The sequence below is a fragment of the Pongo abelii genome, chromosome 4, assembly GCF_028885655.2.
Source record: "Pongo abelii isolate AG06213 chromosome 4, NHGRI_mPonAbe1-v2.0_pri, whole genome shotgun sequence".
In the NCBI taxonomy this organism is placed as follows: Eukaryota; Metazoa; Chordata; class Mammalia; order Primates; family Hominidae; genus Pongo; species Pongo abelii.
In genome coordinates this window covers 149,000,211-149,136,463 of record NC_071989.2, presented here as the reverse complement: position 1 = coordinate 149,136,463, position 136,253 = coordinate 149,000,211, and the positions used below count along the sequence as shown (strand labels likewise).

Sequence of the window (136,253 nt, the reverse complement as noted above, 5' to 3'; positions counted from 1 at the left end):
TGATCTTTTAATTCAATTTTCCATGAACTTTTGGAAGTCTCCTCATAGGAAGGTAATCCATCTAAGTAGAAGGAATATTTCTCAATGTATGCTATGAAGACAGTATCACCCTGATGCCAAAACCAAAGACAATACAAAAATAAAAAGAAAACACAGAGTAATAACTTTTATAAATTTAGATTTCAACAATTTTTAAAATACTAGCAAATAAAATTTTACAATGAGTAAAAAGAATTATACACCATGATCAAGTGGGCTTTTTTCATATATTCAATATTTGAAAATCAGTCATTATAATCTACCATATTAAAGGGCTAAAGAAGAAAAGACATATGTTCATGATTATGTCAATAAATGCAGAAAGACATTCGATCAAACTTCAATATCAATTCATGGTTTTAAAAATTCTCAGAAAAATGGAAATAGAGGAGAACTTCCTCAACTCAGTTAAGAAGCATATGTGAAAAATCTATAGACAGATTTGTATTTAATTGTGAAGAACTGAATGCTTTTATCCCAAGATCAAGAAAAAAGCAAAAATATCTGTTCTCACCACTCTCATTCAACATAGCACTGGAAGTTCTACACAATGCAATAAGGCAAGAAAAGTAAATAAGAGGAATACAAATGAGAAAGAAATAAAATTGTCTTTATTCATGTTTGACACAACTGTGTACTTTAAAATCCCAAGGAATAGACAAAAAATAAACCACTTCTAGAATAAATGAATTCAGCAAGGTCACTAAAAAAAAGACGAACATAGAAAAGTAAATTGTATACCCATATACTAACAATGAACAAATGGATACCAAAATTTAAAATATAATACCATTTCCATTAACTCAAAAAGGATACTTAGGTGTAAATGTAAAAAAACCATGTACAGGACTTGTGTTCTAAAAACTACAATAACTACACAACACCGATGAAAGATTTTTAAAATCTAAGTAAATGGAGAGACATACACTGTGCTCATGAGTTGGAAGACTCAAAAAGTCATGGAGAGATACCGATTTTTCCTGAATTGATATATAATTTTACATAGTTTCTACCAAAATGCCAGCAAGATTTTCTGTGGCTGTAGATGAGATTACTGTAAAATTTATATGGAGTACCAAAGGAACTAGAATAATTAAAACAATTTTGAGAAACAAGAAAAAAGTAGGAAAAATCACTGTACTCTATTTTAAGATTTTTACTAAATAGCTACAGTAATCAAGACTGTGTATAATAATAAATAGATTAATAGATGTGTAAATCAATGGAACAAGATAAAATAAATAATCCAAAAGTTGACCCATGCAAATATGCCCACCTGAATTTTGACAAAGGTGCAAATGCAACTAACTGAAGGAAAGATAGCCCTCCAAAAAATGGCATTGGAGCAATTGGACATCCATGGGCAAAAAAAATAAGCTTCAGCCTAAGTCTCACATCTTATACTAAAATTAATTCAAAATTTATCACAAACTTAAAAGTAACATAACATTCTAAGATTTTTAGAAAACAACATAAAGGAAAATATTCAGGATCTAAGGCTAGGCAAAAGGCTCTTAGACTTGACATCAAAAGCATAATCTGTAAAATGAAAAACTAATAAGTTGAATTTCTTAAACATTTTTAAACTTTTACCCTGTTGAAAAAACATATTAAAAGCATAAAAGATAAAGCTAAAATTTTGGAGAAAATGTTTGCAAGCACATATCTGACAATGCACTTATATCTAGTACATATAAAAGAACAGTCAAAACTCCACAGTAAAAAAGCAAACAGCCCAATTAGAACCTGAATATGAAAAGACATTTTACCAAAGAAAATATCCAAGAAGGCAAAGAAACACATGAACATATTTTCTATGCCAGTAGCTATTAGGGAGGAACAATAGAGCTACAATTAGGTATTATTAGATACCTATCAGAATGACTAAGATAAAATGTTGAAAACACCAAATGTTAGAAAAAAATTCAGAGAAACTAGATTACTCATACATTCTGGTGATAATGCAAACTGCTGTAGCCACTCTGATAAAGAGTAAGGCAGTTTCTTTAAAAACAAAACAAAGCAACCAACTACCCATGGACCTCTCATATAAAACAATAATTGCATTCTTTGGCATTTATTTAATAGAAGTAAAAACTTGTGTTCACACAAAAACCTTTACACAAATGGTAACACAAGGTTCATTCATAATATTCCTGAACTTAAAACATCCCAGATGTCCTTCAACAGATGAATGATAAACAGGGGAACATCTATATAATGGAATTCTATCCCATTATATTAATACATTCAATAACCATTTCCAGAGAATTATGCTGACTGAAAATGACTAATCACAAAATTTTTTATACTGTATGATTTTATTTATATATCATTCTGGAAATAACATTTTAAAAGTGGAAAACAGATTAGTGGTTGCAAGGGTTAAGAAAGAGGTGAGCCAGGGGTGAAAGTGAGTATGGGCATAAAAGGGCAATATAAGGAATCCCTGTAGTAATGCAAATGTTCTGGATCTTAACTGCATCAATATCAATATTTTGGATGTAATATTGTACTATATTTTTGGAAGATGTTACCATTGTGGAAAAGTGGGTAAAGAGTACAGAGGATTATTATTTCTTATAATTGCATGTGAGCCTACAATTATCTTAAATAATAAGTATGTTCATCTGATTTGCATTGCTATAAAGGAATACCTGAGGTCAGTACTATATAAAGAAAATAGGTTTATTTGGCCAATGGTTTGGCAGACTGTACAAGAAGCATGGTGGCAACATCTATTTCTGATGGTCTCTTATTCCTGAGGCCTCAGGAGCTTTTATTCATAACAGAAGGTGAAGGAGGAGGCCAGACGCAGTGGCTCATGCCTGTAACCCCAGCACTTTGGGAGGCCAAGGCGGGCAGGTCATGAGGTCAGGAGTTCGAGACCAGCCTGGCCAACATAGTGAAACCCCGTCTCTACTTAAAAAAATACAAAAATTAGCCCGGTGTGGTGGCATGCGCCTGTAGTCCCCGCTACTCTGGAGGCTGAGGCAGGAGAATTGCTTGAACCAGGGAGGTGGAGGTTGCAGTGAGCTGACATCGCGCCACTGCACTCCAGCCTGGGCGACAGAGTGAGACTCTGTCTCAAAAAAAAAAAAAGGGAGAGAGAAGGTGAAAGGGGAGCAGGCATATCACATGGCGAGAGAGATGCTAGGCTCCTGTAAACAAGTAGCTATCATGTGAACTAATAAAGTGAGAATTCGTTTATTACCACAGGGAGGGCACCAAGCCATTCTTGAGGGATCCACCTCCATGACCAAAATACCTCCCACTAGGCTCACCTCCATAATTGGAGATCACATTTTAACATCAGATTTGGAGGATACAAATATCCAAACCATATCAACAAGTTTAATTATAAAATCAGAAGCTAAGACAGCAAAATCATGAAAAAGGAAGCTCCAAACTTTTGTCCCTCAACAGAAACATCAACAAAACAAAAACAAACCAGAAGCAGTCTGAATAAACTTCGTGGGAGCTGTGGAAAACAGTCAAAGGTCTACAACAACCAAGTAAATGCCCAATCAAGAAAAAAAATCTATGAACATATTTAGACCGTAAGAAAAAAAAAAATCTAGCCAGGAGCTGTGGCGCATGCCTGTAATCTCAGCAATTTGGTAGGCCAAGGTAGGAGGTTTGCTTGGGCCAGGAGTTTGAGACTAGCCTGGGTAACATAGTCAGACTCCATCTCTACCAAAAAATAAAAATGAAAAATTAATTGGGTGCAGTGGTGCACACCTATAGTCCCAGCTAGTCAGGAGGCTGAAGTGGGAGGATCATGTGAGCCTGGGAGGTCGAGACTGCAGTGAGCTTTGTTCATGCCACTGCACTCCAGCCTGGAAAACAGAGAAAGACCCTGTCTCAGAAAGAAACATTTGGTGATGATTTCACTCTTCCTTGACTGACTTTCTTCCTGGCACAATATCAAACATGGTCTTGAATTGGTGACAGGACAGTTCCCAGTTCCTTCCCTAGAACCAAAGGGTGAAGAGCAGACTTCATTTACAACTTTTTTTGTTTGTCTCTTCTAATCTGTCTAGGGAAACAACTGAAGGACTGAAGCAAAGTGTTTGACTGTTTGAAAGTTAAAGAATTTGCAGGTGGCTATAATTTTAATGTTTGTTCACTCCAGGCTTCATGTTGAAATTAGATCCCCAGTGTGGCAATGTTAGGATGTAGGACCTAGTGGGAAGCATTTGGTTCATGGAGGTGGATACCTCATTAATAGATTAATACCTTCCCTGCTGGGTTAGTGAGTTTGTGCTCTAAATAGTCCCTACGAGAGCTGGTAGTTAAAAAGAACCTGGCATGCACACATAAACATCTGCCGCCTCTCTTACCATTTGATCTCTTTGCACACTGGCTAACCTTCCACATTCCACCATGATATGTGGCAGCCTGAGACCCTCACCAGATGGAAATATGCAATCTTGAACTTTCCAGTCACCAGAACCATGAGACTAATCATTTCTTTATAAACTATGCAGTCCCACTAGACTGTTATAGCATTACTAAACAGACTAAGACACAGGCACTGCTCCTAAAAGCTGCAAGGTGACTACAAACCCACAGACATCTGGAGGAAGACATTATGCTTGGGGACATGCAATACACCATCTAAGACCTGGAAGATAAGCTGGGGTGACACTCTGTGGGAAATTGGGACATTCAAATTCAGCCACATGTATAGGGAAATGTAAAAAGCCATGTGCATGTCCAGGCAAGACATATGCTTAGAAAAATTTCCTCCTTGAGATAATCCCTAAGCTTAGAACAAGCCTATGTATGGTGAAGAAGTGCTCCAGTACACAGGCAATCTGAAAAGACTGGGAGAAATGGCTTCTCTCTTTCTCTGATTTTGATTTGTTTGTTTAGGTTCATGACACTCAAGGGGATCCATCAAATAACTAGATGAACACAAGCTAGACGATCAGAAACTTCAGTGATCACATTTGACAAGGAATAGTCTTTGCAAAACATGCTTGGAAAAGTCTCAAAAAAAAAGAACTACTACAGCCTTCAACAATTTAAAACATTAAACTCTGGGAAAGTGAGATAATCTCATTTTCAAAGTTTTCACAAAATATCAAAATGTCTAATTTTCAAGAAAAAAATCACATCATACAAAGAAACAGGAAAACATGTCTTATTCAGAGAAACATAACACATGGACAGTAATCATCCCTAAGATTTCCCTGACCTTGGACTTAATGGGCAAAGAATTTAAAATAATTGTCTTAAATATGCTCAAATAGCTAAGAAAAAATATGAACAAAGAAGTAAAAAAAATCAAGAGGTAACATATGAACAAAATGAGAACATTGACAAACATATAAAAATTATTAAAAGAAACCCAACAAATTCTGAAGCTGAAAAATACAATCACTAAATGAAAAGTTCACTAGAGGGATTCAACCACAGATTTAAGTAGACAGAAGAAGCTGATTATAGTGGCTCGTGCCTGTAATCCTAGTACTTTGGGATGCCGAGGTGGGAGGATTGCTTGAGCCCAGGATTTCAAGACCAGCCTAGTCAACATAGTGAGATGAGACCTCATCTCTGAAAAAAGTGAATTAATTAGACAGAATAAATAATCAGCAACTTGAAAATAAGATAATTGACATTATCATTGGAAGAGCAAGAAGGAAAAACGAATAAAGAAAAGTGAGGAGAGCCTAAAGGACTTGTGGGATATCATCAAGCATACAAATACATGCATATGAGAGTCCCATAAGGAGAAGAGAGAAAGAGAGACAGAGATAAACATGATTGGAATGAATATTTTTAAACAATAGTGTTTGAAAACTTTCCACATTTAATGAAAGATATCAATCTACAAATTCAAGAAGCTCAACAAAGTCCGAGTGGGAAACCACAAAGAAACCCACACTAAGACACATTATAATCAAACTATGAAAATCCAAAGACAAAGATAGAATCTCGAAGGCAAGAGAAAAGCAACTCAATATGTATAGGAAATACTCAATAAAATTATCAACCAACTTCTTATCAGAAACCTTGCAGGCCAAAAAGCAATGGAATTATAAATTTAATGCACTGAAAGAACAAAACTGTATATCCATAATTTTATATCCACCAAAACTGTCATTCAAATATGAGGAAAAAATTGATATTCCCAAATAGGGCTGGGCACGGTGGCTCACGCCTGTAATCCCAGCACTTTGGGAGGCCGAGGTGGGCAGATCACGAGGTCAGGAGATCGAGACCATCCTGGCTAACACAGTGAAACCCCGTCTCTACTAAAAATACAAAAAAAAAAATTAGCCAGGCATGGTGGCGGGTGCCTGTAGTCCCAGCTACTCAGGAGGCTGAGGCATGAGAATGGCATGAACCCAGGAGCGGAGACTGCAGTGAGCCGAGATCGTGCCACTGCACTCCAGCCTGGGGGACAGAGCAAGACTCTGTCTCAAAAAAAAACAAACAAACAAAAAAAAAAAACAAACAAAAAAAAAAACAAAGATATTCCCAGATAAATGAAAGATGAGTTCATTGTCACTAAACTTCTCTACAAGAAATTCTAATGGGAATCCTTCAGTTTGAAATGAAAAAATGCTAGACAGTAACTCAAATCTGAATGGAGATATACAAATCACCAGTTAAGGTAAAAATATGGGCATATGCAAAAGCCAATATTGTGGTAATTTGGGTTTCTAAGTGGTATAGTTTGGCTCCATGTCCCCACCCAAATCTCATGATGAATTGTAATTCTCAAAGTTGGGGGAGGGATCTGGTGGGAGGTGATTAAATCATGAAGGCAAATTTCCCCCTTGCTGTTCTCACGAAAATGAGTGAGTTCTCATGAGATCTGGTTGTTTGAAAGTGTCCCCCTTTGCTGTCTTTCTCCTGCCACCATGTGAAGATGTGCTTGCCTCTCCTTCACCCTTATGCCATGATTATAAATTTCATAAGGCCTCCCCAACCACACTTCCTGTACAGCCTGCAGAACTGTGAGTCAATTAAACCTCTTTTCTTCATAAATTACCCAGTCTTGGGTAATTCTTTATGGCAGTGTGAGAATGAACTAACACAGTAACTCTACTTTTTGCTGTCTACAGAATTTAAAAGACAAATGCATAAAAATAATTATAAAACTATGTTATTTGGCATACAGTATATAAAGATGCAATGTGTAACAACTATTACACAAAGTGAGAAATGGAGCAGTAGAGAAGCAGAGTTTTTATTTGTGATTGAAGTTAAGTTTGTATCAACCCAAATTAGATTTTTATAACTTTTTTTAAGACAAGTCTCACTCTGTTGCCCAGGCTGGAGTGCAATGGTGCAATCTCAATTCACTACAACCTCAACCTCTCAGGCTTGAGTGATTCTTATGCCTCAGCCTCCCCAGTAGCTGCCATTACAGGTATGTGTCACCAGGCCCAGGTAATTTTTGTATTTTTAGTAGAGACAGGGTTTTGCCATATTGGCCAAGCTGGTCTTGAACTCCTGACCTCAAGTAATCCCTCCCAAAGTGCTGGGATTACAAGCATGATCCACCATGCCTGGCCAGATTGTTATAACTTTAGGATGTCATGTGTAATCCCCATGGTGATCACAAAGATAGTATCTATAGGATACAAACAAAAGGAAATGAGAAGACAATCAAAGTATATGACTTTAAAAAATCAACTAAACACAAATGAAGGTACTACTGTAGTAAATTAAGACAAAGATATGACATATGTAAAACAAATAATGAAATGATGAGAGTAAGTCCTTTCTCATCAATAATTACTCTAAATATAAATCAGTTAAACTCTCCATTCAAAAGGCAAAGTTTGGCAGAATAAATTTTAAGAAATACAAACCAACTATATGCCATGTACAGGAGACACATTTTAGATTCAAAGAGAGAAGTGAATTAAAAGTAAAGGGTTGGCAAAAGATAAATTATAAAACTGGAACCATACAAAAGCAAGGGTGGCTATACTTAGACATAATATAGTTGAAAATAAAAATGTCATTAAAATAAAGATTGATATTTTATATTGATAAAATGGTCAGCCCATCTTGAAATTATGAAAATTATATATATATATATATATCTCCACTGAAACATCAGAGCCCCAAAATACATAAACCAAAAGCTGAAAGAATTGAGGGGAGAAATAGATAACTGGACAATAATAGTTGGAGACTTCAACATTCCATTGTCAATACTGAAAACAGCAACTATGCAATGATCAGCAATGAAATCAAAGACTTCAACAATAGTATATGCAAGTTACACCTAACAGATATCTACAGAGAACTCCATCCAACAACAGCAGAATACACATTCTACTCACGTATATATGGCACAGTTTCCGCATTTGACTAATGCTAGGCCATAAAGCAAGCCTCAACAAATGTAAAAGCATTGAACTCATAAAAGAATAAACAATCACAATGAAAATTGGAAATTAATAACAGAAAGAAATTTGGGAAATGCATCCAGAACATATATCCAGAACATATATATATATATATTCTGATATATATCTGATTATATATCTGTAAAGGCTTTATTGTACTTCTCATATTCATAAAGATTCTTACCAGTATGAATTCTCTAATATGTAGTAAGGCAGAATTAACTTTATATATTTTCCTACGTTTCTTACATTCATCAAGTTTCTCATCAGTTTGAATTCTCTGATATTGAGCAATGTGTCCAGATACAATAAAGGCTTTACCACATTCTTTACATTCTAAAGTTTGTCACCAGTATGAATTATCTGGTTCTCAGAAGAACTCAAATCAGATTAAAGACCTTATGTTCCTTACATTCATGAAATTTGGCACTTATAGGAATACTCTGATATTGAGTACATTGTCCGAATACAAGGAAGGCTTTATTGCATCCCTTATATTCATAGTTTCTCACCATATGAATTCTCTGATACATAATAAGGATTAAAATTTAAATGTCCTTCCACAATTCTTACATTTTTTCAGGTTTTCAACAGTATGAATTCTCTTATAGTGAGTGACTTGCCGGCACACAAGAAAGGATTTCCAACATTCCTAATACTTATAAAGTGTAGAATCAGTATGAATTCTAATTTACAGAATAAACTCAATTCATTCTAAAGAACTTCCCACATTCCTTATATTCATAGAACCTCTTACTAGTATGAATTCTCTGGTGTTGGCTAAATAGTCCACACAAATAATAGCTTTCACATATTCTTAATATTCATAAAGTTTTTCATCAGTATGAATTCACTACGTCTGTGATAAGGACTAAATTGAATTGTAATGTCTTCTCACATTCTTTTACATCTATTGTGTTTTTCACAGTATGAGTTCTCTGATGTTGAGTAAATTGATATCCACTACTGGTCATCTCAAATTGTTTGTGATCACACCATTTCTAAACAGAACAAATTTTCTTTCAATCTATAAGTAATATAATATTAATTATGTTTATAATACAATAATAGTTTCTGGCTCTTATAAATTATGTGATATAAAATCTGAAATTTCTATTTACTATTACTATTACTGTTACTATTGTAGATAGTAATTTAAGTAAAATCCTCCTTCTTAAGCATGCACTCACAATTTCAGTTATTTCTAAAAACAGAGGCTTCAAGTTCAATTGTATTACTTCTTAGCCTGATTCCTTAATTCCTGGATTACATATTTAGTGTCTACTCTCCAGAATTCTGTGTCCAAAGGCTGTTGTGGTGATAGAAGATTATCCAGAAATAGACTGGCGTATCTCTAATGACAGTCTCATTTTTAAAAAGTTTTGCTAGTAAGCTAGGTTTTGTTTTGTTTTGTTTTGTTTTGAGATGGAGTCTCACTCTGTCGGCCAGGCTGGAGTGCAGTGGCATGATCACAGTTCACTGCAGCCTTGACCTCTTGGGCTCAAGTGATCTTCTCACTTCAGTTTCTGAGTAGCTAGGACTATAGGCACATGCCATAGGCATCCAGCTAGTTTTTTTATTTGTAGAGATGGGGTCTTGCTATATTTTCCAGGCTGGCCTTAAACTTCTGGGCTCAAGCAATCCTCTTGTGTTGGCCTTCTAAAGTGCTGGGATTACAGGTGTGAGTTGCCACACCCAGCTGGTAAACCAGTTTTGTTCAGCTTACTACTTAAGCCCTTCCAAAAATTTTGTTAGCACACAATTTTATGTGTGAATCTCCTCCCAATTAAAAGTACCTGCAATTGTTTGATATTGGCACTGAACACTAGTCAGAAATTGACTGTGTAACAAACTAAAAGATAAAAATCAAATAATAAAGAAAAGCATTTGTATTAATTTCACAGGGTGGCTGTAACAAATTACCACAAATATGGTGGCTTAAAACAAATTTATTCTCTCACAGTTGCAGAGGCCATATGTCCAAGATCAGGGTGTTAGCAGAGTTATCCTTCTGCCAAAAGGCTCTAGGGGAGAATGATCCTTCTTTGTTCCAGCTTCTGGTGGCTGTTGACATTCCTTCTAGGTGTATCAGCCCAATATGTTCCTCTATATTAATTTGCTTCTCTTCTCTATGTCTTTTTCTGTGTCTTATATGGACACTTATCACTGAATTTAGTGCCAACCTTGATAACCCAGAATGATCTCATTTTAAGATGATTAACTTAATTACATCTGCAAAGACCCCTTTTCCAAATAAGGTCATATTTCCAATAAGGTCCATATATTAGGACATGGACATATCTTCTTGGGGGCCAACATTCAAACAACTAGAGCATTTAATAAGGTTCAATACATAATTCTGATTAAAAATAACTTTTAGGAAAATTCCTCTACTTGGTAGAACTACACATTAAAAACCTATAGTAGACATTAACTTTATATAGAAAATTTAAATACATTACCTTTAAAACTGAAAATAAAATATGGATGCTTGCCATTATCTCTACTGTTTAATATGGTACTATAGGTCCTGGTCCCAATACTATAAGACAAGAAAAAAAATAGGCCAAGTGTGGTGGCTGAAGCCTATAATCTAAGCACTACGGGAGGCCAAGGCAGGAGGATTGCTTGAGCCCAGGACTTTGAGACCAGCCTGAGCAACATAGGGAAACCACATCTCCACACACACAAAAAAATCTTAAGTTAGCCAGGTGTGTATGCACATACCTGTGGTCCCAGCTATTTGGGAAGCTGAGGTGGGAGAACTGCCTAAGCCCAGAAATTCAAGGCTGCAGTGAACCGTGATTGCGCTACTGCACTCCAGCCTGGGTGACAGAGTAAGACCCTGTCTCAAAAAAAAAGTTGAAAAAGGAAGAGATAAAACTCATTCATTATTTATTATTGATGCAATAATCTACCTAGAAAAACAAAAATAAGTCATAAACTCAGAACTGATCAGAAATATCAGCAAAAATGCTAGAATCAAGAGAAATTTTAACTTATTAATAATATTTCACTATATTATCAATAATCTAACAGAAAATATAAATAAAAACTAACATACATGCACAACATTAAGAAAGCTATAAAGATGGCTGGGCATGGTGGTTAATGTCTGTAATGTCAGTACTTTGGGAAACCCAGAAAGGAGGATTGCTTGAGCCCAGCAGTTTAAGACCAGCCTCAGTGGGGCACGGTGGCTCACGCCTGTAATCCCAGGACTTTGGGAGGCTGAGGCAGGCGGATCACAAGTCAGGAGATCGAGATCATCCTGACTAACATGGTGAAACCCCATCTCTACTGAAAATACAAAAAATTGGCCAGGCGTGGTGGCGCGTGCCTTTGGTCCCAGCTACTCAGGAGGCTGAGGCAGGAGAATCGCTTGAACCCAGGAGATGGAGGTTGCAATGAGCCAAGATCGGGTCAGTGCACTCCAGCCTGGGTGACAGAGCAAGATTCTGTCTCAAAAAAAAAAAAAAGACCGGCCTGGACAACATAGTGAGACCCCATCTCTACTAAAAATTTAAAAACTTAGCCAGGCATGGTGGCACATGCCTGTTGTCCTAGCTACTTGGGAGGCTGAGGCAGGAAGATCACTTAAGCCCAGAAGTTCAAGGTTACAGTAAGCTATGATTATGCCACCTCACTCCAACCTGAACAACAGAGCAAGACCCCAACTCCAAACAAAAGCTATAAAGCATCTGGGTATTAACTAAGAGTACACAAGATCTCAATGAAGAAAGATACAATATGATTTTACAGTATAGAGAAGATTCTAAATAAATAGAGACACATTCTATGTGCCATTCTGATAGCATCAGTTGGATGCCATTAATTAATATGAAATACAATCACCCCAAATTAGTCCATAAATTAAAAATCATTGACATCAAAATTCTAGTAGTATTGTTTTCATTTTTGTTTTTGTTTTGTTTTGTTTTGTTTTTGAGACAGAGTTTCGTTCTTGTTGCCCAGGCTGGAGTGCAATGGCACGATCTTGGCTCACTGCAGTCTCCACCTCCTAGTTTCAAGCAATTCTCCTGCCTCAGCCACCCCGGTAGCTGGGATCACATGCACCCACCACCACACCTGGCTAATTTTTGTATTTTTAGTGGAGACGGGGTTTCACCATGTTGGCCAGGCTGGTCTCAAACTCCCGACCTCAGGTGATCCACCCACCTCAGCCTCCCAAAGTCCTGGGATTACAGGCAAGAGCCACTGCCCCCAGCCTCCAGTGGTATTTTTAAGGTGATAGATAATCTTAATCTAAAACTTTAAAAGAAGCATAAAGATCGTAAGTATTTTAATCTCTTTGAAGCAATTGTGAATGGGAGTTCACTCATGATTTGGCTCTCTATTTGTCTGTTATTGGTGTATAGGAATGCTTGTGATTTTTGCACATTGATTTTGTATCCTGAGACTTTGCTGAAGTTGCTTATCAGCTTAAAGAGATTTTGGGCTGAGATGATGGGGTTTTCTAAACATACAATCATGTCATCTGCAAACAGGGACAATTTGACTCCTCTTTTCCTAATTCAATACCCTTTATTTCTTTCTCCTGCCTGATTGCCCTGGCCAGAACTTCCAACACTATGTTGAATATGAGTGGTGAGAGAGGGTATCCCTGTCTTGTGCCAGTTTTCAAAGGGAATGCTTCCAGTTTTTGTCCATTCAGTATGATATTGGCTGTGGGTTTTTCATAAATAGCTCTTATTATTTTGAGATATGTCCCAACAAGACCTAGTTTACTGAGAGTTTTTAACTTGCAAGAGATGTGAAGGACCTCTTCAGGGAGAACTACAAACCACTGCTCAACAAAATAAAAGAGGACACAAACAAATGGAAGAACATTTGATGCTCATGGATAGGAAGAATTAATATCGTGAACATGGCCACACTGCCCAAGGTAATTTATAGATTCAATGCCATCCCCATCAAGCTACCAATGACTTTCTTCACAGAATTGGAAAAAACTACTTTTAAGTTCATATGGAACCAAAAAAGAGCTCGCATTGCCAAGACAATCCTAAGCCAAAAGAATAAAGCTGGAGGCATTATGCTACCTGACTTCAAACTATACTACAAGGCTACAGTAACCAAAACAGCATGGTACTGGTACCAAAACAGAGATATAGACCAATGGAACAGAACAGAGCCCTCAGAAATAATACCACACATCTACAACCATCTGATCTTTGACAAACCTGACAAAAACAAGAAACAGGGAAAGGATTCCCTATTTAATAAATGGTGCTGGGAAAACTGGCTAGCCATACGTAGAAGGCTGAAACTGGATCCCTTCCTTACACCTTATACAAAAACTAATTCAAGATGGATTAAAGACTTAAATGCTAGACCTAAAACCATAAAAACCCTAGAAGAAAACCCAGGCAATACCATTCAGGACATAGGCATGGGCAAGGACTTCATGTCTAAAACACCAAAAGCAATGGCAACAAAAGCCAAAATGACAAATGGGATCTAATTAAACTAAAGAGCTTCTGCACAGCAAAAGAAACTACCAACAGAGTGAACAGCCAACTTACAGAATGGGAGAAAATTTTTTCAATCTACTCATCTGACAAAGGGCTAATATCCAGAATCTACAAAGAACTCAAACAAATGTACAAGAAAAAAACAAACAACCCCATCAAAAAGTGGGTGAAGGATATGAACAGACACTTCTCAAAAGAAGACATTTATGCAGCCAACAGACACATGAAAAAATGCTCATCATCACTGGCCATCAGAGAAATGCAAATCAAAACCACAATGAGATACCATCTCACACCAGTTAGAATGGCAATCATTAAAAAGTCAGGAAACAACAGGTGCTGGAGAGGATGTGGAGAAATAGGAACACTTTTACACTGTTGGTGGGACTGTAAACTAGTTCAACCCTTGTGGAAGACAGTGTGGCAATTCCTCAAGGATCTAGAACTAGGAATACCATATGACCCAGCCATCCCATTACTGGGTATATACCCAAAGGATTATAAATCATGCTGCTATAAAGACATATGCACACGTATGTTTACTGTGGCACTATTCACAATAGCAAAGACTTGGAACCAACCCAAACGTCCATCAGTGATAGACTGGATTAAGAAAATGTGGCACATATACACCATGGAAGACTATGCAGCCATAAAAAAGGATGAGTTCGTGTCCTTTGTAGGGACATGAATGAAGCTGGAAACCATCATTCTGAGCAAACTATCGCAAGGACAGAAAACCAAACACTGCATGTTCTCACTCATAGGTGGGAATTGAACAATGAGAACACTTGGACACAGGAAGGGGAACATCACACACTGGGGCCTGTTGTGGGGTGGGGGGAGAAGGGAGGGATAGCATTAGGAGATATACCTAATGTAAATGACAAGTTAACGGGTGCAGCACACCAACATGGCACATGTGTACATATGTAACAAACCTGCACGTTGTGCACATGTACCCTGGAACGTAAAGTATAATAAAAAAAAGAAGCATAAAGATCAATAAATTTTATGTCAGCATTACAAATGAAGAAGAAAGATGGAAGATTTGGCCAATTAGGTATTACCATAAAATATATATATGGGGTGTGTGTGTGTGTGTGTGGTATGTGTGTGTATACACCATAATAATCAAAGGTGGACTCCAAGTAGATTAAACACAATATGGAGGTAAAGCAATAATGTTGATAGAAGGAAATATAGGGTGATACCTTTAAAACATAGGGGCAAGAAAGGACTTTTAAAATGAAACTTCAAACATAAGGCAAAAAAAAAAAAAATGATAAATATCATTATAATTGTATATTCAAGAGTATGTATTAAGCACTTCTTATGTGCTAGGCACTAAGGCTGTATATTAATAGTACATATAGATTATAAATACCACTCCTCACTAAAAGGAAACAGGGCTTTTGGGAGAAATTACTCACCTCAGGATAGTGGTGACAAAAGTGCAAGATGAAACGAGTATCTTTTTTTTCTTCAGAAAGTAAGAAACTGCTAAAAAATTATGGGAATACTTGTAAAAACACCACAGGAAACATGTGAAGGGTCTCCCACTGAAAAAATATGATATAGTTTGAATACCACAATGAATACTGACAGTAATGCATTATAACGAAATGCATAAAACAGAATCCATATATTAATGACTAATAATGGATACTAATGAATACATTAATATGAATAGATGTAAATATGGCTTAAACAGGGGTAGGGGAAATGGGAACATTTTTTACAGAAGAATGCCAATTAATACATGTAGAATAAATGACCATTTGAAAGTTACTATTTTTTAATCATCATAGGAATAATTGATTCAGACAAGAATCTTCAACAAATACTAAAACATTGGGGTAAAAGTTTATTGGTGATTAGTTTCAATGTATCTCCCTACAAATTAGTTATTAATTACAAGCAAAAAATGGTATGTTTGCAGTTGAGAAACTTGGTGAACACAAAACATTGGGGTAAAACTTTGTTGGTGATCAGTTTCAGTGTATCTCCCCACAAATTAGTTATTAATTACAAGGAAATAATGGTATCTTTGCAGTTGAGAAACTTGGTGAACACAACACTACCCAAGTTACATCACCAATAATGAGACAAACTGACATTATGTATCTTCCAATATGCTATACTGAGATGTCATAATATTAATTTCTGCTGCGATTATAAGGAAATAATCAGATAAGCTAAAACTCAGGATCATTCTATAAAACTATTGGTTTTTGTACCCTTTAAAATTTGTTAATATCATCAAAAGTAAAGAAAAGGTAAGAACCATTTCAGATTAAATATGACTAAAGAGACATAGGAACTAAGTGCAGTGTGTGATTCTAAATCAGAGAAAAAAATTCCATCAAATATATTATTTGGAAAATTTGTGAAACTTTAATATGGGCAGTATATTAGATAGTCAAATTATAATAAGATTAAATATTCTAATTTAATCATCATGCTGCCATTTTGAGGTGTATATTCTCGTTCTTGAGAGTTACATGCTGAAGTATTTCAATATGAGGTAAAAGGATTTAATAGTTGTAAAATTCTTTTAACATTGTAAAAAGCATTTAACAATTAACATTTTACCATACACAGTCTTTCTCCGTGTGTGAGTGTGTGTGTATCTATAGATAGATATAAATAGACACAGATCTATTCCATATATCTCTAAATGAATATACATAATGAGAGAGAGAAAGAATGTGGCAAATGGTAGCTTAGGTTCACCAACTATATAAATGTTCATTGTCCTGTTTTTGTAAGTTTTCCATGGGTTTGACATTTTTCAACATTTGAAAAAATATTCATAATCTGATTATTTTATTTTCCCCACTGCTGCCACCCTGGTCAAAATTATTATAACCTTTCATTGAGGTTACTGAAATAGCTCTTATTGTATCCTCCTGCTTTTACCCTTTCCTCCTACATCATATTTCTAATATGGCAGCCAGAGTAATCCTTTAGCCACATCACTCCTGTGCCAAAAAGAGTAGCTTTAGCTTCCTGTTTCCCTCAGGAAAGCAAAGACTTACAGTGACAAAGAAAACCCAAATTATCTGTTTCTTTGATTACCACCTTGGCCTCATTTCCTCCTAATCATTATTATCTCTCTGATCCAAGCACACAGACGTCTCTGCTACTCCTTGAACACACCAAGCATTCTTCTTCCTTAGGGCATTTGCTGTAGTTTTTCCCTCTGCCTTAAATGTTTTACCCCAAGAAAACAGCTTGGCTAACTCCCTCACATCCTTCAAGTTAGATATAATTTCTTAATGAAGTCTATCCTGATTATTCTATATAGCTCTTTAATATTGTGACATTCGTCCCATCTCTCACAGATTTCTGATTCTCTTAATCTGTTCTACTCTTTCATTATGCCAAAGCACATTTTATCTTCACCTTAATGAATATAATTTCATGCCACTGCGCTTCAGCCTGGGCGACAGAGCAAGACTCTGTCTCAAAAAAAAAAAGAATTTCCATACAAATGGAAACTGTAAGAGAGCAAGAATAGCTGTACTTATATCAGATAAAATAGACTTTAAGTCAAAAACTCTAAAAAGAGACAATGAAAGTCATTATATAATAATAAAGGGTCAATTCAGCAAGAGGATATAACAATTGAGATACAAAAGCATCCAATATTGGAACACCTAAATATATAAAGCAAATATTAATATATCTAAAAAGGGAGAACAAGACTGCAATACAATGATATTAGGGGGATTTGCTATCCATTTTCAGCAATGGACAGGTCATCCAGAAAGCAAATCAACAAAGAAACTTCAGATTTAAACTGCACTGTAGACCAAATGGACCTAGCAGACATTTACAGAACATTCCATCCAACAGCTGCAGAATACACATTCTTCTCAACTGTACATAAAATATTTAACAGAATAGATAATATGTTAGCCACAAAACAAGCCTTGACAAATTTAAGATTGAAATCATATCAATTGTCTCTTCTGACCACAATGATATAAAACTAAGAATCAATAACAGAAGGAACTTCAGATAATTTATATATTCATAGAAATTAAATATGCTCCTGAAAAACCAATGAGTCAATGAGGAAATTAAAAGACAAATTTAAATATCCCTTTTGGACAAATAGAAATGGAAACACAATGCACCAAAACTTATGGGATACAGCAAAAGCAGCTCTTAGAGAAAAGTTTATAGCTATAAACACCTACATCCAAAAAGAAGAAAGGTTTCAAATAAAGAATCCAACATTGTACCTCAAGGAACTGTAAATACAAGAACAAACTAAATCTAAAATTAGGAGAAGGAAGTAATAAAGGTCATAATTTAGGTGAGATGCGGTGGCTCACGCCTGTAATCCCAGCACTTTGGGAGGCTGAGGTGTATGGATGACTTGAGCACAGGAGTTCAAGACCAGCCTGGGCAACATGGTGAAACACCATCTCTTCCAAAAATGAAAAAAAAAATAGCCAGGCGTGGTGGCAGGTGCCTGTGGTTTCAGCTACTCAAGAGGCTGAGGTGGGAGGAACTCTTGAGCCTGGGTAGTGGACGTTGCAGTGCGCCAACATCAGACCACTGCATTCCAGCCTGGGTGACAGAGTGAGGCCTCGTCTAAAAAATGTCAGCATATAAATAAATGAAATAGAGGCTTGAAAAAAAAATACAAAAGAGCAACAAAATTAAGAGTTCGTGTTTTGAGAAAAAATAAAACCAGCCAACAGTTAGCTAAACTACCTAAGGAAAATAGAAGACAAACAAAATCAGTAATGAAAAAGGAGACATTATAACTGATACCACAGAAATAAAAAGGATCATAAGACATTATTATACAATTTTACACCAACAAATGGAATAACCTAGAAGAAACAGATAAATTCCTGGACACATACAACCTACTAAGATTGAATTATGAAGTTATAAAAAAATTTGAAGAGACCAATAATGAGTAAGGACATTGAATGAGTAATAAAAAGTCTCCCATCAAAGAAAAGCCCAATACCTGGTACTTTCACTACTGAATTCTACCAACATTTAAAGAAGAATAAAAGCCGGGAGCGGTGGCTCACGCCTGTAATCCCAGCACTTTGGGAGGCTGAGGCGGGTGGATCACGAGGTCAGGAGATTGAGGCCATCCTGGCTAACACGGTGAGACCCCGTCTCTACTAAAAATACAAAAAATTAGCCGGGCGTGATGGCGGGCGCCTGTAGTCCCAGCTACTCGGGAGGCTGAGGCAGGAGAATGGCGTGAACCCGGGAGGCTGAGCTTTCAGTGAGCCGAGATCGCGCCACTGCACTCTAGCCTGGGAGATAGTGCGAGACTCCGTCCCAAAAAAAAAAAAAAAAAAAAAAGAAGAATACCAATTATTCTCAAAATATTTTAAAATACTAAAGAGGAGGGAATACATTCAAACTCATTCTGCGAGGCCAGCATTACTCCGATATCAAAACTGAAAAAAGGCCCCCAATTACTCCAGGGGAAGGAGCGAGTTGAACTGGAAAGGAGCAACCTGCCCTCACCACAAGCCTCTGGAATCCGGGCAGGAGGAGACCCCTCAAACACCATGGACACTTGAGTTGGCGGGGAGAGCTGCTTAGAGAAGTGGTAGGGGAAGCACTCCAGCTGGTGCAGAGCCCAGAGGGTTTGATGTGGTAATGTCTGTAGTGAAGCATAATCAGGGATGCCTATTCCCCTAGGCTTGATTTGCTCCCATAAGAGACTTTAGCCCTAGGGGAACTGTTGGACATGAACTCTCAGGGCAGTCTTGCCCACCAAGTGAGGCCAGTCTGACATGAGCACCCCTTTGCCTGCTGACCTCTTGCAGGGCCCCAGCCTGGCTGCACCTGCTTGCAATGCAGCCTCTAGTGCCCTCGGGGGGCTGCATCATAGCTCCTGCGGTGGCAGACTGCACCAGCCCACCCACTCCCTCCCCTCACTCCAGGCCCACAACCACCCCTATATTGCTGGAGCATATGTGCATGGGTGGATTTTACCTTCCCTGTCCTACCAGCATGTGTGTGCACATGCACCCTCCGCTGCCACTGCTGCTGGGGTAAGTGCAGTCCACTCCACCACCTCCCCCATCATACTTCCATTGTAGTCGGAGTGCAGCCCGACCACCACCAGCACCCTGCCCCAGCACCAACATTGTCACCAGAGTGAAACTAGGCACAGAGAAGAGTGGACCCTCCACTGCCCTAAGTGACCACCTCCACCTACATGAAAACACAAAGAAGGTGCACACAGTCCTGCACCTGCTAGCACCTTGCCCCCATGCTAACACCACCACCAGCAAAGCACACACGCAGTCAGTCACCAGCAGGGACCCCAATCCCTGAGCCATGCTGTCTCTGCCACTGCTATGAATGCCCGAACACCCATGAGCACCTGGCTACAGCCAATAAGCATGTACCCTGCCATGCTGCTTCTGGCACATGCAAATGAGGATGGACCCCGCTGCCACTGCCCTATGAAATGCTTTGGCTGTCACCACCCGTAGGAATGCTGAAACCAAAGATGCAGGAGCACCTCAGTCCACCCAGTGCAGTGAGTTCCTAACCTCAAGGAGCCAGAAAACAAAGTTGGGGCCCAATATTGGTCCCCTAGAGTTAGAGCACGTAGTCCAGGAGTTGTGAGCTGAGCCTTGGCCCCGTGAAATCTTCCAGAAACAAGCCGGTCAACTGAACCCACCTTATACCACAATCAAACCCTTGAGGTCATCAAACGGGATAAAAGAAAAAACCCATCCAAAGGACAGCAACTTCAAAGATTGAAGAAACATCAGCCCACAAAGATGAGAAAGAACCAGCACAAGATCTGACAACTCAACAAGTGAGAATGCCTTTATTCCTCCAAACGACTGCACTAACTCTCCAGCAAGAGTTCTGAAAGAGGCTGAAATGACTGAAATGATGGAAACAGAATTCTGAATATGGATAGGAATGAAGATAATCAAGATGCAGGACTACATTGAAACACAATCCAAAGAAGCTAAGAATCACAATAAAACAATGCAGAAGCTGCCAGACAAAATAGCCAGTATAGAAAAGAACATAACCAACATGACAGAGATAAAAAAAAAATAATAACATAAGAGTTTCAAAAAAAAAAAAAGAATTTCATAGTGCAATTGCAAGTATTAATAGCAGAGCAGGCCAAGCTGAGGAAAGAATGTCAGAGCTTAAAGACTAGCTTTCTGAAATAAGATAGTCAGACAATAATCAATAAAAAAGAATGAAAAGAAATGAAGAATATCTCTAAGAAATATGGGGTTATGTAAAGAAACCAAAGCTATGATGTATTAGTGTCCCTGAAAGAGATGGGTAGAACGGAACCAACTTGGAAAACATATTTCAGGATATCATCCATGAGAACTTCCCCAACCTAACTAGAGAGGCCAACATTCAAATTCAGGAAATGAGAGAACCCCAATAAAGATAGTTCATAAGAATATAATCCTCAAAACACATAATCATTATATTCCCCAAGGTTGAAGTGAAAGAAAAAATGTTAAAAGCAGTTAGAGAAAAAGGTCAGGTCACCTACAAAGGGAAGCCCATAAGACTAACAGTGGACCTCTTAGCAGAAACCCTACAAGCCAGAAGAGATTAGGAGCCAATATTCAACATTCTTAAAGAAAACAAATTCCAACCAAGAATATCATATCCACCTAAACTAAGCTTCATAAGCGAAAGATAAATAAGATCCTTTACATACAAGCAAATGCTAAGGGAATTCGTTACCACCAGACCTGCCTTACAAGAACTCCTGAAGGAAGCACTAATATGGAAAAGAAAGACCATTACCAACCACTACAAAAACACACTCATGTACACAGGCCAGTAACATTGTATAGCAACCACACAAACAAGTATCTATAATAACCAGCTAACATGATGACAGGATCAAATCCACACATATCAATACTAATCTTGAATATAAATGGGATAAATGCCCCAATTAAAAGGAACAGAGTGGCAAGCTGGATAAAAAAGCAATACCTAATGGTATGCTGTCTTCATCTGACCATCTCACACACAATAACACCCGTAGGCTCAAAATAAAGAGATGGAGGAAAATCTACCAAGCAAATGGAATCAGATAAAAGCAGGGGTTACAATCCTAATTTCATACAAAACAGACTTTAAACCAACAAAGATCAAAAAAGACAAAGAAGGGCATTATATTTTGGTAAAAGATTCAATAAGAAGATCTACCCAAATATGTATGCAACCAACACAGGAGCACCCAGATTCATAAAGCAAGTTCTTAGGGACCTTCAAAGAGACTCAGACTCCCACACAATAATAGCGAGAGACTTCAACACCCCACTGACAGTATTAGACTAAGCATCAAGTCAGAAAATTAACAAAGCTATTCAGGACCTGAACTCAGCACTGGATCAAATGGACCTGATAGACATCTACGGAACTCTCCACCCAAAAACAACAGAATATACATTCTTCTCATTGTACCATGGCACATACTCTAAAATCAACCATACAATTAGACGTAAACCAATCCTCAGCAAATGCAAAAGAACTGACATTATACCAACTACTCTCTTATACCAACCACAATGCAATAAAATTAGAAATGAAGACTAAGAAACTAGCTCAAAACCATACAATTTCACGAAAATTAAGCAAACTGCTCATAAATGATTTTTGGTTAAATAATGAAATTAAGGCAGAAATCAAGAAGTTCTTTGAAACCAAAGAGAACAAAGTTACAGCATACCAGAATCTCTGGGACACAGCTAGGCAGTGTTAAGAGGAAAATTTATAGCACTAAATGCCCACATCAAAAAGTTAGCCAGGTCTTGGCTGGGCACAGTAGTCCATGCCTGCAACTCCAGCACTTTGGGAGGCTGAGGCGGGTGGATTACTTGAGGTCAGGTATTTGAGACCAGCCTGGCTAACATGACAAAACCCTATCCCTACTAAAAATACAAAAATTAGCTGGGCATGGTGGTGTGAGCCTGTAATCCCAGCTACTCGGGAAGCTGAGGCATGAGAATCGCATGAACTCAGGAGGTGGAGGTTGCAGTGAGCCAAGACTGCCATTGCACTCCAGCCTGGGTGACAGAGTGAGACTCCAACTCAAAAAAAAAAAAAAGAACTACAGTACTAGGAGCAAACCAACCCCAAAACTAGCAGAAAACAAGAAGTAACCAAAATCAGAGTTGAACTGAAGGATATTGAGACACAAAAAACCATTCAAAAGATCATTGAATAAACAAAAAAAAAAGAACAATGAATCCAGAAGTTGGCTTTTTTGAAAAAATTAATAAGATAGGCCACTAGCTTGACTAATAAAGAAGAAAAGAGAGAAGATCCAAATAAACGCAATTAGAAAGGACAAAGCGGGTATTACCACTGACCCCCCAGAAATACAAATAACCATCAGAGAATATTATGAATGCCTCTATGCACACAAACTAGAAAATCTAGAAGAAATGGATATATTCCTGGATATATAAACCCTCCCAAGAATGAACCAGGAAGAAACTGAATCCCTGAACAGACTAATAATGAGCTCTGAAATTGAATCAGTAATAAGTACCCTATCCAAAAACAATCCCAAGACCAGATGGATTCACAGCTGAACTCTACCAGAAGTACAAAGAAGAGCTGGTACTATTCCTACTGAAACTATTCCAAAAAATTGAGGAGGAGGGATTTCTCCCTATCTCATTCTATGAGGCCAGCATCATTCTGATACCAAAACCTGGCAGGAACACACATACACAGAAAGAAAACTTCAGCATAATATCTGTGATGAGCCTCAGTGCAAAACTCCTCAACAAAATACTGGCAAACTGAATCCAGTAGCATATCAGAAAGTTTATCCACCATGACCAAATAGGCTTTACTCCTAGGATGCAAGGTGGGTTCAACACATGCAAATCAATAAATGTGATTCGTCACATAAACAGAACTAAAGACAAAAACCACATGATTATTTCAATAGATGCAAAAAAGTTGATAAATTTCTACTCAACTTTATGCTAAAAGCTCTCAATAAACTAGGTAGTGAAGAAACACATCTCAAATAATAAGAGCCATCTATGACAAACCCACAGCCAACCTCATACTGAATGGGCAAAATCTGGAAGCATTCCCCTTGAAAACTGGCACAAGACAAGGATGTCGTCTCTCCCCACTTCTTTTCAAAATAGTATTGGAAGTCCTGGCCAGGGCAATCAGGCAAGAGAAAGAAATAAAAGGCATCCAAATAGGAATAGAAGAAGTCAAAACTACCCCTGTTGCAGATGACATGATTCAATATCTAGAAAACCCCATAGTCTAGGCACAAAAGCTCCTTCAGCTGATAACTTCAGCAAAGTTTCAGGACACAAAATCAATGTACAAAAATTACTAGCATTCCTGTACACCAACAACAGCCAAGCAAAGAGCCAAATCAGGAATGCAGTCCCATTCACAATGGCCACAAAAAGAATAAAATACCTAGAAACGCAGCTAACCAGTGAGGTGAAAGATCTCTACAAGGAGAACTATAAAACACTGCTCAAAGAAATCAGAGATGACACAGCAAATGGAAAAACATTCCATGGTCATGCTCATGGATAAGAAGAATCAATATCATTAAAATGGCCATACTGCCCAAAGCAATTTATAGACTGAATGCTATTTCTATCAACTACCAATGACATTGTTCACAGAACTAGAAAAAAACTATTTTAAAATTCATATGGAACCACAAAAGAGGCTGAATAGCCAAGGCAATCCCAAGCAAAAAGAACAAAGCAGGAAGCATCACACTTCTTGACTTCAGACTATACTACAGGGCTGTAGTAACCAAAACAGCATGGAACTGGTACAAAAACAGACACATAGACCAATGGAACATAACAGAGAGCACAGAAATAAGGCCACACACCTACAACCATCTGATCTTCGACAAAGCTGACAAAAGCAAGCAATGGGAAAAGCTGACAAAAACAAGCAATTCAACAAATGATGCTGGGATAACTGGTTAGTCATACACAAAAGATTGAAACTGGACCCCTTCCTTACACCATATACAAAAAATCAACTCAAGATGGATTAAAGACTTAAATGTAAAACCCAAAACTATAAACTAGAAGATAACCTAGGCAAAACTATTCTGGATGGAGGAACTGGCAAAGATTTCATGACAAAGATGCCAAAAACATTCGCAAAAAAAGCAAAACTTGGCCAATGGGATCTGATTAAAGAACCTCTACACAGCAAAAGAAACTATTAACAGTAAACAGACAACACACAGGATGGCAGAAAATTTTTGCAAACTATACATCTGATAAAGGTCTAATATCCATCATCTATAAGGAACTTAAATTTACAAGAGAAAAAAACACCACCATTAAAAAGTGGACAGAGGACATGAATGGACACTTTTTAAAGGAAGATATACATATGGCCAGCAAGCATATGAAAAAAAGCTCAACATCACTGATGATTAGAGAAATGCAAATTAAGGCCACAGTGAGATACCATCTCACACAAGTCAGAATGGTTATTACTAAGAAGTCAAACAATAGGCCAGGCGCAGTGGCTCATGCCTGTAATCCCAGCACTTTGGGAGGCCCCAAGGAGGGAGGATCACTTGAGCCCAGAAGTTTGAGACCAGCCTGGACAACATGGCAAGACCCCATCTCTATAAAAAAATACAAAAATTAGCAGTGTGGTGGCACCCGCCTACAGTCCCAGCTACTCAGAAGGCTGAGGCAGGAGGATCACTTGAGCCTGGGATGTCAAGGCTGCAGTGAGCTGTGATCATGCCACTGCACTCTAGCCTGGAATCAGAATGAGACCCTGTCTTAAAAAAAAAAAAAAAAAAGTCAAAAAATAACAGATGCTGGTGAGATTGCAGAGAAGACAGAACACTTACACACTGTTGGTAGAAGTGTACATTAGTTCAACCATTGTGGAAAACAGTGTAGTAATTCCTCAAAGAGCTAAAAACAGAACTACCATTTGACCCAGCAATCCCTTTACTGGGTATATACCCAAAGGAATATAAATTGTTGTATCATAAAGACACATGCATATTTACTGCAGAACTACTCACAATAGCAAAGACATGGAATCAACCTAAATGCTCATCAATGGTAGACTGGATAAAGAAAATGTAGTACTTATACACACCATGGAATACTATGCAGCCATAAAAATAATGAAATCATATTTTTGCAGGAACATGGATGGAGCTGGAGCCCATTATCCTTAGCAAACTTATGCAGGAATGGAGAATCAAATACTGCATGTTCCTACTTCTAAGTGGGAGCTAAATGATGAGAACATATGGCACATAGAGGTGAACAAAAGACACTGGGATTTACAGGAGGAGGGAGAGGATGAGGAAAATTAACTAATGAGTTCTAGGCTTAATATCTGGGTGACGAAATAATCTGTACAATAAACCCCTGTGACACAAGTTTACCTACATAACAAACCTGCATTGTATCCCTGGACTTAAAATATAAGCTAAAAAAAGATGTTGTGAATTTATAGTATTGATAAATACAGTACAGTACTGTTAATGTATAAAACAAAAACAAAAAAGGGCTTTAAACATATTATAACTTGCTTAATTTCATCCATAACAAGAATACAAATTAAAACCACATTAAGACATCATTTTTCATCAATCCGATGAATAAACATTCAGAAAAATTGACAATAGGCTCTATTAATAAGGCTGTGGAAAAATAGGCATTCTCATATATTGTTTGTAGGAGTGAAAAACATGGTAAAACCACAGTGGAGGGAATTTGGCAATATCTTCAAAGAATGATGAATGCATTTGTCTTTTGAACTAGCAATTCCATCTTTAAAAATTTAAATATACACATTCACAAATATTAAACATTATATACACCAAGTTATTTATTGTGACATCATTTATAATAAAATAACTAGAAAACAACCCAATGGTAATCAGCTGAGACTGAATGAAATATAATGAATCTACTGAACAGTGTCAATGGTGTACAATATAATTGTTAAAAAAAAAAGAGAAAGGTCTCTATAAACAATATAAAGAAATGTCCAGAATATATTAATATTCAGGAATAAAAGCAAGGTAATAAACAGTATATGTGGTATGCTACTTTTGGGTAAGATGAAAGGAGAAAATAAACATACTTTCGTGTGTCACAGAGAGAGAGTGATTTGCTTAGTTTTGCAAAAATAAACAGGAGGCATAAATGTTCTTCCAATGAAAGTGGTGAGAATAGGAAGGTGTAAGGGAATGAAGGAACAGGAATGGTAACGAGACTGCTCTGTGTCTAATTTTTTAAATATAGGCTTGACTTTGAACCAAATGGAATCAACAGTTTTTAAAAACAGATTTTAAAAATGCCCTGAAGTGAGGCCAGGTGTGGTGGCTCACGCCTGCAATACCAGCACTTTGGGAGGCCGAGGTGGGTGGATCACCTGAGCCCAGGAATTTGAGACCAGTTTGAGATCAGACTGGGCAACATAGTGAAACCCTATGTCTACCATAAATACAAAAAATTAGCTGGGCATGGTGGCACATGCCTGTGGTCCCAGCTGTTTGGGAGACTAAAGTTGGAGGATCATTTAAGCCTGGGAAGCAGAGGTTGCAATGAGCCAAGATCGTGCCACTGCACTCCAATCTGTGTGACAAAGTGGGACCGCATCTCAAAAAAAAATACCCTAAAGTAAATATGAAAAGAAATACATGAACCTAACAGTATAACGAATTGCTAATACAACCACAGAGCGGTGGAGAATTAGTTCAAGTAGCATTTGAACAAGCAAAGTGACTCTACATCCTAAGAAAGACATATTCTAAGGACAAAAAGAGCTTCAAAGAAATCTTGTAACTTTACATACTAGGTTTATTGTTGGTATTGTTATTGATAGTAATTTTGACATTATTTTTTGTGTATTAGAGGTTAGGGCAAATAAGTAAATACACTGACATTTGGAGGACAAAGGATCTCTCTATGAAAGAAGGGAGATACAAATACAATCAGTGTCTGGGGGAGCCCGCTTCTTGGTTCATAAACAGCCATCTTTTCACTCTGTCTTCACATGCCTGAAGGGGCAAGGGAGCTCACTGGAGTCTCTTTTGTAAGGTGCTAGTCTCATTTATATGAACTCCCCTTCATAATCACCTCCCAAAGACCCCCACCTTCAAATACTATCATATTGGGGATTAAGTTTCAACATACAGATTTTGTGGGGAAACAAACATTCAGTCTATAGCACTCCCCAATCAAAAGATGTAAATTGGCTGAATGGATAAAAAATAAATAAACAGGATAGAACTATCTGCTGTCTGCAGAAGACTCACATCAGATCTAAGGGCACACATAGGCTATGAGTAAAATGATGGAAAAATCCATTTCATGCAAATTGTAACAAAAAGAGAGCAGAGTTCACAACACTAATATTAGACAAAACAGACTTTAAGTCAAAAACTACTATGAGATGAAGAAAGACATTACATAATCTTAACAGTCAGTTTTAAAAAAGTCATATCAGGAAGATAAAACAATTATAAACATATAGGTACCAAACATCAGAGCTCCTGAAGGTATAAGCCAAACATTGACAGAATTGAAGGAAGAAATGAAAATAAACACAGTAATAGTAGGAGATGCCACTACCTTTATTTTCTTTATTTTTATTTTTTAATTGCCTTGTCTTTGTCAGTCATCAATACTCTTATTTTCAATAATGTATAGAAAAACCAGACAGAAGATGAATAAGGAAATAGAGGACCTGAACAATACTATAGAGAAATTGGACATAACAAACTTATATAAAATACTCCACCCAATAACAATAAAATACCATTCTTCTCAAGCGCACATAGATTTTTCTCCAGGACAGACCATATGTTAGGCCACAAAACAAGTCTAAGCACTTGTTTTGAAACACTGAATTCATACAAAATATGGTTTCTGATCACGATGAAACTAGAAATTAATAGCAGAAGGAAAACAAGAAAAGCCACACCGGAAATTAAACAACACATTCTTAAATAACCAATGGATCAAAGAAGAAATCAAAAGTGAAATTAGAAAATATCTGGAGAAAAACAAAAATGAGCCGGGCACAGTGGCTCACACCTGTAATCCCAGCACTTTGGGAAGCCAAGGTGGGTGGATCACAAGGTCAGGAGATCGAGACCATCCTGGCTAATACAGCGAAACCCCATCTCTTCTAAAAATATGAAAAATTAGCCGGGCATGGTGGTGGGCACCTGTAGTCACAGCTACTCGTGATGCTGAGGCAGGAGAATTGCTTGAACCCAGGAGGCAGAGGTTGCGGTGAGCCGAGATCATGCCATTGCACTCGAGCCTGGGCTACACAGTGAGACTCCATTTCAAAAAAAAGAAAAATGAAACCAGCTAGACATGGTGGTTCACGCTTGTAATCCCAGCACTTTGGGAGGCCAAGGTGGAGGATCACTTGAGGCCAGGAGTTCAAGACCAGCCTGGGCAACATCATCTCTACAGAAAAATTTAAAATTTAGCCCAGCATGATGGCATGTGCTTATAGTCCTAGCTGTGTGGGAGGCTGAGGTGGGAGGATCAAGGAACAAAAAATAATAATAATAAACCCTAGGCTACCAGAAGAAAGACAATAATAAAGATTAGAGCAAAGATAAATAAAATAAAGAATGTAAGTTTGTTTTCTGAAAAGGTCAAAAAAAAAAAAATGGACAGGCCGGGCACAGTGGCTCATGCCTGTAATCCCAGCACTTTTGGAGGCTGAGGCAGGCGGATCATGAGGTCAAGAGATTGAGACCATCCTGGCCAACATGGTGAAACCCCGTCTCTACTAAAAATACAAAAATTAGCCAGGCATGTTGGCACGCGCCTGTAGTCCCAGCTACTTGGGAGGCTGAGGCAGGAGAATGGAGTGAACTCGGGAGGTGGAAGTTGCAGTGAGCCGAGATCACGCCACTGCACTCCAGGCTGGTGACAGGGTGAGTCTCCATTTCAAAAAAAAAAAGGACAAACCAGCCAAGCACGGTGGCTCACACCAGTAATTCCAGTACTTTGGGAGGCTGAGGCAGGCAGATTGCCTGAGGTCAGGAGTTCATGGCCAGCCTGGTCAACATAGTGAAACCCCGTTTCTACTAAAAATACAAAAATTAGCCAGGCATGGTGGTGGGCACCTGTAATCCCAGCTACTTGGGAGGCTGAGGCAGGAGAATCACTTGAACCTGGGAGGTGGGGGTTGCAGTGAGCTGAGATCGTGCCACTGCACTCCAGCCTGAGTGACAGAGCAGGACTCCATCTAAAAAAAAAAAAGGCAAACCTTAGCTAGACTAAGAAATAAAAAGAGACAACTTAGGTAAGTAAGATCAGATACAAATACAAATTCAGTATCTGGGGGGAGCCCACTTCTTGGTTCATAAACAGCCATCTTTTCACTCCGTCTTCACATGCCTGAGGGGCAAGGGAGCTCCAATATCACAGAAATTAAAATGATTATAAGAGAATTCTATGAACAATTGTACACCAACAAATTGGAAAACTAGAGAAAAAGAATAAATTTCTAGAAACACACATCTACGAAGACTGAATCATGAAGAAATGGAAAATCTAAACAGACCTATAGCTAGTAAGAAGATTGCGTCAATAAGAGAAAACTTCCCAATAAAGACAAGCCCAGGACCAGATGCCTTCACTAGATAATTCTGCCAAGCATTTAAAAAAGAATTAACAGCTGGGAGAGGCAGCTCACACCTGTAATCCCAGCACTTTGGGAGGCCAAGGCGGGCAGATCACTTGAGGTCGGGAGTTCAAGACCAGCACCTGGTCAACATGGTGAAACCCTGTCTCTATTAAAAATACAATAATTAGCTGGGTGTGGTGGCGCATGCCTATAATCCCAGTTACTTGGGAGGCTGAGGCAGGAGAACTGCTTGAACCCAGGAGGTGGAGGTTGTACTGAGCCAAGATTGAACCACTGCCCTCCAGCCTAGGCAACAGAGCAAGGCTCTATCTGGAAAAAAAAAAAAAAAAAGAGAGAGAGAGAGAGAACAATAATACTGCTCAAATGCTTACAAAGAATTATAAAGGATGAAACACTTCCAAACTCATTTTATGAAGCCTGCATTACTCTGACACCAAAGCCAGACAAGGACGTTACAAGAAAATAAAACATACAAACCAATAACCCTTATAAATACTGATGTAAAACTCCTCAGCAAAATACTGCCAAACCGTATGCAATAGCATATTAAAAGGATTATACACCATGACCAAGTTTGGTTAATTCTGGGATGCAAGGATGTTTCAATATATGAAAATAAATCAATGTAACATACCACATTAACAGAATGAAGGAAAAAACCACATTATCAGCTCAGTTAAGCATAAAAGTCATGTGACAAATTTTAACATGTTTTTGTAATAAAAATACTCAACAAACTTGGAATAGAAGGAAACTACCTCAATATAATAAAACCCATATATGAAGAATTCATAGCAAATATCGTACTCAATGATGAAAGATGAAAATCTTTTCCTCTAATATCAGGAATAAAATAAGAATGCTCACTTTTGCCACATCTGTGTTAAATATTTATTTATTTATTTATTTATATAATATTTAACATATAGTATTTAACATAGGTCTGGAAATTCTTCCCAAGCTATTTAGGCAAAAAAAAGAAAGAAAGAAAGAAAGAAGGCATCCAAATTGGAAAGGAAAAAGTGAAATTATCTCGGTTCTTAGATGACATGAACTTATAAGTAGAAAACTAAAGACTCTACAAAAAAAGAAATTCAGTAAAGTTGCAGAATATGAAATTAAAATATAAAAATCAACTGCATTTCTATACACTAACAATGAGAAATCCAAAAAGGAATTTTTTTAATTCCATTTACAATATAATCAAAAAGAATAAAATACTTAGGAATAAACTTAACCAAGCAGACAAAAGACTTGAACACTGAAAACTACAAAACATTGCTATAATAAGTTTAAAAAGATACAATAAATGTAAATACATCTTGCATTCATGAACTGGAAGAACTAATATGTATAGTTAAGATGTCAATACCACCCAAAGTGATCTACAGATTTAATGCAATCCCTATTGAAATCTAATTGCTATTTTTGCAGTAACAAAAAATACATTCTAAATTTCACATGAAATCTCAAGGGACTCATTACAGCCAAAACAATCTTGAAAAAGAAGAACAAAGTTGGAGGTCTCACACTTCCTGATTTCAAAACATATTACAAAGCTACAGTAAGCAAAATTGTGTGGTACTGGGAAGACATAAAGATCAATAGAATAAAATAGGGAGGCTGGGTGAGGTGACTCACACCTGTAATCCCAGCACTTTAGGAGGCTGAGGTGGGAGGATCGCTTGAGTCCAAGAGTTTGAGACCAGCCTGGGCAATATGGTGAAACCGCATCTCTACTAAAACTATAAAAATTAGCTGGGCATGGTGGCATGTGCTTGTAGTCCCAGCTACTCAGGAGGCTGAGACAGGAGAATCACTTGAACCTGGGAGGCAGTGGTTACAGTGAGCTAAGATTGTGCCACTGCAATCCAGCCTGGATGACAGAGTGAGACTCTGTCTAAAAATAATAATAATAATAATAATAATAAAATAGAGAACCATAAGAATATGTTCAAATGATCTTTGACAAAGATGCCAAGACCACATAATACGAAAAGGACAGTCTCTTTAACAAATGGTGCTAGGAAAACTGGATAGACACATGCAAAAGAATGAAGTTGGATCCTTGCACCACATGCAAAAGTTAATTCAAAATGGATTAAAGACTTAAATATAAGACCTAAATCTCTAAGACTGCTAAAAGAAAACACAGTGGGAAGCTTTCATGACATTGAATTTGCCAATGATTTCTTGGATATGACACCAAAAGCACAGGCAACAAAAGCAGAAACAGGCAATGGGACTACATCAAACTTAAAAACTCCTTGATTCAAAGGACACAATAAACAGAGTAAAAGGGCTACCTGTGGAATGGGAGAAAATAGTTATAAATCATATTATCTGATAAGGGTTAATATCCAGAATATATAAAGAACTCCTACAATTGGACACTAAAATAAATAAATAAATACCCCAACTATAACATGAACATTTCTCTAAATATGATATACAAATGACTAACAAACATATAAAAAGATATTCAACATCAGGCTGCTCTGCCTATGGAGTAGCCATTGTTTATTCCTTTACTTTCTTAATAAACTTGCTTTCACTTTATGGATTTGCTTTGAATTCTTTCTTGTGTGAAGTCCAAGAACCCTCTCTTGGGGGTCTGGATCAGGACCCCTTTCTGGTAACAACTTCTTCCTGGCAAACAATGAAGGGATGATACTGAGAAGACCCCCAACCCAAAGGAAATGGACTGCAGCACCAACTGGCTGACTTTGAAGACAAGAAAATTTTTCTTTTAAGCTGTTTACAGTTTTTAACAATTAAGTATACTTCTGTGAACAAACTTTGGAGCATATTTGTTTCTCTCTAACTGATTTCTCCAGAATTTGGAAACTACTTGTGGTGAGTATTTTTAACTTACAGCAAGATAGTTATTCGCATAAGAGCAATAAAAATCTGTTTTCTTTTGCAACAGGACACAATTAGAGAAACTAGTTATTTTACCAAAGCTTTTTTTTTTTTTTTTTGAGATGAAGTGTCACTCTGTTGCCCAGGTTGGAGTGCAGTGGTGTGATCTCACCTCACTGCAACCCAACCTCCAACTTCTTGGTTCAAGTAATTCTCCTGCCTCAGCCTCCTGAGTAGCTGGGATTATAAGCACCCACCACCACACCCAGCTAATTTTTGAATTTTTAGTAGAGATGGGGTTTCACCATATTGGCCAGGCTGGTCTCGAACTCCTGACCTCAAGATCTGCCTGCCTTGGCCTCCCAAAGTGCTGGGATTAAAGTCATGAGCCACCGCGCCCAGCCTACCAAAGCTTTGACTGGAATGGTGTGCTTTCCTTTAAGGAATAAAATTTGACTTGTGAAGCCAAAAGAAAACGCTCCTTGGGAAAGCCAGCCTCATACCTTGTCTTCACAGTTCCTGTACAGGGTTCCTGACCTGTGGTAAGTAAAGAATGTCACTTTCTGAAAGGCCCAGGAGCCCCAAGTTATCTTGGGACCTCAAGAGGAGAGAAATTACAAACCAATGGCTGGGCTCAGCTTTTAAAACGTCTTGGCAGGGCATGGTGGCTCACGCCTGTAATCCCAGCACTTTGGGAGGCCGAAACGGGCAATCACGAGGTCAGGAGTTCAAGACCACACCAGCCTGACCAAGATGGTGAAACCCCGTCTCTACTAAAAATACAAAAATTAGCCGGGCATGGCGGTGTGCACCTGTAATCGCAGCTACTTGGGAGGCTGAGGCAGAAGAATCGCTTGAACCCGGGAGGCAGAGGTTGCAGTGAGCCGAGATCACGCCACTGCACTCCAGCCAGGGTGACAGAGGGAAACTCCGTCTCAAAAAAAAAAAAAAAGCCGGGCGCAGTGGCTCATCCTGTAATCCCAGCACTTTGGGAGGCCGAGGTGGGTGGATCATGATGTCAGGAGCTCGAGACCAGCCTGACCAACATGGTGAAACCCCATCTCTACTAAAAATACAAAAATTAGCCAGGCATGGTGGCGGGCGCCTGTAATCCCAGCTACTCAGGAGGCTGAGGCAGGAGAATTGCTTGAACCCAGGAGGCGGAGGTTGCAGTGAGCCGAGATCATGCCATTGCACTCTAGTCTGGGCGACAGAGCACGACTCCATCTAAAAAAAAAAAAAAAAATACTTAGGCCAGGCACGGTGGCTCATGCCTATAATCCCAGCAGTTTGGGAGGCTGAGGCTGGCAGATCAGGAGGTCAAGAGTTCAAGATCAGCCTGGCCAACATGGTGAAACCTTGTCTCTACTAAAGATACAAAAAATTAGCCAGGCGTGGTGACGTGCACCTGTAATCCCAGCTACTCAGGAGGCTGAGGCAGGAGAGTTGCTTGATCCCATGAGGTGGAGGTTGCAATGAGCCAAGATCACACCATTCCACTCCAGCGTGGGCGACAGGGTGAGATTCCATCTCAAAAAGAAAAAAAGTCTTATCTGAGATTCCTTATGGAACAGAGTTCCATCAAAACCAATTAAAAGAAGCCTATGTGGCAAATAATTATTCTTGCTGCACTTTATACAAATAATCAGGCCAAGTATATTAAAGGAAATTGGTCTTACCATGATTTGTCTTTAGTAAAAATGGGAGACTGGAGAGAGAAAAAATATGTTTCAGGAACTATGGTACACCTTTTGTCAGATTTTAATCTCATCAGTTGTTTTTGATTTTTTTGTCTGCAATTTAGACTGCTTATTCCTGTAAACCAACCAGTGGTGTCTGGCTGATACTCAGAAGAAACAAGAAGGATAGGTAATATAAAAATGTGGATCAATATTCTAATTCTGGGCATGTATTGAAATCAGCTAGTGACTCCATATTAGTTTCGTTCCAACAGTTGCCTAGCTCATAGAAAGCCTTCTTATTTAGTTTACTTGAGATAACTTTACTTATTTTGCTTTACTTTTGTGGAATATATTGGTGGTGTACTCTTTGTGTAGGAATGCAGAATAAGCTTACTCAATGTTTTCCCAAATTAAACACTTATTAATCTTCCAGATGACACCTTTTATCAGTACTCAGAGTTATGAATGGTGCTTGACATACTGATGCTTTCTGATTGATCTACTCTCTACCCTGAATACAAGAGACCCTAATAATTAGGCAGGAATATCATTGCCCCTATTCAGCCTGAAGAAGTTACAAAACATGGATATTCATCCTGCTACAACCCTTAGGATTAAGAGTTTTCTTATAAAAGGGAGGGAGGGGCCAGGTGCAGTGGCTCACACCTATAATCCCAACACTTTGGGAGGCTGAGGCCAGTGGATCACTTGAGGTCAGGAGTTCGAGACCAGCCTGACCAACGTGGTGAAACCCCGTCTCTACTAAAAATACAAGATTAGCTGGACGTGGTGGCACACACCTGTAATCTCAGCTACTTGGGAGGCTGAGGCAGGAGAATCACTTGAACCTGGGAGGCAGAGATTTTAGTGAGCTGAGATCATGCCATTGCACTCCAGCCTGGGCAAAAAGAGCAAAACTCTGTCTCAAAATTAAATAAATAAGTAAATAAATAAATGGAAGGGAGGAAGTCTGTCAGAGGCCTTTGAATCAGAGCAACTCCATCTTGAATGGAGGCTGGGTAAAATAGGGGTGAGACCTACTGGGCTGCATTCCCAGTCACATTCTAAGTCACAGGATGAGATAGGAGGTTGGCACAAGACACAGGTCACAAAGACCTTGTTAATAAAGCAGCATGTGGTAAAGAAGCCAGCCAAATCCCACCAAAACCAAGATGGCGAAGAACGTGACCTTTGGTCATCCTCACTGCTCATTATATACTAATTACAATGCATTAGCCTGCTAAAAGACACTCCCTCCAGTACCATGACAGTTTACAAATGCCATGGTAACATCAGGAAGTTACTCTATATGGTCTAAAACTGGGAGAAACTCTCAGTTCTGGGAATGGCCCACCCCTTTTCCAGAAAACTCATGAATAATCCACCCCTTGTTTAGCATACAATCAAGAAATAGCCATAAAAACAGGCAACCAGCAGCCCTCGGGGCTGCACTGCGTATGAAATAGCCATTCTTTATTCCTTTACTTTCTTAGTAAACTTGCTTTCACCTAAAAAAAAATACCCAACATCATTTATCATTAGAAAAATGCAAATTAAAACCACATGAATATCATCTCACACCAGAAAGAGAGGGAAAATAAGTGTTGGAAGGGGTGTGGAGAAATTGGAACCTTTGTGCACTATTAACGGGAATGTAATATGGTGCAGCCTTTTTAGAAAACAGTAAGGCAGTTTCTCAGAAAATTAAAAATAGAATTACTGGCAGAGCACGGTGGCTCACGCCTGTAATCCCAGCACTTTGGGAGGCTTAGGCCGGCAGATCACAAGGTGAGGAGCTTGAGACCAGCCTGACTAACATGGCAAAATGCCATCTCTACTAAAAATACGAAAATTAGCTGGGCATGGTGGTGTGCGCCTGTAATCCCAGCTACTAGGGTGGCTGAGGCAGGAGAATCGCTTGAACCTGGGAGGCGGAGGTTGCAGTGAGCGGAGATCATACCATCGCACTACAAAATGACAAATACTATATGATTCCACTGATATGAGGCCCCTAGAGTAGTCAGATTCATAGAGACAGAAAACAGAATGGTGGTTGTCAGGAGCTGGGGGGTGGAAAATGGGAAGTTGTTGTTTAATGGGCATAGAGTTTCAGTTTTGCAAGAAGACAGCCCTGAAGATTGACTGCCCAACAATGTGAATGTGCCTAACATTACTGAACTGTACACTTAAAAATGGTTAAGATGGTAAATTTTATATTATGGATTTTACCACAACTTTTAAAAATTATTTTAAAACTGGCTGTCAAAAAAGGAAAAGAATATCAGGTGAGATTGGGCTAGATTAAAGAGACTGGAGAGATGTGACAACTAAAAGCAATGCATGATCTATAATTTGTTCCTGACTTTAAAAAATATTTATATCTATTTTATATATGTATATATGTATGAGTCCAATTGTCCAACCAAGTACCAGATGTCATTCTTCATTTCTTGCAGGCACTCACATTCTCCACAGAGGCCTACTGGATTCTTTCTCATCACATGGCCCCCTAGATGAAAGGAAAGGTCTCACACTGTGACAACCTTCCCCCAACCCACTATCAAGGATTCTGACAACTCTCCCTTTCCCTAGTACCTTCTTTATACAAACTGGGGATTGGGGAAAGGTAAGGGGGTGATATCGTGATTGGTTATCAGAAAGCTGGCTTGGCCACTAACTCTTGGCAGTCAGGTGGAAGCTACTTTTAGAATTATTCCTTTCTGTTTTCAGCATAGCTCAAATTCCTGGGCAAAAGAAAAACTCTTAACCAGATGGGGCAGCTCATGCCTGCAATCCCAACATTTTGGAAGGCCAAGGCGAGAGGATTGCTTGAGCTCAGGAGTTTGAGACTAACCTGGGCAACAGAGTGAGATCCCCTCTGTACAAAAACTTTTTAAAAATTAGCCAGGTATGGTGGCATGTGCCTGTAGTCCCAGCTACTCTGGAGGCTGAGGTGGGAGGATGGCTTGGGCCTGGGAAGTTGAGGCTGCAGTGGGCCGTGATTGTGCCATGGCACTCAGATCTGGGCAACAGAGTAAGATGCTATCTCAGAAAAAGAGGGGAAATCCCTTGCATATTATCCTTTTACTTATTATGGCAATTATTGTTCTCTTTTCCCTTGTTTTGCTTTTTCAGGCTGGTCAACTATCTGTTCATTTGCTCTCTTCTGTATATGGGTGTAGGGGCATGGCTCTGCCACGTTGACCTGCCAACCTTATATGTACTCACATAGGCCACACAGACAAGGCTTAACCATAATTAATCAAAGTCTTAGCAGGACATTCTATGATCCTTGGGGAACAGGCTTATGAGGAACTACCACAAGGCCACTTTCAACTCACCTTTTTATCTTCTTGGGAGGCTGTCATGAGGCAGTTCTTATCACTTCCCAGGTTCTGATAAGGTATGAGGCGTTCTGCCTCATCTTTCTTAGGGCAGAACTGCAAGCCATAAACTTCTTAGTTGCAGATGGACTCAGCTCCTCAGCAACAGGGTGTCTTTAGTATTGGTGCTGTCCTGTGGGAGAGCTGGAAATTCTGCTTATTTCCTTTTGTGTCTATGTAAGTAATAAACTGTCTGAATCAAACAAGGACTGCTGTTTCTTTACTAATCAAAGCTGCCAGGATTTGCCTGAGAATGGGTTCTTATTTTTCCTTGAAGTTCTGTTTCAAAATAGTTTCTTTTTCAAACCTTGTCAACTTGTCTTGGCAACTAGGGATTTGGTTCATACCTGGGAGAGATGACAGTAGTGAGAAGCTGCTTAGAGGAACTGTGGGGATCTGGAAACTTGGTGAAGAGCAGATTTACTCATGGAGTAGGTCTCAAAAGACTCTTATCAAGGCTAACCTCCAGAGTTTCTGTCCCAATCTTAAACCTCTTCAGCTCCTGACCCAGCCTAGTCTTCTCGGGAATCCATGCCTTTTTAGACCCCCCCTTGAAAAAGGGCTCTCTACCATCTCCAAGGAAATGATAAGCTTGCTGGGGACATACATAGAGGACTAAAGAGGGTCCATGGACATGAAACCTGCCCCCAAAACACAAACAGGAAGAAGCATGCAAATATATCACTGAGATAATGCAGAAAGTAGATTGAATTTGGGGTTCCTTGACAGATAAGTGTCATGAGTTGGTATACCCTGGGCAGTAGGGTCAGCCTAGGCCTGAATGGTTCAGGAATGATGCTGAGTTTCAAGTTTTCTTCTACCCATCACAACTTCCAGACCAGGACACACAAACTTGGGAAGCCCCCATTTGAGGATGCACACCACTGAGAGAAACCCATGTCTTCCCTTCCCTAAAGAACTGTTCCCCCAGCTGTGTCTAGGCTCACTCTCCCTCCTCCCACTCAGTGGCTACCTGCCACAAGTTTTGGACCAGCCTCAGTGCTTCCCAGATGACCAAACCGGGGTCATTTTAGCTCAAATCAACTTTCACAGCCAGTACATGAGTCAAACCCATGAAATCCTCCCAAACTGCCAAATGCCAGCCTTGGATCTTTAAAGCTACCAGAGTTTCATTGTTACCTGGTTACTAGGTAATAACCCACAACCATTACCCCTCTCTGGATCTGGGCCTAAACACTCTGGTATCTTATAGCTCTTTTGTATTAATACTTTCTCTGACTACCTGAAATGATATACCACATAGAAAACTGTACTAAGAGTTATTGAAGAATGTGCAAAGAATTAACAAGAGGTCCAAAGAAAACTAAGCACATGAAGAAAAGTCAATCATTAACTTCAGGAAAAATAGAAAGAATAAAAGGAGACAATCATGGTATATTACCATGTTCTGCTGGGAATTATATTTGCAGAGGCATAACAATGTTAACATGAATATTCATCTAGCAAAGAATTGCTAGGGCCAGGCACAGTAGCTCACGCCTGTAATCCCAACACTTTGGGAGGCCGAGGTAGGAGGATGGCTTGAGCCCAGGAGTTCGAGGTCATCCCATGCAACACAGTGAGACCTCATCTCGACTAAAAATAAAAAATTAGCTGGGCGTGTGGTATGTGCCTGTGGTCCCAGATACTTGAGAGGCTGAGGCAGGAGGATCTCTTGAGCCCAGGAGGTTGAAGTTGCAGTGAGCCATGATCGCACCACTGCATTCCAGCCTGGGTGACAGAGCAAGACCCTGTCTCAATAAAAGAAAAAGAAAGAAAAGAAAAATTAAATCATTTCAATTATATACAAACTATCCTAATTAATAAGAAGGAACACTTCCTAAATGATTTTCTAATGCTAAAATAACCTGATAGTGAATCCTATTTAAAAAAATACATACAAAAAAGGAAAAGCCCAGTCTAATGTCATTAATGTAAATAAATGCAAAAAAAAAACCCATTCTAATTATTAGCAAATGAAATCCAGTAGTACATAAAAAAGAATAATACAGCATAAGTAGAATTTCCCCAAGATATGAGGTTGACTTAACATTATAAAAGTAATTAGTATATATGCAAAGTTAATGAACTAAAGGGAAAATCATGATTATCTATGTACATGCAGAAAAATTACTTAATAAAATTCAACATCCTTTCATGATTTTAAAATAATCTTAATTAATCTTAAGATTTTTAGCAGATCTTAGCTGTATCCCTAGGCATATAAGAGAATATTTTTAACTTGGTAAGGGTATCCAGGAAAAAAAAAAAGGCTAAAGCAAACATCATACTTAATAGTGAAATGATGAAAGCTTTCCCTTTGAAATCCAGAACAAGACAGGGATGTCTGCTATCATCACTTTTAATCATCACTGTCATCATTGTTCCAAAGAGCCTAACCAGTGTATACAACAAGAGAAAAATATAAAGGTCTGAGGTGTTCACATGGCATTCTCCATGGTTAGAAAAAGAAGGGGAAAAGGTATAAAGAGGTTATTCCGTAGGATTTTGGGGAACAGGTGGTATTTGGTTACATGAGTAAGTTCTTTAGTGGTGATTTGTGAGATATTGGTGTACCCATCACCAGAGCAGTATACACTGAACTCAATTTGTAGTCTTTTATCCCTCACCCACTTCCCACCCTACACCCCTGAGTCCCCAAAGTGCACTGTATCATTCTTATGCCTTTGCATCCTCATAGCTTAGCTCCCACTTATGAGTGAGAACATACACCTTCTTATATAAAACTTTTTTTATTTAGAGTTAAAACTCTCTATCTTTAGAGTTAATATGATTATAAAACTCTCTTTATTTAGAGTTAATATGATTATAAACATTATAATATCCAGAAAATTTACAGAAAAACTAGTAGGTAATAAGAATAACAAATTTTCTGAACACAGAAGTAAATATTCATGAAAGGTCATTTATAAGAAAAACAAACCTGACGCTTCATTATAAAAACAAATATTAATTACATCTCATGGGTCAGAAGTAAAATTTTTAAAAATAAAATAGATTTTAAAATTTAAAAAGATTAAATTGGCAGTGAGGGAGCAACTCACAAATTATTTTATAATGACAAATGTTATCATAAAGGCCCATGCTTAAGAATCAGGCTGAAAGTTGCTTGTTCTGGGCCAGGGGTGGTGGCTTACGCCTATAATCCCAGCACTTTGGGAGGCCTAGGTGGGTGGATCACTTGAGGTCAGGCATTCCAGACCAGCCTGGCCAACATGGTGAAACCCATTTCTACTAAAAATATGAAAATTAGCCAGGCGTGGTGGCCCACACCTGTAAGCCCAGCTACCAGGGAGGCTGAGGCAGGAGAATTGCTTGAACCCTCCAGGCAGAGGTTTCAGTGAACCAAGATCACACGACTGCACTCCAGCCTGGGCAACAGAGTATGACTTTGTCTCAAAAAAGAAAAAAAAAGTTAATTATTCTGCAGAACTTGGAGGTGATCCCAATGGTACCTTTGAGAAGCCACCCTGTCATTCTAAAAAGGATGAATACGATTAAGAAACATGTTCACCAGCCTGGACAGCATGGTGAAACCTTGTCTCTACTGCTACAAAAATTAGCCAGGAGTGGTGGTGTGCACCTGTAATACCATGAAACTGAGGCATGAGAATCGCTTGAACCTGGGAGACAGGTTGCAGTGAGCTGAGATTGCGCCACTGTACTCCTGCCTGGGCAGCACAGTGAGACTGTCTCAAAAAAAAAAAAAAAAAAAGAGAGAGAAAGAAAGAAAGAAATATATTCAGAGGAATCCTATGAAGAAATACAAAGTAAAACATCTAGTATTTCATCATTAATAGGTAATCATAGAGAAGAATAAAAAGAAGAATAAGGAAGGATATGAGGAGAATTGTTACTAAAGGAAATCTAGGTTGTATTTTACTAACTGTTCATTTTGGGGCTTTTTTATTTTTATTTTTTTGCAGAGACAAGGTCTCACTATGTCACCTAAGATGGTCTCAAACTTCTGGCCTCAAGTGATCCTCCTACCTCGGCCTCCCAAAATGCTGGGATTATAGATGTGAGCCACTGCACCTGGCCTCCTGTTCATTTGGATTTTCACTTCTCTGTTTTATTCTTCGTGCCCTCATCTTACTTTAATATTTTCTAAAATTCTATTTTGAGTTAATACTATGTTTTTGAGTGCATCTCTTTGTATAACATGTTAGCGGTTGCTCTGTACATAACTTATCAAAGTCTGTTCATTTTTTTCGGTCTAATTTCTCTCTGTTGTTTAGGTTGGATAATTTTTATTATTCTATCTTCTAGTTCACTTGTTATTTTTTCTGCCCCCTCCATTATGCTGCTGAACCCACCCACCTCATCCACTGAGGTTTTTATTTCAGTTATTATATTTTTCAGTTCTAAAATTTCCATTTAGTTCTTCTTTTATCATCTATTTCTTTGCTTATGCATTCCATTTTTCATTCATTCCAAGAATGTTTATAATTGCTTGTTGAAGCATTTTTACAATGGCTAATTTAAAATCTCTGTCAGATAATTCCAATATCTCTGTCATCACAATGTTGGCATCTGTTGATTGTCATTTTTTCATTCTGTTGGAGATCTTCTGGTATGATAAGTAACTTTTCATTAAAACCTGGATATGTTCATATTATATTCTGCTACTCTGGATCCTATTTAAGCCTTCTGTTTTCGTTGGATTTCTCTGATACCATTCAGGCAGAAGGGGGAACAGAGAAAGAAGGAGATGTCACCTAATTACTGCCAGGTGCAGGCAGAAGTCCAGGTTCCCCACAGAGCCTCCATTGCCACCTGAAGAAGGGAGCTCATTGTTACTGCTGGGTAAGCATGGAAGTTCTGGCTCCCCTGACACCACAGTGAGGATGGCCACATTACCACTGGGTAGAGGTCTAAGTCCAGTCTTCTCATATAATCTCCCCTGCGGGGAAGGGAAGTATTAACAAATCATGAGATTTGAGGAAGAAGAAAAAAGAGAGTTTTATTTCCTATAAATGCTTACAATCTGCAGGTTGGGAAATGAAACATCCAGCCAAAATTAAAAGCATCTTCTTCAGAGACAAAAGGGAGAAGCTGGGATTTATGCCCAAAAAGATGAGCTATATGTACATATTCAGTAGCTTATAGGAGAATCTATGAATATTTGAGAAAACCCTAATGCATGCAAAGAGTATAAACATATATGTTACGTATGTTCCATGTTCATTTTGGGGTGGAGATTTAACATTAAAGTGAAGTGGAAGGTGGCTGTTTATATATAACAAGGTGAAACAGAACACAAAGGCATCTTGTGCACAGCCTCTGTGGACTAGGTGCAGTCAGTCTGTGGTCGGTGGTCAGTATCACAATGGAATGTTTAGTAAGGCTGATCAGTAGTCATGGTGAAACCACGATAAAAGAGGGGAGGTCAGCCATGACATCAAGAGGTCTCTTGAGGTTGAGGGAGAAATCTTTCAGACAGTTTTTTTAGGAACTCATTTCTGTTTAATTGTAGGAAAGAAAGTTTTGAGGCAGTTAACAAGGTAGGGGAGTGTTGAAGTGTGACTGACCTCTTGCCTTGCCAAAGCCATAGAATCCAGTTTTCAAAGTTTCTGGGGTCTCTTCGCAACAAGAAGTCCATTCTGTTTCACCTAGGGGCTTAGGGACTTTATTTTTATTTCACATTTTCCAGCTTTAGGCTGAAATCTGCCATAGACAGCACTGATGGCTAAATTTTCTAACATGTCCCATGTCACTCCCAGGATGGCGTGGATACCTGCCCCACGTCTATCTAGTCTGTCAGTGGGACTCATGTGGCTAAGAGACTCACTACCAATTGAATATTTTAGGCCAGGCAAAGAAGGAGGCAGACAGCTATTAAGACCCTTTGAACCTTTGAGACTAGAAAAACAGTAACAACAAAAAAGTTGCGAAGGTAAGTTTATGTTTATGTTGTCTGTCATTTCTATGCATTGTGCTACCATAACTTTGGTTTTAGCTACAGACTTGAAGTAGTTGGTTATAGATCTTATGAGTACTTTGATTATCAAAAATAGGAACAAGATAGTGACATGATAATGACAAGGGTTTGTAAGATGGACTGGAAGTAATTTCTAATACTGCAATGAGTCAGCTAAAAACGTCATTAAGGGGATCTGTGGTTTGTACCTCCTGTAACCAGGCAGACTGTTGGGTGATCTTACCTACATGGGTTGTTAAATCTCCTATAATATTGATATAACTGCAACAAGTGGTGTGGGGTATCATGCAAATTCCCCCTTGTTTAGCAATGAGAAAACCTGGTGCAATTTGATTGTCTAAAACCACTTGAGCGAAAGAATTTGAGGACTTTTACTGTGTCATAATACTTATTGCAGTAGTTTCAGCAATTTGTCCTATGGTGGCTGGCATTTTTTTTATCATATCTCTGTTAGTGTATACTCCGTAGCTGAGAAAAATTATACCCCAAAGACTATGCTACCACATATCCTGATATCCTCTTGGTAGCTCTCTTTTAGCTTATTGGAAAGCAAGATTTTCTTTATGATTGAGATGGATGGAAAAGAGGGCGACATAATGACCTAGAAGGCAAAGTCCTTCAACTTGTCAGCTGTTTATGCATCTGTGTGCCTTTTCTTGAACTGGGGGATCTGACTCAATTCTATATAGGAAAGTGTATCCTCAAGGGGCACAAGTTATACCTCCAAGGGTATGCCCATTTATATGTTCATTTATGAACAAGATATCTATTATGTGAGTGAACCACGAGCTGGTTTTGTTGCAAGCCTTCTAGAAGCCTGCAGAGGCATGATATCTAACAAACAGGAGCTGTTGTCAGTGTTGGCTATTTTTTCTTTGGGCATTCAGTGGTTATGTACAGTAGCAAGGGTGGGAGTCCGGAATCTAAGAAGAAAGCTACATAGACATAAAAATCCTAATCTTTTTAAAACTCAGTTTTCTGGCTTGGTGCAGTGGCTCATACCTGTAATTGCAGCACTTTGGGAGGCTGAGGTGGGAGAATTGCTTGAGCCCAAGAGTTTGAGACCAGCCTGGGCAATATACTGAGACCTTATCTCTACAAAAACCTTTTTAAAAAAATAGTAAAATTATCTTTTACTCAAAAGGGTAAGGGTTAAGGTGTGGGTTTGGTAACAGAAGTGGTCAATAAAACTAAAATTGTGAAGAGTGAAACAGAGGTGGCCATTTTAGTTATAAAAAAAATTAAACCAAGAGAGAAATCATAAATTCCATACAAATTGCTGAGGGTCACTATCTAGAGTCTGGGGGTATTCTTTAAGGTAATGGAGTATTTGATTAACAAGGAGCATGGTAACTATGTTTTCTAAAGTGAGGATTTTAGGCTCTGGGAAAGGGATTTTGACTTGGAAGTGGATGAAAAATTTTAGAAGTATCTAAAAATGGAATACAAGGGTAAGCATTTTAGCGCAACACAGGATCTCCAGAATACATAATATTCCCAGCGTCAGGGTAATCAGTCAATAATGCAGGTACTTGAGGCAATGGCAATGGTAATTTGTCATAAGTCAAAAGTGGGCGAGTTAAAATACAGGCCTGGTCCAGCATCTTGGACAGGCAGTCCACCTCAGCTGTCATCTTCTTCTCAGCTATGAGGTGGAGCCCTAGTCTGTTTAAGTCTGGTGTCAGATACTGGTGTTGAAGTCCAGTCTTCCGCGGAGGGAAGAACTTTGTTATTCCAAGTGAGAAATTGGTATTCAAATATGTTAAAGTCTTTTCGATAAAAAGCAATTTGGATTATAGCTTATTGCAAATGTTTTTAGAGAAGAATTAAAAACAGTAACTGTAGATGACAAAAACTTAGAATGGCTATGGTTAAAATCTAATGAAAGTTCTCAGTTGACAAGAACATTTAGTTATTTACATTATATGTAGTATTTTAAGATAACAACCAGAATTATGACTGATAACACATTAGATCTTTCTGAATTTATATAAATTTTGAAACATTTATATCAACAACATATAGTGTAATTAGAGGAAGATCTAGTATTGCTTATTATTTGACAATGTTTTTATATAATTTACCAAACAAGCCTAATCACTTAAAATATCTCTATAAAATGAGAGATATATCTGTTGAAGCTTTTTAGGGGCCCAATTAGAAAATCTCAAAGTTAATTCTAAGTAAAAAGACTTAATTTAAGATTGATTTTGAGGACGTTTGTCAAAGATGTTAAAAGGCCCAAAATATTTGATCAAAACAGGATCACGGGTCATTGTAAAATAATATTCATTTAACCAAAGTGACAATCAAAAGACTTTAAAAGTAATACAGAAAGCTACATAGACATAAAAATCTTAATCTTTTTAAAACTCAGTTTTCTGACTTGGTGCAGTGGCTCACGCCTGTAATTCCAGCACTCTGGGAGGCCGAGATGGGAGAATTGCTTGAGCCCAAGAGTTTGAGACCAGCCTGGGCAATATACTGAGACCTCATCTCTACAAAAACCTTTAAAAAAAAAAATTAGCCTAGGATGGTGGCACACGACTGTAGTCCCAGGCGTTTAACTGTAGGAAAGAAAGTATTGAAGCAGTTAATGAGGTAGGGGAGTTTTGAGGTGTGACCGACCTCTTACCTTGCCAAAGCCATAGAATCCAGCTTTTAAAGTTTTCTGGGGTCTCTTTTGCAACAAGGAGTCCATTTCATCTTGCCTGGGGATCTATGGGCTTTATTTTTATTTCACAGGGGAAAGGGGGAACCTCATAACTGGTCAGCATGGATAAAAATCTTGTCCCCTATTTGGCCTTCTTTAACACCACATTGGTGGGGTCTTGGGGTAACTTCTTATAGCTGCTCAATGGTGGAAGTCTAGGCTCCTACTCAGCCTTTGCTGAAATGGGTGGGGCCATAGTTGTTGGAGTGTGTGTGTGTGTGTGTGTGTGTGTGTGTTTGGTGTTTGGCTGGGGCAGAACAGTTATTGTCTAAGAATTTTATGTCTTGCTAAGCTGTCCTCTTCCTGATCCTGGTCCTAATGAATAGAGAAAGCAGACTTTTGCTGGGGCTTTTAAAATCTGCATCCATTGGCATTTCCAGATTGCCAGCTTCTTCAGTTCCAAGTCTGGAATACAAAAGGAAAAAAAAAACTTACGACTGTGTTGTACCTTGAGTCTTGAGATCCCTAGCTGGTCTGCCTTTTGTCTGCCTTTCATCGTATTACATTTGTTTTACGTACAATGCTTTGGGGTTTTAGCAGGATGAATAGGGAATATTACATTTACTCCATCTTCCTGGAAGCAGAAGTGTGTGTAATATTTTGAATAAATACCATAAACTATTCCATGCATTCATGAAATATGCAATTTCTCATTCACCAATGTAAATGGCTTGATTCACCATTATAGAACCATACATAAGTACAACAAGGAAGTTTTATTTAGGGAAACTCAAGCAAAAATAAAAAGGCAATTTGTCAAATGTAAAAAGATATTTGCCTGCAAATATAAGAAGTATAGACCAAGCACAGTGGCTCACGCCTGTAATCCCTGCATTTTGGGAGGCCAAGGTGGATGGATCACCTGAGGTCAGAGTTCGAGACCAGCCTGGCTAACATGATGAAACCCCGTCTCTACTAAAAATACAAAAAATTAGCTGAGCGTGGTGGCACGCACCTGTAATCCCAGCTACTCAGGAGGCTGAGGCAGGAGAATCACTTGAACCCTGGAGGCAGAGGTTGCAGTGAGCCGAGATCCCACCACTGCACTCCAGCCTGGGCAACAACAGCAAAACTCCATCTTAAAAAAAAAAAAGTGTAATAAACACGTTCTATGTTCCAAACCTCTTGCTAAGCACTGTTGTAGCTCTCATAACCTATACTATATTGAGGAGCCCAAATTGCTTTCCAAAGTATTTCTACTTTCAAAAGTATTAAGTCTTTTGACTTCATTTCCATACAGCAATGCAAATAAGCAACTGCTACACACAACAAAATAGATGAATCTAAAAACATAATGAGGGTCTTTGGCCATACCATCCTGAACATGCCTGGTCTCGTCTGATCTCGGAAGCTAAGTAGGGTCGGGCCTGGTTCGTACCTGGATGGGAACATAAGGAGGAATGAGAAAATCAGTCACTTATTATTTCATTAATACAAAGTTGAAAAAACAAAACAATCATAATATTAGAAATCACCTTAAAGCTTTCTTCTGAGGACAAGTGTGGGAGAAGTGACTACCGGAGGCTCTAGAAGGGCTTTATGGAACAGTCCTATTTATAGACGTGTGGTGATTTCATGGTTTTGTTTACTTTGTATTAATTCATAGAGCTGTAAATTTATGATTTGGGTACTTTTTTGAAAATATACTGTTTTATCTAAAGATGTATTTTTAAAAAAAAGATGCACACTATTCAGCATTCAAGGTTAAATAAGAAAATACATTATGTGGGCCGGGTGCAGTGGCTCACGCCTTTAATCCCAGCACTTTGGGAGGCCGAGGCGGGTGGATCACGAGGTCAGGAGATCGAGACCATCCTGGCTAACACGGTGAAACCCCATCTCTACTAAAAATACAAAAATTAGCCGGGCGTGGCGGTGTGCGCCTGTAGTCCCAGCTGCTGGGGAGGCTGAAGCAGGAGAATGGCGTGAACCCGGGAGGCGGAGCTTGCAGTGAGCAGAGATTGTGCCACTGCACTTCAGCCTGGGCGACAGAGCAAGACTCCGTCTCAAAAAAAAAAAAAAAAAAAGAAAAAGAAAATACATTATGTGAATTTATTCTATACACTTAAAATGAATATTTTGTCTTTTTTCATGAAAACACAATGAGGTACCAAATTACAGCCATAAAATTGGCAAAAATTTTTAAAGTTGTACAATGCCAAACACTGGGGACATGATACACTGCTGGTAGATGTGTAAGCTGGTAGAAATACTTTGGAAAGCCACTGGGCAAAACTATAAAACTGAAGACATGAATCCACTAAATACTTAGCAGTTTGACTCCTAGGTATGTACCCCGGAGAAATATATGCTGAAGTGCCACAGGACATATGTATAAGACGTGAATATCTGTTTTTTCTGGGTTTCAGTTATTATGAACAATGAACCAAAACTAGAAATGCTACAAATATCCATCAATATTAAAATGAATAAATAAATCATCTTATATTCATTAAATGGAATAGTAAGCCACAACAAAAACAAAATGGATAAATCTTACAAATGTATTATTGAACAAAAGAAGCAAAACAAAACAAACACTTCAATATAACTATATTTATGAAACTAATCAAAATAGGAAAACTAAATTATAGCACCCAGGCATTCATATATAAGTGGTAAAGATATAAAGAAGAGTGAGAAAATTATTATTATAAAAATCAGGTAAATGGAGGGGCGGGCAAGTGGCTCACGCCTGTAATTCCAGCACTTTGGGAAGCCGAGGTCGGAGGATCACTTGAGGTCAGGAGTTCAAGACAAGCCTGGCCAAAATAGCGAAACCCTGTCTCTACTAAAAACACAAAAATTAGCTGGGCATGGTGGCACATGCCTGTAATCCCAGCTACTCAGGAGGCTGAGAGAGGAGAATCACTTGAGCCCGGGAGGCGGAGCTTGCAGTGAGCTGAGATACCCCCACTGCACTCCTGCCTAGGTGAAAGAGCAAGACTCTGTCTCAAAAATAATAATAATAGTAATAGAAATATTAATAAATAAATAAAAATCAGGTAAACAGAGCTGGGCACAATGGTGCATGCCTACAGTCTCAGCACTTGAGAGGTTGAGGCAAAAGGATCACTTGAGCTCAGGAATTCAAGGCTGTTGCCACTATGATTATACCTGTGAATGGCTGCTGTACTGCAGCCTGGGCAACATAGCAAGACCCTCTTCTCTAAATAAAATAAAAATAAATAAAATAAAAAATCAGGTGAATGGTTAATTCCAAAAGAAAGTGAAGGGATTGTAAAAATCAAAAGAGAGAGAGGGTTTCTGGGATGTTGGCAATGCTTTCTTAACCTTAGTAGTGATTATATGGATTCATTTGATAAGCATTTATTTAAATCTGTGTATTTACCTCATAAATTTTCTGCATGTATGTTATATCTCACAGTTTAAAAATGTTTAATTAGTGAACAGTAGAAAATTGATACAATCATCATAAGCATACATGCATCTACAATACAGTCTTGAACTACATCAAACAAATAGGAAAAAATACATAAATCACCAATTGTAGTTGGAAATGTTTTAACATGCATCTCTAAGAACTGTAGATCACATAGACCTGAAAATAGTATGGATATGAATGAGCTGAAAAGAAAAACAATTTTAAAAATATGTAGATCCAAAATAAACAGGCATTATTTTTGAATATACATATAACACTTACAACAATAGACCATGTGTTCGGCCATAAATTCCACAGATCTGATCCCATTCAGACAATGTTCTCCTATAACAATGCATCCTGGAATTAACATTTGTAAAAACAATAGCTAAAATAAAATCCCATGTGTTTGGAAACTAAATAACATATTACTAAATAAGATTCTGCTTAAAAAATACTTAGAAGTGAATGAAACACTACATGAAGAATTTGTGTACTACAACTAAAGCAGTACTTAAAGGCAAACTTGCAGTTTTAAATACACTAATGATTCAGAAAGATTAAAATCAAATGAGCTGCCACAGGAGATACAACCTCACACCCTTCAGGATAGCTGCTATCAATCACACACACACACACACACACACACACACACACAGAGAGAGAGAGAGAGAGAGAATAAGTATTAGTGAAGATGTGGAGAAATTGAAGCATTTCTGCACTATTGGTGGGAATGTAAAGTGATATAGCTGCTATGGAAAACAGTACAGCAGTCACTTAAATAATTAAAAGTACAATTACCATATAACCCAGCAATTCCACTTCTGGGTATATACCCAAAGGAATTGAAAGCAGAAACACAAACAGATATTAGTACACTCATGTTCATAGCAGCATTGTTCATAATAGGCAAGAGGTCAAAACAACCCAAATGTCCATCGATGGACAAAGACTAAACAAAACATTCCATTTTAATAGTATTCCATTGTAGTATTCACATACAATAAAATATTATTTATCCTTTTTCAAAAGGAATGAAATTGTAGTACATGATACAACATGGATGAACCTTAAGAACATTGTGCTGGCTGGGTGCGGTGGCTCACGCCTGTAATCCCAGGAGAATCACGGGGTCAGGAGATCGACACCATCCTGGCTAACACAGTGAAACCCAGTCTCTACTAAAACTACAAAAAATTAGCAGGACATGGTGGCAGGAGGCTGAAGTCCCAGCTACTTGGGAGGCTCAGGCAGGAGAATCGCTTGAACCCAGGAGGGGGAGGTTGCAGTAAGACGAGATTGTGCCACTGCACTCCAGCCTGGGCGACTGAGCCAGACTCCATCTCAAAACAAAACAAAACAAAACAAAATAAAACATTGTGCTAAGTGGAATAAACGAGTCACAAAAAGACAACTACTGTATGATTCCACTTCTATGAGATACCTAGAGTAGTCCAGTTTATAGAGACGGAAAGCAGAATGGCGGTTGCCAGGGATTAGGGATAGAGGGAGGTGGAGAGTTATTAGTTAATGGGTATAGAGTTTCAGTTTTGAAAGATGAAGAGTTCTGGAGATGGATAGTGGTGATGGTTGCATAACAGTGTGAAGGTACCTACCACCACTGAGCTGAACACTTTAAACTGGTTCATATGCCAAATTTTATATTCTGTGTATTTTACCACAATTAACATTTTTTATGGAAAACAAAAACAAATGTTCTGGCTTCCAGATTCCTATAGAATAACGCCAGTTACCTAAATTTGAATCTCTCCACACATCCTATAAACAAACAAAACTAAGGAGAATGAATAAAACCATCTATGGCTACAACATAATTTACAGACAGAGAAAATTATAAACCCCATTTTATATAAAAGCAGATACACACATCCAAAACCAGCAGATCCAGTTACAGAGCCATGCTCTAGAAGAGAAGCCAAGATGGCACAGAAAGGCTAAACAACCACCAGAAAAAGACAGTCCCATCTTGAGTGGAGAAATACTGACAATATGTCCGAGATCTGGTAGATGAAAGAACTGAGACATATTTTAAAAGGGGGTGAAATTGTTTGAGACTGGAAATGGCAATGTTGCAAAGGCAAGAGGAAAGGCAGGAGGAAAGAGGCGACTTGAAGGGGAGGTACCCCTTCAGGGCTTGATGGTGAAGAAAAAGGAAGCAAGCAATGAGTAAGAGTCCCAGGCTGGGTGCGGTGGCTCACTCCTGTAAACCCAACATTATGGGATGCTGAGGAGGGCGGATATCTTAAGGTCAGGAACTGGAGACCAGCCTGGGCAACATGGCAAGATGCCTGTCTCTACAAAAATAATAAAATAAAATAAAATAATAAAATAAAATACAAAATTTAGCCAGGCGAGGTAGCGCGCAGCCGTGGTCCCAGCTACTCAGGAGGAAGCTGAGGCAGGAGGATTGCTTGAGGCAGAGGTTCCAGTGAGTTGAGACGGCGCCACTGCACTCCAGTCTCGGAGAGAGAGATAGACCCTGTCTCAAAAAGAAAAAGAAAAAGAAAAGAAAATTAAGAGTCCCACAGAAATGAAAGAGAATCACAAAATCACAAGGCGTCAGTCGGTGCTCCACTCTTAAAAAAGGGCTATTTGGGGGAAAAATGCATTTTGTTCTACCAACAAAAGAGGGCACTCTTGAACTAAGAAAGCTGGTAAGGCACCCAAACTTCTGCCTCATTTGCAGTTGCTGAAAGTGGAAAATAAAATATTACAAAATGCACAGAAAATTGCAGACATATTATATAGAAAAATTTTAAGTGAAAATCCATGCTTTTTTTTTTTTTTTTGAGACGGAGTCTCGCTCTGTCGCCCAGGCTGTGGTGCAGTGGCGCAATCTCGGCTCACTGCAAGCTCCGCCTCCCGGGTTCACGCCATTCTCCTGCCTTAGCCTCTCCGAGTGGCTGGGACTACGGGCGCCCGCCGCCACGCCCGGCTAATTTTTTGTATTTTTAGTAGAGACGGGGTCGCACCGTGGTCTCGATCTCCTGACCTCGTGATCCGCCGGCCTCGGCCTCCCAAACTGCTGGGATTACAAGCTTGAGCCACCGAGCCCAGCCGAAAATCCGTATTTTTTTTTTAAACTCACCATGAAACCGGAAAACTGAAACACAGTACTCCAGCCTAAATTAGATAACCTTAAACAATCATTTAGTAACATGAAAAAAATGCCATGAATCAGAAAAATAACTCAGAACCTAAATAGACAAAGAACAAAATAACTAAGAAAACAGTTTGTAAAAAAGCAGGAGAAATAGAAGAAAAAAAATCAGAAAAAAACTAAATTATAAGATGTCCAAAGGGAAGAGCTTTTACTTAAGATATAATAACTGGTATTGAGAAAAGGTATTAACACAGCCAATTTAAAAAAAAAAAAGATATCTCTTAGAACATCCATTAGATTTGTAGGAAAAACTCCTCTGGGCCTCAGGCAAAAAGGATGAGAAGATACAAGTATACAAGTAACTGTTACAACAAACACATGAACATTACTGAACATTGAAAAATATTTTTAAAGTTAAGAGTTTTGTTTGTTTGTTTTTGATACGGAGTCTTGCTCTGTCGCCCAGGCTGGAGTGCAGTGGCGCGATCTCGGCTCACAGCAAGCTCTACCTCCCGAATGGCTCACGCCATTCTCCTGCCTCAGCCTCCCAAGTAGCCGGGGCTACAGGCGCCCGCCATCACACCCGGCTAATTTTTTTGTGTTTTTAGTAGAGACGGGGTTTCACCGGGTAAGCTAGGATGGTCTCAATCTCCTGACCTCGTGATCCGCCCGCCTCGGCCTCCCAAAGTGCTGGGATTACAGGCATGAGCCACCGCGCCCGGCTTGTTTTTGGTTTTCAAGCACTTCCTTACTTTCTAGCACTGCGAGATGCACCCTGTCTATCTCTATATTTCCTGCCCAGTGCTGAAATCAGCCATTTCTCCATGGTTCCCCATGGAAAATGAGCTGAACTTCAGCAGTAAAAGAGCTGGAAAGCACCCGCGGGTCTCGAACCACCCAGAGAGGTGGTTGGAGGACACTCGAAGTAACCGCTGAGCTAAAGCCAGCCCAGAGGTTGTCTCCGGATTATATTTTCTTGACTGGTGAGAAAGACCTACGTCACAAAGTGAGTCAAAACAACAGTGCTTTAGCATGACTCAGCGACCAGGACTGTCCAACACGCCACCACCTCCAGACAACTGGAGTGTACAGCCAGGGACACACAGCAGTGACAAGGACACAGCCTTCCCCTAACCCTGGAGAGCTCTTCCGCAGTTGTGTCCCTGGCTTATTTTCTCCTTCTCAGCAGTCACCTGGTCCACAAGTCTCGACACACCCCCACCTCCTTTGCCTTCAGCCACTGCGCTCCCAAAACAACCACGCAGGGTCACTTTGTGATCAAATCAACTTTTACAACTAGGGCTTGGGCCAGGGGAGTGGCGTCTTTACAAGGTGTAAATTGTATTTCAGACCTTATCTTAGAACTTCGCTGCTAAACTAGATAAACCTTCCAACCCCGGCCCAGGTGAAACGTCCTGTTACGCTTTTTAAATTTTTTTGTTAGAGACAGACTCTCCCTCTGTCACCCAGTCTGGAATGCAATGGCCCCATCTAGGTTCAACCCATACGCCCCTCTTAGCCTCACGAGTGGCTAGGACTACAAGCATAGGCCACCATGCCCAACTAATTTTTTTTTCTATTTATTTATTTATTTATTTATTTAATTTTATTTTTTTGAGATGGAGTCTCCACTCTGTTGCCCAAGCTGAATTGCAGTGGTACCACCTCAGCTCACTGCAGCCTCCGCCTCCCAGGTTGAAGTGATTCTCATGCCTCTCCCTCCCAAGTAGCTGAGACTACCGGCACGCGCCACCACACCCGGCTAATTTCTGTATTTTTTAATAGAGGCGAGGTTCCACCATGTTGGACAGGCTGGTCTCGAACTCCTGATCTCAAGTGATCCACTTGACTTGGCCTTTCAAATGGCTAGGATTACAGGCTTCAGCCACCGGGCCCAGCCTTTTTTGTTGTTGTTGTCAGAGACGGAGTCTTCCTATGTGGCCAAGGTTGACCTGGAACTGGCCTCAAGAGATCCTTCCACCTCGGCCACCCAAAGCACTAGGATTACCCGTGTAAGCCTCCATGCCTGGCCTAAAAATTATTTCCATTTTTAATACCACAGGAACATCTGTTCTTTTTATGTGCACTGTAAACAGCTAATGTTTCTTCCCCAAATTCCTACTTTTCTCCAATTAACCACTGTTTATATTTCAATGTGTATCCTTCCAGTCCTTTTCCTCAGTCTGTATATTTAACTGTACACAAAACATAAGGTTTTTCTTGGCTTGCTGGGAATCTTGTTATTGGATATTGTCTACTTAACAGCATGTCTTGGAGATCCTTCCAGTCACTGCATATAAACCTAGATCACTTGTATTGTAACAGCTGCATTATATTCAAGTATAAATGTACTAGTTTTAAGTTTCACTATCATAAAGCTGCAGTAATACACATCCTGGTACATATATGTACACATACACAAATATGTTGTTAGAATATATGCTGGATTAAAGAATCTGCACACATATTTGGAGAAAGTTATGGGAGAAATACAAGAGGCCTTGAGGGTGCCTGAAGCCACAGGATCATCTTTAATAATAAGGATCATCTTTTGTTCCCCAGGTACTCTGAAGGGCAATTCCACCAGAATGTGCATTCCATGACATCTGGGACTTTGAAGCATTGCCCCAGAAGATAATACCAGTACCTACAGCATGTTCACCTAAGCACTGGTCAGTGCCTGAAGCCACAGGATCATCTTTAGTAATAAGGATCATCTTTTGTTCCCCAGGTACTCTGAAGGGCAATTCCACCAGAACGTACATTCCATGACATCTGGGACTTTGATGCATTGCCCCAGAAGATAATCCAGTACCTACAGCATGTTCATCTAAGCACTGGTCAAGTGGATATTCCTCAGCCAGAGTGCAAACATTTCCATTGGTTTTAGAAAGGGTTTTAGAAAGCCCTGAAAGAAGCCTCTCTTTGAGATTTCTGAGTTATCTGGGATTGCTGTGGGGTGTTGAATTTCCATTCCATTTCCTTTCCCAAGACGCCAACTTGAGCACCTCCAAACACCCCATGACTTAGGTCCCTTTGAGACTCAAACCACTTACCAGTCCCAAGAGAGTTTAAAGATTCTGAAATCCAGAATTGCTTTTTTGAAGTGACCAGAGGTAAGATCCCACTGTACCAAAAAGGGAACCTTTGAAGCTAAATTGAACTAGATGGTTTCCTGAAGAATGAGACTGGGCGCAGTGGCTCACACCTATAATCCCAGCACTTTGGGAGGCCAAGGCGGGCAGATCATTTGAGGTCAGGAGTTCAAGACCAGCCTGGCCAACATGGTGAAACCCCATCTGTACTAAAAATACAAAAAAAAATTAGCCGGGCCTAGTGGCGGGCAACTGTAATCCCAGCTACTCAGGAGGCTAAGGAAGGAGAATCCCTTGAACCCAGGAGGCGGAGGCTGCAGTGAGCTGAGATACCCCCACTGCACTCCTGCCTGGGTGAAAGAGCAAGACTCTGTCTCAAAAATAATACCAGTAATAATAATAAATCAATAAAAATCAGGTAAATGGAGTTGGGCAGAATGGTGCATGCCTAGAGTCCCAGCAACTTGAGAGGCTGAGGCAGAAGGATCATTCGAGCCCAGGAGTTCAAGGCTGTTGCCCGCTATGATTATACCTGTGAATGGCTACTGTACTGCAGCCTGGGCAACATAGCAAGACCCTCTTCTCTAAATAAAATAAAATAAATAAAATAAAAATCAGGTGAATGGTTAATTCCAAAAGTGAAGGGGTTGTGAAAATCAAAAGAGAGATACAGGGTTTCTGGAATGTTGGCAAAGTTTCTTTGTTTTGTTTTGTTTGTTTGTTTGTTTGTTTGTTTTTGAGACTGAATTTCTCTTTTGTTGCCCAGGCTGGAGTGCAATGGCGCGATCTTGGCTCACCGCAACCTCTGCCTCCTGGGTTCAAGTGATTCTCCTGCCTCAGCCTCCCAAGTAGCTGGGATTACCGGGATGTGCCACCACCCCAACTAATTTTGTATTTTTGGTAGAGACAGGGTTTCTCCATGTTGGTCAGGCTGGTCTTGAACTCCTGACCTCAGGTGATCTGCCCGCCTCAGCCTCCCAAAGTGCTGGGATTACAGGTGTGAGCCACCACGCCCGGTCGGCAACGTTTTCTTATCCTTAGTGGTGATTATATGGATTATATAGTAGTGAATATATGGATTCATTTTATAAGCATTTATTTAAATCTACATATATATCTTATAAACTTTCTGCATGTATGTTATGCCTCACAGTTTTAAAATGTTTAATTAGTAAACAGTACAAAATTGATACAATCATCATAAGCATACATGCATCCACAATACAATCTCCAACTATATCAAATAAATAGGAAAAAATACATAAATCAACAATTGTAGTTGGAAATGTTTTAACATGCATCTCTAAGAACTGTAGATCACATAGACCTGAAAATAGTATGGATATGAATGAGCTAAAAAACAATTTTAAAAATATGTAGATCCAAAATAATCAGGCATTCTTTTTGAATATACATGTAACACTTACAACAATAGACCATGCATTAGGCCATAAAGGAAGCATCAATAAATTCCAAATATCCAACCCCATTCAGACAATGTTCTCCTACTACAATGCATCCTGGAATTAACATTTGTAAAAATGATAGCTAAAATAAAATCCCACTTGTTTGGAAACTAAATCACATATTACTAGATCAGACTCTGCTTAAAAAATACTTAGAAGTGAATGAAACACTACATGACAGAATTTGTGTACTACAACTAAGCAGTACGTAAAGGCAAACTTAGAGTTTTAAATACGCTAATGATTAAGAAAGATTAAAATCAAATAAGCTGCCACAGGAGATACAACCTCACACTCTTCAGGATAGCTACTATCAATGACACACACACACACAGAGAAAGAGAGAGACAGAATAAATGTTAGTGAAGATGTGGAGGAATTGAAGCCCTTCTGAACTATTGGTAGAAATGTAAAATGATATAGCTGCTATGGGAAACCGTATGGCAGTTACTTAAATAACTAAAAATAGAATTACCATTTAATCCAGCAATTCCACTTCTGGTATATATCCATAAGAATTGAAAGCAGAAACTAGGCCGGGCGTGATGGCTCATGCCTGTAATCCCAGCATTTTGAGAAGCTGAGGTGGGTGGATCATGAGGTCAGAAGTTCGAGACCAGCCTGGCCAAGATGGTGAAACCTCATCTCTACTAAAAACACAAAAATTAGCTGGGCCTGGTGTCACACGCCTGTAATCCCAGTTACTCAGGAGGCTGAGGCAGGAGAATCGCTTGAACCCAGAAGGTGGAGGTTGCAGTGAGCCTAGATCACACCAGTGTACTCCAGCCTGGGGGAGAGAGCAAGACTCCGTCTCAAAAAAAAAAAAAAAAAGAAAACGGAAACTCAAACAGATATTTGTATACTTATGTTCTTAGCAACATTGTTCATAATAGCCAAAAGGTCAAAACAACCCAAATGTCCATTGACGGACAATGGCTAAACAAAATCTTCCATTTTCATAATATTCCATTGTAGTATTGACATACAATAGAATATTATTTATCCTTTCTAAAAAGGAATAAAATTGTGGTACATGATACAATATGGATGAACCTTAATAACATTGTCCTGGCCGGGCGTGATGGCTCATGCCTGTAATCCCAACACTTTGGGAGGCCGAGGTGAGCAGATCACCTGAGGTCAGGAGTTCGAGACCAGCCTGGTCAGCATGGTGAAACCCCATCTCTACTAAAAATACAAAAATTAGCCAGGCGTGGTGGTGGGTGCCTGTAATCCCAGCTACTTGGGAGGCTGAGGCAGGAGAATCACTTGAACCTGGGAGGCGGAGGTTGCGGTGAGCCGAGATCATGCCACTCACTGCACTCCAGCCTGGGCGACAGAATGAGACTCCCTCTAAAAAAAAAAAAAAAAAAAAGAACATTGTGCTAAGTGAAATAAATGAGTCACAAAAAGACAAATACTGTATGATTCCACTTCTATGAGATACCTAGAGTAGTCAAATTTATAGAGACTGAGGGCAGAATGTCAGTTGCCAGGGATTAGGGATGAAGGGAGATGGAGAGTTAGTGGGTATAGAGTTTCAATTTTGAAAGATGAAGAGTTCTGGAGATGGATAGTGGTGACGGTTGCATAGTAGTGTGAATGTACCTACCACCACTGAACTGAACACTTCAAAATGGTTCATATGGGCTGGGGATGTTGGCTCACACCTGTAATCCCAGCTCTTAGGGAGGCAGAGGTGGGAGGATAGTTTGAGCCCAGAAGTTCGGGATCTGCCTGGGCAATATAGTGAGACCCCATTCTCCACAAAAAGGAAAAAAAAAGACAAAAAAAAGGTGTAAAATGGTTCATATGCCAAATTTTATATTCTGTGTATTTTACCACAATTAACATTTTTTATGGAAAACAAAAACAAATGTTCTGGCTTCCAGATTCCTATAGAATAACGCCAGTTACCTAAATTTGAATCTCTTCACACATCCTATAATCCAACAAAACTAAAGAGAACAAATAAAACCATCTATGGCTACAACATAATTTACAGACAGAGAAAATTATAAACCCCATTTTATATAAAAGCAGATATATACATCCAAAACCAGCAGATCCAGTTACAGAGCCATGCTCTAGAAGAGAAGCCAAGATGGCACAGAAAGGCTAAACAACCACCAGAAAAAGACAGTCCCATCTTGAGTGGAGAAATACTGACAATATGTCCGAGATCTGGTAGATGAAAGAACTGAGACATATTTTAAAAGGGGGTGAAATTGTTTGAGACTGGAAATGGCAATGTTGCAAAGGCAAGAGGAAAGGCAGGAGGAAAGAGGCGACTTGAAGGGGAGGTACCCCTTCAGGGCTTCAAGGTGAAGAGAAAGGAAGCAAGCAGTGAATAACAGTACCAGACTGGGCGCGGTGGCTCACTCCTGTAAACCCAACATTATGGGAGGCCGAAGTGGGCGGATCTTGATCTCAGGAATTTGAGAACAGCCTGGGCAACATGGCGAGACCCCTATCTCTACAAAAATAAAATACAAAGCTGGGTGAGGTAGTGCACACCTGTGGTCCCAGCTACTCTGGAGGAGACTGAGGCAGGAAGATCGCTTGAGCCCAGGAGGAAGAGGTTGCAAAGCTAAGATGGTGCCACTGCACCCCAGCCTGGGAGACAGAGACAGACCCTGTCTCAAAAAGAAAAAGAAAATTAAGAGTCTCACAAATATAAAAGAAAATCACAAAATCACAAGATATCAGCCTGTGCTCCACTCTCCAAAAAAGGGCTTCCTATTTGGGGGAAAAATGCATTTTGTTCTACCAACGAAAGAGGGCACTCCAGCCAGGCGCAGTGGCTCATGTCTGTAATCCCAGCACTTTGGGAGGCCGAGGTGGGTGGATCACCTGAGGTCAAGAGTTCGAAACCAGCCTGGCCAACATGGTGAAACCCCACCTCTATTAAAAATACAGAATTAGCCGGGCATGGTGGTGCATGCCTGTAATCCCAGCTATTTGGGAGGCTGAGGCAGGAGAATCACTTGAACCGGGGATGCGGAGATGGCATTGAGCCAAGATCGCGCCATTGCACTCCAGTCTGGGCAACAAGAGCGAAACTCCGTCTCAAAAAAAAAAAAAACAAAAACAAAAATAACAGGGCACTCTTCAAGTAAGAAAGCTGGTAAGGCACCCACACTACTGCCTCATTTGTAATTGCTGAAATTGGAAAATAAAACATTTCAAAATGCACAGAAAATTGCAGATATGGTATATAGAAAAATGTTAAGTGAAAATCAATATTTTTTTGAAAACTAACCATTAAACCAGAAAACTGAAACACAGTACTCCAACCTAAATTAGATAACCTTAAGCAATCATTTGGTAACATGAAAAAAATGCCATGAATCAGAAAAATAACTCAGAACAGAAATGGACAAAGAACAAAATAAGCAAACAGTTTGTAAAAAAGCAGGAGATATGGAAGAAAAAAAAGTCTCTGAAAAGAAAACTAAATCATAAGGAAAGCTTTTCCAAAGAGGAATAACTTTTACTTAAAATATAATAACTGGTATTGAGGAAAGGTATTAAAACAGTCAATGAAATAAAAATAAAATCAAGAAAGTAATTCAAAGGATCAGAGAGAAAGTGGTATAGAGGCAAAGATCCAACATACATTGCAGTCTCTGAAGAAGAATAAAATAATGGAACCGATGTAATCTTCAAAACTATAATAAAAGAAAACTTGGGTCTACATATCGAAAGGAAACCTAGGAAAATTTATATGGAATGATCAAGTCTAAGGTATATCTTAGAACATCCACTAGATTTGAAAGAAAAAATCCTGTGGGCCTCAGTAAAAAAGGGCGAGAAGATACAAGTATACAGGCAACTGTTAGAACAAACACATGAACATACTAAACACTGAAAAAACCTTAAAAGTTGAGTTTGGTTGTTCTTGGTTTTTAAGCATTTCCTTACTTTCTAGCTCTACGAGATGCTCCACGTTCATTTCTACATTTCCTGCCCAGTACTAAAATCAGCCGTTTCTCCAAGGAGCCCTGGTTCCTTTTACCATGGAAAGGGAGCTGAACTTCAGCAGTGAAAAGGACTGGAGAGCGCCCGCGGGTCTCGAACCACCCAGAGAGGTGAAAGGACTGGAGAGCTCCCGCGGGTCTCGAACCGCCCAGAGAGCTCCCGCGGGTCTCGAACCGCCCAGAGAGGTAAAAGGACTGGAGAGCGCCCCCGGGTCTCGAACAACCGAGAGAGGTTGTTGTTGCAATCAAAGAATGGTCGAAGTAACCGCTGAGCTAAAGCCAGCCCGGAGATTGCTTTCGGATTATATTTTCTTGACTGGCGAGAAAGACCTACGTCACAAAGAGTGAGTCAAAACGAGAGTGTTTCAGCATGACTCAGCGACCAGGACTGTCCAACACGCCCCCGACCTCCAGACAATTGAGGAGTTGTCCATCTGGGGACACACAGCAGTGACAAGGACGTAGCCTTTCCTAATCCCTGGAGAGCTCTTCCTCAGTTGTGTCCCCGGCTTACTGTCTCCTTCTCAGCAGTCACCTGGTCCACAGCTCTCGAAACGCCCCCACCTCCTTCGCTTCCAGCCTCTGCGCTCCCAAAACAACCACGCAGGGTCACTTTGTGATCAAATCAACTTTTACAACTAGTGCTTGGGCGAGGGGAGTGGAGTCTTTACAAGATGTAAATTGTATTTCAGACCTTATCTTAGAACTTCGCTGCTAAACTAGATAAACATTCCAACCCCGGCCCAGGTGAAACTTCCTGTTACTCTTTTTAATGTTTTTTAGAAACAGAATCTCCCTCTGTCACCCAGGCTGCAGTGCACTGGCTCCATCTAGGCTCAACCCATACGCCCCTCTTAGCCTCGCGAGTAGCTAGGACTACAGGCACAGGCCACTATGCCCAACTAATTTTTTTTTTTTTTTTTTTTAGACGGAGTCTCGCTCTGTTTCCCAGGCTGGAGTGCAGTGGCACGATCTCGGCTCACTGCAACCTCCGCTTCCCGGGTTCCAGCGATTTCCGACTAATTTTTGTATTTTTAATAGAGACAGAGTTTCACCATGCTGGCCAGGCTGGTCTCAAACTCCTGACCTCAAATGACGCGCCCGCCTCGGCCTCCCAAAGTGCTAGGATTACAGGCGTGAGCCACCGCGTCTGGCTTTTTTTTCTTTTCTTTCCTCTTTTTTTTTTTGAGACGGAGTCTTGCTCTGTCGCCAGGCTGGAGAGCAGCGGCAGGATCTCGGCTCACTGCAACCTCCGCCTCCCGGGTTCAAGCAATTCTCCTGTTTCAGCCTCCCGAGTAGCTGGGACTACAGGCGCGCACCACCACGCCCAGCTAATTTTTGCATGTTTAGTAGAGACGGGGTTTCACCATGTTGGCCAGGATACTCTCGGTCTCTTGACCTCATGACCTACCCGCCTCAGTCTCCCAAACTATTGGGATTACAGGCGTGAGCCACCGCACCTGGCCAAATTTTTTTTCCTTTTTCTTTTTCGAGACGGAGTCTCCACTCTGTCGCCCAGGCTGGACTGCAGTGGCACCACCTCCGCTCACTGCCGCCTCCGCCTCCCGGGTTCAGGCGATTCTCGTGTCTCAGCCTCCCAAGTAGCTGGGACTACAGGCATGCGCCACCACACCCGGCTAATTTTTATATTTTTTAGTAGAGAAGAGGTTTCACCAAGTTGGCCAGTCTGGTCTCGAACTCCTGGCCTCAAGTGATCCGCTGCCCTCAGCCTCTCAAGGGGCGGGGATTACAGGTGTGAGCCACCGTGCCGGGCCTTTTTTATTTTTTATTTTCTGTAGAGACAGGATCTTGCTAAGCTGCCCAGTTGACCTGGAACTGGCCTCAAGAGATCCTTCCGCCTTGGGCACCAGGATTACCCGTGTGAGCGCCAGGATTATCCGTGTGAGCCTCCATGCCTGGCCTAAAAATTATTTCCATTTTTAATACTGCAGGAACATCTATTCCTTTTATGTACACTGTAAACAGCTAACCTTTCTTCCCTAAATTCCTACTTTTCTCCAATTAACCACTGTTTATATTTCAATGTGTATCCTTCCAGTCCTTTTCCTCAATCTGTATATTTAACTGTACACAAAGCATAATTTTTCTTGGCTTGCTGGGAATGCGGTTGTTGGATATTGTTTACCTAACAGCATGTCTTCGAGATCCTTGTGATCACTGCGTATAAATCGAATTCACTTGTAACAGCTGCATTATATTCAAGTATAAATGTACTAGTTTTAAGTTTCACTAAGATAAAGCTGCAGTAATACACATCTTGGTACATATATGTACACATACAGAAGTATATTGTTAGAATATATGCTGGATTAAAGAATCTGCATACATATTTGGAGAAAGTTATGGGGGAACTGCAAGAGGCCTTGAGGGTGCCTGAAGCCACAGGATCATCTTTTGTTCCCCAGGTACTCTGAAGGGCAATTCCACCAGAATGTACATTCCATGACATCTGGGACTTTGATGCATTGCCCCGGAAGATAATACCAGTACCTACAGCATGTTCACCTAAGCACTGATCAAGTGGATATTACTCAACCAGAATGCAAACATTTCTATTGCTTTTAGAAAGACCTGAAAGAGGCTGGGTGCAGTGGCTCACCCCTGTAATTCCAGCAATTTGGGAGGCTGAGGCGGGCGGATCAGAAGGTCAGGAGATCAAGACCATCCTGGCTAACATGTGAAACCCCGTCTCTACTAAAAATACAAAAAAAATAGCCAGGCGTGGTGACGGGCGCCTGTAATCCCAGCTACTTGGGAGGCTGAGGCAGCAGAACAGCGTGAACCTGGAAGGTGGAGCTTGCAGTGAGCCGAGATAGCACCACTGCACTTCAGCATGGGCAACAGAGTGACTGTCTCAAAAAAGACCTGAAAGCAGCTTCTCTTTGCGATTTCTGAGTTATCTGGGATTGCTGTAGGCTCTTGAATTTCCATTCCATTTACTTTTCCAAGATGCCACCCTGAGCACCTCCAAACACTCCATGACTTAGGTCCCTTTGAGACTCAAACCACTTAACCAGTCCCAAGAGTTTAAAGATTCTTAAATTCAGAATTGCTTTTTAGATGTAACCAGAGGTAAGATCCCACCGTACTAAAAAGGAAAAGACATTCTTTGAAGCTAAATTGAACTAGATGGTTTCCTGAAGAATGAGGCCAGGGGTGGTGGCTCATACCTGTAATCCTAGCACTTGGGGAGGCCAAGGCGGGCTATCACTTGAGGTCAGGAGTTCAAGACCAGCTGGCCAACACGGTGAAACGCCATCTCTTCTAAAAATACAAAAAAATTAGCCGGGGATAGTGGCGGCCACCTGTAATCCCAGCTATTCAGGATGCTGAGGCAGGAGAATCACTTGAATCCGGGAGGTGGAGGTTGCAGTGAGCTGAGATCGTGCCACTGTACTCTAGCCTGAGTGACAGTGACACTCTCAAGAAAAAAAAAAAAAATACTGAACCATGGAAGGAACTCACAAACCTCCAGCCTGCCTTGAAAGGGGTAACAAAAGACCTAGTCAACAATAAGACTGTCACCCAAGAGACCTGAAGTGCACATAATCCTGCCAAGGAAAGCACGCACCAATCTGCCCCCAATTGCCCAATACTTACTGTATCTAAAACTTTGAGCCAGGCCTTCAGCCCATAGGTGAAGATACATTCAGTGTTCCCAGTGGCAAGAGTCAGCATCACAAATTAGACAAAGGGCATGTCTTACAGTAAGGGAATTTTGTACAGAAGTCCAAAGGGAGGTGTATGCTGCTTTGTGGTTCAGATAATACAGAAAGGTGAGGAGCTTGTTGGGGCAGAGAATGAAAACCAGCTATATGGTGGCAGCCTTGTTAATCCAAACAGATCCATTTACAGATCCATTTTTTCAGGGTATAGAACCAGCAAGTTAGAAGTTTCATCTGCTTGAAGTTAATGTGACTGTAGTTCTTTGTGTATGTATGGCTATTTTTTTTCCTCTGCATCCCCTTGACTTGGCATAGTACTTGATCCAGTGGATATCAAAGTTTTGTGAGTTTCTGTTTTGAGTTTACCAGTCTGTGACATCTAATTCTCAAATTAGACCAAGATAGGGAAGACAACTAGCTTCTTCTCAGTGGTTTTCAATGCGGGTAGGGAGGGATTTTGCCTTTCTCAGGGGCAAAGACATTTTTAGTTGTCAAAATTGCGGAAGAGGGTGCTATTGGCATCTAGCAGGTAGAGGCCAGGGATGAAGTTAATCCTAAATCAAAATCAAAATAATAAACATCCTACAATGCACAGCATTGGTTTCTAAAACAAATGATAAATCTGGCCCAAAATCTCAACAGTGCCAAAATTAAGTAATCCTGTGTCTAGCAGACAGTAAGAAAAACACTAAGGGCCAGGTGCAGTGGCTCATGCCTGTAATCCCAGCACTTTGGGAGGCCGAGGCAGGTGGATCACCTGAGGTCAGGAGTTCGAGACCAGCCTAGCCAACATGGTGAAACCCCATCTCTACTAGAAATACAATATTAGCCACTTGAAGCCAGGAGGCGGAGGTTGCAGTGAGCCAAGATTGCGCCACTGCACTCCAGACTGGGCGACAGAGCTAGACTGTCTTAAAAAAAAGAAAAAGAAAAAGAAAAAGAAAAAGAAAAAAGAAAAACATTATGTTCAATCCTGAGCTCTGCTGTTCCAAAAACAAAAGATCAAAGGAGTCTGAAATGATAGGAATCGTTTTGGTTCAGACTTCTCTGGACATAGATCCCTTATCAGAGGAAAACATAACTCATGCTAAAAAAAACCTAGGCAAGAATAAGATTTAAAATGGAAGAATAAAATACTCTATATGGAAATCCTCAGCATGAGAAGGAAAAACAAATATTCACAGGCAAGATTATGGAATGTTCCCACCAAATGTAAAACAGGCCCAGTCAATGCCATTTATTATACATGTTGAACAGCTTCTAAGACCCAAGGGCTCCCATAGTAAGGTTTTGGGGATTTTTTGTTTTGTTTTGTTTTTCATTTTCTTTTTTGCATCAAACAGGTTCTTCCAAAAGCCTGCTCAAGACAAAAACATATACCTTCAAGAAAATGAAACAAGAGAAGCTGAAACAATCTACACCTGAATGTTAAAAAACTCATCAGACACAAACCACACCAAACACTCATCCCATTTAATTTCCTGTTACATGCTCTGAGGAAGCCAAGAACATCAGGCCCCAGGGCAGCAATGCTCTAGGATTCCAGCTCAGACCCCCTCTATATGACAGATTCATGCACACACATCCACACACCACAGAACCAGGCAGAAATACACATGCATGCACAGGTGGCTAGAGAACCACAGGGCGGAATGGGAAAAAGGGCTGGTCAAGGATATGCAATCAACTGGAAACTGGAACCTAGAGAATGCTTCTGTTGCAGGACGAACATGAGTTAAAATTAAAACAAAGGCAGAACACAGGATAAAGGTGGGATGTTCAGACAAGAGGTTGGATAGATGGAGAGATAAAGATGCAGGGGGAGTTTTGGGGAAGCAGCCTCAGAAGGGGAGGTTTTTCTTTATTGGGAACTCAGGTGGGCAGGGGTCCTGTGACTCCAGTGATATACTGAGGCTGAAGCAATATGCCACAGCATTACCTCTGCAATCTGTGCCCTCTCCCAAAGTAGAGGGAAACCATGAGCCCCCACCCTCTATCCCTCCCCATTGACACTCTTAAGAACTTTCCCATTACCCAATAAGAAATGACCCCCCACTACACACACACACACACGCAAAGTTAGGTCCAGCATAGGCCAAAGTTGGCCAAGCATAGAAAGCCTCAGTAACTCTTCTTGGTGGAACCAAAGCCAGAGAAGCCCATCACAGCTGCCATCTCATCGTCCTCCTCAAATGTCAAGTCCTCCTCAGCCCTCCTTTTCTTCTCCTTCTGTTTCTCTTTCTTGTATGCTTTGGCCTTTTCCTCCTGGAGGGAAAAATCACTCAGAATCAGTTTAGACTCCTCAGCCAAATGTTGTTTATAACAACATTTGGGGCATGCTAACATTCTGGGGCATGCAGTACATGCCAGAAATTGCTCTGAGTACTTCATGTATATTATACTAAGATCTCTAATATGGGGATACTGAGGCATAAAGAGGATATATAACTTGCCCAAGATTCACAGCCAGTAAGTGGAAGAAACAGAATTCTGACGCAGTCAGCCTGATTTCATGGGTCTCTTTAGGACTAGGTACATTTAGTTAATTCCTCTTGTAGTTAAAAAAAAATTATGGGGGAGGCTATGCGTGTTGTGGGGGACAATGGGTATATGGGAAATCTTTATATCTCCCTCTCAATTTTGTTGCAAACCTAAACTCCTCTGAAAAAAGTTAAGTCTTTTACACAAATTAAATCAAATAATACAGATCAGACAGTCCTCAACTTATGATGCTCTGACAAGATTTTTCAATTTTACAATGGTGAAAAACTGACATGCATTTGAAACTGTACTTCAAGTATCCATACAACCATTGTTTTTCACATTCAGTACAGTATTCAATAAATTAATGAGATGAATACTTTATTATAGAATAGGCTTTGTGTTAGATAATTTGGGTCAATTGTAGGCTAATGTGTTCTGAGCACATTAAGGTAGGCTAGGCTGAACTACAGTAGGTTAGGTGTATTATGCATTTTTGACTTATGATATTTTTAACTTGATGATAGGTTTATCAGTAGGTAACCCCATCAGAAGTTGAGAAATATCTGTATCACCAAAAAAAAAATTTTTTTTTAAATTACAAAAAAAAAAATAAGGCCCAGAGAGTCTAGGAGAAAAAAGTAGTTTCAGAGCCATTTCCTTCAGATCATGAGAATCCTAAACAAAGGCAACAAATGTTTCCACTAATATACAGAACTCAGGAGATACAACTCTGGGGATGGGAGTAGGAGTGGGATGAGGACAGGGTCTCTCATGATTCATAACATAAAATTCAAATCTGGGGGAGAGGGGAAGGATAGGAGAGCCTTACCTCTTCTCTGAGCTCCTTCATCCTTTCCTCAAAATCATAATCCTTCTGCTTCTCTTCCATCTTCTTCTTGTTGACCTCAAAACGTTTCTTCACCTGATCCAGGGTGGAACGTTCCACACGCATAGACATGCCCAGGTTTCTCTGATCTGGATGGGGTCAACAGTGAAAAAGGCAAGTTCATTACAACATCCTCAGCCCCTCAAAAAGTATTTTCCTGACTTCTCTGACATCTCATATGACATCTCATAAAACACACAGCAAAAATAATTATGGCTAAAAGAAACTCCCTTGGCCAGCTGGGTCCAGGAGCAGTACATGGTTTGGGTGCTGTTGAAAGCCTCATGGCCTCTAGAATGAGGCCTCTTACCTCATGGCCTCCAGAAATATTACATAATGAAGTAAAAGATGGCCTGTGCTGAAACAACTGGAGAGTTCTAATAGGGGCATCAAAAAAGAGCCCAGTTGAAACTACCCTTCTTACTCCAGCCATCTTTTGATGAGTAAAAAGAAGAAGAAGAAAAAAACTACCCTTCCATTCCACCCCACCTCCAAAACCCAATTCCAGCCCTAGTCACAAGCTACCTCCAAGCCTTACGTTTCTTTCCATTAATGTGATCCAGAAAGTTGATGGAGTCCTTCACCACACAGTCACAGACATTGCAGTAATATCTAACAGGAAGAAACAGCACCTGAGTCAAGTATGTTTTTAAGGATCTTATCATTTTCAACCAAGAAACTCAAATTTTTAGGTAAACTTCTTTTTAGAAGTGTTAAGCCTTCATTTCTATAAAGCCTTAGCTTTCGAGAGAGTATAGCAGTCATCTTCCAAGACAGCCCCAGGATGAGCCCCACCCTCTTGGTATTCCTACTCTGTGTAGTCTCCTCCCAATTTGTACTAGAGTTGGTCTGTTTGGCCAACAGAATATGTCAAAAGTAGTATCTTACAAAATTAGGTTATTTTAAAAACCATGCCTTCTGTCTTTGTTTGGGTTACTTGCTCTGGGGAAGCCAGTTGCTTTATTGTGAGCAGTCTTATAGAAAGGTCTATGAGGTGGCCAGGCATGGTGGCTCACGCCTGTAATCCCAGCACTTTGGGAGGCCGAGCCGGGCGGATCACCTGAGGTCGGGAGTTCGAGACTAGCCTGACCAACACGGAGAAACCCCATCTCTACTAAAAATACAAAAAAATCAGGTGGTGCATGCCTGTAATCCCAGCTACTTGGGAGGCTGAGGCAGGAGAATCGCTTGAACCCAGGAGGCGGAGGTTGTGGTGAGCCGAGATCATACCATTGCACTCCAGCCTGGGCAAGAAGAGTGAAACTCTGTCTCAGAAAAAAAAAAAAGAAAAAGAAAAAAGGTCTATGGGGCAAAGAACTTAGGCTTCCAAACCACAGGCATGTGAGAGAGCTTGGAAGCAGATCCTCCAGCCCCACTTAAGATTCATATGAATGCAGACCTACCTTGCCAACTCCTTGATTGCAGCTTCATGAAGACCCTGAGCCAGAACCACCTAGGTTCCTCCCAGATTCCTTACCCAAAGAAACTGTGAGTGGTGTAGTTTATGCTAAGCTTTAGGTTAATTTGTTAATTTACATAACAATAGATAACTAATACAGACAGGAATGGACAACAGTGGGTTTCCTAAGCAGCTCAGAGAAGTGTCACTCATTGCTATCTGTGTTGCTCTCCTGCCAGAAAACCTAACTGGACAGAGAAGCAGTGGGAGGCAAAAGAGTGACAAGCTCTTGTGGGACCCTTCTTCCTATAGGTTATAGTCTTGGAAGAAGGTGTACAATCAGGCATCCATAACAACTACAGCCTTTGCAGCTAGTCTGGAACCTCAAACCCCCCTTCTTCACCATTAACAACTACTAGGCTCTATTCTAGCTCCACCTAATTTCTCTCCTAGAAATCTCCTCAGTAGTCCTTTCCTTCATTTCTTCCTCTGACAGATCAAATAATCCCTTTTAAAATATTAATAGTAAATCAGAATTGATAACAAGTATAATGGCAATAAAAAATTTTAAAAATATATTAAGTAGTAGCTGCAGTGCTCATAGTACGCGTTTGTTTGTTTGTTTTGGTTTTTTTAATTGAGACAGGGTCTCACTGTGTTACCCTGGCTGGTCTTGAATTCCTGGGCTCAAGCAATCCTCCTGCCTTGGCTTCCCAAAGTGCTGGGAATACAGGCGTGAGCCACCGTGCCCAGCCAATGCTAATAACATGAAGAAACCCACTGAGTGACCACTCCTAGAGACACTACCATGTCAACTTGAGACCTTGGGAGACACAGAAAAACAAATATAAAGATAGAATTACAGGCAAGAAGGACGTAATCCTGGGGCCAAGGACCTTCCTCAACACTTCCTAAAACCAAAATAGGTGGCTTATTAGATGCATTCTTGGCTGCAGAGGAAAAATGATAAGCAACTCACCCTCCCATCTCAGATTGAGGGGTTGTCTTGGTAATGACAATTGTCTTCCCAAGCTTGGATTCCAAGTCCACCTTGTAGTCCCTATGCCGTAAAAGCTCTCGCTTGACAGGCTGCACTGGTTTTCCTGAAACATAATGGGGAAGGAAGTCCCTTCAATATTATAGTTCCTCAACCAGAAAGGAAAAAAAAGGCATGAAACCCAAAATTCAGGTCTACTCATTTCAAAATCATTCCTGAAAGGACACAACAGACACTTAAAGTAGCAGCTGGGGAGAATCTCAACACAGGAAAAAATCATAAGCAATCCTCAACTCTCTACAGCTTTTCTCCACTTTAAAGCCAGCAAATCTAAAAGCAGTATGTTTTATATTCATTGATTAACTGAATTGTGGGGGAGAATTTCTGAAGCGTTACTAGAAGCAACTTTTTCAAAACAGGAGCAAGGACATTCAAGAATGCTCTCAGGCAGATACCCTAGGCATAACAGAAAGGAACCTTCTGAGAGCTGGGCAAATTTATAAAAGGGGACCAACATCTAGGAAATGCCTGTTACATGTCAAGCACTGTTTATTTTACATGTTACATAAAAAATGAAAGAGTTAGTGAGCGCAAGGTGGCCTGGAGGTAAAGGGAAAGAAAAATGTACACGTTTGAAACAGATGACAAAATAAGACATTTCCTTATGCAATCTCTTAACCAGGAGAGAAGCGCCAACTCCCTGACGTACAAGGCACAGAGAAACAGCACTACTAAGCACTAGCTGAAACAATCACAGATCCTGCAAAGTACCCCGGCTTTTCTCAGACTATATGGGAGGCTCTTGATTGGGCCAGGAATGTTCTCTCCTTTAAGAAATTTCAAGGGAAAGAGGGGGGTCACTGATAGCGGTAATGCACAGCAGCAAAATACTCTACTTAACTTCTCTGTCACTATTAAGGATTCCGTTATCTTCTCTGTACTTCAGGAAAGCATTAAACGAGCCAAGCAAAGGGTGGGCAAGGAAGCAGAGTGAAATAGAGCTGAAGAGCATCTCAAAACTACTTACTTCATCCCACCTCCTCGCTCTCATTTTGTAAATGTAGAAACCTAGGCCCAGGGAAGCAGCACTCTGCCAGAGCTTACACCGCGTGGGAAGGCAGCGCACTTCAACTCCCACCCGCTCTCCATCATCGCATCGCCTCTGTGATACCCTTAGCCCTTGATGTAGTTAGCACCCACCATCTTTCTTTTCTCTCTCTTCCGTAAGCCTCTTCTCGGCGAGTTTCTCGTATTCATCTTTGTCCCACTTTCGGCGAAAGTCCAAGTTTTTTGTCTGTGGAGGGGAAAAAGCGTCAAGATCCGTCGCCGTGTCTGGACCCCTAGAGAAGCAGGTAACCGCGCCCTCGCGGTCCAGGCGTCTACGGGACGTTTTGAAAGCGAAGCTTCTTTGGACTGCACGAGAAGGCTGAGGTAGCCTCAAGACCCCAACCCGAGAAACCTCCGCGATTCTACTGACCCTTTGCCAAGGCCTATTACTGGGGAATTCTTGAACCTGAACCCTGGGATCTCGAGGAAATATCGGGAAGCCAGTCGGGTGCAGGAGTTTGTCTCTATTCAGGTCTGAAAAACCATTCCCCACCCCGCAAAACCTCCTCCTCAGACACAACACCTACCCCGCTGCCCGACGCCATCTTCACAGCGAAGTGAATGGCGAGCTGAAAAACGCCGTAAAAAGCGGCTTGGAGCCGTAAGGCAAGATGGCCCTCCAATAAGCTTGGAGTCCTGTGTTCTAAACGAGCTACGGACTGGAGGGCTTCTAAAACAGGCTTGTTGGCCCCGCCTCTGCTCCAAGGAGACAGCGCAGGCGCAAGAGGAGTATGAAGCAACACGGAAGTAAGGGCGCCTGCAAGCGTTTTTTGCCTCGGATTTCAAAACAAGCATTAAAGGGTCAAGATTTAGTTCAACTATTTTACAAACAAGGAAACTGAGGTTCGCAAAACAGTGGTCTCTGATCTAGTCTAGCAACTTTGCGTCCACTGCCAAGAATTTCTAAACCTTTTTTAAGGCCGAAGCGCCATTAGGGGGTCTAGATGCCTCTCATTCACCTGCATGCACTAGGGATATGACCCTAAACTACACTGAAACGTTTGCAACAGAGGCACCCTTCCCGACGCACATATAAAAAGCATGTTTTGCACTTGGGCTCTTTTCCTTGAAGCAATGCTACCACCCTTTGGTTCACTCATTTTTCCATCATCTGGGGAACTTTATAGTAGAACATAATTTAATCCACATAATTGGATTTGGAAAGGCCAGTCATCAACAACACTCTAGAGTGAAGCACTGTGGCATACCGGCTCACTATATGTTGATTTTTAGCAACAAAACTACCTCTTGGCTGGGCGCAGTGGCTCATGCCTGTAATCCCAGCACTTTGGGAGGCTGAGGTGGGTGGATTATGAGGTCAGGAGTTTGAGACCAGCCTGGCCAAGATGTTGAAACCCTGTCTCTATTAAAAATACAAAAATTAGCTGGCTACTCGGGAGGCTGAAGCAGGAGAATCTCTTGAACCCGAGAGGCGGAGGTTGCAGTGAGCCGAGATCATGCCACTGCACTCTAGCCTGGGTGACAGAGCAAGACTCCGTCTAAAAACAAACAAACAAAAAAACTACCTCTTGAGGAGACGGGGAAAGAGGGAGAAACTGTGGCTGCTCATCACTGAATACAGAAGCATCATCCCAGGAAGGTTACTTCTACCTCACAGAATTCTCCAGTGTACACTCAAGCATTTTCTATGGTCTATGCAAACCAAGCCCTTGATAACAATAACAAATTACCCAAACTACTACACTTAATATTTTATTTAACATGTTATCCAACCACTTCTAAAACAGCCTCCATGGCACGGCATGGAATAGTTAGAGCAGTGATTCTGGCACAGGAAATGGTCTCCAAAATCTCAAAATATCAGATCTCTACCTTGTCAAGTCATCTATTAAGTTCAATGTTCAAGATTATCAAGCATACAGCCCCACTCTTCTATTGTTAGCAATGCATGGGCTAGAGAGATGTCAAATCAACATGGGTACTGCCATGCCCTTAGGATAGCATCTGTCCTCAAAGCTGAAAGCAGCCATTGCCCCTCTTTGCTGTCTTCCAAAAACTCCCCAGACAGGCCAATGGCTGATTGTGGACAAATTCACCAGAATCTGGTTCTGTAGCTACAGTAGAAGGCTAAGTATCTGGTTTCTGATCTCAATGGTTCAGAATCCTCAGCCTGAGGTGACTCTCCCAGAGCCTTGCTGACAGCAACAATCTCAGTACCTCTTGACAACATTCGGTGGCACTTCAAATTTGCCTCTGCAGCTAGAGCATGTCTCTTTCACATACCAGCCATCTGCACCCATGCAGAATAGCTGCTCACACTAGCCCAGGAGTCCTCAGGGTCTTCTACAGTTCTGCACCCAGGAAGAATGGAGGAGGCAGAAGGTACTTGTCACCCTTCCTGGCTAGTTGTTGTGAAGTCCATCACTCAATTCCAGAGGAATTCAGTTCTAGAGGAAACCTTTTCTACGAAGAGCAGCAGATGGGAATCAGGCAAGGATCAAGACTCAGACAGTCGCTTCTGAATTTCAGCCACAAGATTTTCCCGTTTAATGGCCACCTGAAACATAAGAGAATCCTCATGTGATAAACTAGAAAGTGATACTAGCTCCTTAGCCACTGTTTTTCCAGATTTGTTTTACTCTGCATCTGCTCCCATTACTTATACAACCAGAAGGGAGTAGTGTGGGTTGACCTGAAGAATGTATACGCTCAAGATGAAAGGGATTCAAACACCTGATCTATGTCTATTATGTTGATTAGTCTCAAAATACCCACTCGGATTTCATTTTTCTTTCTTCTGGCCACCCAGTCAATACTCACAGGCAGCAATGGTCATCTGGAGTGGGTGTTTGTTCATCTCTACCACTATTAACCATGAAGATAATTTCTCAGCCAGAAGATGCATATTTCTTACAGAATCTGGGAAAGGCAGAAACACTTCGTCCCGTCTATTTCTGCTGCCGCCACTCACCTCCTCTCTGCTGGCCACTGAACGGATCTTGATGACCCCTTCTTTCAGTTCTTGCTCACCAATAATGACCACCAGTGGAATGCCCGTGCTCTCACAATAGTGCAGCTGGGTTAATAGTTTGGGGTTGTTCTTGTATAGCATCTCTGCCTGAAAAGGATCAAGACAGAGTAAGGGACTTAGAAGTGAACACAGCAACAAACCTCAGGAACATCGATATCCAAGAAAGCCGGAGATAAGTGGCTAGTCCTCCCACCCTAAAAAGCCAATCTAGTAGCCAGTAGTAGCTAGTAGACTAAAAAGGTTTTGAGTTCCACCCTAGACATAAGGTAGATATAGCCCTGGGTCCTAAATTCCACACATACCCAGATGGCTCAGATATCAGCTCCACCATACCTTGATTCCAGAATTCCAAAGCTCTGCAATAAGCTTCAACCGTTCTTGGAGAAAGTTCTTCTGTGGTGTGGCCACAAACACTTGTGTCTCTGTAGTCCGCACCTTCTCACCTTTGGTCTAATAGAGAGAAGAAAGTAAAACTAATAAAAACCTCCTTTCCACCAGCAATTCCAAAAATCAAGACAAAAAGAATCATCAGAAAACCACTCCAACTACACCTCCAGAAACAGGAGGGTTTTTAGGCCTCCAGCCCCACCTCACACCTACCTAGGACCTACCTTCATCCTCTGCTCCACAATGTAGAAGATTCGCTCAACCCCAATGCTGAGTCCCACACATGGCACCTTGTGGCCCTTGGGGTCAAACATGCCCACCAGCCCATCATAGCGCCCACCAGCAGCCACACTGCCCACATTCAGGGGCTCCTCCCCAGCCTGAGTTGGGGTCTGCAGCAGCACTGCTTCATAGATCACTCCTGTATAGTAGTCTAGGCCCCGAGCCAGGCTGAGGTCAAAGGAGATCTGTGGGGACAAGATTACAGTCAGTCCCAAACTAGACTCGGGACCCTGAGAGCCCTAGAGCTCAGCAGGAGGTCCATTTGCAATTCAGCTTACCTTATCAGCAATTCCAAATAAAGTCAGGTATTCAAATAGCAGCTTTAGGTCTCCCAGGCCCTCCAGGGCCTGCTTGTTCTGGGATAGTCTGGGATCCTGAAACATTTGCTCTACTAGGGATACCCCACCTGGAGAGAAATAAAGTCTCTGCTGTTCACTCAGATGTGTTTCATTCAAAATTATCCCTGATGTGCTCTAGCTAGTCTTCCTCATTTTCTTTAAAAAAAAAAAAAAAAAAAAAAAAAGATCCCAGTCTCACGTGACAAAACCCTCCTCCTTTGCCTCTTGCTTTGCCATCTGAAGACACAAAGTCGTTACAATAAGTAAAAGAGAAATTAAATTCAGGACAGGCCCTGGAGCTTAGCATATCTACAGAAAAGAGTTGTTTCAGAGGTAGAATTTGAGCACATGTCACCTTCAGCCTGGTTCTATCACAGCTCTGAAAACCTTGGTTCTTACCATGACATTGGACATAGTCCCCAATTCGATCAGCCACCTCAGGAGCCAGGCCTTTCTTCACCACCATCTCATGTCTCACATCTTTCCAAGCCATCTGCATAAACACCCAAACATTAGCCCAGCCCCAAGATCTTTCTTTCTCAAACTGAAAAAGGACACCTCAACTTCCATTCAGTATACACATCACAAGTAGCTAACTGTATACTCAGCAAAGTCAGAGACAGCTTAAGAAATCCAGTCACAATCCCCACTGTATAGCATGACTCAGATCCTTCAGAGTATGCCTCCTTACCTTCCACCCCAAAATAGCCCACTTCCAGCCACAATCTCCTTATTTTTCACTAGTGGTATGGATTTGGGGGCAGGGCAGAAGCTAGATAGGGTCTACTGAAGTATGTCTTCTTTGTTACCTTGTCTAGTTTATCTATGGAGGAGCAGATGGCACGGAACTTGCTTTCAGGAACACCACAGACAGCAAACATCCCATCCACAATCCGCCGGTCATTTACCTGAGAACTCAATGTCAGTGACCCAAGTGCTTGTCAATGCCCTTCCACTCAAAACAATGGCAGTACCTACTTTCCTGACATATAAAAAGGATGGAAATTTCACAGGAAGAGTACAGACATATAGGAAATACAACAGCTTTACTAGGAAAGTCCTAGAGTTGCAGGCTTAAGGGTTGGAGTCACCCAAGTTTGGGACTTGCATAAACAGTATTAGGCCAAATCCAGACTTCTCCCACAGTTCTCAGCCCTGGCCTCACCTTAATGAGAAAGTCTCCCAACTGCAATCCACTTAGGATTTCACACATGATCTTCAAACACTCTGCATCAGGGATCATAGGGTCAAACTGACCAGCAATGTCAAAATCCTACAGCAAAGAAAAAGATGGGAAAAAACATCCATTATCCAGCCAGTTTCAAGGTTGTGGCCCCTAGAACTATCAAACTGTGCTGCTCCCATCAGGTCACTTACACACTGGCAGAACTCCCTGTAACGGCCTTGGACTATGGTTGGGCTCTCTCGCCGCCACACCTTTCCAACATGATAACGTTTCATCTTCTTCACCTTATTCATGGCCAGATAACGAGCAAAGGGAACCTCACATAAATGGGTTAAGAGGGATACTGCATCCAAAGATTAGGCCCAGTATACAGACATTAGGGAGGACTGGGCCTATATCAACTGGATCTCATCCACTAGGGTAAGAACAAGGACCTTCCCTTTTTTCCACCATCCCCAAGGCCTAGCAGTGCTTGGAATTCAATATATATTGAATAGTGTCAAATGAAGGAATCTCACCTAGCAAAACTAAAAGTTCAGCAGAAAGCAAGGGAAGTAGAGATAGAAGTGACCCAAGAACTAACTTCAGGTCTAGGCCATTTCTGCCCATTCAGATAAATTCCAAACCATCTCAAAATAGTCAAGCTTCAGAACTTGGATTTGCCTAACAACTTCTAAGCTACTGGTTCTGAAAGTGCAGGGAAAGGACTACATGCATCTTAATTACCCACGATGCTTGTTTAAAATGCAGATTGTAGGCCAGATGCAGTGGCTCACACCCGTAACCCCAGCACTTTAGGAGGCCAAGATGGGAGGATCACTTGAAACGAGGAGTTTACGACCAGCCTGGGCAACAAAGACACCCATCTCCACAAAAATTTTTTTTTTTTTTTTGAGACAGAGTTTTGCTCTTGTCACCCAGGCTGGAGTACAATGTCGCAATCTCGGCTCACTGCAACCTCTGCCTCCTGGGTTCAAGTGATTCTCCTGCCTCAGCCTCACTAGTAGCTGGGATTACAGGCGCCTGCCACCATGGCCAGCTAACTTTTTAGGTCAAAAGAGATCTGTGGGGACAAGGCGACAGTCAGTCCCAAACTAGACTCAGAACCTGAGAGCCCTAGAGCTCAGCAGGAGCTGAGTAGAGATGGGGTTTCACTATATTGGCCAGGCTGGTCTTGAACTCCTGACCTCAGGTGATCCACCTGCCTCTGCCTCCCAAAGTGCTGGGATTACACGCGTGAGCCACGTGCCTGGCCAAAAAAACAAATTTTTAATACAAATTATTGAGCCCCATTCCAGCTACAGAATTAGCTAAGAATCTCTGGGACTGGAGCCAAATGTCTGTGTTTCTGCAAGCTCCCCCAAAGGATTATGATACACACTAGAGTTAAATGACAGGGCTCCAGGCCAGGCTCCCGCAGCAGAACTGCCTTCTGGGAGAAACTAGAAGTATAGGCAATGGACCTCTAAGATCCCAAAGTCACGTTCTCCACTTTTGTCAGAGAAAGCCCTCTAGATTTGGAAAGAGACAGGTCAGGCTCCAGTACTCAAAAGGATACAGTAAGGTCATAGCGGAGGGACAACAGCTCTCCACCTTGATCCTTCAGATCATACATGAGCCCAGAGTCCTCTCCATACTTCTCAGTCAGCGTTTCCTATAGGGGTCAAACAGAATGAGCCACAGTTCAAAGCATGACTCCAAAACACAGATGAGAAGCCCTTTGGGACACTGAAGGCCAGTGAACAAGTAAGTGAGGTTGCACGTACTCTTTCTTCTCCCCTTACCTTCAGCTCAAATGCTGGGGTATCCATCCCCTTTGCTCCATGACGTTTAAAGCAGCTGATAACCAAATCAAGAATTTTCTCCCTCACAACCATATGCTGAGGACTAAGATCCCTGGTACCCTGGAAACCGAAAGCAGCCATAGTGAAAACAAAAACAAAAAATAAGTCCATTTCAGACAAGGAGTTAAACTACACTTATTATGTAATCTCAGGTCTGGAGCTGAAATCTATTGAGTTCAAATGACTCTGAGCCCCACCTAGTATCTCAAGAATAGTATATATTTTTAAAATTTACTGTAAAGGACATTAAAAGGGGTCAGAGAAACATGCAAGGCAGAGGTCAGTCCTCCAAGGCACTCTAATGGGATAGGGTAGGCAAAAAGTATTACCTTTGGGGTCTTGATAATAAAATTTGGTTTCTCTTGATGTGCTTTCAGTTGGGATGTTAACACTGCCTCTGCAACCTGGCAGAAGAATGAATGTGAGATGTGGCTCCTCTGGACACTGGCCAGACCTGTGGCATCTCTGACCCTGTTGACCACCAACCTGCAAAGACTCTTCACCCCGAGCAACAGGAAGCCAAAGCACCATTTCATCTATCCCAATCTCAGTCCCACCCCAAAGAATCCATGTTGTATTTACAATTACACATGTAATATATATGAGGTCAGGTCTTCACCACACAAGCTTCCTCACTGTATATGGGTTTTTGTTTTTGTTTTTGTTTTTTGAGACAGAGTCTCAGTCTGTTGCCCAGGCTGGAGTATAGTGGCACAATCTCGGCTCACTGCAACCTCTGCCTCCCGGTTCAAGCAATTCTCCTGCCTTAGCCTCCCGAATAGCTGGGACTACAGGCGCGCCACCACCACGCCCAGCTAATTTTTGTATTTTTAGTAGAGATGGGGTTTCACCACGTTGGCCAAGCTGGTCTTGAACTCCTGACCTCGTGAGCCAACCGCCTCGGCCTCCCAAAGTGCTGGGATTACAGACATGAGCCACCGCGCTCAGCTGGATTTTTAATATTCTCAAATACTTTAAGAATCTGAGAATAATGAAGGCACTGAACAACCCACCACTACCAACACCAACCATTCAGGGGTAGGGATTATGATGATCTTCTCCAGGTCACGATTCCTACTGAAACAGCAAAAATAATTTTTTTTTTTCCAGATAGAGTCTTACTCTATCACCCAGGCTGGAGTGCAGTGGCACAATCTCAGCTCCTGCAACCTCCACCTCCAGGGTTCAAGCGATTCTCCTGTCTCAGCCTCCCGAGTAGCTGGGATTACAGGCACATGCCACCACGCCCAGCTAATTTTTGTATTTTTAGTAGATACGGGGTTTCGCCATATAGGTCAGGCTGGTCTCAAACTCCTGACCTCAGGTGATCCACCCCCCTTGGCCTCCCAAAGTGATGGGATTACAGGCATGAGCCACTGTGCCCGGACAAAAAAATAATAATTTTTAATAAGGTAGCACTGGTTATCAGGTTTAGAGATACGAAAACTGTAACTTGAAGACAAGGGAACCAGCTCAAGGACACAGAACAAGCCTGTGGAATGACAAGATATGGATTTCTTGAATGAACTAAAAAACTCAGACTGGTAAGATGCTGTGATTGAATATCAATAAAAGATCTGTGCCCTACTGTTCACGATAGCACAAAGCATCTGCTAAGAGAGCATTAGAATCTTTCCGAAGTAAGGCAAAACTTAAATCAGTGACATTACCAGCAAGCTGTATGCCCTTCCAAAAATAGAGGATGTGGTGGTTCCATACTATGGCCATTATCTGCCCTAAGAGAAGTCCAAGTTCAAGTCCACAATCCCTTATCTGCAATTCCAAAATCCAAAACTCTCTGACATTTGAAAATGTTTTTCTGAGATTCATTTTGAGGTAAATTCTAAGATGAACTCAGTCTACTTCTGGTCTTTAGTCATCTCATTTACTAGGAATATTCATACATTTTGCTTAAAAATGTTACTGTTTGAGTCCAAGAGTTTCAGGAAAAAGTGTGGATATGAATTAAAATACTCCTTTACTACATATCCGTGTATAAGTCATTCATTTAATCTTGCAGCCTCCGTTTCCTCAACTGCAGAATGGGAATAAAAACTCCAACCTCTCAAGATTGCTCCAAGGATTAAATGACCAGGCATCCAAATCGCTTAGTTCAGTGTCAGTACATAGTGGGCACTCGATAAAAACCGATTGTAACACTACTGGAATACAGGCCGCAAGGCTATACTTTCAGATCTGGAGGCCCTGCTGGGACAGACCAGAAATACTTATGTCTCGCTCACCTGGCTTTGGCAACGGACCGCCCCGGTGCACGAAGCCCAGGGCGGTCGCAGGAGCTGGCTGAGCAGCGAAGCCCAGGCCCTTCTGGGAAGAAGTCCGAGCAGGTGCATCGCGCGGCAGGACGCCGGCTTTCCCGGACAGGAACAAAAGGCCTGGGAAGGAGGCGGGTCAGACACCAGGAAGGGTGGAGGGCACTGCAAAGGCGGAACCCGCGCACCAGGGAAAACTCGGGCGTTTGCGCATCTCACCAGTCACGAAGGCTGAGGTGGGATCCTCCCAAGTTCCCTTAGTAGCCAGCTTCGGCACTTCCGGGAGGAGCCGGAAATAATTTTTGTGCTCGGCGGAGGCTCTCTAGGCGTGCGACCGAGCGACTCGATAGCCGGAAATCATCCTTGCTGAGGCTAGGGCAACGACCGCAGGTCTAGGCAGCAGTCGGCTCAAGTGCACAGCCGGGATGGCAGAGCGTGCGGCGCTGGAGGAGCTGGTGAAACTTCAGGGAGAGCGCGTGCGAGGCCTCAAGCAGCAGAAGGCCAGCGCCGAGCTGGTGAGATTTAGGCAGCAGGGGAGAGGGCCAAGGCAAAGCCTGGGAGGACGTAAAGCCAGGGTGTTCGGGACATAGGGTAGGGATGTGAGGGAAGCGACCAGGCTTGTAGGGAGGAGAGTGGGCTGCGTGGGGAGGCATCCGGGGTGGGTCCCGAGAGAAACAAAGCTAGGCCTGAGCAGAGAGATCTGATGAGGGAGGAATATTGAATGAATGGCGGGGGAGGGAGGAGAGTGACGGATAGCTCAGCGCCTTCTTTCCCTCCACAGATCGAGGAGGAGGTGGCAAAACTCCTGAAACTGAAGGCACAGCTGGGTCCTGATGAAAGCAAACAGAAATTTGTGCTCAAAACCCCCAAGGTAATATCATTCCTGTAGGGAGCCACTGAGAAAGTCTCTAACTCTACTCACGGGGCGCTTATGTCTGCCTCCCTAAACCAGGTCATTGAGGAGGATCTGAAATGCTGCAGAGGAGAGGACAGTCGCTCTGGGCGCTGGGCTGGTCTGGACTCTACCTGAGTCATTCTGGGATGGCAAAGTGATGGCAGAAACTAGGCCAGCTGGGTGATCAGGGGAGTCAGCCTGCTGCTGCTACTCCTTCGTTCATTCAATAAATGTGTATTTATCGCTATGTCTCTAGCACTATACAAAGCACTGAATATATACCATGGTGGACAATATAGCCTGCCCTCATGGAGCTTCCATTCTACTGAAGGAGAGAGACTTAGAACAAATAATTCCACACAGATTTTTTTTTTTTTTCCGAAACGGAGTATCCTCTATTGCACAGGCTGGAGTGCAGTGGCACATCTTGGCTCACTGCAGCCGCTGCCTCCTGGGTTCAAGCGATTCTCCTGCTTCAGCCTCCTGAGTAGCTGGGACTACAGGTGCCCACCACCATGCCCAGCTAATTTTTGTATTTTTAGTAGAGACGGGGTTTCACCATATTGGCCAGGATGGTCTTGAACTTCTGACCTCAAGTGATCTGCCCGCCTCAGTCTCCCAAAGTGCTGGGATTACAGACGTGTGCCACTGCACCCGGCCACCACACATGGTTATGTAATTACATATTGTGAAAAATGATATAAAGAAATTAAGGTTGCTCTGAGAAAAATAAGGGAGAACTGGAGAGTCTGAGAAAGGCTAACTGAGGAAGTGATATACTAACTGATCTAATGAATGAGTAGGAGATAGCCAGAGGACAAGTGTGACAAAGATAGGTCCAGGTAGAGTATGGAAACCCTAAAGTGAGAAAGAACTTTGCTAGTTTTGAGGAACTAGAGGATGATCTACATGGCTAGAACTAAGTTAAGGAGAGGAGAGTGGAATGAGCTTGGAGATTCTGAGCTCATCCTCCAGTTCAGTTCCACTTTCTGTAAGTTCTATAAACAGAACTGTTTACCCCTTCATCTGAGTTCTCTTGGCACTTCATACATATTTCTGTTATTGCACCAACTTTAAGTAGTTATTTATGTCGTTTATTTACCCTGAGACTGAGACTAGATGCCTAAATAGGTATAGTCAGCCCTCCATATCCCAAGGTCCCACATTCACAGATTCAACCAGTTGGTCTGTGGATCAAAACCATTCAGGGGAAAAGAAACAATTAAGAAAAAAAATCTGGCTGAGTGTGGTGGCTTACACCTGTAATCCCAGCACTTTGGGAGGCTGCAAGGGGAGGATCATTTGAGCCCAGGAGCTTGAGACCAGCCTGAGCAACATAGTGAGTCCCTATCTCTAAAAACAAACAAAAAAACCTTTTAAAATCTAACAATAAAAATTTCAAATAAAAAATATAGTATAACAACTATTTACATAGCCTTTACATTGTCTAAGGTATTATAAACACTCTAGAGACTATTTAAAGTATATAGGAGGATGTGCATATAATTTTATGTCAAGGGCTTGAGCATCCATGGATTTTTGGTATCCACATGGGGCCCAGAACAAATCTCCTGTGGATACTGAGGGATGATTCTATTTAATAAATGTATTTGAAATTGAATTCCAAAGGAGAGGGGAGATGGTCTGTTTTCCTTGTGTTAAGGTTAATTCTTTGGGCTCCTAAATTCATTGAGCTGTTTCTTTCTACATATAACTAATTTTTGAAGGTTAAAGAGACAGTGTAAAATCCCAAAGTGGTGATCATCAGTGATTTTTCAAACTATTAGATGAAAAGCTTACTGTGGAATTTATGATGGATCAGTCTGTCCTCACCAGTGATCAGTTTTAACATCACTAAAAGTAGGACAACTAGATATTATGTTCCTGCTGATATGATGCAATAAGAAGTACACAGCACCACCTGTGAAGTATTCTTGCTGAGTAAATTGAACTTGAATCTAATCAGATCTTTGGACTAACTATCAGTTTACAGGAAATACTAGAGATAGAGGAACATGTTAGATGACACATCAAGCATATTGTTCACCAAATCTAGAATGTGAAAATTTTTTTTTAGGACAAATGACCCAGTTTCCTCAGTTAATAAATGACCTTTTTAAAATAAAAATAAAAAAAGTTGGGGAGGGAAGGAGGGAAGGAAACTATTGTAGATTAAATAGACATATCAGCTGATTACAACGCATAGACTTCGTTTTGAAGCTGATTCAAATAAATCAACCATAAAAAGATATTATTGAGGCAACTGGGGAAAACTGACCATGGCTTAGCATTAGATAATATTAAGGAGTTGCTGTTAGTTTTGTTAGTTATAATAAAGATAGAGTCTTTGGGGTTTTTTAAATGTCCGTATGAGTTAGAGATTCATACTGAAGTATTTATGGATGAAATGATATGACATCTGGGATTTATTTAAAAATATGTAAGAAAAACATGTCAGGGCTTAAATGAAATAAGAATAGCAGATGTTAATGGTTGTTGAAGCTGAGTAATGGATAAATGGTGACCTGTAATACTATTCTCTATATTGTGTCTTTGAAAATTTCCATTCTATAGTGTTAAGATTATGCTAGACAGTTAATATCCATTTTAGTATTAACAATAGAAAACTCAGTATTGTGGGGACAAGACTCTTTCAAGGGATCTTCATGGTCAAAACTATTTCTATAATAATTCTTTTGTTTTGTTTTGTTTTGTTTGAGATGGAGTCTTGCTCTGTCGCCCAGGCTGGAGTGCAGTGGTGTGATCTCAGCTCACTGCAACCTCCGCCTCCCGGGTTCAAGTGATTGTCCTGCCTCAGCCTTCCAAGTAGCTGGGACTACAGGCGTGTGCCACCGCACCCGGCTAATTTTTTGTATTTTTAGTAGAGATGGGGTTTCACCGTGTTGGCTGCACTGCTCTTGAACTCCTGGCCTCAAGTGATCCTCCCACCTCCGCCTCCTAAAGTGCTGGGATTACAGGCATGAGCCACTGCGCCCAGCCCTTCTATAATGATTCTAAGACATTATCTGCCTTTTTCATTGTGTTAACATTTGCACTGAAGGCACAAAAGCGCTGGTGAGTAGAACTGCTGGTGCCTTAGCATACATTAAGACAGCGACACTAAACTGTACTAATAGCCAGTATGTTCTTCACTGCCATGCACTCACAGTAAGTAAATAAATAAATTAATAAATAAATTAATTAATTTTAAAAATTCAGTTTTACTTAACAATGTCATTGATGAAATGGTAAAACTTTGTTTGTTTGTTTTGGGGTTTTTTTGGAGACAGAATCTCACTCTGTTGCCCAGGCTGGAGTTCAGTGTCACGATCTTGGCTGACTGCAGCCTCCACTTCCCGGGTTCAAACAATTATTGTGCCTCAGCCTCCTGAGTATCTGGGATTACAGGCGGGTACCACCACACCCAGCTAATTTTTTGTATTTTTACAGAAATACAAAAAGCATACAAGAAACCTACAACATGTTTCATCATGTTGCCCAGGCTGGTTTCGAACTCTTGAGCTCAGGCAATCTGCCCACCTTGGCCTCCCAAAGTGCTAGGCTGAGCCACCATGCCTGGCCAAAAACTTACTAATTTTATTGAATCTTGACCCTTGAGGACCCTATTTTTAAATATTTGCTATGACAAAATGGGAAGTACATATAAAGCACTTCTGCACTCCAAGGTAGGGAAAATGCTTATGCCATTGTTCAAGTTGCAAGCTGATCTAGCTGCTTTTTTCATAGAACATCTTGTTTTATTTGAATTAACAACTGAAAGATAAATTATGGTTTTTCAAACTTAAATATTTGGCAGACATTTTTACAACAATAAACGAAGTGAGCCTTGTCACCTCAAGGAAAACATCTGACAGTACTTGTAGGCAGTGAAAAAATTCAAGTATTCAGGTGAAAGTTAGAATTTTAGAAAACTTAGGCAGGGAATGGTGGCTCAAGCCTATAATCCCAGCACTTTGGGAGGCCAAGGTGGGCGGATCACCTGAGGTCGGGAGTTTGAGACCAACCTGACCAACATAGAGAAACTCCATCTCTACTAAAAATTAGCCGGGCGTGGTGGCGCATGCTTGTAATGCCAGCTACTAGGGAGGCTAAGGCACAAGAATCGCTTGAACCTGGGAAGCAAAGGTTGTGGTGAGCCGAGATCGCGCCATTACACTCCAGCCTAGGCAACAAGAGCGAAACTACATCTCAAAAAAAAAAAAAAAAAAAGAATTTTAGAAAACTTGTATCTTCCATCATAAGCTTGACAGCTTCCCAATAATTAAAGAGTTTTCTACTGGGTGTGGTGGCTTACGCCTGTAATCCTAGCACTTTGGGAGACCAAGGTGGGCGGATCACCTGAGGCTGGGAGTTTGAGACCAGCCTAGCCAACATGGTGAAACGCTGTCTCTACTAAAAATACAAAAATTAGCCAGGTATGGTAGTGCACGTCTGTAATCCCAGCTCCTCGGGAGGCTGAGGCAGGAGAATCGTTTGAACCTGGGAGGTGGAGGTTGCAGTGAGCCGAGAACACGCCACTGTACTCCAGCCTGGGTGACAGAGTGAGGCTCCATCTCAAAAACAAACAAACAAACAAGAAAAAAACAGGCCAGGCAAGGTGGCTCACATCTGTAATCCCAGCACTTTGGGAAGCAGAGGCAAGCGGATCGTGAGGTCAGGAGATCAAGACCATCCTGGCTAACATGGTGGAACCCCGTCTCTACTAAAAATACAAAAAATTTGCCGGGCGTGGTGGCACACGCCTGTATGTAGTCCCAGCTACTCAGGAGGCTGAGGCAGGAGAATCACTTGAACCCGGGAGGCGGAGGTTGCAGTGAGCCGAGATCATACCACTGCACTTCAGCCTGGGTGACAGAGCAAGACTCCATCTCAAAAAAAAAAAAAAAAAAGACTTTCTTGATGAGATCTGAGGTGATGTAAATAAATAAGGCTTCCTGATATTGTATAATGAAATGTATCAACATTTGAAAGACCTGTTATGAAATCATGCACAGGCAAAGGATCCATTCATTCAAAGTACAAAATACAATAGTGGATTTTTTTTTTTTTGTAGGAAAATATACGTAACATAAAATTTACCATTTTAATGATTTTTTTTTTTTTTTTTGAGACAGAATCTCACTCTGTCACCAGGCTGGAGTGCAGTGGCATGACCTTGGCTTACTGCAGCCTCTACCTCCTGGGTTCAAGCAATTCTCCTGCCTCAGCCTCCCAGGTAGCTGGGACTACAGATGCGCGCCACCACGCCCAGCTAATTTTTGTATTTTTTAGTAGAGACGGGGTTTCACCATGTTGGCCAGGATGGTCTCGATCTCTTGACCCCGTGATCCACCTGCCTTGGCCTCCCAAAGTGCTGGGATTACAGGTGTGAGCCACCACGCCTGGCCCATTTTAATGATTTTTAAGTGTACAGTTCAGTAACATGAAGTACATTCATACTCATAACCATCACCATTATCCACCTCCAGAATTTTTTCATCATCCCCAATTGAAACTCTGTACCCATTAAACAATAACTCCCCACTTCACCCTCCCTCCAGCCCCTGGTAACTGCTATCCTACTTTCTACTTTCTGTCTCTATGAATTTGACTATTCTAGGTACTAGATAAGTGAGAGACTAATTTTTCTTTTTATTTGTTTTTTTCAGTTCATTGATCTAGCTTTCAAATTCCACATTGCAACCAATCTTTAAGAAACAACCACTTGTTGGATTCTGATGTAGTACCAAAGAAAAATATCCACAGTTAGCTGAAAAGTTTTGTTAAAATACTCTTCCTTTTACAACTACATATCTGTGTAAGGTTAGATTTTCTTTATATACTTCAACCAGCACGACATATCACGACAGATTGAATGCAAAAATCACATATGAGAATCCTGCTGTCTTCTGTTCAGTCAGACATTAAAGATTTGCAAAGATGTAAATCAGTGCCACTCTTCTCACTAAATTGTTTTGGAAAACAGTTACCTTTTTCTAAAATATTTGTGTTAACATATAATAGATATATTATTTGTGTTAACATATAATAGATATATTATTTGTGTTAACATATAATAGATATATTATTTGTGTTAACATATAATAGATATATTATTTGTGTTAACATATAATAGATATATTATTTGTGTTAACATATAATAGATATATTATTTGTGTTAACATATAATAGATATATTATTTGTGTTAACATATAATAGATATATTATTTGTGTTAACATATAATAGATATATTATTTGTGTTAACATATAATAGATATATTATTTGTGTTAACATATAATAGATATATTATTTGTGTTAACATATAATAGATATATTATTTGTGTTAACATATAATAGATATATTATTTGTTAAATGAATAAATATTTTAAAATTTTTGCCGTTCTAATTCTAATACAGTAACTATTGATAGGTATAATCCACTTTGGGGTCTTGAATACATAGTAAGAGTGTAAAGAGGTCCTGAAACCAAAGACTTTGGAGTAGGGTATAAAAGCCCAGATTGGAAGCTCTGACCTAGAAGAACACAGTTCTAGTCCTGACTGCCACAAACATGCTGAATGGCCTTAAGAAATGACTTAATTTCTCAACATCCTGTACTTCATCTATAAAATTTATCTGCCTAGCCTATGTCATAGAGTTGTTACCAGAAACAAATTAGAGAACAAACAGTTGTAACTAAGATTTAAAAGAAAAGTTATATTGGGAGAGAAACGTTGCTTATAAAATTTGGAATTCAATTAGTTGAGCCAGTTTGAGTTGGTTATATGCCTATAATCAGGTAGGTATTTTTTTTTTGTTATTATTTTTGTTTGGTTGGTTTTTGTTTTTTGTTTTTTTTTTTTTGACAGAGTCTTGCTCTGTCTCCCAGGCTGGAGCGCAGGGGCATGATCTCAGCTCACTGCAAGCTCCGCCTGCCGGGTTCACGCCATTCTCCTGCCTCAGCCTCCCAAGTAGCTGGGACTACAGGCACCTGCCACCATCCCCAGCTAATTTTTTTGTATTTTTAGTAGAGATGGGGTTTCACAGTGTTCGCCAGGATGGTCTTGATCTCCTGACCTCGTGATCCGCCCGCCTCGGCCTCCCCAAGTGCTGGGATTACAGGTGTGAGCCACCGCGCCCGGCTGGTTGGTTTGTTTTGTTTTGTTTTTGAGATGGAGTCTCGCTCCGTCTCTCAGTCTGGAGTGCAGTGGAGCAATCTCGGCTCACTGCAACCTCCGCCTCCCAGGTTCAAGTGATTCTCCCTGCCTTCAGCCTCCTGAGTAGCTGGGATTACAGGCACCCGTCACCACCATTTGTTTGTTTTATTGAGACAGTGTCACTCTGTTGCCCAGGCTGGAGTGCAGTGGCACGATCTCGGCTCACTGCAACCTCCAACTCCCAGGTTCAAGGATCCTCGTGCATCAGCCTCCCAAGTAGCTGGGACTACAAGGGGTGTGCCGTCACACCCAGCTAATTTCTGTATTTTTAGTAGAAACGAGGTTTCACCATGTTGGCCAGGCTGGTCTCGAACCCCTGACCTCAGGCAATCCATCTGCCTCGGCCTCCTGAAGTGCTGGGATTACAGGCATGAGCCACTGTGCCCGGCCTCAGGTAGCTGTTTGTTATCAGGCCAGGAAATGTTCTGTTATCCGAGAAAGAGTGTTTAGAAAAATGGCTTAAAGAAAAGAGTTCTAAGAATTTTAGAAAATAGACCCAAGCTTAAAAGGGAATGGAGTTTCGAAGGCAGATAGCAAATGGGTGTGGGAATTAATAGGGAATTATCTGTACTTGTTTTAAAACTCAGTGGCCTGTAGGAAAATCTGTTTAGAGCAGGATTTGCTTTTTCATTATTGAGGTCATCCTTTTATATTTCCAAAACATACTGTTCTTGGTTTTCAAACCTCATTTCTGGTTCTCTGGCTGATTTCAACTCCAAGGGCACAAGAGACTATAGTCCCCGGCAGATGGCAGTTCGCGAGAAGGTGTTTGACGTAATCATCCGTTGCTTCAAGCGCCACGGTGCAGAAGTCATTGATACACCTGTATTTGAACTAAAGGTGAGGAATGGGCAAGAAGAAACTACATGGTAGATGAGTGGGCATTTGAATAACAAAGAAGATGACAACAAGAGAGTGAGGGTCCAAAGGGCCCACTCCTGTTGTGGACACAGACCAGTCTTTGCTCCAATAAGAAGAGGGACAAGAATGGCTTGGAGGGAGAGGCCCTGTCTTTTATTATGTTGGTTGTGGCCAGCAGCTTCCAAAAGAGAGCCATTCTTTGGAGTGGTAATTGTTCTGGGTCCTATCTACATTGTATTGCATGGCATCTGTACTTGGAATGTTTTCTAGATTCATGCAAACCATACGTACATAAATATGTACGTATTGATGGACCACTCTCCTATTGATGGACTCTGAAGTGGTTACTAGTTCTTTGCTATTAAAAACTAGATTGCAACTGGGCACATCTGTAGTTCCTGCTTCTCAGGAGGCTGAAGCAGAAAGATCACTGGATCCCAGGAGTTCAAGGCTGTAGTGTGTTATGATGGTGCCTGTGAATAGCCACCATACTCCAGTCTGGGCAATGTAGCAAGCCCCTGTCTCTAAAACCAACCAACCAACCCAGATTGCATTACTACCTGCTTCAAACCCAGTGGTTCCCACTGCACTTATAGTACAACCCAAACTCTTTACTTAGGTTTACAGAGCCCTAGGTGATCTGGCCACTGCCTCTCCTACTTCATCTCATGCTATTTTTCCTCTTGCCCACTATGCTACTCTGGTCTTCTTCCTACTCTTGGAACATAATCAGTGTGTTTGTACCTCCAGACCTTTGTTCTTGCTCTTCCCCTTTCTTGAACTCCCTTTCCTTAGCTCTTTGCATGATTTATTTCAGATTATACTAGAGACTGCGGATTTTAATTCCTTTTTTCAAAAAAAAAAAAATACAAATAGAGACAGAGGTCTTGCTATGTTGCTCAGGCTGCTTGCGAATGAACCCCTGGCCTCAAGTGGTCCTCCTTCCTCAGCCTCCCAAAGTGCTGATATTACAGGCATGAGCCACCACGTCCAGCCAGCCAGATTTTAATTTCAGAGCTCAGCTAAAATGCCACTCCTCAAGTAATCTTCTCCAACTATCTTCTTTAAAGTAGCTGTTCTCCCTGTTATCACAGTGAGCTGGTTTATTGCCTTTAGGCTATAAAACTGTCTGAAATTATCTGTTGTTTCCTTCATCAATGTCTCTTCTTATTGATATTTAATTGTACATATTTATGAGACTGTTTTTACCTACTGTATTAGTTTGCTAGGGCTACCATAACAAAGTACCATAGACTGGGTAGCCTAAACAACAGAAATTTATTTTCTCACAGTTCCAGAGGCTGGAAGTTGACATAACATGTTGGCAGGCCTAGTTCTTTCCGAAGGCCATAAGGAAGGATCTGTTCCAGGCCTCTCTCCATGGCTTGTAGATGGCCATCGGCTCCCTTTGTTTTTTTTTTTTTTTTTTTTTTTAATTGAGACAGAGTCTCGCTCTGTTGCCTGGGCTGGAGTGCAGTGGCACGATCTCATCTCACTGCAACCTCCACCTCCCAGGTTCAAGCGATTCTCCTGCCTCAGTCTCCTAAGTAGCTGGGATTACACACGTGTGCCACCACACCTGGCTAATTTTTCTATTTTTAGTAGAGAGGAGGTTTCACCATGTTGACCAGGCTGGTCTTGAATTCCTGGCCTCCAGTGATTTCGCCCACCCCAGCCTCCCAAAGTGCTGGAATTACAGGCATGAGCCACTGCACCCAGCCTCCCTTTGTCTTTACATCGTCTTCCCTCTGTCCCTGTCTAAATTTTCTCTTCTTACAACAACATATTGGATTAGAGCCCAACTTGGAGACCTCGTATTAGCTTAATCATCTCTTTAAAGACCCTATCACCAAATGTAGTCATGTTCAGAGGTTACTGGGAGTTAGGACTTAAACAAATGAATTGGGGGGGGTGGGGCCAGGGGGACACAGTTCGGCCCGTAACACTAGTGTGTGACTGTTTCTGATACTACATACTGGGAAGTTTCAGGCTTTTTAATCTTTGCCAACCTGGTAAGTGAAATATGCTATTACCTATGATAGACATCACAGGGTAAGGACTGCTGTAATGCCCTTAAGACATTCCTCAGTTTTTACTTTTGACATTATTCGAATCTCAGGCATCAAAAAACATTTATGTTTGTTGGTCTAATAACCCATTCCTAGTAGTTTATCATCAAGAAAAATACTTTTTTTTTTTTTAAAAAAAGAGCTATATACCTAAATATTAGATATTGAAATGTTATGGGGAATTTTTTTTTTTTTTTGAGACAGAGTTTCACTCTTGTCACCCAGGCTGGAGTGCAATGGTGCGATCTCTGCTCACTGCAACCTCTGCCTCCTGGGTTCAAGCAATTCTCCTGCCTAAGCCTCTGAATAGCTGGGATTAGATGCCTACCACCTCCCCCAGCTAATTTTTGTATTTTTAGTAGAGACAGGGTTTCACCATGTTGGCCAGGCTGGTCACGGACTTCTGACCTCAGGTGATCCATCTGCCTTGGCCTCCCAAAGTGCTGGGATTACAGGCGTGAGCCGCCATGCCTGGCCTAAAAAAAAAGTTTTTTTAAATTAGAATAACCTAAACATCTAACAGTATAACATTAGGGAGGAAGTAAGTACACAGCTTCTTCTCACTGGAATTTATGCATCTTTTAAAAACACTTCAGGCCGGGCGCTGTGGCTCGCACCTGTAATCCCAGTACTTTGGGCAGATCACGAGGTCAAGAGATTGAGACCATCCTGGCCAACATGGTGAAACCCTGTCTCTACTAAAAATACAAAACTTAGCCGGGCATGATGGCACCCGCCTGTAGTCCCAGCCACTCTGGAGGCTGAGGCAGGAGAATCTCTTGAACCCCGGAGTCAGAGGTTGCAGTGAGCCGAAATCATGCCACTGCACTCCAGCCTGGTGACAGAGCGAGACTCCATTTCAAAAAAAAAAAAACAACTTCATGCTGAGAAGTTGTCTGAAGAAAAAAAATATATTTAAGAGAAAAATATGTAAGAAAAATACTTCAGCTCTGTTACAAAATCAAAATAGAAAAAACAATTGGTGTTTCCTTTTAATGATAACTACATCAGACACCTAAGAATTGGGATAAAGAGCAGAGAGAAATGTAGACAAGTTGGAATCAGTCATGTTTGTTTTCAGTTGTTTATATTTGTTTATATTTGTTTGAAATATATATATTTCAATTGTTTATATTTGTTTTCAATTGTTTAAATTGTTTGTTTTCAGTTGTTTAAATTGTTATATTTATTATTATGACCACATTTATTTATGTTTGCTCCAGGAAACACTGATGGGAAAGTATGGGGAAGACTCCAAGCTTATCTATGACCTGAAGGACCAGGGCGGGGAGCTCCTGTCCCTTCGCTATGACCTCACTGTATCTTTCTCAACTTGGGCTCTTGAGACTTTGGATGAATTGGCACTCACTTGGCTCAGGTTTAAGAATGGTAGAGTAGGTAGGATCAAATATGAGGCCTTTGGTGATTAGGGGAATTATTTCTCTAAACTAGGAGTGGGACTTTGGCTAAACAGAGCATACACATCCTTAGAAATCTTCTGAATCCTGAGTGAGACCTCAGCTTGATGTCAGGGCCCAGTTCCGACTCTACAGTCATCCCCTGGCTCCAGAATACCTCTCCCCTGCCCTGTCCAGTGAACAAAATTCTCCTTAATGGACCAGCAGCAACACATTTCCCTTGTCTCCAAGCTACACAGAGAATTATCTGCTTAGAAATCCCATATGGGGGCCTTTTTGTGGTCACCTTTTTCTGGTCTGTGTCCAACCTGCCCAGCCCCTTGCCATGCTCAAAAAAGTCCAGTCAACACTACAAAAGGGAAAGGTGCCTTAATCTTTTTTGAGCCTTCAGCTACCTCATGTGGTAGCACAGCTGATGCTTTCTGATGTTTGTAAGTGCTATTAATCTTATGGGTGGCAGTTTTACCCACATAGGGAGGGGTTAGACCCCAGCTTCTGTTGGTGATGATAATCAACTTGCAGACAGTGATAGGAGGGGCTTTCTCCTTAACTCTTTGTCATCAGGTTCCTTTTGCTCGGTATTTGGCAATGAATAAACTGACCAACATTAAACGCTACCACATAGCAAAGGTATATCGGCGGGATAACCCAGCCATGACCCGTGGCCGATACCGGGAATTTTACCAGTGTGTGAGTGTCGGGAAACCGTGGGGCAGGATGAGTTACTTGGGGCTCTCTCAAGCCAGCAGAATCTATTGAGTACTCATGGTGTCCTGAGCAAATTGGATGACCCAGATAATGCTCTTGGGGTTTCTATGGTGGTTTTTTTGTTTGTTTTTTGTTTTTTTGAGACGGAGTCTCGCTCTGTTGCCCAAGCTGGAGTGCAGTGGCGCAGTCTTGGCTCACTGCAACCTCTGCCTCGTGGGTTCAAACGATTCTTCTGCCTCAGCCTCCTGAGTAGCTGGGATTACAGGCGCCTGCCACTACGCCCGGCTAATTTTTTGTATTTTTAGTAGAGACGGAGTTTCACCATGTTGGCCAGGCTGGTCTCGAACTCCTGATCTCGTGATCCGCCTGCCTCGACCTCCCAAAGTGCTGGGATTACAGACGTGAGCCACCGCACCCAGCCTCTTCTATGGTGTTTTCATGCAGATTTCACAAAATCCCTGTGGTGGGGGAGGAGAATAAAGTCTCTCCATTTTACATATGAGTAAACTTGATACCCAGCAGATGAAGAGATCATAGGGATAAGAAAGGCAAAGTCAGGACTAGAACTCTTGGTCCAGTGCTCTTTATTTTAAACCACAGTGATAGGATCACAGCAGAGAATAAGGAAATTAGCTTTGATATATCAAATCATCCAGACTGATGCCAGGGCTTCTGGATGAATAGGGAAAATGGCTAAGCACTAAAGCCATATAATCACCCCACCCAGTAGGAGGAGTTAAGAAGATGATGAAGTAGAAAATGAAGGAATAGCCCAGTAGATGGAAAGGAAACCAAAACTGGTGAGAAGCCCAAAGATGCCGGGGTTTACCTCTGGTCTGATGATCAGAAAATGAAAGAGAAAGTCTGTGCTTGAGTGCAACCAGGACTTCCTAGAGGACAGAGCTCCCAGAGTCCCCCCTTCAGAAAGGTGAATCCCTGAAGACTGCTGGCTAACCCTCTCCCTGCAGGATTTTGACATTGCTGGGAACTTTGATCCCATGATCCCTGATGCAGAGTGCCTGAAGATCATGTGCGAGATCCTGAGTTCACTTCAGATAGGCGACTTCCTGGTCAAGGTCAGAGCTGACAAGGCTGGGAGGGCAAAGTTGGGCCTGGCCTCTCACAAGAGAAGATCCTTGTGCAGAGGGACCAGTAGCCCAAGTGACCATGACTATTGCAGGTCATGTAAGAAAAGAGATTCCCCCCTCACTATGCATTGGTTCCTTGCAGGTAAATGATCGACGCATTCTAGATGGGATGTTTGCTATCTGTGGTGTTTCTGACAGCAAGTTCCGTACCATTTGCTCCTCAGTAGACAAGCTGGACAAGGTAACAACCCAAGTACTTGACTTCTTTTCCCAGATCCCACCCTGCCTTGGGAAATGGAAAACAAGATTGAGAGAGAGGTGCATGCCTCTATACCCAGCAGAGGAAGGTTAGCCCCAGGATGTAGGCTTATGGGCAGCTACTGCTCCAAAACAGTTCCCTGAGGACACTACACACTTGCTGTGTGGTGCGGAAGCTGCCCAGGGGTCCCTGACTGGTGTCTGTCTGCCTAGGTGTCCTGGGAAGAGGTGAAGAATGAGATGGTGGGAGAGAAGGGCCTTGCACCTGAGGTGGCTGACCGCATTGGGGACTATGTCCAGCAGCATGGTGAGGAACAGAACCAAGCCTCCCCAGCAGCCGTCCCACTGCCCTCAGTCCTAAAGTTGAAACTCTTCTGTGTTATGTATGTAGGGGAGTGAGTGTGTGTATGCATATGTACACACACATGCATGGGCGACTAGAGTCCAGGCAAGAAGGTCAACCCCCCTTACCTTTTTGATTTCCTTGTCAGCCTCACTCACAAGTCTGTCTCCCCAGGTGGGGTATCCCTGGTGGAACAGCTGCTCCAGGATCCTAAACTATCCCAAAGCAAGCAGGCCTTGGAGGGCCTGGGAGACCTGAAGTTGCTCTTTGAGTACCTGACCCTATTTGGCATTGATGACAAAGTGAGTCAACTTGGGGACGGGATCCCTTCTGAGCTCTGGGGCTTCAGGTCCCTGATCTTAATCTGGCACTGACCATTTTCTTATCTCCACAGATCTCCTTTGACCTGAGCCTTGCTCGAGGGCTGGATTACTACACTGGGGTGATCTATGAGGCAGTGCTGCTACAGACCCCAGCCCAGGCAGGGGAAGAGCCCCTGGGTGTGGGCAGTGTGGCTGCTGGAGGACGCTATGATGGGCTAGTGGGCATGTTTGACCCCAAAGGGCGCAAGGTGCCATGTGTAGGGCTCAGCATTGGGGTGGAGCGGATTTTCTCCATCGTGGAACAGAGACTAGAGGTAGGTCCTAGGAGGTGGGTAGAAGATAGTCTGAGCAGGTGGTGGCACCTAAGCTATCTGATCTCCAAGGGAGCACTATGTGGTGCTGCTTTGGGCAGGGAGCATCTCACAGAAATGGAGAAAAGATTATTGCTCTTTTTCACAGATTTCTACCCCATTATATGTCAGTTTTATGGATCTTTAATCCATAATCTTTCTGCACTCAATCCTCTGCTCTGGGATTCTACTTCCTTCAGGGCTGTCACAAACCTCGGCTGGTGTATCCAAGACTTAGATCTTCCTCATGATACAGAATACTTAACATTTTACTGCCTCGTGCCAGGCACTGTGCTTGGTGCTTTTCATGCATTATCAAAATATAATTGTTACCACAGCCCTCTGAGAGTAGCTAATTTTATTAATTGCATTTTCCAGATGAGAAAACTGAAGCATTATAGATCAAATAATTTGCTTAAGGCCATGAAACTTATAAGTGGTAGAGTCAGAATTTGAATCCAGGCAGTCTGACTCCAAAGTCTTGCCACTAACCACACTGTAATACTGTCTCTAAATGGGAAGCATGTGTCTGAGGCCCTGGGATCCCTCAGATGGCTACCGTGATTCTCTAGCACCTAGAATAACACCAAGGAAGCCTCTTGTAGCCTCAAGCCCTCCTTTGTTGCTGCTGGTCTTAAGTGGCTGGTTGCATTTCATCCTCTGGGAAATGCTCTGGCAACCTCCCCATGGTCCTATGCCTTTTCTCTCGGGTGGAAACCACCCGTTTCCCAGTTGAGATCATTTTTCCAGTAGGCATCTTACATTCTAAGAACCATGAAAATAGTTTTCCTGAAAAAGACAAGGGAAGCAGCAGCAGCATTCTCCTTTCCCCACACCCATATACACACCTGTGCCCTGTAACTGAAGTGTGAGAGGCAGTGTCATAAATGGGTAGATAGTTAAGTGGGGACTAAAACTGCCAAGGGTGATCTAATTGGGGTGGGCTCATAGTAGTACTTCTGTGTGAATGCTTTGGTGGACCCTTAAGATACTACATGGACCAGCCTGGGCAACAGGATGAGACCCTGTCTCTACAGATTTAAAAAAAAAAATTTTTTTTTTTTTTTTTTAATTAGCTGAGTATGGTGGTGTGTGCCTGTAGTCAGGAGGCTGAGGTGGGAGGATCACTTGAGCTCGGGAGGTCGAAGCTGCAGTGATCACACCACTGCACTTCAGCCTGGATGACAGAGACCCTGTCTCAAAAAAAAAAAAAAGGTACTACATGGAGATAAGCTTGAAGTTACTGTAAAAAAGCTACCTTTACTCTTGCCCTAAGTTATTTATTCTGATACATCCTATGTACAAGTCAGTCAGTTCAGTCCTCATATCTACTAAAAGCTACCCTTATGCCCAAGGTGCTAGATGAGAAGACAGGGCCCCTGCCCTGGTAGAGCTGAGTTCGGCCTGGTCTCAAAATCCTGACTAGAGCCTGCTTTGTTTGCTCCTTGAAGGTGTTAGCCCAGTTCTCTGACTTTTATCTGCCCCTTCCCCAGGCTTTGGAGGAGAAGGTACGGACCACGGAGACACAGGTGCTTGTGGCATCTGCACAGAAGAAGCTGCTAGAGGAAAGACTAAAGCTTGTCTCAGAACTGTGGGATGCTGGGATCAAGGTACGGGAGGCGAGCCCCAGGGTGGCAGCAAACTTGGGTGTGCTGGGCACAAACTGAATAAAAGCTCACCCCTAATGGATCCTGCCATTACTTCTCAAAAGTAGAGCTAAGAACAGGGTGCCAGCTTGGACACCCTCTGCCCCTGAGGACAGCAGAAGCCAGCCTTCCTCTTCTGCTCTTGTCCCCTGCAGGCTGAGCTGCTGTACAAGAAGAACCCAAAGCTACTGAACCAGTTGCAGTACTGTGAAGAGGCAGGCATCCCACTGGTGGCTATCATCGGCGAGCAGGAACTCAAGGATGGGGTCATCAAGCTCCGTTCAGTGACTAGCAGGGAAGAGGTGAGGGAGGTGGGCAGGAAGGCTAAGGGACAGAGAATGTATGCCATTTTGGGAGGCCCGTGCCCATTCAAGACCTGAGAAAAAGCCTGGCATTGATATTAGTACAACTCATAAAAGACTTGAGGGCTTAACCTGTTATTGTGGTCTTAGTAGGGTGAGATCTCCATCCCCGCATATACCTTATGGTTTGTTGGCTCCCCCAAGAGGCACACACTCTAGCCTGAGGTGTTTAATTATGTTCCTGCTCCCAGCTGAGACAAGCCTGATATCTAGAGGGCTAGAGGAAACTAGGCACTCGGGGAGCAGTGGAATGGAAGATGCTTATACCACCTTCTTCTCCCGTCCTGGCCAGGTGGATGTCCGAAGAGAAGACCTTGTGGAGGAAATCAAAAGGAGAACAGGCCAGCCCCTCTGCATCTGCTGAACTGAACAAACTATCAGAGGAAAGGAAGTGGGACTGGCACTATTTGAGATTAAGACAAACTGCATATGTACTTCAACTGCTTTGCACTTTTCCGTTTCAGCGGAAGACCTGAAGAGTGGTCAGAACAGAGACTTTAATTTTTATTATGGTTATTTTATTATTACTGGCAAAAACGGCCAGGTACTGCACCTTTTTCATACAAGGCCCAGGAGGCTTAGTCCAGTCTGTGCTCCTGGGCTACAAGGACCCAGCCTGAAATGGTCTCATCTGCAGGGCCCCGCACCAGTTGGAGCAGATGCCTCCCCACCACCAATTGCCAAAGGTCCAATAAAATGCCTCAACCACGGAGTCTGCGTGTGTCAGTGATGCCTAGCCCCGCCTTCCCCGGCAGACCAATGTAGGGATGGAAAAGGGAGAAAGACACTAAACTTGTGACCCTGAGGTTCTTGTCTCCAGCGTCCACCCTGCGGCTTGGGAGCTCCTCCTCGGGAGGCAGCGCCCGTACATACGCACCCGCGACTTTGCAGCTTTCACCTGAAGGTCTGAGCGAAGCCCGGGCGGCGCACGTGCAGTGGATACCTCCACCCCCCTGGGAGGCGGGGTCGCGCTCAGAGCCAATGAGAGCTTGCGGGGTGGAGGGGTAGGGAAGCTTCCAGAGGCCGGTGGGGAGGAAGTTATAAAGAGGGTACGAGGGGGCCAGCGGGAGAGCCATGCAGTCCAAGCGGGATTGTGAGGTAAGCGGCTGGCGACTTGGGGGCCGGCGAGCCCCGCCGGAGCGGGGGTCGGCTTTAGGGACCCCAGTACCACAGGAGAGGTGGGGGCGGGCTTGGCGATCCGCCATTCCAACCTTCCTTTCCCTCTCAGCTGTGGTGTGAGAGGGTGAATCCAGAGAACAAGGCGGCGCTGGAGGCGTGGGTCAGGGAGACAGGCATCCGCCTGGTGCAGGTGAACGGGCAGAGGAAGTATGGCGGGCCACCCCCAGGTACGGTAGTCCCAGCCCCTCCGCCTGTCCGGCTACAGCAGCCCCCTTTGGGGGAGGGGCTGCTCCGAGCCTTCACTGTCAGAAACTGCGAACTACCCGGATTTATACCCCCCAGCAAAGGAGGAACTGTGGCTCCACGTCCACCCGCCCCGTCGAGGGAGGGGGCCAATCTCAAGGTGTACCTACTCTGTACACCTTGTACAGAGTACAAGGTCACCTAATTATGCCAACCACCCAGGGTACGGGTGTAAACCCATTTCACAGACCTTTGTTCACATCGCCTCCCAACCCCACGCGCTGGGTCCGTGGGCTCAGAATTCGAAAGCGTCGCCTGACGGTGGCCTTACATACCCGCTTCCCACAGGCTGGGTGGGCAGCCCGCCGCCAGCTGGGTCAGAGGTGTTCATCGGGCGGCTGCCTCAGGACGTGTACGAGCACCAGCTTATCCCGCTGTTCCAGCGCGTGGGCCGCCTCTACGAGTTCCGCCTGATGATGACCTTCAGCGGCCTGAACCGCGGCTTCGCCTATGCCCGCTACAGCTCGCGGCGCGGCGCGCAGGCCGCCATCGCCACGCTGCACAACCACCCGCTGCGGCCGTCCTGCCCGCTGCTCGTGTGCCGCAGCACCGAGAAGTGTGAGCTGAGCGTTGACGGCCTGCCGCCGAATCTGACCCGCAGCGCGCTGCTGCTTGCGCTGCAGCCGCTGGGTCCCGGCCTGCAGGAGGCGCGGCTGCTGCCCAGCCCCGGACCGGCGCCAGGGCAGATCGCTCTGCTCAAATTCAGCTCGCACCGGGCCGCTGCCATGGCCAAAAAGGCCCTGGTGGAAGGTAGGCTTCGGCGGGGGTGCTGGTTGGGGCCAAACGCGTTCTGCCCGGCACTTTATACTGAGCATAGCTGTTAAAGTTACAAGATCTTAGAGTCAAACATGCCAGAATTTGCAACCTTTTACTATTTGATCTCAGATTTTTAAAACTTCCAATGGTGCTACCACCACCGCTTACCTAAATTTGTAACACTTTCCGAGTATTACCTCTTGACTTAATTCTCAACCTTCCCCCACCCCCACACCGCAAAATAGGCACGGGACCCTCAAGCTATGAGGAAACTGTTAGAGAAATTGATTTGCTCAAGGGAATCCAACTGAGCTTTTTACTACTATAAAATCTGTTTCCTCAGACTGTTGTGAGAATTAAGTAACATAATGGGTGTATGGTACTTAGCACACTAACTGACTTAAGCAAGTTTTCCCAGTAAAGATTAGCCATTATGATGGTTATGAGGCAGACAAAGCCTGCAATTAACCAGTATTTCTCCAAGGAAACTTGTAAGGTAGCAGTGTGTTATATACTCCCTTTGCAAATAATGGAGGCTGAAGGCTTCATTGTCTTTTCTTACCCATGGTCACACTACCAGGAAATGGGAAGGCTACAAATTACAGGACTGTGTATCTCCAAAGGGCTCACAACCTGGAGGCTTGGGCCCAGGGTTTAGACCTGCCCTTGTCTTTGCATTTTTCCTGCAGGGCAGTCACACCTCTGTGGAGAGCAGGTGGCTGTGGAGTGGCTCAAGCCAGACCTGAAGCAGCGACTTCGCCAGCAGCTTGTGGATCCCTTCTTGCGGTCCCCACAGCCAGAGGGCAGCCAGTTGGCTTTGGCAAGGGACAAGTTAGGGTCCCAAGGGGCTCGGGCTACCCTGCAGTTGCTGTGCCAACGAATGAAGCTGGGCAGCCCTGTGTTCCTCACCAAGTGTTTGGGCATAGGACCTGCTGGCTGGCACCGCTTCTGGTACCAGGTGGTGATTCCTGGGCATCCAGTGCCCTTCAGCGGCCTCATCTGGGTTGTGCTGACCCTAGATGGCCGGGATGGGCATGAGGTGGCCAAGGATGCTGTGTCTGTACGGCTGCTGCAGGCACTTAGTGAGTCTGGGGCCAACCTCCTGTGTTCTGCTGGGGCTGAGGCAGGTACCATGGTTAAACAGTGACTCCATTCTCTCTCCACAGGCACCCTGAATGGGCATGCCGAGCCCGTGGCAGGCCCCAACCCAGCAGGCCTGGGTGGCCACTATCTGACCCCCAAAGGTGGGGAGGGGCATGGGCCCAGGCCCTTCGGCCTCCCTGCTGGGACAGGAACCTGTGGCACCTGGGAGCAGCTTAGGTTTGGCTTAAGTTGTGGTGAGGGGCCTTGCCCTCCCCCTCCCAGCCCAGGGTCCAACCTGACCCAGTGATCTTACGTGGCCATTCCTTGTCCCACCCCCACCCGATCATACCTTCCCCCCTCTGCCACAGCTTAGCATGAATCTTTATTGTCCTGATTTGTCCTCTTTGTTGGTTTTTATTTGTGGGGAAGGGCAGCTGAGCCAAAGGGGTCAGAAATTCTGCCCTTTGCCTCCAACACATGGCATTCTGGTTTTGGTTTCTGTATAGTTTTGGGTCTTTCTATGCTGGTTGTATTTATATTAAACCCCTGGTTAGTATATACTTGTGTCTGTGCTGTCTTGCCCTAGCTTAGAGTTTGTTTATACTGGTAGAGTGAATAGCTGCTACGGGGCAAGTACTTCCTCACATCAGTGTTTTGAGTGCATCTTCTTGTGCTGTACTGTAGGGTATTATAAATTCATATCCAGGCCAGGTGTGTTGGCTTTTGCCTGTAATCCCAGCACTTTGGGAGGCTGAGGCAGGTGGATCACCTGAGGTCAGGAGTTCGAGACCAGCCTGGCCAGCATGGAGAAGCCCCGTCTCTACTAAAAATACAAAAATTAGCCTGGCATGGTGGCAGACACCTGTAATCCCAGCTACTTGGGAGGCTGAGGCAGGAGAATTGCTTGAACCTGGGAGGCGGAGGTTGCAGTGAGCCGAGATCACGCCATTGCACTCCAGCCCTGGCAACAAGAGCGAAACCCTGTCTCAAAAAAAAAAAAAATTTCATATCCAGCCAGGCACAGTGGCTCATGCCTGTAATCCCAGCATTTTGGGAGGCCAAGGCAGGAGGATCACTTGAGCCCAGGAGTTCAAGACCAGCTTGGTCAACAAAGTGAAACCCCTGGTCTCTACCAAAAAAAAAAAAAAAAAAAAAAAATCACAAAAATTAGTCAAGCATGGTGGCACATGCCTGTTAAGTCTCAGCTACCAGGCAGGCTGAGGTGGATCACTTGAGCCCAGGAAGTCAAGGATGCAGTGAGCCATGATCAACCCACTGTACTTCAGCCTGGGTGACAGAGTGAGACCTTGTCTCAAAAAATATATATTTTTTTGGCCAGGTGTGGTGGCTCGTGCCTGTAATCCCAGCACTTTGGGAAGCAGAGGCAGGTGGATCATTTGAGTCCAGGAGTTGAAGACCAGCCTGGGCAACGCAGACCCCTGTTTCTACCAAAAAAATACAAAAATTGGCCTGGTGTGGTAGTGCACACCTGTAGTCCCAGCTACTCCAGAGGCTGAGGTGGAAGGACAACCTGAGCCTGGGGACATTGAGGCTGCAGTGAGCCAAGATCATGCCAGTGCACTCCAGCCTGGACGACGGCAAAACCCTGTCTTTTCAAAAAATAATAATTCATATCCTCTCTGGGGATGCAGCCCAATAAGCAAGACTCTTGCCTGGTGAGGACCTGTCTCAAGATTCAATTCATTCCCTCAGTCACTGTCATCCCCAGTCTCCTCCTTTTCTTCCTGAGCCATGGAGTCTTCTCCCTCTTCCCTCAGTCCTGCGAAGAAGTCATCGGTGCTCCAAGTCTTGCTGCTCAGAGCCCGCAGTGGTCCTCCCTTTTTTTTGCGCTGACGGTAGTCATCCACCACCACAGCTCGCAGCTGGGCCATGTCCCAAAACTTGAGGCGCTGGTCATGGCCACTACTGGCCAGGAAGCGGCCACAGTGGGAAAGGGCCAGCTCCTCCACAGGCTCCCCAGTATGCTGGCCCACACTGCCCACCACTCGGTTTGGTAGGATGTTCACAGCCCTGGGCAGGGAAAGAACAGTGTTGAGTACTGGCTAGCTGGGCCTGCCCTTCCTGTGACCTAAGGGCTGTCCAGGCTCCCCTCACCTGATGACTCCATCGGTGGAGCCAGTACACAGCAGACTCTCGGTGACTGGAACCATGCAGTCGATAGATTCAGCTCTCAGAGCAAAGCGGTCACTTGTGGCCCCAAAGCCATTCCAATTGAAGAGGTAGATGGTACCTTCACTGGAGCCACAGGCCACCTTCTTCCCACACTGCAGGGAAATAGGGAAAACGATGTGAAAGCTGCCTTAGACTAAGCCCCCAGCACACACCCCTCCATCCCACCATAACCAGCTGTACTTTCATGAGAGTGACAGAGGTCAGGTCCCCAGACTGAGGCTCTGAGAGCAGCTCAAACCGACGCCTCTTAATGTTGAAGACGCCAAGGCAGCCATCCCCACTGTAGAGAGTAGAGCAGTAGGCTTAGACACAAGGTCCATTTGAGGAAGACATTTCACACAGGGAGGGGAGGGGAGGCAACGCAGCTTTGAAGTTGTACCTGGCTGTCAGCAGCAGCTTTTTGGCTGGATCCAGAGCCATGTCTGCGATGTACTCTTCATGTTGCCTCATATCCATTAAGGGGCCCTCCTTCCGTTGGTCCCAGAGACGGATACCACCCATGTCATCCCCAGTGGCCAGAACATTCTCATCCACCAGCAGAAGACTGTTGATGGGGGCACTAGAGACAGATGTAGAACTTCTTGGAGCATCTCTGTCCCAGTGGCGACCTCCTGGTCCTTACCCTTCACCTCCATGCACATACACAGAATTGGCTGCTCTCCTTACCCATGAGCCTTGGAAATACGTCTTTCCAGTCGGCCCTGCTCCACATCTAGAACATGGATGGCTTTGTCCTTGGAGACAGTAACGAGCTCTGGGGAAAAGGTGCCCAGGTCATGGTGCTGCTCACTGTTCCCTTCCACCACATTGCTGGTTGTCTTCCCCAGTACTCACTCTGCCCATCTTCAGAGAAGGCCACAGCTCGGCAGGCCTTGAGATGGTGACCCGATGACCAGAGCTCCTTGGTTTCTCCCTCTTGGCAAGAGTAGGAAAAGCTGGGGAGAGGGGAAGGAGGGTAAATGACTCCAGACCCAGCCTGGGTTGCATTGAGTGCAGAAACCAACCAGACAGAGCAGCCTTCCCACCTACCTAAGAGTTCCTGCTTCTACACCTCTAAGCCCAAAAAGTTTACCATCTCATTTCTCCATTTCCAGTGAGTTTGAAACGTTAGGTCTTGCTTTTTTCAATATATATTAATTCAAGGTATATTTGCGCAAGATTTCTTTGTGATCCCACCCAACCCCTCTTTATCATCTTTGAAAGCCCCACCCTGGACAAAGATTGGGTCTGGACCACTGTGGAGGAAATATTTGTTACATCAATGACAAAAGACCAGCCCCAGAAATTAGAAATGTAAAAATCAGTAAGGTAGAGCAGGCTCTTGCACTTCAGGTCTGCAGGAGCTAGAGAAAGCCACAATTAATTACAGTACATTGAGAGTACGTGCTGAAAAAGAGGCAAGATCAAAATGGAGGTGGGGGAGAGGCACCAGCCTGTAAGCAACTTTGAGGTGAGTACTGTTTACGGAATACCCCCAAGTGCCTGCCTCAGAGCAGATCCTCAAAAAGGGCAGAATGAATACATGCTTAATTGCCAGTGAGTTCCAGGTGGGCAGAACTGAGCCTGCTCATTTTCTCTGTCCCAGTGCTGAACATGAAAAAGTAGCTTAATAAACATTCACAAATTGAATGAATACTTGGGAAGGGAGAAGAGAGCCCTGGAAAGCTAAGGTGGTGACATGTGGGTTGGATCATACAAGAGTAGAATTTGCCTGGCCGAGAGCAAGGGCCAGATACTGGAGGCAGCAGAGATAAAGAATGAGGAGCGTTCCTTGTAGCAGGAGAGTAGCATGACTGAATATAGAAAGATGGGCTGGGGTGGGCATGAGACCATGTGAGCCAAGCAGAAGTTTGAATTTAATCCTCGGAAAACGAACCTCTTCACAATAGTCATGGCTGAGGGTGGGGAAGGGGAGAACCAAGAATTTTCCTCCAGAACCTTTTTTAAGACAAGGGAAGCAACAAAGTTGTGTGGAATGTGAAGAAAGGTGGATGTCTAGGGCAACTCCCAAGTGCCTGGCACCATAAATATGGATAGTAGTAGAAGGGAACCTACATTTGTTGAAGAGCTGCCTAGGTGCTGTACTGCAAACTTGTCCCCTCTGCAAGGGTAGGTATAATTCCCCCTTTCAAAGATGAAAATACAGAAGTTAACACGCTCAAGGCCATTACAGCTAATGAGGGGTTGAGATTTAAATTCATTAAGTAAATCTGATAAGCATAACATCTTCAACTTTTCCACTGCCTCTAACCTGTATCTTTTGTTCAGAATCAAACATGTATTGAGCATCTACCCTAGACTAGAGGCTGGAGATAAAATAGAGAACAAAACCGATGACAGATTACACTCCAGAACAGTGTTTTTTCACACTCTGGTCATATAACGGACTAGTAAGCTACAATCAGCATTTTGTGTACATGCACACAATAATAGAATAAAATCAGAAATTGTATCAGAAAGCTTCATATATAATGTAAAAGGTTATTTCTCTGTGAGGCAAGGTCAAAGACGTTTGAAAAACATTAGTGAAGGAGACAGCATTCAAATAATTACACAAATGGACATATGGTTACCAACCATTCATTAGTAAGGGAAAGGTACCATGGCACCTGGTGCCATGGCAGCATCTAACAGGTAACCAATTTTAGTCAGGGGCGAGAGGAAGAGGGAAGAGATCCTGGGAACTCAGAGATAGTAGGTAAAAGTGAAGGGAAAGGAGTTTTCCGGACAGAATAGCACGTGCAAATGGGCTGAGGTTTCAAGATTTTTTTTTTTTTTTTTTTTTTTGAGACGGAGTTTTGCTCTTGTTGCCCAGGCTGGAGTGCAATGGCACGATCTCAGCTCACTGCCACCTCCGCCTCCCAGGTTCAAGCGATTCTCCTGCCTCAGCCTCCCAAGAAGCTGGGATTACAGGCGCCCGCCACCACACCCAGCTAATTTTTCTATTTTTAGTAGAGATGGGATTTCACCATGTTGGCCAGGCTGGTCTGCAACTCCTGACCTCAGGTGATCTGCCTGCCTTGGCCTCCCAAAGTGCTGGGATTACAGGCGTGAGCCACCACGCCCGGCCCAAGATGTATTTTTAAAAGGTATGGATGAATGAGCACAGATGGTCAGGGTGTTGAAGGCGGGATTGAGAAATTTGTACTAAATCCTAAAAGCAGACTATTGAAGGGTTTTAATCAAGGGAGTGTCTGCTCGGATTTATGTTGTTTTCTTTTTGAGTCTCACTCTGTCGTCCAAGCTGGAGTGCAGTGGCACGATCTTGGCTCACTGCAAACTCCACCGCCCCAGTCCAAGCGATTCTTATGCCTCAGCCTCCCGTGTAGCTGGGATTACAGTCCCGCGCCACCACACCAGGCTAAGTTTTGTATTTTTAGTAGAGACGGGGTTTCACCATGTTGAACAGGCTGGTCTGGAGCTCCAATCTCAGGTGACCCGCCCACCTCGGCCTCCCAAAGTGCTGGTATTACAGGCGTGAGCCAAGATTTGTGGTTTGAAAAATCAATTAAAGGGGCCTGCTGAGCCTGTCTCGGGCACAATATAATAATCCGGTAGGAGGCCGGGCGCGGTGGTTTACGCCTGTAATCCCAGCACTCTGGGAGGCCGGGGCAGGTGGATCACGAGGTCAGGAGTTCAAGACCAGCCTGGCCAAGATGGTGAAACGTCGTCTCTACTACAAATACAAAACAAATAAACCGGGCGTGGTAGCGGGCGCCTCTAATCCCAGCTACTCGGGAGGCTGAGGAAGAGAATTGCTTGAACCCGGAAGGGGGAGGTTGCAGTCAGCCCAGATCGCACCACTGCACTCCAGCCTGGGCGACAGAGCGAGACTCCGTCTCAAAAATAAATAGGTAAGCAAATAAATAATAATCGGTGGGAAATAACAAGGCCTTAAAGGGCTTTTTGTCCTACTACGGTATCTGGGCTCTGTCACGACATTCCAGTTCTTTCAACAGATTGGTGTGATAAGAGCCGAATGTTACTGAATGAATTGGACCCAATGAATCTTGCAAAATTTGTCTCCCTGCAACTTTCTCTCCTCTCTCCTGTTCCCAGGTCCACCCCCGGGAAGCTTCCAGACCCGGAGCCCCTGGCCCTGCCCCGCTCTCACACGAACACGTCCCCGTCCACGTCCCCTGCAGCCAGTAGGTCACGGGCCGGATGGAACGCCAGCCCACTAGCCGGAGCTTCCAGCACGATGTCTTCCGGAGTGTCCCGGATCCGGGTTGGGGCTTCCATGGAGTCTGGGTCCTCCTCGTCGCTCCCATCCTCAGCGGGCCTCTCCTTACAAGTGCGGTCCATGCTGAGAAGGACTGCGAGCCGCGCCGCCGCAGGGGAGTCAGCCTCGGAACCACCCACACTGCGGGAGGAGTAGCCTGGGACTCCGCTTCCGCCTCGGGGGGTGGGGCCGGAAGTGTCTCCGGGACGTTCTCCCTCTTACAGGAGAGGTGGGTGGGCCGCGGCTGGTGCGGGTGGAGCGGAGCGAAGAGACCGCGTCTAGAAGATCTGCTACTTCCTTGTCCTGCTGTGGCCCCGTTTGGGCTAGGTAGACGGTGCGACCGTCAATTCCCTCCCTAGTCACGTCACGTAAAGTTGGGAACTGCGTGTAAATCTTTCCTCTCCTACTTTATCCAGACAGGCTTAATGCCCTTGGGATAGGAGAGAGGGACGCTAGTCCTTTGTGGCTTGGTGAAACCCAAGATCAAGTCAAGCGATAGCCAGGGCTGTCAGGAAGCCGCAAAATCCCACGCTGCGCGATGACATACGGGAGTCTTGGACAGCAGGCAGCTCAAGCAGCTGCTGTCCACGCCCCTAACGTCTTTGTGGCCAGTTTGCTGTGCCAGTTCCTACAATTTGTCTACAGAAACTCAATGGGCTGGACAAGCAGTGCTCAGTTACCAAGAATTTTTTTCTCTTTTTTTGTTTTGCTTTGTTTTGAGACAGGGTCTTGCTCTGTCGCGCAGGCTGGAGTGCAGTGGCACGGTCACCGCTCGGCTCAAGCGATCCTCCCGAGTAGCTGGAACTACAGGCACGCGGCACCACGCCTGGCTAATTTTTATTTATATATGTATTTGTTTATTTATTTATTGAGATGGAGTCTCGCCCTGGCTGGAGTGCAATGGTGCGATTTCGGCTCACTGCAACCTCCGTCTCCCGGGTTCAAGCGATTTTCCTGCCTCAGCCTACCGAGTAGATGGAACTACAGTCGCATGCCACCATGCCCAGCTGATTTTTTTGTATCTTTAGTAGAAACAGGGTTTCACCATGCTGGCCAGGCTGGTCTCAAACTCCTGACCTCGTGATCCGCCCGCCTTGGCCTCCCAAAGTGCTGGGACTACAGGCGTGAGCCACCGCGCCTGGCCAATTTTTGTATATTTTGTAGAAACGAGGACTCACTATGTTGCCCAGGCTGGCCTTGAACTCTTGACCTGTCTTCCCACCTCAGCCTCCCAAAGTGCTAGGATTATAGGCGTGAGCCACGGCGCCCGGCCCCTGAATTTCTTTTTTTAAATCAAGGTCTTGCTCTGTCACCCAGGCTCAGAATGCAGTGGTGTGATCATAGCTCACTACAGCCTTGAACTCTTCGGTTCGATCCTCCTGCATAGCTATAGGCTCATGAACTCCTGGCCTCAAGAGACTCTCCTGCTTTGGCCTCCCAAAGCACTGAGACTGTGGGCATAAGCCATCGAGCCTGGCCTCAGAAACTGAATTTCAAACCAATAATCTCCAGGTCTTGCTTTTAGTGACTCTCCAGATGTCTTCACCTGTGCCATGTCTCTGTGACCATTTTTAATAATTGGGACTGCTGCCTACATCCGTAGAACCATGGTGTCATTTGTCTGAAATTAGCCATTCTAGGTGCTATTGCAGCAAGGCCCAATTTCAGCCTCTTATTTGCCATGCACAATGCTGGCTTCCTCACAAAAACCTGTCCTACCAAGGTGAATATAATCAAAGACAAGGTAATGGCTAAGGTGACTTTCTAGCTTTCTTGGATCTGGTGAGGCCACAAATCTTGGGCTCAGGGTAGACAGTGGCAGCGTGGCATCCAGCCAGGAAGCATGAGTGACACCTAATGATGAGCACCAGACCAAAGTGCTGGTAATGAGCAGAAAGGAAGAAAAGGGAAGGGAATGGTGTGATTCAAAGGTCAACAGATCTATTCTGGGCCTTGGCAAATGTTTCAGGGTGATGAAGGGCACCAAACCCTTCTGGTCTAGGATAGGAATTCCTGTACATGCAGGGCCACACTGTATCAGCTCTAAACCCAAAGCACTTCCCTAAGGTTACACCTTTAGCCAAGGAGACAGTGATTTGTACTCAATATTAATAAAGCTCATAGGACATAAACTCATAAACGGTTTTGGTTCCCACCCATAAGTGATTTTCATTAGATGCCTTCATCCAGAGCCCAGTCCTTCATAGCCTGGGGATCAGATTAGCAGCCCATCAGGCTGACTGCAATCCCCAGGAAATCTTTGTCCAGGGACTAGGCCTGAAGATGGGCCTGAATGAGTCTGACATTTGAGACTGATCATCCTTACATTCCTCTATCCACCTCTTGCCCATCAGTGAGGATCATTATTCTCTTCTCTACTGGGCACACTGGCTAGAAAGCATCCTTACTGTCTAAGAATCTAGAACCACAGCTCAGGAAAGGACTGATGACTTTCTGCATGTGATTTTACACAACCAGTGGAATTAGTGTTCTTGGTGCTTCAAGGGCACTGGAGGGGACATGCTCAACAAAGAAGCTAGCAAGTTAACCAATTTTAATGGAACCAAGTAATTACACAATAAAATTTTATATTCATCCACAAAAAAACATCTTGCAAACTTTGGAAACTGTAGAAAGAAAACAGTGGGGAGCATATCTTTGTGGAGCATCTCTGGTTGTAACTGGTGATTAGTATTTTGGCCTTTTGACTTCAACCCTGCAATGGAAGGAGAAATGGGTCAGTATAAGATCAATACACTAAGCAATTCCCACCAGTCCCACAGAGGAAGAATAATGCCGCTCACCCATCAGCTTCCATCTTCTTCCTCTTCTCAATGATCTATAAAAACAACAGGAGAGTCTATCACCAAGCTGCCCATCTAAGCTCACCTGAGGCCCAAGGCTGACCTCCCATTTCCATGGCTCTCCAGCCCCTTGCCTGTTCCTGAATCTGCAGGCCAATGTCTTCTCCCAGTTGAAACCCTCCCACCCAAGGCGCCATCCTACTTACTGCACTAATCTTCTTCCACTGGCGATCAAGCTCTGCTTTGTCATTAGTTTCCTTGAAGCGCCTGGTTTTCCGCCCTTCAGACATTTTGATACCATACTGGAATGCAGCCCTGAAAAAAGCAGTTGGGAAAGAATGCATCAGAGATTGCATAGCAGTGGCGAGGTTTTCCCAGAGTCCTGTGGGCAAAGAACTTAGTTGGGAATATCTCAGCCAGACCATACCCGCTAACCTTATGTGCACTATTCCACCAAATCCCCACAGCCCTCCTCACACCCTGCCCATATTCAGTACCAACTCACTTGGGCAAAGCCTCTTTGTTGTTCATATACTCGCTGTATTCTTCCTGGGTATCAAAGTCCCAACGGCCTAAGGGCCCCTTCTTGTTACCCTGTTGCAGGACAGAATGGGGGGATGGGGAAGGAAGAGATGTCAGTGGAAATGGAATTTCAGCCCTTGATTGAAGCCAGACTCTCCCATAATCCCAAGTTCCACAATTCATAAATCATACCCTGATAAGTAATAATAAATGCTTATTACATACTTACTATGTGACAGGCATTATTCTGTACACTAAATGCATATCTCATTTAATTCTCATAACATCTATGAAAAGGGAACTATATTTCTCTCCATTTTCCTGATGAGGAAACTGAGGCATAAACAGTAAAAGAACTTGGCAAGTTCACAAAACTAATCAATGGTAGAGGCAGGATTAAACAAGTCTCCAAGATTAAACCATGCTATTTCAATACAGTGAACTCAGGGGAAGAATAGAGACTTCTTCACTATTAGTGGCATTAGTGGTTTTTTTCTTTTTAATTTTGCTTAAGACTTAGAGGAAAACTTCAATCCTGGCTAGAATAAAATTTAGTTATTTTCCAAAGACTGCAATTTTTTCTGCCCTTTCTACTTATGCATTGATGCTTGCTTACTGCCTACCATGGGAATCAAAGCCTGGCACTTTGTTATAGGAAATAAAAAATAGATTTTTGACCCTATGTCATTTGATCTTGTGCAAAGACTCCGAAATAGTTAAACTGCTCATGACCCTCAATGCTGCTGTTTCTACTGCTGCAGCTAAAGGAGGGTGGGGCCCAGTAAATGAGATAGATTTTTTAGGAGTGGGGAAGGAGATATATGTAAAACAAATAATAACTGCCCAAAGGCACCCACCATCCTTCTAACTACATACCTGGTCCATTTTGCTATAATCCACCTCCTCATCACTATCCACAGCCATGTCATCCATCCTAAGGAGAAGCAAGAGTTAAACAGATGTTGCATACCCTGACCCTATGCTTCATCTGGAAACCTACCCGACTAAGAGGTTATCTGCATAGGAATGACCATCCCCTAGACCTCCCACTTAGAGCCTAATAAAATAGTTCATCCAAGTAAGAAGTAGCCTTGGGCCAGGCGCAGTGGCTCACTCCTGTAATCCCCGTACTTTTGGAGGCTGAGGCGGGCAGATTACCTGAGGTCAGCAGTTCAAGACCAGCCTCGGCAACATGGTGAAACCTCATCTCTACTAAAAATACAAAAACTAGCCAGGTGTGGTGATGCATGCCTATAATCTCAGCTACTTGGGAGGGTGAGGCAGGAGAATCGCTTGAACCCAGGAGGTGGAGGTTGCAAGCGAGCGGAGATTACACCATTATATTCCAGCGTGGGCAACAGAGTGAGACTCTGTCTCAAAAAAAAAAAAAAAAAAAAAAAAAAAAGAAGTAGCCCTGGGACTTAGCAAATCAAATTTCCATTTCACCCCCAATTTGTTTCCCAATCATCCCAGCCTCCCTTCCTTAACCAGGTTTCACATACGTGGCTGGGTAGCACTCTGCATAACTGTTGGACATGCCAAAGAAATCTCCCAGCTGCTTTTTGTCTTCTGGCTTCTTCAGCATACGCTATGTTAAAGAAAACACTAGACAGGATTCTACCTATTGCTGTAAAGCTTCAGCCAGGAGGGGGCCAAGGGCTAGAAGCCCCAACATGAAAATTCTGAGAGGGCTGTGAGCTGTTACGGGTGCTCTGGGAAGGAACAAGGGATGGTTTCATCCTGTCAAAATTCAGCATAAAAGGGAAGGAATGGGGCAGGGTAGGAGGGAGCAGGGAGGCAGCGGGAGTTGGAGTAAAGAGACCAGTTCTCTGGAACCCAGGAACGTATTAAAATAAAGGATATGATTCTGTGCCTTCCCAGCCAGCAGACCCAGCAAACTTTTCATTGATGGACTTGATCAACTCCTTGGCAGACCCAGGTCCTAGGAGAAAAGAGAACTCTGCCCAGACCTTGAACTGAGGCTCTCACAACCTCCTCCCCACAACACACTTAAAAAACATTTTTTAAGGCATAGAACCCTTTTATCTAATGAAGTTTTAAACAAACTCCAATTAATAATGAGTTACTCTGGTTGAGATGAGGGTAGGGTATCCAGAACATTCCATACTTGACCTCTACCTCGCCTCCTCAGAACCCCAGGGCCACAGGAATTATATCTAAGAGCAAATATGCCCTGCCATGGCCCAGGAAGGTGGAGGGAACTCCACCTATTCAATAAAGCAAGACACAGTTCTTACAAGAACCCAGAACCAGGAAGTCCCCCAATCCTACCATTGCCAGCTCTGAGCCCTACCAGGGGAAAGCAGGACTGCTAGAGCAACTGTGAGATGCTGTGTATACAACTCACCTTTGTCAACGTCTATGGGCTGGAAAGAACACAAAATGTGAGATTAGTGTTACCATGAGAGATTCCTACTCATCCTTCCCCCAAGTCTGAAACAATTCCTTACCCAACCTTGCTCACATTTCCAGAGAGGGGCAACTCCATCACCTGGTACTAAGGGCCCACATCTCACCTCATCATCTACTTTTGGCTTTTCAAAGTAGCTGTGTCTCTTCTTTTCCTCTTCTCTCTCTCGGTCCCGCTCTCGCTCTCGTTCCCGATCTCGTTCTCGCTCTCGCTCTCGGTCACGGTCTCTGTCTCTCTCCCGATCACGCTCCCGTTCCCGATATCTCTCCCGCTCCTTGTCCCGAGGTGTCTTGGTTGTGGAGGGTACGTAATCCCCAATGTCTTCAAAAATACTGGTAAAATGGAGATCACTAGCTGGCCAAATTCACACACACACCTTCACTCCCCCTGACCATTTCTCCAGATTCTCATGTCAACACCTCCCCAAAATGCCAGACACAAGAAATGCACAGACCCCCTCCCTCTGATCAGATGCCAGGGGCTAGGATACATACTTCATGTCAGCCTCAGGAGGTTTCTTCTCTTCCAGCTTCCCTGAAATTTAAAGAGGGGAGTCAGGAACATACTCCTCAGTTAATTTCCACTGAACTTCACCATCCTCTCCAGCTCTTAATGCCCTTTTAGACATCTTCTGTTTAAAATGTGGGTCAAGGCTGGGTGCGGTGGCTCACACCTGTAATCCCAGCACTTAGGGAGGCCAAGGCGGGTGGATCACTTGAGGTCAGGAGTTTGAGACCAGCCTGGCTAACATGGTGAAACCCTATCTCTACTAAAGTACAAAAAAATTAGCCGGGTGTGATGGCAGGTGCCTGTAATCCCAGCTACTCAGGAGGCTGAGGCAAGAGAATTGCTTAAACCCAGGAGGCAGAGGTTGCAGTGAGCTGAGATGGCATCACTGCACTCCAGCCTGGGCAACAGAACGAGACTCGTCTCAAAAAAAAAAAATAAATAAAAATAATAAAATAAGGCCAGGAGCAGTGGCTCATGCCCGTAATCCCAGCACTTTGGGAGGCCAAGGTGGGCACATCATGAGGTCAGGAGTTCGAAGCCAGCCAGGCCAATACAGTGAAACCCCGTCTCTACTGAAAATACAAAAATTAGCCAGGCGTGGTGACGCATGCCTATAGACCCATAGTGCCCTGTAGTGCCTATAGTGCCTATTTGGGAGGCTGAGGCAGAAGAATCACTTGACCCCGGGAGGCAGAGGTTGCAGTGAGCAGACATCGCACTACTGTACTCCAGCCTGGGTGACAGAGCAAGACTCCGTCTCAAAAAATAAATAAATAAAATAAAATAAAATGTGCGTCAAGTGTTAGAGCCTTTTTAGAATCTGTATAGGTTTTCTGGTTTTCACCAAAAAATCTCTTTAAAAATAAATAAATAAATGGGACATAAGCTACCCACTCTCCATCCCTCGTGCTTCAGACCTGACCACTGCTTCTTAGGTAGGTTAAGGAGACAGAATCTGGCTGTAACTGTCTCCTTGCCAATGCTCCAGTACTCCCATTTTTCTCTGCTTCCCAGGAGCCTCTCAATATTCTGGAGACAGAAAGCTCCAGGAGACCTTGGTTTTATCCCCAAACGCCCTCTGTGGGTAAGGTTTCTCTCTCTAACCCTCCAGGTACCTTTATCCTTCTTCTTAAGCTTCTTGTTACGGGTTCCCTGCCTCAGGTATGAAAGGATCTGGGTCAGCTTGCTAATAACAATGTCATTTGTGGTCAGTGTGGTCTGGGCCTGAAAATACCAAGAAACAAGAATGTTAAACCACTGAGCAGGAATCTCTTCATTTATTCATTCATTCACTTAACAAACTAAAGACTGAATTACAATACAGTAGGTGAAGGGAGGGAAAGGAAGTGCTGTGAAAGGATATTCCAGAGATAAAACAGCCTGCACAAAAGCCCTGCGTCAAAAGTCAATCAAGAACATTCAAGACAGTCAGGAGTCTAGAACATTCAAGAAAGTCAGGAGTCTAGAAAGGCCAGATGTTGCAGAGGCTCAAAGGCATGGTAAAGACTTTGCTCTTTATCCTAACAATGAGATACTACTAAAAGCTTCTAAACTGTAGTGAGACAAAAATTTACATTTTATTTATTTATTTGGAGACAGAGTCTCATTCTGTTACCCAGGCTAGAATGCAGTGGCACGATCTTGGCTCACTGCAACCTCCACCTTCTGGGTTCAAGCAATTCTCATGCCTCAGCCTTCCGAGTAACTGGGATTACGGGCACATGCCGCCACGCCTGGCTAATTTTTAGTAGAGATCAGGTTTTACAATGTTGGCAGAGCTGGTATTGAACTCCTAACCTCAAGTGATCCTCACACCTCAGCCTCCCAAAGTGCTGGGATTACAGGCATGAGCCACTGCACCCAGCCAAACTGTATATTTTAGAAGGGTAGGGGAGGTAGGGGTGGTTAATAGGTACCAAAAAGAATGAATAAGGCCTACTACATGATAGCACAACAGGGTGACTATAGGCAGTAATAATTTAATTATACATTCTAAAACAACTAAAAGAGTATAAATGGATTGTAACACAAAAGATAAATGTTTAACGGGATGGATACCCCATTTTCCATGATGTGATTATTACGCATTATATGCCTGTATCAAAACATCTCATGTACCTCATAAATATATATACCTACTATATACCCACAAAAATTTTTAAAAAAAATTCTTTTTAAAGGATGAATTATATGGTATGTGAATAACACCTCAATAAAAAGATATAATAACAAATCAGAGTGGAAGTGCGGAAACCAATTAGAAGCCTTTTTAATAGTTCCAGAGGCCTGGCGCAGTGGCTCATGCCTGTATTCCCAGTACTTTGGGAGGCCAAGGCGGATGGATCACTTGAGGTCAGGAATAGCCTAGCCAACATGGTAAAACCCAATCTCTACTAAAAATAAAAAAATTAACCAGGTGTGGTGATGAATGCCTGTAGTCCCAGCTACTTGGAAGGCTGCGGCAGGAGAATCATTTGAACCTGGGAGGCGGAGTTTGCAGTGAGCCAAGATAGCACCACTGCACTCCATCCTGGGTGACAGAGTGAGACTTGGTCTCTAAAAAAATAGTAAGTTAATAGTTTCAGCAAATGATTATAGCTTAGACTGGAATGTTATTGGTGAAAAAGTGGAAAAGTGAATGGATTCAGTTGAGATTTAAGAGGTAAAAGTGAAAAGGACTTGGTGACATGGTGGATGAGGGACACGGGGCAGAGGCCAGGCTGATTCCCAGGCTTGAGGCTAACATGATAGGCTCTCAGGATTCCATTCACTCACCTCCATGGTGGGGCAATCAGCCTTGCTGCGGATAAGAGTGGTGGGGATATCTGTGTCAGCATACTCATCATCCAGATCTACCACATAGGCCATGCGGCCCGGCAGGAACAACTCATTCCGCTCATATGCTTTGCTCTTAAAAAGCATTCGGTAAACATTGCGGCCTACAATAAGGAGAAGAGCAGCAAGTAGCCAGGATCTACAAGAACAGCTGTCACTTATGTGCTTACTCTGTGCTAGCCACCATGCCAAGTGCGATGCAAGCTTTGCTTCATTTAATCTTTACAACAGCCCTATGAAGTGGATATTATTCACCTTTTTACCGATAAGAATACTATGGCTGAGATTTAAGTAATTTAAGTAAACTCATGTATCTACTAAGTAATGGAGCAAAGAATGGAACCAGGCAGTGTAACTCCAAAGCCTGGGCTCCTGTCCACTCTTCTACATTGCCTCTTCAAGGGCACTATGCACCTGTATTGTATTAAGTCCTGTGAGGAAGAAGGATGAAGTTTAAGGTAATATTGATGATGACGGAAAAAACAGCTATACTACTCAATATGATAGGCATGTTATAGATTTCATTTTTCTTCATCCCTACAATAAAGTCATGTGATAAATAATAACCCAATTTTTACAGGTGAACAAACAGAAAGCAAAGTCAGTTGCCTAAAATCATACACTTAGTGCTGTTTCATCATCAAGGTTTAAACTCAGGTCTCTCTGACTCCAAATTTTGAACTTTTAATCACTAACCATGTTACTTCTTTTAATTCATAAGCCCCAAACTGAAAAATCTTTCAATCTACCTGAGGAGACATAAATGACATATGAAATAATTAAATCTATGTCTGAGTCTTATTAGAGTATTTTATGGGAGTTAGTTGTTTTGGGGGCAAGAAAGAATCCCAGCTCTTTGGGAGGTCAAGGCAGGAGGATCACTTGAGCCCAGGAGTTTGAGACCGGCCTGGGCAATACACAGAGAACCCCATCTCTGCAAAAAATTTTAAAAAGTTAGCTAGGTATGGTGGTATGGTGGCACATGCCTGTGGTGCCAGCTACACAAGAGGCTGAGACCGGGAGGTCAAGGCTGCACTGAGCCATGATCACACCACTGCACTCCAGCCTGGGTGATTAAGTGAGACACTGTCTCAAAAAGAAAGAAAGAGGAAAGGAGGTTGGGGGAAAGGAGAAGCATATCCTTCCCAGAGCATTAAATTCCCTACGATTCACCTAGAATGCATAGTCACTAGTATAGAAACTGTACTCACCCAGACGTGTTTTAAATTCAATTTTGTTTTCAGGATCCTCATCTTTCCTGAAAAGACAAAAAAGTTTTATTTTTGCTAAATGTGCTCCAACTTTAGGTCCCACCTTTCTAAACTCTCAACCTTTCCGTAATATTTACTTACTTGGTTTCTTTCTGGGGCTTTTCCATCAGTTCCTCTTCCTCTTTCTCTTTGCTGGCAATCTCAGCTCGTACCTAACAGGAAAGCAAGCAGGGTTAGGACACTCACTTTATATATTTATTGAACATCCACTACACCACACTGTACCAGGAACTAAGAATATAATATTAAACATGACAGATATTGTTCTTACTCTAATGGAGCTTATAGCAGATGAGACAGACAAATTAAACAATTTCAACAAAGTGCAATAACTTCTGTGGTAAATGAAACAGAAGGGCTATGCAAAGGTACAGGAAGCGGGAGGTGAAGGGAAGTGCTTAGCCACACCTGGGTGATCAGGGAAGGCTTCTCCAAGGAAATAAAATTTGGCCTGATACTTGAAGGATGAGCAGCAATCAGCTTTTCAGAGGGGCCACCTTTAGCCCTTCTTCTACTCAGTCTGAACTCTCAGGAATCTCCCTCCTCATCTTGCCAGACCCATACAAGAGCATTCAGCACGACAGTATTACTCTCCACCTGACCACCAGGACTCACCTTTTGAAGCAGAGCAAAATCCAAGCCTTTCACCAAATGGGTGTGTTCCATGTCACCACCCAAGAATTTGGACTCCTGGATCAACTGTCTTCTCTTCTCTGCAGCTGATTTGTCCCTATATAATGAAAGAGGCCACATTAGAGCAGTACTGTCCAGGTGTGGTGGCTCACGTCTGTAATCCCAGCACTCTGGGAGGTCAAGGCGGGCAGATCACAAGGTCAGGAGTTTGAGACCAGCCTGGCGGATATGGTGAAACCCCATCTCTACTAAAAATACAAAAATTAGCCAGGCATGGTGGTGGGCACCTGTAGTCCCAGCTACTCGGGAGGCTGAGGCAAGAGAATCGCCTGAACATGGGAGGCGGAGGCTGCAGTGAGCTGAGATCACGCCACTGCACTCCAGCCTGGGCAACAAGAGCAAGACTCTGTCTCCAAAAAAAGAAAAAGGGGGTGGGCGGGCCAGGTGCGGTGGCTCACACCTGTAATCCCAGCACTTTGGGAGGCCAAGGCGGCTGGATCATGAGGTCAGGAGATCGAGACCAGCCTGGCTAACACGGTGAAACCCTGTCTCTACTAAAAATACAAAAAATTAGCCGGGCATGGTGGCCGGCGCCTGTAGTCCCAGCTACTCGGGAGGCTGATGCAGGAGAATGGCATGAACCCGGGAGGCGGAGCTTGCAGTGAGCAGAGATCGCGCCACTGCACTCCAGCCTGGGTGACAGAGCAAGACTCCATCTCAAAAAAAAAAAACAAAAAAAAAAAACAGCCCTTTGTGGGTGGCAAATGCCTCTGAAATCACTTATTGTAGGCTCCAGGGCAGGAAAGTAAGAGGAAGAGTTCACGTTGTATTTGCATGACTCTCGGATGCTGAGAGAACCATACCCTGTTCCCTCAGTACTCACGCCTCAGCAGTGGGGCCAACAGCCCTGTAGTTAGCTGTGGTGCTGATAAGCTCGGTTTCTTCATAATCTTTGTTCACTCCATCTCTCCGTTCCTTGGCACGATCCCGGTACTTCTCTGCTAGCTCTCTCTCTCTCTCAATTTCTTGTTGGCGTAGCTTGGCATAATAACTGTGACCAGAGAAAGGCAAATGTGTAAGGCTCATCAGCTGCTACCTCAAGGTCAACAGAACTGTTCCTGCTTGCTTCCCTACATCTCCAACCTACTCTCTATGGGGAAAAGCTCATGTCTGTCCTGATAGAACTGCTGGCCACCTCTTCATAGTTACTAAAAATCAGAACTACAACTTCTTCCAGCTTATAGATATACTTCTCCAGTGCCAACTTGGGACACTCCATCTGTCACTTCAGAACTTTTTAATACCACCCAACTCCACCAATTCCCTATAGATGTAAGACTTTTCCACACAAAAATCAGAAAATCTTCTGAATTTTTACCACCTTCTAAATTTCAGCTGAAAAGAATGTATTATTTGCTGGTCCACTCTCAGAATAAAGGAAAAGCCAAGTACCAGGTCCAGAAACTTTTGTATCGTATAAATAACGATGATGATATAATAATGATGATGGCCGTCAAGATTTATTGGGTGGTTACCATATGCCAGGCATTGGTGCTAAATGCCTACATGTACTTTCACAGCTGATCCTCATGACATCCTGAAACAGGTTATTATTGCTACTGTATCTCCATTCTATCTGTGGATTAGAGAGGCTAAGCAAATGTCTAGGTTATCCACCAAGAAACTAGTGAAGATGAGATTAAAATATAGATAGGCCTATTCCAAAGCCCTCTACTGCCACTCTAAGTTATCACTCTGTTTCATTAAGAAAGTAGAGCGCCTCAAGACAAAAATCTTAGTTTCTAGCTTCATAATTAGCCCCTACTTTCCCCTAAACACTGTCCACCTTAAAATCTAAAACCCTTCACCCTTCCTTCACCTTTTCTTTTTCCTCCTTCGTGCAGCTGGGTCTTCATCCTCATTGTACTCCCTTGGCATCCTAGAAGAGATGAGAAATTCACTGATAGTAAAATATTGCCACAGCCCCAGAAACCCCAAGAAGTCTCCTTGAGGATTTTTAGAAAGACCTAGAATACTGACCAAAGTAACACTTTCAATCAAGCAGAAATCCACATCAATATTTGTAGGTGGACAGTTCTCAAACTTTAGAGAGCATCATAAATACCTGAGGGACTATTAAAAGTCATTCTACTTAGTAGAAAGAAATAGGAAGGAGCAAGAAACAAGTTGGGAGACAGGTTGGATCACCCAAAGACTTACTCATGGTGACGTGACTTAGAAGGTGGTGCAGAGGTGGGTGCAGCCCTGGGGGTCATGAGAAGTTTCCTGAAGTCTTCATTGGTGAGTTTTGATCTAGAAGAAAAGGCAAAGATTTTAAATATTAGAACTCAATAAGAAATGAAAAAGGAACAAGTAAAAATCATGATTACATTAACAGAAATCAGGGAAATACAAATTAAAACAAAGATATGACACTTTTTTTTTTTTTTTGAGACCGAATCTTGCTGTCACCCATATTGGCCAGACTGGTCTTGAACTCCTGACCTTGTGATCCACCCACCTTGGCCTCCCAAAGTGCTGGGATTATAGGGATGAGCCACCGTACCCAGCTTTTTTTTTTTTTAAGACAGAGTCTCCCTCTGTTGCCCCAGCTAGAGTGCAGTGGCACGATCTCAGCCCACTGCAACCTCTGCCTCCTGGGTTCAAGTAATTCTCCTGCCTCAGCCTCACAAGTAGCTGGGAATACAGGTGCCCACCAACACACCCGGCTAATTTTTGTATTTTTATTAGAGGTATTGGCCAGGCTGGTCTCAAACTCCTGACCTCAGGTGATCTGCCCACCTCGGCCTCCCAAAGTGCTGGGATTATAGGTGTGAGCCACCGCGCCTGACCAGATATGCCATGCCATTTTAATGCATCAGAGTGTTAACTACTAAAAAGTTTGATAAATCAGGTGTGAGTGAGAATTTGGGAAGGGGACACTCTCATATAATGCTGATGAGAATGTAAACCAGTATAACCAATTTGAAGGGCAATTTTGCAGTACTTGTTAAAATTTAAGTATATCTATCCTACGAGCCAGCAACTCCATTTATTTAAATTTAGTCTGGCCCATTACTGACATATGTATATAAGAAGTCCTGTAAACGAAATTCAATTATAGCCTTGAAAATAATCAGTCTGGCCAGGTGCAGTGGCTCACGCCTATAATCCCCGCACTTTGGGAGGCTGAGGCAGGCGGATCACCCGAGGTCAGGAGTTCGAGACCAGCATGGCCGACATGGTGATATCCCATCTCTACTAAAAATACAAAAAAAATAGCTGGGCGTGGTGGTGGGCGCCTGTAATCTTAGCTACTCAGGAGGCCGAGGCAGGAAAATCGCTTGAACCTGGGAGGCGGAGATTGCAGTGAGCCGAGATCTAGGTATTACACTCCAGCCCGGGCAAAAAGAGCAAGACTCTATCTCAACAAAATAAAAAAAAGAAAAGAATCAGTCTGAAACAGACTAAGTGTTTATTAGCTGGAGACTAACTAAACTATGATGGTGTTTCCCAAAGAGGAAAAGACAGCACTAATGGTACAAGAGATTATTTTAATTGGTACACTAACAAAGACTGACTCCTCTCTTGATCAAATTAAAGTCAGACTCCTTTAAAGCTCTCTTCTGACTAGGGCTCTTCCTTGGCCTGCTGACTTCAGTTTTAAAAAGGAATCCTAAGTCAGTTCACAGAAAGTTTTCCCACTCTTGATTTCCAGTCCAGCTCCTCTTCTCCCACCCTTGATATCTAATCAAGTTCCTCTTCTCCCCAAGGAAGACTTTATTGAAGATACTGTAACAGGAGTCAAGACCATTGTAATAGAGTAGAGAGACTGAACTTAATTCCAAATACAACAGGGACAAGTGAGAATTTATAGAAAATTACTAAAAGCAACTTGGTTAGGTATGGGGGTGGAGCGGCAGTTGATTTCTTTGTTAAAACTGTGCTCAGCAGGGCACGGATGAGTCCTGCTGAAAAATAGGACTCTTTGGGGAACCTGACTAAAGTTTAGCCAAGGAGGGAACGCTTGTCACTGCTCTGAAAGATAATCTCAGAAACACTGAGCAGGGTTTAAAAAGAAGCAAGTTGCAAAAATGATATACACAGCATAATATCATTTAACTCAAATATTTTAAATCACAAAGCAATGTTGTGTTTTCCTCAGATATGCATGTATGTGTATAAATGCATTTAAAAAAGAGTAGGAGGGCCTAGGTGCGGTGGCTCACGCCTGTAATCCCAGCACTTTGGGCCACTGAGGCAGGCAGATCATTTGAGGTCAGCAGTTCAAGACCAGCCTGGCCAACATGGCGAAACCCTGTCTCTACTAATACAAAAATTAGCCAAGCATGGTGGGGCATGCCTGTAACCCCAGCTACTGGGGAAACTGAGGCAGAAGAATTGCTTGAGCCCAGGAGGCAAAGGTTGCAGTGAGCAGAAATAATGCCATTGAACTCCAGCCTGGGCAACAGGAGGAAAAGATACACAAAAAAAGGTAACTGTGGTTACTTCTAAGAAAAGGACTGAGGCTGGGCACAGTGGCTCACGCCTGTAATCCCAGCACTTTGGGAGGCTGAGGCAGGTGGATCACTTCAGGCCAGGAGTTCAAGACCAGCCTGATGAACATAGTGAAAACCTGTGTCTACTAAAAATACAAAAAAAAAAAAAAAAAATCAGTCGTGCATGGTGGCACATGCCTGCAGTCCCAGCTACTTGGGAGGCTGAGGCAGGAGAATCACTTGAACTCAGAAGGCAGAGGTTGCAGTGAGCCGAGATTGCATCACTGTACTCCAGCCTGGGGAACAGTGAGACTCCGTCTCAAAAAAAAAGAAAAGAAAAGAAAAGAAAAAAAAAAAAAGAAACGGACTGGAATTGGGGATGTTATCAAAGATGATTTTACCAGGGGCTGGGCACGGTGGCTCACGCCTGTACTCCCACCACTTTGGGAGGCAGAGGCGGGTGGATCACCTGAAGTCAGGATTTCAAGACCAGCCTGATCAACATGGGGAAACCCCATCTCTACTAAAAATACAAAATTAGCCAGGCGTAGTGGAACATGCCTGTAATCCCAGCTATTCGGGAGGCTGAGGCAGGAGAATTGCTTGAACCCGGGAGGCAGAGGTTGTGGTGAGCCGAGATCGCACCACTGCATTCCAGCCTGACCAACAAGAGCGAAACTCGGTCTCAAAAAAAAAAAAAAAAAAAAAAGATGATTTTACTCTTATTTCCTACGTTTTAATTTGCTATCGGAAGAAGTAATTCCTATATAATGTGTAATTATACAACACGTATTAAAAAAAAAAAAAACTTAACACCTTTCCTGCAGGAATTTCCCTTCTAATACCCTTATGCACTTGGCCTGATCCAGTTAAGTCTCACAGAGATAAAGAGCCAGCGGGTATAATTTTTGACCATCCTTGATGACAAGACATTCAAAATTCTTTCACCATCACCACCACTTTTCTATTCATTGCCCAGCTCATTTCCATGGTCCTAGCACAAAATACTCACTGGTGGAAGGAGTGAGGATCATCCACATCGTGGCCATCGGGGGCCAAAGGGTTGGAGAACGGCTCACCTGACAAAAAGAATTGACGTTAATTTAATCAGTCTCTTATGTGTCAGATCCTAGCAAAAATCTGAGATATAGTAGTGAACAATACAGAACAAAAGTTAGAACAGCAGCAGTGTCAACACAATGTAATAAGTGCCGAAATGGGAAACTACAAGAAGCTGTGGGAGCACAAAGCAGAGGACCTAATCCTGCGCTGGAGGATCAGAGAAGACTTCCGGAAGATCGCGTCTAAAATACAACGTAAAAGATGAATACGCGCAACCCAGGATTAAGTATGGGGACAGAACTGGGGGAAAGCGATCCACACACAAAAGCCGCCCATCATCACTTGGAGTAGGAGTGAGGATTGGGGACGGAGTTTGGAGCTGTCGGCCTCACTTAGGACCCTACGGCTTCTCCGGGCTCAAGCGTCACACATACACAAACACACACACCCGGCTTAAGCTCAGAAGCTACAATAATGCGCCAAGTGCCCCAAGCGCCATGGGGAAGAAATAACGGATGGCCTGAGCCTTACTATCTCGCTCCGGCATTTTGTTGTCGTTCTTCCGCTGTCACCAACAATTGAGTCTCCAACAGCAACACCGCAGCGACAAACCTTTTCCCACAGTGCACCTCAGAATCAACCCACACTGCTTTGCGTTCGCAGCCTTTCCGCTTCCTGTTTTTCCCTCTGACCAACCCGGAGCGCAAAGAAATTGACCTCGCAGCGGTTCTACAATACTTTTATATCATTGGCCAAGCTTTACCCCGCCCCTGCCTCATGCAGCCTATGGCCTAGGCTTTGGGGTCCGCTGTTGGTCAGACCGGAGCACTTGGCCCGAAGAGCTGGAATTGGCGACTTCGGTTTTAGCAAGGATGGCGGCGGCCGCAGCGAGTCGAGGAATCGGGGCAAAGCTGGGCCTGCGTGAGATTCGCATCCACTTATGTCAGCGCTCGCCTGGCAGCCAGGGCGTCAGGTGAGGCGCGGCGTGGTGAGGCGGGCGGGCTTCGGGACGCCGGGGTCATGTCCTTGACCTCCCTGAAGTTGAGGGAAGCCCGCGCCCACAACACGCGCGGCGCTCTCTCCGGCCCCGCAGGGACTTCATTGAGAAACGCTATGTGGAGCTGAAGAAGGCGAATCCCGACCTACCCATCCTAATCCGCGAATGCTCCGATGTGCAGCCCAAGCTCTGGGCCCGCTACGGTGAGTGCGGGACGCCAGGGGTCTGGGGCTCCGGTAGGGGAACAAGGGTTTGAGAAGAGAAGGGACTGCCTAAGGTCGTGCGGAAACCCGTGGAGACACTAGAACTCGGACTTCAGCCTTGCTGTTGATCTTGTTTCCATGAAGAAATTTATATTCGCAGGGTTATATGATGCGTTGTATTCCGGGCAACATAAGTATGGAGGCTGACCGAATCTTGCGTAGGGACCAGGAGCTGACGTTTTTGTAGTTAAGAATGGGCTTCAGACAGGAGAGAAGCTAGTCAATATAGTTTCTCCAAATAACGTGTAGCCAGTGTCAGTCCAGGTAGTGTGTGAGAATCTCAGTAATTTTGAGCGTGTAGAGCTGGGCCCTGTGCTGAGTGCTTCCCTGCCTAACTCATTTAATCTTCATTAGTTAGGAGGAAGCGTGTTCTTCTTTTCTCATTGTAGAGATTAGAAAACGGAATCAAAACTTTGTGGAACACATCTAAAGTAATGCAGCTAGAGTTTAACAGGATTGAGCCTTTACATTTATTCCCCTTCCCTAGAATGCACTTACCCCTCTAAGACTGGCATGGCAATGTATTGCAAAATGAAATTTTCCTATCATGTTGCCTAACACATTGTAGGTATGCAATAAATGTTTATACATACTGAATAACAGGATTTTAATCACAGCTTTTAACTATATGGTGCCCTGGGAATGTCGGGAGGAGGTGGAGGAGAGTGACCACCTTAAGCAGATTGGTTCTCAGAGTAGACATCTGTGAGACCCAGTAGACATTAGACATGCACTAATAATTGGAGAAGGAAAAAAGGTTCTCCTTCCAAAAGCCAGTAGACTACAGGAGGAGATAGACACGAGTAACTTTAGTGTATTGTGCTGGGTATTATGTTAGATAGCCTATGGGAGCCTAGAGAATGGGTACCCAGCTGGGTGCGGTGGCTCATGCCCGTAATCCCAGCACTTTGGGAGGCTGAAGCAGGTGGATTACCTGAGGTCAGGAGTTCGAGACCAGCCTGGCCAACATGGTAAAACCCCGTCTCTACTAAACATACAAAAATTAGCTGGGCGTGGTGGCAGGCACCTGTAATCCCAGCTACTCAGGAGGCTGAGGCAGGAGAATTGCTTGAACCCAGGAGGTGGAGGTTGCAGTGAGTGGAGATCGTGCCACTACACTCCAGCCTGGGTGACAGAGCAAGACTCCATCTAAAAAAAAAAAAAAAAAGAGAGAGAAAATGGGCACCCAGCGGAGGCTGTACCCATGCAATACACTGCTCACCATAGTTAATAATAAATGCCTACAGTGCCCCCGAAAGCTTCCCTGAAACAACCCATTGTGGCCATCCAGAATCAGCCAAAATTCTATTTGGACTTGGGCTTCCTAGATGTGTTTGAGACCTATTGTATTAATTCTAGGCATACCAAATGTATTTTGATCATATCTCTTTAATACTCTTCCCATCTTAACAAGACTAAGATAAAGACAAAGATCTTTTGTTTTACTTTGGTAGCCTCCACGGTGCAGAATAGATAAAGACACCTCCCTCTCTCTCCTCAGCATTTGGCCAAGAGAAGAATGTCCCTTTGAACAACTTCAGTGCTGATCAGGTAACCAGAGCCCTGGAGAACGTGCTAAAGCCTGAAGCCTCCACTGAGGATTAAGAGCAACAGCCCCAGAGCCTGGGCTCTGCTGGACTTAGTATAATGTGAAAAAAATGTGTTCTCCTATTCCTCATAAAGCTTGTGCTGTAAAATACTTTCTCAGGGTGTTCTTGTCCTCATCTACCCTCTACCCCTTACTGTGTAACCACTGAGGCAAAGTAGCTTAATATAAAAATAAAACTTTATTCTGTCTCATCAAAAGCTACCAGCTGCTGAAGGAAAAATGAAGGGTTGGGGCAGGGATTCTAGGGCCCCAGAGTAAGTAGACCACACTGAGTCCCTTTTGGTCCTCCTGCCTAGATAGTGCTGAGTCAAAGAGGAGGAGCTGGGACCCAAAGGTCTTGGCTTAGGTGTGGGAGCAGAGAACATGAGACCTCATTATGGTCCTAAATCTCCAAAAGCTCTACTGGACAAACAAGCTTGATGTTAGAGAGGGGAATGACTGACATTGAGAAACAAGATCACCCTTGAAGAGCTGTCTGCTGGAGAGCATACACACGATCCTGGAGCTGGGCCTCTTCCTGATGCCTTTCCAGGGCCTGCAGCCCTGACTGCTGCAGGAAGACCTGAACAGCCTAGGGGCAGGGAAGAAAATTCAACACACCTGGTCTCTGTGTCCTAAGACTCAATTCCCACAGCCTCATGGGTCAGCCCACTTTAGAGGGTGCATTCCCCCACAAGAGGATGAAGGTTCTGACATGGAACCTATATAGGTTAGCCAGGCCCAGAGAAACAACTATAGTTAGGACTGGATGGGAAGGGAGCCACTGTGTGGCTTCAGAACAGGGGTGACTGAGGACGTGGGCCAGAAACCTATACCTCTGGCTGATACAGGAACAGCAGATGCAGCAGCTCCAAACTCTGGCCTACTACTTCAGTGTCAGAAAAGGCTAGTGTGTGCAGCAAGGCGGGAAGCAGGGGCCCTGGCCACAGCCGCTGGCAGTAAGCAGGACCCTTTTCTGCAACATTGCACAGAACTGTGAGCACCTGCAGATAGACACATATATAGTCTACAAAGAATGAAACACAAAGATTATAACAATAGCTAAAATATATGACATGGTGACCACATGCCCAGGCACCATGCCAAGCTCTTCTACATGCATGTTCTCATACTCCTACAACTACCCTATGATGCAAGATTATCCCCAGTTATAAGTGAGAAGACTGAAGCTTAAGGTGGTTAGTTGATTTGTCCAAGGATAAATAATCCAGTTTAAGGGACACACACCTAGATTGGTTGGGCCCTGAGGCCACACACCACCACCTGCTGGCTCTCCACTAAGGGTACATCTGAGGGCTCAGGACTGCTGTCCCATACAATCCGACTACCAGATCTTGGATTCAAGTAACCCCAATACATACCATTACGCTCACCACATTAGATACTGGCAACAGCTGTAAGAGAGGCTCAATCAGATCCAGGGAGAGCAAGGAGGTACAGAAACTAGGACTGATTGCTGGAAGAGAAGTACCAGGGTGAAAAACTGCTTTCCCCCACCACCCCTGTCAATACTACCCACCTCAGCCTAGGCCATGAGGAAATATCCCCATTATCCAAATGCCCAGGCCTGGGCAGATTATGGTGCGTACCAGTGAGGTTGTTGAGGAGCCAGAGGCCCTCAGGGAGCAGACTGGGCTGTTTCTGGAAAAAGAACTGCAGAAGGATAAATAAGGCTGCCACAACACGCTCATCTCTGAGCTGCATTTGCCCTCCCACAGTCTCCACTGCTGCCTCAGTTAGCAGGTTGCTTAGACATCGAAGCACGGGGCATGCCAGCTGCAAAGACAAATTGGGGCATCAGGTGTAAGAAGGAAGGAAGAGGTTACCTGCATTCCAGAGTATCAGGAAACAGCTCCCAGAATTTCACCTGACATCTTCACCTACCAGCTCCAGTCCTGCATCCTCAGTTCTCTGGACAGCCCCAGCCAAGTCCAACAGCAGCAACCCCAGAGTAGACAGAGCCCCATGGCCAATGAGCAGAGGATTGCTGACCTGGCTGGGCAACAGGAAGCAAGCAGTCCCTATGTATATAGTCAATTCCACCTTTAAGAAGAGAAGCAGTTGGCTGGGCGTGGTGGCTTATGCCTGTAATCCCAGCACTTTGGGAGGCTGAGGCGGGTGGATCACCTGAGGTCAGGAGTTTGAGACCAGCCTGGCCAACATGGTGAAACTCTGTCTCTATTAGAAATACAAAAATTAGCTGGGCATGGTGGCACGCACCTGTAGTCCCAGCTACTCAAGAGGCTGAGGCAGGAGAATCGCTTGAACCCGGGAGGCAGAGGTTGCAGTGAGCTGAGATCGCACCACTGTACTCCATCCAGCCTGGGTGACAGAGTGAGACTCTGTCTCAAAAAAAAAGAGAAACAGCTAAGGTCTGTGGGTCTCCTGGGCTCCAAAAAGAGAAGACAGTGGAGGGAGGAAAACTCACTATAGCAATTCCACACACAAGTTCAAAGAGTTGAATGTCATGGAAGGGAGCCCCAGGGAAGATCTGTGGTACTTTCCCAATTGCCCTGTTACCTGCAGATGATGTAATGAAGGCACCAGGCAAACTCCACAGCGACCCCAGGGTTCAGCTTTGGGCCAGGTTGCAACATTTGTAGCATGTGCTGAGGGAGAGTGGAGGCCAAGATGGAGCTGCTGGCAGAAGCAGGGCTGTAAGTAGGAACCACGAAGATGCCAGTGGCTCTTACCAAACCCTGATAGCAGGTGGGAAAGTGTCCAAACCCAAAGCCCTGCCCAGATGGGAAAGTGTCCAAACCCAAAGCCCTTCCTAGCCAGACACATGAATTTAAAATATGCAACAGCTTTGGAAATCATTCAGGCATCCAGGAGCTATACTACTGAGTGGGTCACCTCTGGCTGCACATCTAAAGACAATTTTACTCACGGAATGATCTTCTCTGGAGCTTCCTCAGCCTGTAGAAGCTGGGACAAGGCATATCCGAGAGCTTCCAGCACAGCCACATGGGGGGACTGGAAGTAGACAGGGTAAGGATCTGACTGGAAGCTGGGTCATAAGGTCTTCAGAGATTTTCAGCCCCTTGGCACAGGGCAGAGGCTGGAGCTACCTAACCAAAGTAGATGGAGCATGTGGGGAGGAGCAAAGGAAGGGTTGCCCAGGGAAGAAGAAAGGAGTCACCTGGATGCAGGCAGCCAAGGCTGGAACAATGCCCTGTGGCAGGAGCTGCCTTCTCACAGCCTCACTCTCCACGATCAGGTTACCCAGTGTATACAGACACAGCTCCTGAGAACAGGCAACAAAAGCACTGGGCTTGGCCTGTTTGATGCCAGGCTGGGTGTGGGGAGATGGGGAGGGGAGGTGATGGGGACGCTGGAGCAGCTATCCTTGAGGCTCACAAGAGGGTGGGGAGATGATGGGTGTAGCCATGGCTGTAGGCATAAGGGCAAACATGTTTTCTTCCTCCTACCTGCCAGCTCAAACTGGTCCCAAAAGCACAATTTTAAAATCTAAACCAAGAACAAGATAGGAAGGGACAGGGCTTACTATGAAGTCTGAGCTGTGACCGGAGAGGTAGGTGAGGAGGTAGGAAGTGGCTGGCAGGCAGGCCTCAGCAACGGTGGACTGCTCGGAGTGAGAGAGCTCATGCAGGCACCGAGCCGCCTCAAGCTGCAGCAGGGCCTGGTTGCTGGTCAGGAGCCCGACCAGGGTCCGCATGCTGCCCTCCAGCCTATGTGAGTGAGTACCAGAGCCCTGCTTAGCTTGTGGTCCATCCCTCAGAGCCCCAACTCCTCCCTCCCCCACACCATCCACACTGACCGGATGAAGGTTTGCTGTGTTTCAGGGTGTTGCAAGCCTCGACGAAGGCTGACCAGAGCCCCCTCTCTCTCCTTTTCCTCTGTCCCCCGCTGGGCTTGCCGCAGGAACTGCTGCACCTGGAGTTCAGGGCAGGGAAAGGAGAACACATAGTTCCCAGAAAGCAAGTCCTAAGTCTCTCTCTGCCCACTTCACCTGTGAGCCTTCCAATATCACACCTTCAGAACTTGTCATTCACACTAATGCAACTAATAAGCATCTACCTTGCAGTGGAGTGGACAGAGAATCAGAACTGAGTTCTAATACCATACCTGCCACTTACTCCACATGGGACCTGAACCTAAGTTTCCTCACCTGAAAATGAGAATAACAATATCCATCCTGCCTTCATACAGGGTTCTTTCAAAGATATTTAAACCTCTCAGCCTGGCAAAACCTACTCCTCCAGCCATTCTCCCCATGCAACCTACACTCTAACAACAATTAGCATAACATGAGCTTTTTTTTTTTTTTTTTTTTACACTTCCGAGCTTTTGCACATGCTATTCCTTCTGCCTGGATACTCTCTCCAGCTTCCCACTCTCTTCAGATTTCTGCTCCTCATTCCCTCTGGGAAGTTAGCTCTTTTTGAGAGACTTAGGAGTTTCTCTTGTTCCTCATGTTTCCTTCCCTTGTGACATCTGTCTTCTTCACCGGGCTGTGAGCACCTCAAAGAAAGGGACTCTATCCTTTCATCTTTGTGTACCTCAGTGACCAGCACAGTGTCCTGGCATAAAGTAAGCATACAATGGAATAGCATGACCTAGGAATAAGTTGATAATACATATGTCAACATAGTATGTACGGTAAACTATGTACATAAACATAATATACAGGGGATACTCAATGCTTGCTGAATAAATCCTTTCATTCACTCATTCAATAAACACTGAGTACTTAACTATATGCCAGATAACGTGCAGGCAACCGAGTTTGCAATGACAACACAGGATCTAGGTTTTCCTGCAATTAAAGTCTAGTTGGAGAAATAACAATAAACAAACCATTAGATAATGATTAATATTCTACAAGAAACAAGTAGGTGGCCGGGCAGAGTGGCTCACGCCTGTAATCCCAGCACTTTGGGAGGCCAAGGCGGGTGGATCACGAGGTCTGGTGTTCCAGCCCAGCCTGACAAACATGGTGAAACCCTGCCTCTACTTAAAATACAAAAATCAGTGGTGGCGCGCGCCTGTAATTTCAGCTACTCGGGAGGCTGAGGCAGGAGAATCGCTTGAACCCGGGAGGCGGATGTTGCAGTGAGCCGAGATCATGCCACTGCACTCCAGCCTGGCGACAGAGCAAGACTCTGTCTCAAAAAAAAAAAAAAAAGAAAAGAAAAAAAATAGGCTCTCAAGACAGAATACCAAAAGAAACGCACGTTAGACGTAGCGAATGCCAACGGCTTGAGACACGAGTCCGATATATCGTTGCAGGAACTAAAAAGAGGACGGTGGGTAGGATGAGAAAACTGATAAAATTTGAGTTAGGAAGAGGCTAGACCATGCTATGCTTTGCAAGGCACAGGAAAGATTTTGGTCTCCACATGTTTTTAAAGGACGTATTGACGGAGACAAGCATAGATGCAGGGTGACCTTTTAGGAGACTGCAGTAGTATCCAGAGAGGAGGTGGTGGTGGCAGCTTCGATGGTGAGGCATGTAAAGACTCCAAAGCTCTTCAGAAGGTAAACAACTTGATGATGGATCGATATGGGGTTGTGGGTCAAAGAGTTGTGCAGGATGATTCCCCTGTTTCTGGCTTGACCCACTGGATGCATGGAAGTGTAGAGTGGATTCCGTTCAGGTTTGGGGCAGACCTCGAGTACTCCCGGGAGTCCGGCGCCAGCGGGCGTGGACTCCAGCGCACCCTGCCTTGCCCCCTCACCTCGGTTTCCCCGAGGATCGCAGCCACACATCCCTCTCCAGCTTCCTCTGGGGTGTCGTCTCTCAGCAGCCTCTTGCTGACCAGCTGCTGCTCCCTCCGCGCCTTCCGCAGTGCTGGGGGCAGAGGAGCCGGCTGAGCGTGGGAAGAACGACCAGAACCCAGAACCCGCGGCTCCGAGCCTGGGGTCTCAACCTATCTCCGACCGCCATATACCCCCGCGCTCCCTCGGCCGCCCACACCTGCCTCCCGCTCCCGCCGGCGGCGCCGTAGCTCCTCCACCCCGCAGACCGTGGGCCTGAGGCGGCCCTGACGTCGGCTCCACATGGTGGAGGAGGAGGAAAGCCGAAGGAAACAGCGGCCACAACGCTCCCAGGGGCGTAGAAGATGGCACCGACTGCGCAGCCTCAGCACAGGGCGGGACCAGGCGGGGAGGGCGCGAGGAGCCGGGTGGGTGCTGGGTGAGGGCGGGGCTCGACGAGTGGACGCCTCGCGGGGACGGTGGGCGGGGCGAGGGCTAGAGACTCTGCAACACCAGACCAGAGCCAGAGGCGCCGCTCTGCCTCTGATTGATTTCCTGTTTTAACAATTCTAGGGAAAAAAGTCTCTCATCCCTGACCTCGAGTGCCCCAAGCCAGCAGTGTCACAATCTACTCAGCAAACACAACTTCCCCACCCACAATAGGCTCTAGATGAACGTTCAAAACAACCCCGAACTCCAGGAAGCGCCACGATGCCGTTTCACCATTAATGTGGATCTCACTGATGAGAGCTGCCAAAAACGCTTGAAGCGTCATTGAATTGTCAACGAAAAGAGTCCAACTCTGTAAAATATTTGAAAAGACTTATTCTGAGCCAAATATGAGTGACCATGGCCCTTGACACAGCCCTCGGGAGGTCCTGAGAACATGTGCCCAAGGTGGTCCGGTACAGCTTGGTTTTACATATTTTAGGGAGATATGAGACTTCAATTCATTCAAGAAATACACTGGTTGGGCCGGGCCTGGTGGCTCACGCCTGTAATCCGAGCACTTTGGGAGGCCGGGGCGGGTGGATCAACTGAGGTCAGGAATTTGAGACCAGCCTGGCCAACATGGTGAAACCCCATGTTTACTAAAAATACAAAAATTAGCCGGGCGTAGTGGTGGGTGCCTGTAATCCCAGCTACTCGGGAGCCTGAGGCAGGAGAATCGTTTGAACCCGGGAGGCGGAGATTGCAGTGGGCCGAGATCGCGCCCCATTGCCTGGGGTACAAGAGCGAAACTCCGTCTCAAAAAAAAAAAAAAAAAGAAAGAAATCTGGGATATGATGAGGTTTCTCTTCAAATAATTAGATCAATCTTTTATTCTTTAATTCATAGTACTCCCCCCAACCCCCAAACACTTTTGTTTTCCTTTTTCTCCTTTTTGCCTTCGTTAGATGCCGAGGCACGCCACAGTACCAGACTTTATCAGAACCAGCTCACATTCCTTTCCTTATTTGGAAAGAGGACTAACTTTCTAGTTCATTACAGGCACCCCTTCCCCTTTCCTCTCCACTTTCTTTTACCTGCCCACATTACCTAAAAAAATCAAATGTTTAGCCGACCGGGATTAGTTTAGATTGTATGACCCGACCCCGGCCAATGGGGAAAGGGTACAGGGGCAGGACTTGCGTCAGGAATAAAGGCTCTTGTGCCCCTTTGTTCAGGTGTGCTCTCATGGCGACTGGCCAAGCAGACACCCCTCTGCGCAGAAGTAAAATTGCTTTGCTAATAATCCTTTGTTCGAGTGTTCAATTTCCCTTAGGATTTTGA

General features: G+C 43.1%; 8 protein-coding genes and 1 long non-coding RNA gene across 18 annotated transcripts; 3 read left to right on the top strand and 6 right to left on the bottom strand.

The window, feature by feature from the left end:
• Positions 1 to 42,447: 42,447 nt before the first annotated feature.
• LOC129059545 (uncharacterized) lies at positions 42,448 to 63,105 on the bottom strand. 2 transcript variants are annotated; one of them, XR_008525521.2, is made up of 5 exons: positions 62,192 to 63,105; positions 48,512 to 48,575; positions 48,153 to 48,275; positions 47,120 to 47,602; positions 42,448 to 43,446 (listed from the first exon to the last, which is right to left on the bottom strand). It is a non-coding gene; the product is annotated as an uncharacterized LOC129059545 (long non-coding RNA). The 2 variants fall into 2 exon arrangements; XR_008525520.2 differs by lacking the exon at positions 42,448 to 43,446 and having other exon boundaries at positions 43,488 to 47,602; positions 62,192 to 63,099.
• A 4,039-nt stretch (positions 63,106 to 67,144) lies between these two features.
• On the bottom strand, positions 67,145 to 74,069 carry ZMAT2 (zinc finger matrin-type 2). The gene is made up of 6 exons (XM_002815971.6): positions 73,334 to 74,069; positions 72,900 to 72,993; positions 71,682 to 71,805; positions 69,842 to 69,915; positions 69,247 to 69,392; positions 67,145 to 68,198 (listed from the first exon to the last, which is right to left on the bottom strand). The coding sequence occupies exons 1-6, from the start codon at positions 73,349 to 73,351 to the stop codon at positions 68,055 to 68,057; spliced, it is 600 nt and encodes a 199-aa protein (XP_002816017.1). The 5' UTR covers positions 73,352 to 74,069; the 3' UTR covers positions 67,145 to 68,054.
• Positions 74,070 to 74,506: 437 nt separating this feature from the next.
• HARS2 (histidyl-tRNA synthetase 2, mitochondrial) lies at positions 74,507 to 82,396 on the bottom strand (the record flags this gene model as incomplete). The annotated part of the gene is given in 14 exon segments (NM_001133313.1): positions 74,507 to 75,324; positions 75,739 to 75,885; positions 76,132 to 76,248; positions 76,410 to 76,652; positions 76,746 to 76,873; positions 77,205 to 77,298; positions 77,615 to 77,713; positions 77,971 to 78,078; positions 78,183 to 78,308; positions 79,550 to 79,645; positions 79,776 to 79,895; positions 80,165 to 80,239; positions 82,079 to 82,228; positions 82,325 to 82,396. Coding segments are annotated over 13 exon segments (1,521 nt in total). The 3' UTR covers positions 74,507 to 75,264.
• On the top strand, positions 82,395 to 100,359 carry HARS1 (histidyl-tRNA synthetase 1). 4 transcript variants are annotated; one of them, NM_001133442.1, is given in 13 exon segments: positions 82,395 to 82,620; positions 82,887 to 82,976; positions 90,942 to 91,061; positions 94,375 to 94,470; positions 95,134 to 95,259; positions 96,246 to 96,353; positions 96,508 to 96,606; positions 96,837 to 96,930; positions 97,141 to 97,268; positions 97,361 to 97,603; positions 99,133 to 99,249; positions 99,441 to 99,587; positions 99,940 to 100,359. In NM_001133442.1, coding segments are annotated over 13 exon segments (1,530 nt in total). In that variant the 5' UTR covers positions 82,395 to 82,530; the 3' UTR covers positions 100,012 to 100,359.
• Positions 100,360 to 100,435: 76 nt separating this feature from the next.
• Positions 100,436 to 104,513, top strand: DND1 (DND microRNA-mediated repression inhibitor 1). 2 transcript variants are annotated; one of them, XM_054555973.2, is made up of 5 exons: positions 100,436 to 100,745; positions 100,876 to 100,993; positions 101,358 to 101,819; positions 102,515 to 102,907; positions 102,992 to 104,513. In XM_054555973.2, exons 1-5 carry the CDS (start codon positions 100,722 to 100,724, stop codon positions 103,213 to 103,215), a joined length of 1,221 nt encoding a protein of 406 aa, XP_054411948.1. In that variant the 5' UTR covers positions 100,436 to 100,721; the 3' UTR covers positions 103,216 to 104,513. The 2 variants fall into 2 exon arrangements, with proteins under 2 accessions (XP_054411948.1, XP_002816016.1); XM_002815970.6 differs by having other exon boundaries at positions 100,437 to 100,745; positions 102,515 to 104,513.
• Positions 103,303 to 109,490, bottom strand: WDR55 (WD repeat domain 55). The gene is given in 7 exon segments (NM_001132396.1): positions 103,303 to 104,939; positions 105,024 to 105,193; positions 105,282 to 105,381; positions 105,481 to 105,660; positions 105,768 to 105,855; positions 105,936 to 106,036; positions 109,216 to 109,490. Coding segments are annotated over 7 exon segments (1,152 nt in total). The 5' UTR covers positions 109,407 to 109,490; the 3' UTR covers positions 103,303 to 104,617.
• A 2,370-nt stretch (positions 109,491 to 111,860) lies between these two features.
• On the bottom strand, positions 111,861 to 126,528 carry IK (IK cytokine). Its single transcript, NM_001132993.1, has 20 exons — positions 126,422 to 126,528; positions 125,841 to 125,907; positions 122,550 to 122,642; positions 122,209 to 122,268; positions 121,213 to 121,380; positions 120,312 to 120,426; positions 119,778 to 119,848; positions 119,637 to 119,683; positions 118,366 to 118,529; positions 116,706 to 116,814; positions 115,575 to 115,614; positions 115,187 to 115,412; positions 115,018 to 115,036; positions 114,513 to 114,591; positions 114,152 to 114,232; positions 113,526 to 113,583; positions 112,633 to 112,721; positions 112,334 to 112,442; positions 112,128 to 112,162; positions 111,861 to 112,039 (listed from the first exon to the last, which is right to left on the bottom strand). The coding sequence occupies exons 1-20, from the start codon at positions 126,435 to 126,437 to the stop codon at positions 112,012 to 112,014; spliced, it is 1,674 nt and encodes a 557-aa protein (NP_001126465.1). The 5' UTR covers positions 126,438 to 126,528; the 3' UTR covers positions 111,861 to 112,011.
• A 212-nt stretch (positions 126,529 to 126,740) lies between these two features.
• Positions 126,741 to 128,949, top strand: NDUFA2 (NADH:ubiquinone oxidoreductase subunit A2; the record flags this gene model as incomplete). Its single annotated transcript, NM_001133177.1, is given in 3 exon segments — positions 126,741 to 126,863; positions 126,984 to 127,090; positions 128,652 to 128,949. Coding segments are annotated over 3 exon segments (312 nt in total). The 3' UTR covers positions 128,756 to 128,949.
• On the bottom strand, positions 128,919 to 134,932 carry TMCO6 (transmembrane and coiled-coil domains 6). Of its 5 annotated transcripts, none has more exons than XM_054555970.2 (12): positions 134,701 to 134,932; positions 134,462 to 134,574; positions 132,541 to 132,656; positions 132,268 to 132,451; positions 131,902 to 132,006; positions 131,650 to 131,735; positions 131,280 to 131,414; positions 130,644 to 130,755; positions 130,349 to 130,535; positions 130,121 to 130,215; positions 129,575 to 129,742; positions 128,919 to 129,330 (listed from the first exon to the last, which is right to left on the bottom strand). In XM_054555970.2, the coding sequence occupies exons 1-12, from the start codon at positions 134,783 to 134,785 to the stop codon at positions 129,217 to 129,219; spliced, it is 1,500 nt and encodes a 499-aa protein (XP_054411945.1). In that variant the 5' UTR covers positions 134,786 to 134,932; the 3' UTR covers positions 128,919 to 129,216. The 5 variants fall into 5 exon arrangements, with proteins under 5 accessions (XP_054411945.1, XP_009239388.1, XP_002816015.1 ...); XM_009241113.4 differs by having other exon boundaries at positions 131,280 to 131,399; XM_002815969.5 differs by having other exon boundaries at positions 131,280 to 131,396.
• Positions 134,933 to 136,253: the final 1,321 nt, after the last annotated feature.

Excerpts from the sequence above, each read along its gene's own strand:
- DND1 (XM_054555973.2), top strand. The coding sequence starts at position 100,722 with ATGCAGTCCAAGCGGGATTGTGAG. Across the intron at positions 101,820-102,514 it reads CAAAAAGGCCCTGGTGGAAG|GGCAGTCACACCTCTGTGGA; the intron begins GTAGGCTTCGGC and ends TTTTTCCTGCAG. Across the intron at positions 102,908-102,991 it reads ACGGCTGCTGCAGGCACTTA|GCACCCTGAATGGGCATGCC; the intron begins GTGAGTCTGGGG and ends CTCTCTCCACAG.
- HARS1 (XM_024246749.3), top strand. The coding sequence starts at position 82,531 with ATGGCAGAGCGTGCGGCGCTGGAGGAGCTGGTGAAACTTCAGGGAGAG. Across the intron at positions 82,621-82,886 it reads AGAAGGCCAGCGCCGAGCTG|ATCGAGGAGGAGGTGGCAAA; the intron begins GTGAGATTTAGG and ends TTCCCTCCACAG. Across the intron at positions 94,471-95,133 it reads CCCTTCGCTATGACCTCACT|GTTCCTTTTGCTCGGTATTT; the intron begins GTATCTTTCTCA and ends CTTTGTCATCAG.
- ZMAT2 (XM_002815971.6), bottom strand. Across the intron at positions 71,806-72,899 it reads AGAGAGAGAAAAGAAAGATG|GAAAACCAGTGCAGCCTGTC; the intron begins GTGGGTGCTAAC and ends ATTATGTTTCAG. Across the intron at positions 69,393-69,841 it reads TCACATTAATGGAAAGAAAC|ATCAGAGAAACCTGGGCATG; the intron begins GTAAGGCTTGGA and ends GACCCCATCCAG.
- IK (NM_001132993.1), bottom strand. Across the intron at positions 112,722-113,525 it reads ATTATAGCAAAATGGACCAG|GGTAACAAGAAGGGGCCCTT; the intron begins GTATGTAGTTAG and ends GTCCTGCAACAG. Across the intron at positions 112,163-112,333 it reads AGTGGAAGAAGATTAGTGCA|ATCATTGAGAAGAGGAAGAA; the intron begins GTAAGTAGGATG and ends TTGTTTTTATAG.
- TMCO6 (XM_054555970.2), bottom strand. The coding sequence starts at position 134,785 with ATGTGGAGCCGACGTCAGGGCCGCCTCAGGCCCACGGTCTGCGGGGTG. Across the intron at positions 132,007-132,267 it reads GTCACAGCTCAGACTTCATA|GAGCTGTGTCTGTATACACT; the intron begins GTAAGCCCTGTC and ends GCCTGTTCTCAG. Across the intron at positions 129,331-129,574 it reads TGTTCCTGTATCAGCCAGAG|GCTGTTCAGGTCTTCCTGCA; the intron begins GTATAGGTTTCT and ends CCCTGCCCCTAG.